Consider the following 144,179-nt stretch of genomic DNA (forward strand, 5'->3'; position numbering starts at 1 on the left):
CATGTACTAAATATTCCTTTACCGCTGGATCATAGTTTGCATAATGGGACAGGTGATATTTAAGAGCTTCTATGGCTAAGTGATGGGGGATATCAGAATAAAGTGATTTTGCATCCATCGTAATCTATGTAAAGTTATCCTGCCATTCTATTTCCTGTGCCTGTAGCAGTATTGATGAAGTGTCCTTCACATACCCTGCTAGTCTTACAAAAAGAGGTTGTAAAAATTGGTCCATCCACTCCCCTAGCCTTTCAAAGAGAGACCCAATGCCAGCTACTATTGGTCTTCCTTTCACGGGGACATCTCCTTTGTGTATTTTGGGTAGATGGTGGAACACCAGCACAACTGGGTGCTCTACCATCAAATACTCTGCTAATTTAGAAGATAACTCACCTAGATCTCTACCCTTATCTAAGAGGTGCGATAATTGGTGTTTGAATACTTTGGTAGAGTTGCTTTTCAGAGGGCGGTAAGTCGAGGTGTCCTGTAATTGTCTGAGGGCCTCAGCTTTGTACTCCGTAGATGAAAAAAATTACTACAGCATCCCCCTTATCCGCTTCACAAATGGCTATGTCATCCTGGGATTTTACCTGTTTTAGAGCTTGTTGCTCTGAGTGGGTAAGATTATTCTTAAGGTTAAGATCATTGCATTTTGCTTTTTGTGGTTTGATTTTTGACTTTATCCCTTATTGTCAATTTTTATTTTATGTGAATCACTTTTCAATTGTGTTTTTCACGTTTCAAGGTTTTTCTGTTGTGGATCTCTTCACCCATCAAGGTCATTTCGTGGCACCTGCCACTAATTGACTGATAAATCTATTGAATTGCCTGATGGGTATGAGGAGGAGGAGTCTCTCTTTTACATTCATTTATTTGGTAAATATAAATGTAATGTCCTGACTTGTATTTTATGGCTTTGACTAAGGCTTACTGCCGAAACGCGTAAACAATATTATATGCACATTTTACTCGCTCAATAAAGTTTATTATTCAGGAAGATGAGTGTCGGCTATACCAATCCTCATCATTCAGGGAAGCAAAGAAGTTTATCTTCCCTTGGTGTTTTCAAGAACCCAGAGAGCCATGGGGATATGTATAATGGACCCATTACATGTGTTAACACGCCTTTCAATGAGCATATGGGTGTGATTCCAGGCTTAAAGTGATATTGATCCCAAAAGCAAACATTTATTATATTGCAGCTTTTCCATTCTTAGATTTAATGGCTGCCTTAGTTTTCTTCTTCAGGATTTATTCTATTTTCATCTGATGATCTGGCCAGCAAGTCTGTTGTTTTACTAAAGAAAAAGCATTCACTTATTTCATTGAAAACAAAATTTGCAAAATTCATTCAAAATTGATGAAAAAATGTCCCACCCATAAAACAGGTATTTATAGATACAATCATAATATGAAACGATAATATAAAACTAAGTAAATACAATAAAAAACTATGCACATGCTTAAATTAAATTGTGTACAAAGCAGCAAACACACTTAAGAAGATATCCTCTCAAAATAACAAATTCAAATAAATCTCTGGTATTGTGCTAAAGTAAAAACAAAATAATATATTCCTCCTAGATTGTAAGCTCTAACGAGCAGGGCCCTCTGTTTCCTTTTGTATCAAATTGTATTGTAACTGTAATGTCTACCTTCATTTTTTAAAGTGCTGCGCAAACTGTTGGTGCTATATAAATCCTGTATAATAATATACATAATATGTACAAACAATACATAAATAAACAATTGAATAAACTGCCCAATAGTGAACCAATACCAAAAGTTAAAGTGCATGAATAATTAGCATGTATGTGCCAGTCCCTATGGGGTATATAGAACAATCCCCTTTTGTTTGTGATAAATAGTCCAGATAGTCTTCGTTCCAGTGTAACTACCAGCATGAACACTGCAACACCGTGATGACAAATTGGAGTCTTACCAGATCCTTTGACCCCCTTAGCTATATGGGGTCAACATACACCCTATTACAACACTTCCATCCAGACTCATGTACAGTGGGGATCGAAAGTTTGGGCACCCCAGCTAAAAATTTGTATTAATGTGCATAAAGAAGCCAAGGAAAGATGGAAAAATCTCCAAAAGGCATCAAATTACAGATTAGACATTCTTATAATATGTCAACAAAAGTTAGATTTTATTTCCATCATTTACACTTTCAAAATAACAGAAAACAAAAAAATGGCGTCTGCAAAAGTTTGGGCACCCTGCAGAGTTAATATCTTGTACTGCCCCCTTTGGCAAGTATCACAGCTTGTAAACGCTTTTTGTAGCCAGCCAAGAGTCTTTCAATTCTTGTTTGTGGTATCTTTGCCCATTCTTCCTTACAAAAGTCTTCCGGTTCTTTGAGATTTCTGGGCTGTCTGTCACGCACTGCTCTTTTAAGGTCTATCCATAGATTTTCAATTATGTTGAGGTCAGGAGATTGTGAAGGCCATGGCAAAACCTTCAGTTTACGCCTCTTGATGTAATCCCCCGTGGATTTTGAGGTGTGTTTCGGATCATTATCCATTTGTAGAAGCCATCCTCTCTTTAACTTCAGCTTTTTCACAGATGGCATCAAGTTACCATCCAAAATTTGCTGAAATTTTATTGAATCCATTTTTCCTTCTACTCGTGAGATGTTCCCTGTGCCACTGGCTGCAACACCACCCCAAAGCATGATTGATCCAACCCCATGCTTAACAGTTGGACAGAGGTTCTTTTCATTAAATTCTGTGCCCCTTCTTCTCCAAACGTACCGTTGCTCATTCTGGCCAAAAAGTTCAATTTTAACCTCATCGGTCCACAGAACTTGTTTCCAAAATGCATCAGGCTTGTCTATATGTTCATTTGCAAAGTTCAAACGATGATTTTTGTGGTGAGGACGTAGAAGAGGTTTTCTTCTGATGACTCTTCCATGAAGACCATATTTGTACAAGTATCTCTTTATACTGGAATAGTGTACCACAACTCCAGTGTCTGCCAGATCTTTCTGCAGGGATCGTGCAGTCAAACGTGGGTTTTGAATTGTTTTTCTCACAATCCTGCGAGCTGTTCTGTCTGATATTTTTCTTGGTCTTCCAGATCTTGCTTTAACTTCCACTGTTCCTGATGACTGCCATTTCTTAATTACATTCCGAACAGAGGATATTGACATCTGAAAACGCTTTGCTATCTTCTTATAGCCTTCTCCAGCTTCGTGAGCGTCAACTATTTTCAGTTTCAGTTTTCTAGACAACTGCTTAGAAGAACCCATGGTGCTGATTGTTGGGGCAAGGTCAGATGAGTCTGGGCATTTAAAACCTTTGAGATTGACATCACCTGGTCTTCCCAGACGATGATTGAGAACAATCCATGACACTGGCAGGTCTCAGATTGGCAAAGGGGGCAGTGCATGCTATAAATTCTGCAGGGTGCCCAAACTTTTGCAGACGCCATTTTTTTGTTTTCTGTTATTTTGAAAGTGTAAATGATGGAAATAAAATCTAACTTTTGTTGACATATTATAAGAATGTCTAATCTGTAATTTGATGCCTTTTGGAGATTTTTCCATCTTTCCTTGGCTTCTTTATGCACATTAATACAAATTTTTAGCTGGGGTGCTCAAACTTTCGATCCCCACTGTATCTCAAACCAGACCACATGCATCATCAAAGCATCTTCACACTGTTCTGATCTCATAAAGTTATATTCATATAAAAATAAAAGGTGCCTCTCATAGTGCAGATAGTTTAAAAAACATTTATCAAATGGAGAGAAACACACTTACAAGCATCATGAACTTTACAGCAATGATAAAATCCTTAAACAGCTAGGAACAGCACAAAGGGGGCCCAGGAAGATGTCTAGTATGATGAAATGCGTCGGGCGGAGCCTCCCTTCTGATGTCATTGGGTAAGAATTGCTGTTTCTGCTGTTCCTTGCTGTCTGAGGATTTTATGATTGCTGTAAAGTTCATGGTACTTGTAAGTGCATTTCTCTCCTTTTAATAAATGGTTTTTAAACTATCTTCACTTTAATGATACATGTGGTCTGGCTTGAGAAATATAATATAAAACTATTGTATTATGTGACAATTAGGCTGTAATGTGCTTGGGTAGCTTTATTCTACACACAAATGTTGTTTCAGTCGTCTGGTTGTCTCATATATTTTGAAGACTCCAGTGGTAATTAAAATTTCAACACTAAAAGTAGGGCATCCTTTAATGACCTGGCAACTGAAGCACAGAGATTTCACTCACTAAGAAATATGAGAAATCATTTACAAAAATGTACCTTCACAATCCACTCCCTTCTTTCCCTAAATGTGCAGACCAAACTGTGCTTCTACTTATATGCAAATTCCACTAGTGACATGTACAAACTTCAGTTTGCAGGATCATGATCTTCAACCATTTTGAACAATGCCCTTACAACCTGCTGACACAAACATGACCACCCACACATGAGGATCCTGTGAATAACAGCTCCCAGACCAGCAGCTTAATGTCAACAAAATAGCTCCCAACTGTCCCTGATTTCTAGGAACTGTCCCTTATTAGCAGCAAACTCCCTCTTTCCTCATCATTTGTCTCTCATGTTGGTCCCATCTATATAGTTGTATATAAAATGCACTATTTGTCTATCAAAAAGTGTTTTGCAATGCTAAACCTTTCATCCAATTGCTAAATGGCTGAATTTGCAAATTTCCAAAGCCAATATAAAGGAATTGTAGTGGTGGTGAAAAAAACTACTTGTAGGTTTAACCAATTGTTTTGTATAATTCTCCTTTAAGGAGGGTGTGGCAGGGGGTGTGTCCTATTCCTACATACTTTTGTTAATAGGTGTCCCTCATTCCCAGCTTAGAAAGATGGAAGGTATGCAGCAAAGCAGCCAGTGATGCAGGATGACGTCATTGACCAAGTATGGTTAGCTTGCTTTGATGACATTGCTGGTATACCCACTGGCTTGTTTACTATGTGAAAAAAGCCAGCAGGTAAGCTAAGAAGTCATTCATTTAGTGGTGATACCGCCACTAAATGGATCACTTCCAGCTGCAACCGCCAGAAGTTTGGATGGGCAAACAGGCCAAATCTGACTATTTTATTTGCTGCTCGGAAAATCCTAATCAGCTGACATTTGCATTAAACTCTCCGTCTACCCAAACCTGAAGCTCATTCCTATTCTCCACATAAGATCAGGTTTCGTTGCCTCTGTTAAGACCTTTAACCTCCCTAGTGGTATGATTATTTCAGATTTTTGGTGCTGAAAGCGGTACCATTATTTTGCATGGAAATATGTAGTTTTTTAATTGTAGGCTGTAATTTTTAGGAGTAACTCACTGAAATCTGTCCGAACAAGAGTCTAGTAAACATCCCGGGTATGATAAAATTTGAAACACGAAATTATAATTTAATAAATAATCAAAAAAATAATAATATAATAATAATACGTTTAATTCAATAATATAATCAAACCAAAAACACTGAAATTTGAAATTTAGCACCAAGTTCGCACATTACTGAGCAAAGTCGCAAAATCGTTTTCAGTGTCTGATGACGAATTTCCCCACAAATCATTATCACTCAATTCTGCAAGTGGTTCTGATTTACTATCGCTGTTCTCTAGCTGATCTAAACCCGATTTTGACCTAAAGGGACGCTTTTTGGACGCCATGGACATTTCTCAGTTTCCAGGCAGAAAGAACAGTAAAAATGCAGACGGGACAGGACAAAGCACTAGGGACAAAATGTATGTGAAATGGTTTGAAACAGCAATGTTTTACTATGTAAAATTCGTTTAGAAAAAAATGAAATTTTTTAAAATTTACAAATTTCCCGCCGGTTCCGGCGCCCGTACGTCCTGGTGTCACAGGGACCGGAACACAGAAGCCGGATGCCGGCATCGACCGGAGGAGATGGCCGGGGATGCTGCAGGGGACACATCGCGGGAGCGAAGGACAAGTTAAGCTCTGCAGGGAATCCCTATGCAGCGCCGCATGGTAAGCCCGAGTGTAGCTCGGGGGTTACCGCTTTTGGTACTGAAATTTTACCCCGAGCTACACTCGGGAATACCGCTAGAGAGGTTAAAGCGGAATTTCAGCCATTTTTGTGCTTATGAAGTCAGCAGCTACAAAAACTGTATCTGCTGACTTTTAATAAACAGACACTCACCTGTCCCAGGATCCAGCAATGTGCTCACCCGCGCCGTCCCTTCACTCCTAGTCTCCTCAACTGCGCTGCCATCTCAACTGTGGGCACCAGGCTATGACACCTTGCACCTTCACAGCCTGGCGCCCACTGCGCATGTGCAAGTCGTGCTGTGCCTCCTGATTGGTCCAGCAGTCTTCTGGGACCTGTGAAAGTTCCCAGGAGACTGCGGGAGGGAGGAGGGGGCCGAACTTCCATCTCACTTTGCCGAAGTGAACGGAGCCAGAGGTGGGAGCGGGTACCTGTCATAACTAGGTACCTGCTCTCCCCTCCTCCACAAAAGGTGCCAAATATGGCAGTGGGGGGGGGGGAGAGGCAAACAAGTGAAGCTTCCATTTTTGGGTGGAACTCTGCTGTAAAGATGAATTTCTCCACAATGTTTACAGTTACAGATGTAAATGAGGGCTTGTTTTGTTATGTTATGTAAACACATTAGTTTGCATAGTTTGGGCACAGGTTCATATATGGATAGAGTGAGACTTGCAAGTGCTACAAATAATTTTGATTGTGGTCTGAAATAATCATCGAGTATCAATGTGTTAATAATGGGTGTAGTAAAGCAACAATATCTGTGAAGTAAGTTGCAAAAATCAAGGCTACAATGCTGTGAGATTTCTATATAATATGTTTACAAAAATAGAATTTGGAATGAGAATTATTCAGCTCTAGAGAACAACTGATTGCCTTCACAGTTTTTAGAAGCAAGTGTCATTATGCTGTCATTAGCACCGATGGTAATGACATAAGATCTGTCCATTTATGAACAACTGAGGACCCATCATTTTCAGCCTCAAAGTTCACATCAGAACCACTGAAATTGTTAGGTCACTCTCTCTATGAACAATCGCTGCTAGGTCTACGGGGCTACAGGGATCAGTTGTCCAACCCAAGATTACTGCAGAAGAAGTCTATTAAAACAAGTTATACGGTTAGTGTTCCTTTACACACTCCTAAACTAAACTAGCATTTAACCCTTACTAGGCAGGGAAGGTGGGGGCACACAAACATTTTTGACTAGGTAGTGAAGCAAGCATAGGAATTGCCTGTGAACCCCTACCTATCATGTTAACAGCCTTAGAACATGCAATATCAGAAATAACTTGGTAGTATACGATCACATATCTGTTCTCACAGGTTCCCTTTAAAAAAGTGAAAGTAATATATTTAACTACATCTTATTTCAAAATCGTGTATTTGGTTCAAAACATATCTTTGTCCCATAATTATAATTAGCATTAATAAAGTTTCTAGAAAAGGCTTGCTTCTCCTTCCAATGCATTGATTACACGGGCTATAATTAGGGCTATACTTAGCCAATCTAATGGTAATGCCTACACAATAAAGAAAATTGCAATTTGCATACACAAACATCCTCTATCTACATATTGTCCTGCCTGTCAAGAATCAAGTAAATGGATAGACTGAAAGAAATAAAAATTAGTGGTATTGTAATTGCAGAAATGGTTAGCTGATAGTTCTGTGTATCAATTTACATGTCATTTCCAATATATGTAAGGCATGCACACAATTGTTGTGCCAGAGTTTTTGGTTGTAACTGCATCTGCGATTAAAATAATTGAGCATCATCAATTAAACTCTAATCTTTTATACAAAAGATGACGAAGATTGTTCTTGAATAATATGCTGATGGGATCAATAATTTGAGTTACGTCCCCTGAAGCGTCTTTCACAGCATGCTGACTGTTCTTGCATAATATTATTGAGCAATTAGATTTATGTGCATGGTATACCGGGGATAATGATTCACAGATCAGTGTCAGCCTATGTCTTCCAGCAAGAAGGTCACAATCAAATGAACTCAGTTAATTTGCTTTTGGGGAGTAAAAAGTAAAAATATTTCTAATTGATTTCTAAATAGAAAGTAATTTAACGCTATAAGCAGCCATAGTATAATAGGCAGGCTGTGTTTCCTGGCTCCTCTGCTGGAGGAAATACACTTTTTCATACTTCTAGGTAGCAGTGCAGTTGAATAATCTTTTAATAAAGCATATACAGTATAAAAGCAAGAACAAATATTTAAAGTGGTTTTACAGTGGCTAAATGGTTAGCACTTCTGCCTGGCAGTACTAGGGGCGTTGGTTCAAATCCCAACCATGGCACCACCTGTCTGGAGTTTGCATGTTTTCCCTGTGCCTGTGTGGGTTTCCTCTGGGTACTCCAGTTTCCTCCCACACTCCAAAGACATGCTGGTAGGTTAATTGGCTCCTGTCTAAGTTGGCCCTAGTATGTGTATGTATGAATGTGAAAAATAGAGGAAGGCACCTCTAAGTGCAGTATTGACAATTTATTAGTAAACAATAGATAAATTGCACTTACAAGGTACATAGTTAGATAGTCCTATAGACAGAGTTTGCTGCTGGGCGGCTGGATCTTATTACACCACACGATGAGTCTTTTTAACTAGGTACCTTGTAAGTGCAATTTATCTATTGTTTACTAATAAATTGTCAATACTGCACTTAGAGGCGCCTTCCTCTCTTTTTCATGTTACTGCATTAGAGCTTTACTTCCACTCTAAGAAGATCTGCCTCAGTGTTACTGCTCCCATCCATCCATCCATCCATCCATCCCTGATATCCATCTGGCACCTTTATCATACAGCTACAGAGGTTGGGCTCTAACAAGGGCACCCTATATAATATACATTTTCTGTATGTATGAATGTGACTTAGGGACCTCAGATTGTACGCCCCTTGAGGGTTGGAGACTGATGTGAATGTACAATATATATGTAAAGCGCTGTGTAAATTGACGGCGCTATGTAAGTACCTGTAATAAATAATAAAGTCTAAGAGTTTTTTTTTCACCTTCCTGCATTCTCGCCATTAAGGTAAAAAGCACCCCACTTTCTTTTCTAGCTCCCCCCCCCTGTGTAAACACTTACCTGGCTCCTGTCTTCAGTCCAGTGCTGTCCTGGCTGCAGCACCGCTCCTTTCAATCTTTGCATTCACAGGAGACAGTGAAGGTAATGGGAGCCAAAGGCCTCCTTCTGCTGTCAAGTCAAACTGCAGTGAGGAAGGAGCAGGAGTGTGGCTTACTAGCGCTTTGTGTGTTTCTATGGACGCACACAGCCCAGCCCAGCCCTGGAGGAGAAAAACACAGAAAACGCAGTCTTCTGCCCTTCTGGGAGTTGCCCGCCACAGCTGTCACCTTCTCCCTCCTCAAGGTTAAAAACTGTCAATTTGGCGCGATAGGTGCAGGACAAACTGAGACAAACTACATGGAGGATGGAAAGCACAGTGTAGTCCAAATCCTCAGGACAAAGCCTATGGATTTAGGGACTGCTGAAGAATCCAATCCAGCACACTTAACAAAGCACATCTGAGAGACTGAAGAGATCTCTAAGCAGCAAACAGACAAAAGGAGCAAAGTACGCAGACTAAGTGGAGTGGGTGTATAACATTTATTAAAAAAAGACAATTAGGTTACGTTCACACGTGGCAGAGAGGCGTTTGGGAAGCGTTTTTACCGCTTCCCAAACGCCTCGGACAATTCTGCACATTGCAGCACATGGTGCCGTTCTAACGGGAGCGTTAGCATTGCGTTGAATCAAAACGGACACCTCTGGTCGAGTCAGGAGGCATTGAAGCCTCCTATTCTAGTCTATGGTGCCGCTCCGCAAATGCCCGGCCAGCATTTGCGGTGCGGTTGCGAGGCGTTTGCGGAGCAGTAACACCATTCAAACTTCATTATAGGCGCAAACGCCTAGCAACCGCCGCTAAACCGCGCATGCGGCGTTTGCGGAGCGTTAAAAAACGCTCCGCAAACGCCGGACCAACGCTTGCCGAGAGTTAAAAAACGCTCCGCAAACGCCGGACCAACGCTTGCCAAACGCTATAGGGGCGTTTGGCAAGCGTTGGTAAAACAGTCAAGTGTGAACGAGCCCTTAGCAACTTACATGGAGAAAATGTATTGTGGATAGAACACACAATAATTCCTGTTTCCTATCCTGAGGCTGCCTGGTCACCCCAGCTACCACACTCCACCCCCTCCAGCAGCAGCTCCATCTTGAGATCCCTGATGCCTCCTCCTCCCGGCTGAAGATTAATCCATGAATATAAGGTATGATACTGTGATTTTTCCAATGATTGTGTGCTGTGTCCACCTCTCCACCTTGCTGCACTTAGATTGGTGCCCCCTTGCTTTCTCTCTTAGCTACTGCAGATGCCATCCAGACCATATCCAGTGTATCTATTGTGACAGCTTCCTTGGTGTCCACCCCAGCAAGGAATCCTTTTTCTAGCCATGAAAAGCATAATTTGTTTACTTATTATAATTTATATTTAGGACTATGAAAACAGAACAAAATTTTTTGTCTGATAAATGTGGACAGGGTATTTGTAGATGCAGTCTTAAATGGACTTCTCTCCTATTCTTGACAGCCAAGGAAGTGGCCATCTCAGCCTCTGTTTAATCTGCAATTGCCATAGTGCTGCATATGTGGTCAGTTATGACACCAACCATTTGATGGCTGGATAGTTAGTTCAGAGCACAAGCAACTGTGGCAGTCATTCCTGGTAAACTCCAATGGAATTTTGGGAAACGATTAAATTAGTGGGTTTTGTTCCGCATTAAGTTTGCAACAAACAAAGTAAAGCCTCCAGCTAAAAAAAATTGGGAAAAGGTTTTAACCAAATAAATAACAGCTGATTGCCCCTCGTAAGCACCCCTAGACGTGTTTTGTGGTTTGCTGGACTGCTTGTTATGCATGTAAAAGTGGAGAAAAAAAGATAGGTAAAGGCCTGTTAAAAATAGAATCTATATACTAAATTATTTCACTACAGATATTAACCCCATACAGTTAGCAGAATACAAGATTTTTTGCTATTGTGGGCCTTTAAGTTTCTTGTTTCTCATTTTATTGCAAACAACCACAACATCAGATTCAGCCATGTAGAATGACCTTGACTTTCTGGTCTTGTAAATAAATTTATGAAAGGAAGCTTAGTACTAGAGAATATTGACATAGGACTGACCCTGGAAGATGATCACACTATAAGAATTTTTTATGATTCTTTATTTTCGTATACAGGAAACAATTTGTGATCTAGGAAAACCCTGACCATTCCTGGCTATATTCCATCATATTTTGGCATTACCATTATTGCTTTCTGATTACTTTTTTATCTTTTTGTTGTTCGCATATTTTTTTTTATCTTGTTTTGCATCTTCTCTAACCTTTGTGGATCAGTGGCTTCTGTTCTAGTGTAGACAGAAGAGGAAAAGCTTATTTTGAGAAAAAAATGCCAGTGTTCTCTGTTCAGAAACATACTAGTTGCTAAAAATAGTAAAATAACCATATATTGTGACCTTGGTGACATGGCATTCCTCTGAATTATATTGTTTGCAAAAAATGTATAGATTTTTAAAGAGAAATACTTTAGGTTTCTGTCCTCAGCACTGGTGACACCTCCTTACTCCCCCTTGTCCCCACTGTGTAACTGTGTGTTGTTTCTTAGAAACTTAGGGGTTGAAATTGGTTGTTCACTTTGTAAAGGAATTTGTTCCAGAACTTAGTGAATGTGGTGAAGTTTCTCTTTGTATAGCCAATCATGTGCAAGGAGAATAATGAAAAAAAAAAATAAATCTTTGCTTGCACATGATTGGATGATGGAAGTCAGCAGAGCTTCTCATTCAATAACCTGTGGAACAAATTGTCTTGCAAAGTGCAACTTCCCATAACGACTAGTTATGGTGGTTTCAGTGTTAACCTACAGTAGTCTTATTGCAATTAAGACTGCATTCACACCTAAGCATCACATTGTTGAGTGTTTATTCAGTTTAACTACTTGCCCTCCTGAGGATTTACCCCCCTTAATGACCAGGCCTCTTTTCACTACTCGGCACTGCACTAATTCAACTGATAATTGTGCGGTCATGCAATGCTGCACCCAAACAAATTTTTTTTCACATAAATAGAGCTTTCTTTCGGTGGTATTTGATCACCTGTGCGCTTTTTATTTTTCATGCTATAAACAAAAAAAGACCAAAAATTTTGAAGAAAAACTATATTTTTTACTTTCAGCTATACAAAATTTATAGTAAACTCAAAGTTAGTTATAAATTTAGGCCAAAATGTATTCTGCTACATGTTTTTGGTAAAAAAAATCCTAATAAGTGTATATTGATTGCTTTGTGTGAAAGTTATAGCCTCTACAAACTATGGTATAGATACTGCAATTTACGCCATTTTTTTGCTATACAGTGCTGCTCTAGTTTAACGGACAATTGCGCGGTCATGCAATACGGTACATAAATTTGGCATTTTTTCACACAAATAGAGCTTTTTCACACAAATAGAGCTTTCTTTTGGTGGTATTTGATCACCTGTGCGTTTTTCATTTTTGGCGCTATAAACGGAAAGAAAAAAAAAATTTTTTTTTTAAAAAAACAATATTTTCTTATTTCGGTCATAAAAAATACCCAAAAAAACTAAAATTTTGTCATAAATGTAGGCCAAAATGTATTCTGCTACATGTTTTTGGTTAGAAAAATCCCAGTAAGTGTATATTTATTGCTTTGTGTGAAAGTTTTATAGTGTCTACAAACTATGGTATAGATAATGGAATTTACACAGCTTTTACTTTCTGACTGCCCATCACATTTCTTGAGGTACTAAAATGCTAGGATAGTACAAACACCCGCAAATGACCCGTTTTCAGAAAGTAGACACCCTAAGCTATCTGCTGAGAGGCAAATTGAGTCCATGGAAGATTTATTTTTTTCCACAAGTTTCTGGAAAATGCCAAAAACATTTTTTTTTTTTTTACACAGAAAAATTCTGCTACCTCTACCAAGTATGGGGATACCACGTGTGTGAGACTTTTTGGGAGTCTAGCCTCATACAAGAGCCTGAAATCCAATGACCACTTTGAAAGCCTGAAGGTGCGTAACTTCCTCATTACACTTCCTCACTACCTATCACCGTTCCAAAGGCCCTGAAATGCCAGGATAGCACCAAAACCCCCCCCCCCCCCCCAAATGACCCCTTTCTGGAAAGTAGACACCCCAAGGAATTTAAAAAGAACCATGGTGAGTATTTTGCAGATATTATTTTTTCTCACAAGGTTTTGAAATATAAAAAAAGAATAGAAAAAATGTTTTTGTTTTTTTTCTTCATTTTCCAAAAACTTGTGGCAACAAATGAGATCTGCAAAATACATACCATGCTTCTTATCAAATTCCTTGGGGTGTCTACTTTCCAAAAAGGGGTCATTTGAGGGGGTTAGGTGCTATCCTGGCATTTCAGGGCCTCCAAAACTGTGATAGGTAGTCTGGAAGTGTAATGAGGAAATAAAGCCCTTTAAAGCCTGAAGCTGCTTATTGGATTTTGGGGTCCTGTACTTGGCTAGACTGCCAAAACATCTCTCACATGAGGTACCCCCATACTCAGGAGAAGTAGCAGAATGTATTTTGGGGAGTAATTCCACATATACCCATGGCATGTGTGAGCAGTAAATCATTTAAGCGACAATTTTGTGTAAAAAAAAAAAATATTTTTTTTGTAATTTTCCAAAAACTTGTGGTAAAAAAATAAATTCCTCTATTGATTCAACATACCTCTCAGCAAATAGTTTGGGGTGTCTACTTTCCAAGAAGGGGTCGTTTTGGGGGGTGGGGGCATTCTATGCCCAGCATTAATAGTTTATGCCACACATCATTCACTCTTCTAACCACCTGAAGACCAAGTCCTTTCTGACACTTTTTCTTCACATGAAAAAAAAAATCTGTATTTTTTGCTAGGAAATTAATTTAAACCCCAAACATTATATATTTTTTTAAAGCAGATACCCTAGTGAATAAAATGGTGGGTACTACAATTTTCTATGGCACATAGTACTCACGCAGCAATTTTTCAAAAGCAAATTTAAAAAAAAAATACACTTTTTTTACTTTTAATGCATAAAAACACAATATATTGGCCAATTATTTGGTAAAATATAAAAGATAATGGTATGCCGAGTAAATAGATACTAAACATGACATGCTTTAAAACTGCGCATGCCCAGTGCAATGGCGACAAACTGCATACATTTTTAATATCCATAGGCAATGCTTTAAAAGCCACCATTTTAGATTTACAGAGGAGGTCTATTTATTTATTTATTTCAGGTACTTATATAGCGCTGCCAATTTACACAGCACTTTACACATATATATTGTACATTCACATCAGTCCCTAACCCTCAAGGAGCATACAATCTAAGATCCATAACTTACATTCATACATACACACAAATTAGGACAATTTTTTAGACAGGATCCAATTAACCTACCAGCATGTCTTTGGAGTGTAAGAGGAAACTGGAGTACCCGGAGGAAACCCACACAGGGAGAACATGAAAACACCAGGCAGGTGGTGCCATGGGTGGGATTCGAACCAACGCCCCTAGTACTGCCAGGCGGAAGTGCTAACCATTTAGCCACTGCGCTGCCCAGTCTAGTGTTAGAATTACTGCCCTTCATCTGACGTTCACGGCAATACCTCACATGCATGGTGCAGCCGCTGTTTACATACCGGCACAGGGTTAAGGCTTGTGCACATAGGTTTGCACACACGGGAGAGGTGATTTTTTTTTTTTTTTTAAGTTATTTTGATTTTTTTTTATTATTTTTACACTGTACTTTTCTTTTTTTTTTTTTTTTTTTTTGATCACTTTTCATGCTATCACAGGGAATGCAAATATACCCTATAACTTCAATGGGCATTGTCATATATTCTTTTTTGAGAAATCTGGGGTCTATCAGACTCTGGATATCTCCTCTGCCCTTACATTATCTAATCAAACCAAACTTGGTGTGATCAGATGCTTTCCCAATTTACAAATGGCGCTGTTTATATCCTGCGAAACTGAAGTGATAAAATGCTTGTAGTTTCAGATTTCTTAGACTATAGAGATGGTTGGCACCACTCTGGTCTCCAATCAGCTCTATGGTCAGCTGGCAGAAACACCGGCTGCATTCTCAGGTTCCCCCGATGGCACGGCACTGCCCAAGAATGCCGTGGAAGGCAGCGGGGGAGGGGAGCATCATCGTTTGCTGCTTGTAAAAGCAATTCTGCAGCTAATTAGCCACCAGGATTGCTTTTACATGAAAGCCGGCTGAAAAAAACGATACCAGGATGATGCCTGCAGCTGTAGGCATCATCCTGGTATAACCATTCAAAGTCCAGTGATGTACCAGTACATCGCTGATCCTTGTTGGTTGTATATGCTATGTTCTTTTTTTTTTTTTGTATGCAGCCTATGGACTGAATGAAAAAAAAGAGAAGAAATCTCTGCCAGAAAAAGTTTGTGGTATGCCCACCATTAGAATATACCACCCTGCATCCACCCACTTCTAATGGTGGACACACATTAGGTCGCACTTTGCCACAAGCGCCAGTTCCAAGATTTAACAAATGTTTAAATAGTGGCACGCTTGAATAAAATATGTCCACGTATAAGTGGTACCCCATTTGGAAAAAGTCCCAAACTATCTTGCCACTACTCCCCATGTTGTCTGGGCCTCCGGGGGGCTCCACGTGACTATCTTTTCCCTCATAAATCCAAAACTTATAAGTATAGCCTGTTGTCCTCTCACAGGTCTTCCACATCTTGACCCCATATCTGGCACGCTTGCTGGGGAGAAATTGTTTGAATGCAAGGCGACCAGAAAAATTAATCAGGAACTCATCAACGCAGATGTTTTGCCGGGGAGTATAGACATCTGCAAATTTTTGGTTAAGGTGATTTGCGAGGGGCTGTATTTTGTGGAGCCGGTCAAATTCAGGGTTAGCCCGAGGATGACAGAGTATATTGTCGTTGAAATGCATAAAACACATTACACTCTCATATCCATGCCTGGCCATGGCAGCAGAGAACACGGCATATGATGAATTGGGTCTGCGGACCAATACAACCGCAAATCATTTTTTTTTAATAATGCCCATGTTGAGGGTTAGGCCCCAAAAAATTAAATTCGAAAACCGTAATGAGTTTCCATGCAACTGGTCTGGCAAGGTTTGAATTTGGGTTGGCGGCGATAAATTGTTGTGCATATAAATTGCTTTGATCCACAATCAATACATACAGATATTCCATGAAAATCAGCTCCAAAAATCAAGGGGAGTAGTTCAATTTGCTATTTCCACCTGAATTCCGGGTTGGGCAGTGAATGGGGGAAGTACGGGTGCTGCAGAATTTGTGGGCTGTCAATCGGGATTTGCTAGCACATCCAGAAGGATACTAGGAACTCTACGGGCCTGTGTGCGAATTCTTTGTGGTTGCGGGACAATACTTGTGCTTGCCACCGCACCAGCTTGTACTGCACTTATGGGACTCGCCACATCACCAAGTCATACTGCAGTGCTGGTATTATTAATATTAGGCAGGATTTATGGCGCCAACAGTTTTCTCAGCGCTACAATATAACGGGAGACAATACAGAACAATACAGTTCAATACAAGAGGGTTAGGAGGGCCTGATCCTGGGAGCTTACAATCTAACAGATATGTGAAAGACCAGGATGTACTAGGCCACTAGTACTCTCCAGTTCACCAAAAGGTAGCGTGGCACTAGTACTGGCACTCTGCCGCATATGAGAGTCATCAAAATTTACCGACAAGTGCTAACAGAGATCAGGCCTGATTCTGCGAACACTGCAGCTTTGTGTGTAATATATCAAGTGACAGTGACCTACTGACACTGCACTTGCTGGGGGAGAAGGGGGGGGGGGTAAGCGTAGGGGCTGGCAGGTGCTAGGGCTGATCCCGCTAACACTGCGTTTTTGGGGACGCTATACTAATGTGAACGCTGGTATAGTGCTGATCTGATCAAAGATATTGACCCGTTCAGACACTATACTAGCAAAGGAGGTTTATTGTGCATGAGCATGTTCCTGGCAATCAAGGGGTTAAATGTGATGACTGGTGTACTGCAGGCAATCTGACGCTATCTGGGAGGGGAGTGAAAACCGCGGGAGCGCGAATCACGTATATATATATATATGTGATTTTGTGCATCCATGCCGCCCTCTAGCAGTATTTCTGCTATAGGGCGGTCAGGAAGCGGGGACAGAAGCGGTTTGTGTTACGTCGCTGTGTTACATTAACTGACAATTTCGCGGTCATGCAACACTGCACCCAAATTAAATTTACGTCCTTTTTTTTCCCACAAATTGAGCTTTCTTTCGGTGGTATTTGATCACCTGTGCGGTTTTTTTTTTTTTTGCACTATAAAAAAAAAGGCTGACAATTTTGAAAAAAAAAACAATATTTTGGACTTTTTGCTTTAAAACATGTCCAGTAAAAAAATTTAAAAATCAAATTTCCTCATAAATTTCAGCCAAAATGTGTTCTGCGGCATGTCTTTGCTAAAAAAAAATCCCAATACATGTAATTTAATTGGTTTACATGAAAGTTATAGTGTTTACAAATGGCGGTATAGATACTGGATTTGTAATTTTTTTTTATACTAATAATGGCGGCGATCAGCGACTTATTGCGGGACTGCAGCGGACATTCTGACACGGGGGGGGAACTGACTTGGGGTCACTGACATCCCCAGTGACACCAATACAGTGATCAGTACAAAAAAAAAAAACACTGACACTGTACTAATGGCACTGGGGAGGAAGCGGTTAACTTTTTTTAGGCAATGAAAGGGTTAACTGTGTGAAGGGAGTGTTTTACTAGGGGGCGGGGGTGTGTGCTTCACGGGAACAACTCCTCTCTCAGGATCAGCGTGCTCGGAACTGACAGGGATCAGAGCTGCCGTGTAAACACTGCAGCCGTGCTCTCTGTCAGTGATTGCCGGTAATCGCCGGGACCCGGCGGGTAATGACCGGCCAGGACCCGGTGATTGACACCCGTGGCCGCGATCAGCGGCACAGGTAGGGGGTTGCGCGCGCCCCCTACCTGTTTTGCAGAATGACGTTTAAAAACGTCATTCTGTGCAGTGGTGCCGCCCTGCCGCAGTATAATCACTGTGGCTGGATGGCAACCAGTTAAATAATCAATAGAGAAAAATATCATCTGTTTCATCCCTGGTTGCTAGGTTTTCCATTTAACATTTATTATTATTTTTTTTATTTGGCATTTTTTTTTTCATTTGAGCAGAAAAACACGCAAAACACGTGACAAAACATGCAAGAACTCGCACATTGTGTGTTTTCATTCACTTCTATGGAACCAAAAATTTGAAAATTTTCCCGATTTGAGTGGAAAAAAATGCTCCAGAACTTGTTTGAGCTTTAGGCATTTGGCTTCAGGTGACTTGGAGTGGACATGTGAACCATCTTTATTGAGAATAATTGATCTTTTCTCCTCAAACGTTTTGAAGCTACAAGCTACAAATCTGCCAAATCTGTTATTGTATTCTGCCATCAAAATACAACGATCACTGCTGGTGTCTATAGCCAGCTGCAGTAATCATACAAAAAAAAAAAAAGTCCCACAGACTGCTGATCCTCTGGGACCCTGATGTAACGGGGAAGTTATTAAAGGGCCCTGATGTTGAGGGGTGACTCTGAGGATCCTGATGTATGGGGGAGGACTCTGATGCAGAGGGGGGACTCTGTTTGAGGGGAAAATCTGATGGGGATTCTTGATGTAAGGGGGGAATCTGTTGTGGACAGATGGGCTCATCCTGATGCAGCACTGATGCTGAACTAGGTTGTTTTGATGTTACTCCTGACTCCTGTACTCTATACATAACGCTGTACATAGACCTGGCCAAGGTGTTCATTGTCCCAAGAGTTGCTGGTTTTAATGAAGCTCTTCTTTAAGGTAGACTTAGTCACACAAAAGAATCACTTTTTGTACTCAGAAAAAAGCATATTTGATGGAAAGGTTTACATTTTGAAAAATGATCCTTTGTCCTGAGGGTTATGTGTGTCTGTGAGACTGTCAGTTGTGACATAGTACGTAGTATTTTGTAGGTTCAAGGACTGTGCTAAATGTATGCATTGTATACAACAACTAGGCACAAATTATATTTAATCATCCCCTTTAAGCTACTTCCTTAGGCAAAATCTGTCATCTGCGTCACTTACTACAGACCCGTGAACTCTGCCTTACCTACTACTGACCCCTGTCCTCTGCCCTGCTGACTCCTGTACATTGCCCTACAAACTGCTAACCTCATCCTCTGCATTACTAACTCCCTGTATACTTCCCTACAGATGTTTCATCCTCTGCCTCCCCCCCCCCCTGACATTTTGTCACTGCATCCCCACATTAGACAGGCTAGATCCAGCCCTTCCTAGAAGGAAGCGTTTAAGAGGTGCACAATCAGAAAATGACTCAGATGTGAATGGGGCCTAAAACCATAGTCAGCAACATTAAACAACAATAATTCCAGTTGACTTCCAACTCCTATTGGTAAACTTGCTTTTAAATCAGATCTAAAGGTAAACTTTTTTTTAGTGTTGGGTGGAGGAATGGTTAAGCCCCTGTGATTTTTCACTTTCAGTGTCACATTTAGGAGCGTAATCTTTGCTTCCTGTTCCAAAGTTCATAGGAAAGAAGAGGAAATTTCCTAAAAGTGAAGGGAAATTCCCTCTTAGGTGTCATCAACACAGGAGTTTCCATTGTAAGATTTCTCCTCTATTCCTGTTCCTGTAACAACTTTCTAAATTTGGGATATGCCATCAGTTTGTGCCCCAGTGTCAATAGTCAAATGGACAAATAGAGAGTGTGACTCCACTTAGTGGGCCCACACTCCATTCCCCCCCCCCCAAAAAAAAAAAGTTTTAACTTTACATACACTGGTAAAGGTTCATTTTTGGCACCAAATAATAGTTGTTTTCTTTTCACTGCTTATAATCCATGTATTGTTCTATATTTTTTTCTAAATGCTGTATGGCGGGAAGGTAAATCTGGATAAATGTTTGTTGAAATGTCCTTGAGATGATTGTTAATATGGATATTGCAGCTGATTAAGTTAATACTCATCAATAACCTCTTGCCCATTTCTTTCATCTCCGGCTAATTGTGTAATAGCTCACAGCACAGTTCCATTGTCTGCCTGATGTAAAGCAGGACAATTTAGCCTTAAGGCTTGTACAAACCTGGTAATTTTCCATTGGGTTATGTTTCATTGAGTCTTTGGAACAGACGTTTGAGGTGAAGTAAAAACAGAAAGATAATGTGATTGCACTGCCAACATAAGACATCTAGTTAACATATTCCATAGCACTGCATACCACCTCCCTTCTGGAATATGTTCTGTGCTACAAAATGATGGAGTGGAAAACAGTCACTGGTGTTTTTTAAAGCACACCTCTGATACGTGCTGTTTCTTGGTGAGTTGGCCAATGTTCGTTACGCAAGCACACCTCTCATTGGCCTTAAAGCCATTAAAGTTGGATGATATAAACAGTCATAAAGCTTTAGCATGCACACAGTTTTCCTAAACTCATAACAGTCCTTAAAGTATCCCAACTGGATGACATTTACTTTGCTAAATTTTAGCACAGTGTATCTTAAACAGTTGCCATGGTGTAAAATGCCGTTTTCACCTTATTTCATCATTTACTTGCAATCCTTGACAGTCCTGTACAGCAACTATATACATAAGCAGCCCATGCTGCTGCTATGGGGCACAAGGTTAGGAGGGGGCCCCACTAGGGAGGTTTTCTGATGTCTCTTTTCAGAAGAACATGCTGTAGGACCATGATCTGGCTAGTCATATACCTCCTTTGCACCCCCTCTATATGAGTAGATGTATTTCTTTCAGAGCTTCTCGTCGTCCTGACCAACACTTTGATAGAAACTCAGTATGCCTAAAGCTGGCCATAGATGGATCAAAATTTATCTGGTTCAGCTGGGACCAGCTGAGTCTTAATCAGTGTGTGGCCATCCCTGCTCAACATATGTTGATTGTTTGATTAACGTCTGTTGAAGGGACATGCTGGAAAACTTGTGTCAACCAGCAGCTGCATCGGTGGTGTCCCAGGGGGGATTCCTACATCCATCTCACTGGTGAGGATGGAAGAACCTGTTAGCTTTTTTCTTATTCAGCCTGCTTGCTGAATGAAAAAAATGCCTGTCTATGGCCAAATTAACCCCTTGACGCCGACAGTACGCAAATATGCTGCCTCTTGGCAGCTGGGGCTTGATGCCGAGCGGCCGCATATTTGCGTACCTTTTTAAAACATGTATGTGCCCTGTGCGCTCCCAGCACATATGTCAGTGTCTCACGGAAAGGTCCCAATCTCCCCTTGTGATCGGGACCTTTTCCAGTCATGTGACAGTGAATCACAGCAGTCACATGACCCTAAATCTCTGCCCCGCTTCCCGGCATCTGAAACCCCTTAACCTCCCCGGCGGTATGATTATGTCAGGAATTTTGTACCAAAAGCGGTACCATTTTTTTGCATGGAAATTTGGTGTTGGCCTGCAATTCTTAGTAATTACTTACTTAAACCTGAGCAAAGAAGACTCTAGTAGACAATCCGGATGTGATAAAGTATGAAACACAAAATCATGAATTATAATCTAATAAATAATATAATTTTATTCAATAATGTAATAAAAAATAATGAAATTTGTCAAACAAAGAAAATTCAGTAAACATCCTGAGTGTGATAAATTTTGAAACATGGCACTGCACACAGTCTGACGTCACAGTCAGGGCAATGGAATCTGGTTTCTTTTCAAACTTTCTTTCCATTGCCATCTCTCCTTGAGCAGCACACCACACACATCCTGGTAGTTGCTGCCTTTTTTGTGGTTGGCGGGATGTAGTCCATGAAATGGCGACCAGTCAGGCGTTCTGGATTGACAACGTCAACAGCACGACATCCAGATCTGTTCATGGCTACTGATGGCATTTGGTAGTTGATAAAAATCTGCTCAGCCACCTTCCAGATAAACTCAGAATGAATAGGAGACTTGTCACTCTTTGCTCTGTGAAGGATGTACGAGTTCCAAAGGCATTGTTCAAGAAGATGCCTGAATATCTTCTTATAATATTTTTTTTGTTGTTTGCGCATAGCCGGATAAAATGTCATTGCCTGATCGGCTCTGTCCACACCTCCCATGGTATTATAGTCTATCACGAGTTGTGGCTTCAGCACATCTTTCCCACCTCTTGTGTGGACCATGCCAGTGGACAAATTATGCACAGTGCTCATGAGACACACGTCCTTCTTGTCTCGCCATCGCATTGCCATCATCTTACCCTTTTGCCAGGCAACCATTTCTTTGAGTTGTTTCTTGGCAAACGTAGATGGCATGCCACGTCGATTAGACTTGACTGTACCATAAGCATCGGTCTTGTTTTTTATCAAAACCTCATACAGTTCCGGAGATGTGTAAAAGTTGTCCGTGGTCACACAATATCCCTGGTTCAGCAACGGCTCCAGCAGTGTAAGGACAGATGATATGGCCATCCCATAGTCGCTGTACCTGGGGTTGAACTGTGTGCCTTTACCGGTGTAAATGACCAAATTCCAGATTTACCCGGTGGATGACTCGCAGAGCATGTAGAATTTGATGCCAAACCGCACTCTTTTGGACGCTATGTACTGGATCCAGCTTTGACGACCCTTGTAGGCCATCAAGCTTTCATCCACACTGACGTCCCTATCTGGCACGTAGGTCCGCCGGAAATTGAACACAATAATTTGGTACACCTCCCAGATTTTTTTAAGTTTGGGCTCAGGATGTGTGGCCTCATCAAATTCCTCATTGTTAGTGAAGTGTAAATACTTCATGATGAGGGAAAACCGATATTCGGACATAACGGCGCCAAAAACCGGAGTGGCCAGTAATTTATTGGTGGTCCAGTACCATTTCTGGAGCGGTTTTCCTACCACGCCCTGCAGAATGATGAGACCCAGAAACTTCCAGATGTCCTCTCTGCTCACCGGTACCCACTTTCGGTTCTGGAAAACCTGGATTGCAGCATAGCGGGTTGCTGCTCTTGGTAGCGGTTGGTCTCCGTGACAATTTTTTTAATTACCTCCTCAGTGAGGAATAATTGCAGGTAGGCCAGAGGGTTGTCACACTCAACATCTACCTTCATCCCAGGTTATCCAATAAATGGGAATCTTGGGGGCGCTACATGGTCCGTATCGCAGGCAATAGGGCACCAAGTGCGCACATTGCTGAGGTCAAGAGCAGGATCATCGCCGCTGTCACTTGCCAGATCGGTGTCAGTGCCAGACGACAAATCTCCCCACGACTCACTTTCGCTCAGTTCTGTGGGACCTCCACGTCGCTGTCGATGTCACTCAGTTGGTCTAAAAGTGCTTTGGACATAATTGGGCGCTTTTTTGATGCCATGTTTTATTTTTATGGGCACAAATGCCAGTAAAATGTCAGATCTGAGGTGATATATTGTAATCCTCTCAGATTACAATGTATCAACTCTTTTATATGTATGTGTGTGTGTCACTTTAATTTTTGAAATTCCCTCCCAGTTCCGCTCTCATGCGCCGCGGCTGCTCGCAGAGAGGGGAACCAGGAAGTCAGATGCCGGGCAGCGTTCTCACCGGCGATCACAGCGGGGGACATCGCTGAATCGCGGGGAGAAGGTAGGGGAAGTTCACTGTATGCTCTGCAGTTTACCTCGAGCGTGACTCGGGGTTACCGCTCCTGGACATGAAAATTAACCCCGAGTCACGCTCGGGAACACCGCCAAGGAGGTTAAAGGGCTGGGAGGTGCAGCCGTGAAGAGGCTGAAAGGATCTAGATAACCTCCATTTTGTATTATGTACACCATTTTAAGTATTAAGTTAGCTTTTTGCAGATATATTAGAAGTTTAATGAAACTGTTTTTGGTTTTTCAAGGATGTATCAACAGAAGCTAACATGACCCTGACAATGTCTTTGTCTGGCTGTTTTCCAGAAAGTTAGCCAAAACAATTTGTACCAAGAAATGTATATGTTATGTTTCATGTAGTTAGCTCATAATGGAAATTTACAAGTTACAGTTTTGAAACTCGCTCCCCCCTCCCTTCTTTTATCTGTAGTCTATATAATCTTATTAATGTCTAATAAACTTTGAACATCTCTGAACATAAGCTGCCGTTATTCCTGTGTTCAAGGGGTGTTCCCAGAATTCTGCTGATAAACCAGGAATCTCTCCACAGACCGGGGGTCTCTGAGGGGAAAAGAAAATCATTCCTTTCAGCTGGGGGCTCAGCCCGGGATGACCACCCACCTCACTTGGTAAGTAAACCTTTTGTCTTTTTATGACTAAAAGCTCTTTCTTGCCCTGTGTTGAGGGAAGGTCTTGAATCATTCTGTATTGTCTATATAGACCCGTGATAACCTGTAGTTGCTTTTGGTAAGCAGACTTAACTCTTTGGTAGAGTTACAAAATAGTGCACTATAAAAAAGGTGTTTTTGGTAAACACAGATTGTTCTCTGGTAGAACACACTGTTTTTTGGTAAAACAGTGAAGAGATAACTTTTGGGAAGTTATCAAGAGGTTAATAAGTCTGTGGAGCAGATTCTGGTTTATCTGTCTTTTTGCTTTTTCTTTCTGTTGCGTAGAAGTATAAGATAATTTGTTGTGTGGAACAAAATAAGATTTGAAGGTAAAATTGTCTTATCCACTGTCTAAATATGGGTCAAGGAGGTAGTTACCCACCAGGTCCCCCAGAAAAGGGAGAAAATTGTAAGGATTATGTTGCTAGACTTTGTGGAACGGATTATTATTTAATAAATCCCTGGGTGGATTGTATGGCAGGCTGGACAGAAGCTATGGGGAGTACAGACCCATTCCCAAGAAAGGGGGCAAATGATCCTTTTCATACAGACATGGTTAAGGGATTATGTTTGGGGGACAAATAAGCCTTTCCTTGGTATGAGGGGGACCCACAATGGGACCAAGTTTATATGAAGAAAGGGGGAGAAAACTGGTTAAAATGGTCACCGTATTGGGTTGATAATAGCAAGGGAAAGTTCAATTTGATTTTCTCTTTAAAACAAAAGAGGAAGTTGAAATTGGATACATTAAAAATATGCCAGGAAAAGCATCAATCTCAAAAGACATGCAGACCCAAGATTGGACTGAAAACAGTTCAGACACCAATACCACCCCCTCCGTATAATATATATCCTTCATTAAGTGGTTTTAAAAATGCTGCTGATGATGATTTTTTGATTAGTTTGGGGATGATTACTCCCCAGACTAATGCCCCTGCAGTCCCTGCCCCTGCAGTCCCTGCCCCTGTCCCTGCGCCACTTCCCGTCCCGGATCTACAACCAATACAGCCAGGCCCCTCCACTAGACCCAAACAGATTATTAGTATAAAATCACCAGACAGAGAGGGTAGCCAAGTTCAAGGCACCCTTACGGAAAATAATGACAACGAAGGAGAGTTGGAATACGAAGAACAGGGACAGGTAAATATAATAAAATTACAGAAAAAGGATGGTCAATGGAGAAGAAGTGACACCAGTCATAGAAAGGGCAGAGATGTGGAGGAATTTAGAATGCAGCTTAGATCCATGGATAAGAAACAAGAGGGAAAAAGAAAAGATGAGGGGGCCGTAGGAGGAAAGGAGTTGGCTATATTGACACTACCTCTTCTCACAGCAGGAGAACTAATTCTAAAAAAAAAAAAAAAAAAACCATAGAATTAGAAGATATTAATAAGATTGTTAAACATTGTCCCAAGCCTACAGTATCTCCTGGAGGTACTCTTGCTTATTTAAAAAAGGCATGTTTAGGAAGAAATTACACACAGGAAGATATGAGATTGGTCATTGATGGTATTCTGGGAAATAATCCAGCTTGGGATTGGATAAATGTAAAAAGCATTAGTCACATAGAAACAAGTAATACACAGGCTACTGCCTATAAACTAAATACCACAGAAGGGAGAGAAACTATGTGGGAGGAGCTTGACACAGAATTAAAAAGGGTTTTCAAGAATAAGGCTTCCCTCCCTATTGCTACAGCATGTAAACAGAAGGTAGAAGAAACTCTTTCTCCTTACAACACACCTATCAATCCTGTTAAGAAGCCGGATGGCTCTTACAGGTTTGTACAAGATTTGAGGGCCATAAATAATTTGGTGGTTCCATTAGCCCCAATAGTGCCTGACGTGCCATCACTCCTCACCACCATTCCGTCCGATGCAGAATATTTTACAGTGATTGATTTAACAAATGCATTTTTTTCGGTTCCTGTGGACCACCAGACAAGGGCGCTATTTGTATTTATATTATGAAAATCGCCAGATGAGCTGGTGTAGAATGTCCTAGGGTTTTGTAGATTTGTTTGCAGTCTACTCACTTGCCCTCCAGACCACACTGAGGTCCTGGACCCCTCCCAATGGTTCGGTCCTCATTATATATGTGGATGACCTATTGATTTGTAGTTCAAGTCAGGAGGCCAGTCAGGAGGATAGTTGGTCTCTGTTAGAATGGTTGTCAGGGAATGGTCACAAAGCATCTAAAAAGAAATTGCAATGGTGCCAAAAACAGGTTGAATACCTTGGTTTTATTCTAAGTCATGGTGAGAGGAATGTCAGTCACAAAAGAGCTGCGGCTCTCGTGGGTCTGCCCCGCCCACAAACAAAAAAGGACATGCTAACTTTTCTTGGTATGATTGGTTACTGCCGCCAATGGATACCTGATTGTTCATTCTATGATCACACTCTGAGGTCTGCCACACTTTCAGAATCACCTGACATTCTCACATGGTCAAATGAAATGGTTGATGCCTTTGTGTACCTGAAGAATGCTATGGTAACGGCCCCTGGTCTTGGACTACTTGATTATAAGAAAATGTTTCATCTGTATGCGGGGGAAAATTGTACAACCATGGCGGGGGTCCTGGCTCAGGAACATGGAGGCAAGCTCCGCCCTGTAGCTTTTTTTTCCAAAGTAGTGCCAACTCAGGTTCAGGGCATGCCTGCTTGTCTGAGAGCTGTTGCATCGTGCGCGATTCTGGTGGAGATGGCTATTTCTTTCACATTGGGACATGAAACTACCCTACACACCACACATCAAGTGTCTTTACTACTGAAAAACATACACACTCAACACATGTCAGCACAAAGGTTGAGCGGATATGAAGTGATTCTTCTATCTGATCCCAACTTGATTATTAAATATTCTTCAGCAAATTCAGGTCCTACTCCAATTTTGAATGCCCTACTGGGGCTAAAGGGGGAACAGGATGAAGTGGCACCAGAACACAATTGTATAACCCACATACAGCAAGACACTTCCCCTAGGTCCGACATGTCAGCTGTGGCTCTTGATGGGGCCCCAGATGTGTTTGTAGATGGCTCATGCTCTAGGCCAAATGATAATACTTACCATGCAGGATACGGCATTGTGCAACTTCCTGACAAAATACTCGAGGCAAAGCCAATTCCATATCAGTCAGCCCAAGCAGCCGAACTGATTGCCCTTACAAGAGCATGTCAATTATTTGCAGGACAGGATATCAACATTTACACAGACTCCAAGTACGCCCATGGTGCTGTACATGATTTTGGGGTCATTTGGGAGAGAAGAGGATTTATTGCTGCTGATGGCAAAACCATATCTCACTCTTCTTTGATATCTGATCTACTCAAAGCCATACAGTTACCAAAAACATTAGCCATTATACATTGCAGGGCACATACAAATCGCAGAGATCATATTGCCAAAGGAAATGCATTAGCAGATAAGTTAGCAAAGGAAGCCGCATTACAACAGGTGGCCAGTGAGCAGATGCCTTTGCTCACTTCAGGCGTCACAACTACCCCACATGACCAGATGTATGCAGATTTACAAAAATTTGCTACAAAAATCGATTTAGCAGACTGGAATGGTTCTGGAGCTCAACTAGATCCAGCTTCTGGTCTAGTGTGCTTAGAGGGGAAACCATGAATTCCCATGTCAAGTGCCCCATTGATTATTGCACAGTACCACGGTCTAGGACATAGAGGATGGAAAACGACATGTGAAACATTATTGCAGGATTTTTACATTACAGGCTTATCTAGGTTGGTGAAAGAATATGTTTCTAGGTGCATTACATGTATAAGGAACAATCCACAGAACCCAAAGAAATCACAACACCAGCATCTAGTGTACCCAACTACACCTTTCACCCATTTACAAATAGATTTTACCCACATGCCAAAAACAGGACAGAGGCAAGAATTTTTGTTGGTAATGGTGGATATGTTCAGCAGATGGGTGGAAGCATTTGCAACTAATAAAGAAGACGCACAAACTGTAATCAGAATTCTTACACAGGAGATAATACCCAGATGGGGATGTCCGCTGCAGATAAATTCTGATAACGGACCAGCTTTTGTGGCCAAGGTATGTCAAGATTTGGTAAAAGTACTTAAGATAGATTGGAAGTTTCATATTCCCTATCATCCTCAAAGTTCGGGTATAGTAGAAAGGATGAACAGGACAATTAAGGATAAGTTGAGGAAGGCCACTGGAGGAACCTATACCCACTGGAAGAAGATGTTACCTGCAATTCTAGCAGAGGTAAGAATGACACCTAATAAGACTACAGGGTTATCTCCTTTTGAAATATTAATGGGAAGACCGTTCCCCACTCCTTGGGCTAGACAGCCACTTATGTTAGAAAGAGGGGACCTTGACCTGGTACAACAAGAATATGTGAGAAAATTGATTCAAACTTTAGATAAGGTTGAAAGAAATGTTGCTCGCACTTTTTCTTTATCTTTTCAGGAACCAACACACCTTTTCCAAGTGGGAGATGTGGTAGTGGTCCGCCAACTCGCTAAAGACAAGAAGCAAGGCTACCCCTTTGGACCACCTACTACGGTGATAGCGGTTACCAGAACGGCTGTTCTGGTGGAGAATTCCCAGTCCTGGATCTATGCTAGTCGAGTGAAGGTGAACCAAACACCTGAGAAATACGAGAAGGAAAAAGGAGGTGAAGGACAAGTAGAAAATCCTCGAAGAGCGGGTGAAGTCGGTGAGAAAGACCCTGAAGATGACATTCCTTACTGCCCCTCATGGTGCTTTGAAACTCTGGGTCCTATTGGGCACACTGACTGTGCTCTTTTTCCTGCCAGTATGGATCCTAACTAACTGTATTTATCACCCTGAGGACTTGGGCCTAATAAAAGGTATCTGTGGTCAAGGACTAGTTTTAAATGAGACCCAGATACCCAAAAGTGAAAGAAAATCAAAAAGAAGTTTTGAAGAGAACAATCCTTTTTCAGGAAAAATGTTGATGATGCAGTTTAAATATGCTTATGCTCAAAAGTCAGGTTATGATAAATGTTGGATATGTAGTAAGTTACATCCTAGCACATATGAAATTCCTCTTCTGGCCGCTCCAGTCAAAATATTTTTGTTAATAAAAGGGAATGTGCTCTCAGTCCATATTAAACATATCTCATCCTGGAAGGAGGGATGGAACGTCTTCTGTGAAACTCTGGCAAGTAAATGGTAAAACCCTGAATGAAAGTTTAGAAGGGATACAAGATAATGTGGGGAAAACTATGTTTGGAAAACTTTTTTATTTTACACTTGTTGTCACCCCTGAATTTCATTCTGCAATACAAAAATTGCTGATCTCCTTGGGAAACAATACCTATATCTGTTGTGGTAAGATCTGTTACCCTTGGATACCGAGTAATGTCCAGGGCTGGTGCTATGTAGCCCAATTAGTGCCAATTATGGCAGCTATAGACCAAAAGGAACACCAGGTAAAAGCCAGTACATACCCAAAACACCAACTAACTCTGAGACCAGAGCTATTAGAAAACAGCTGGAGATGCAAGAATTAGCTATTGAAAGCATGAGTGCTGCTCTGACAGGTCTGTGTGAGATGACAGAGGATTATGAATGTTGTACTTGGATATATAATACCACAATGACTGTTCCAGATTATTATGAAATAATAAAGCAACACAGGGAACAGGTAGATGGTTTGATGGAAGAAGCTAGAGCTATAGGAAAAGATGGATGGACTCCTTTTGATTGGTTAGGATCAGGATTTGGTTCCATCTTTTCATGGATGAAAGGTATCGCTGTAAGCATAGTCATGATATTGTTTTTTGTTTTATCTTTATATCTATGTTTTAAATGCTCATTATATTGCATTGCTAGAGCTACCAAGCCGCAAAATACAAATGAAGGTTATCTGGCTATGTACAAAAAGATGAATGAAGTAAAGAATTGAGATCATGTTCATGATCTCAGAGGGGATTGAAAGGATCTAGATAACCTCCATTTTGTATTGTGTACGCCATTTTAAGTATTAAGTTAGCTTTTTGCAGATATATTAGAAGTTTAATGAAACTGTTTTTGGTTGTTCAAGGATGTATCAACAGAAGCTAACATGACCCTGACAATGTCTTTGTCTGGCTGTTTTCCAGAAAGTTAGCCAAAACAATTTGTACCAAGAAATGTATATGTTATGTTTTATGTAGTTAGCTCATGATGGAAATTTACAAGTTACAGTTTTGAAACTCGCTCCCCCCTCCCTTATTTTATCTGTAGTCTATATAATCTTATTATTGTCTAATAAACTTTGAACATCTCTGAACATAAGCTGCCGTTATTCCCGTGTTCAAGGGGTGTTCCCAGAATTCTGCTGATAAACCAGGAATTTCTCCACAGACCGGGGGTCTCTGAGGGGAAAAGAAAATCATTCCTTTCAGTTAACACAGTATTTCCTGAAACTGAAAAATCCTAAAGTTTGTTTTCTCAGCTAAAAAGTGATAAGATTTTTGAGATTTTCATTATGGAAATTTGTTTGTATTCAACTTATAGCATCATTGATTATAGGAGCTTTGACAATTATGTAATAATATAAAATTATAATAATATTTTTTTTTTTGTCTACCGACTACTAAACTACAATGTTCAATACTTTCTAGCTGGGAGTCCAGTTTTAACAGCTCTCCTGCTGCCTGTTCATGATTTACAATCAATTACACTATTGTTCCAACTGACATTGCCTGGTGCCACAAAGAAAGGGTGCTGGGGGTCCCATTAAAATGTTACTGTGGGTCCCTATGTTTTAGATCTACATCTCTTCTCAGAGATGTTGATCTCTCTTTCAGCCACTTCTTGTTTATATGCAGTTGCCCCACACATGCCTGCACAATGAGTGACAGCACAGCTGCTTATAATCACCATAAGGGGTGCATGAGACCGGGTGACAACACAGAAGCCAGTTGTCACCGCATGAAGAACCTGAAAAGAGGCCTTCATGGCCATATCACCAGGTGTTCTTTCTAGATTCATATAACAGAAAAAAAAAAAGTTTAAAATTTCATTAAGGCAAGGGGTTTTGTCTGCCGATCCTCCGCTAAGCGGAGCAGAAAGGGTGGATACCAGGTCAGTGTCCTCTCCGCTTATGCAGAGCAGACAAGGACACAGACAACTCAGCTTTATGTCAGATCTAAATGGACCGGCTGTCTACCCCCAACTACCTTCCAATTTGATCCACTCAGATGGAGGAGAACCAATCCCCTTCCATTTGTATTTAGCTGATCTGGTCAGATTGGAAGTAGGCAGGTTTAAACAGACGCAAGTCCATAGAGGAGAATAGAGAGTCTGATTGCATCCGCCTGAAAAATAATAAGGCAGACCTGATCAGACCAATCATGTGAAAGGGGCCTAACATGTTAAGGCTTATGAGATTTTAGTAATTTAATTTAAATCTATATTTAAATAGTCATCTTGACTGTGTTTGATTTGTCATCCATCCATCTGGAAGAGTCAAATATAAAGATTAGAAATCTGCCATTATCTGTTTTGGCCATGTAAACCTAACTCAGTTCATTACTAGATTGCAGTACCTCCAGTGGTGTCTTTTTTCCTATGGCAGGGCCTTTTGTCATTACTTTTATTTGATCATCTTTTTGCTCCCTTTGCCTCACATGTGCACATAGTACACAAAACCCTTATAGAATGTTTTTATCTGTCTTTCCCTTCTGGACAGTTCCTGGCAATTTTGATATACACAAGTGTTGGCATGTACCGGTATTTCAAATGACTACCTGAATTTTACCCAACATTCAGTTAAAAACTCTCTTATTTTGTAATACTAACTAATATACATTTTATAATTCATTATTTTAAAAAAATGCTCATAGGTAGTTAAGATGGTAAATATTGTGCATGTGCAAATTACTACAGGTAAAGTACTCTGCACACACAAACAACATTTCCATAAAGTTAATTTGTTAAATGCAAAAAGAAAAGTCAAAGCTACTGTACTGAGCTTGAAATAACCTAAAAAACATTTGCATTGAAACATGAGTTAGTATTTGAAGATCGTTTTAAAATAATACATTGGCTGTAAAAGTCTACAGGTATGGTGTAATATGGTTAATAGTACTGAGATTGGTGCCTCCAGCAGTTAATGACTTAGAAACTAAATATATCACCAATGTCATTCAAGAGTATGTATGAAACAAGCATGCAAATCCAGCACAAGGTCATAACAAAGGTAATACTTTGTTAACAATGAATGGAAGCAATGGTGTGCAATTATTGGGAAGAATGAGAATTATTGACTGCTATACATGCTCAAATGTGCCAAACAATTCAGCCAATCTGAACCTTGTTTATGGTATTCTGGTAAGGCCATAATTCTAAATAATATTGAGCATTAGGGAGTATCAACATATTGCTAACTCTTTGTGTAAGGGCATGTGAGATGTGAGTTTAATCACTTAGCACCTAAACAAAAGGATTTTCATCATTTACAGAGGAGACCAAGAGGTTAGAGCTCTGGGATCTGGGCTCTGTTATTTTTGGGTGAAGGACTGTAAGGCTTTGGCTCCCCTTATCCTGGTGCACAATTGTAGGACAAGGTTTGTATATACCATTATACTGAAGTAGTGATTCACAGCTTGTCTCTCTATTGTAAATTCTTATAGAGACTATGCTATGCAGCCACATGTTACCCAGACTGAGCCTCAAAGACCTTGCTGTGAAGAGTCCATGTTTGTGTAGCTTTCAGAATCTGTTTTGCATTAGTCCTGCAGGGTATGCATGCTCTTTGCTATTCTGAAACAGTTTTACATTATTTCTTCTAATTTTGAACTTTGCACCTGTTTAGTAAACTACAAGTTACAGTTACTCCCCGGCTGATCATTCAGCTGATTATATATTCAGTTAAACTGAAAACCGCTGTTCACCTCTGGGGAATGGAGGATACTGTAACACACAGGGCAAGTCTGCAATGGACTCATTTCTGCCTTTTAGAGGAAAAGAATTGTGTACAGACTGCATCTACTATGTAATTTTCAACCTCTGTTCACAATAGAGATGAACAGAATTCTTACCACACTACAGTGATCATGTAGGCAAGTGCATGCTTTTGTGGTGTACACTACCTTGTGCTGTTGTACTGCACTATGCATGTATTTATGAGTTCTTGTATAGTAGGCTGCCCAGGGAGTTAGGAAGGGAGGGGTTAAGGCTTCTAACTCCTGTTGCTCATAGATATACCCTTTTTGTGGTTGGCTATAAATACAAGTGGAGGCAGCCTATCTGGGTTCTTGACCTTCCACATGGGAACAGACAAGGAATGCTGCTGGATGTGTTCCTACTGTGAGCACGTGGTCCCTCTTTTGGGGTACCCAGTCGGGGCACCTGAATTTGGAACTTGGCAAGTCTTCATGATACAGTTTATAGTTTACTTAATCCCTTGTCCTGGGATCAGACACCGTAGCCAGGGGTGGGCTGGTATTTTGTTCACAGAGCTTGTATAGGTTGTCACTTTACTAAAAACCCACTCAGGGAGTACTGAATTCCTAGGAGGGATTACTTTGCTAAAGACTGTCGCCGTTCTGGCTAGACGCAGCCAAAAGTCTGTCATTTTGCATATTCTAGAGGAGGAAATAGTCCTAATTTTGTTATTCTTCATTCAAGTTAGGCATCCCTTAATCCCTTTACCTATTCAAGTTGAATTCCCTAATAAATCCTAAAAACCAAGTTCATGGACTGTTTCTTGTGTCTGAAAAATGTGTGTTGCCTGGCTGTGCAGGAAATAAGGGGGACCTACAGCCAGTGGCTCTCAAGGGGGTAGTGCTGCTTACTGAATAAAGTATATGCAAATTTCATCTAAACTATATAAAATAAAAGTCAGCCGGTTGCTGCGGATGTGCTCACTTCTGGGACTCTTAGTTATTACTTTGGTGTTCTGTTCTACTGTGTTAATTGCCTTTTTGCCCCCTGGGGGCTTATGTTTTTGTTGTTTTCATTTGCAGCCATGTGTCATTGACGTGACACGTTTGTATTGCTATATATATTTCTTGTTTCTTTTTTTTCTCCCCTCTTTTCTTTTCCTTTCTGTTTTTCTTGTTTTATCCTAATGCAGGGTTTCGAGATGCCATGGTCCGAACGCCATTGGGAGTGGTAACTGGTGGCCGATCTATGCTTTTTCTGCTGAGCGTGCTGTGCTGATACTGCCATGGCCTCACCCCTTCTGAAAGTATACTCACAGAATGTTCAAGGTTTCAATTCGCCTCAGAAGCGGGCTAAAGTTTTTCATCACCTCAAATCGCAACAAATTGACGTGGTATGTTTACAGGAGACCAGGTTTTCTCAGTCCTCGCCTTTCGCCTCACTTTCCCACTTTTTACACTGCCTCGGCCCCTGAGAAATGCCGGGGTGTACTAATAGCTTTCAAGCGCAAGCTTCCTTTTGTCTGTGCTCGGAAAATAGCGGACCCCATGGGTAGGTACTTGCTTCTGCAGGGCATCCTCTGGGATCAGGAGGTTACCTTTGTCTCTTACTATGCACCCAATCGCTTTCAACATAAATTCTTTTCTCATCTTTGCACCATTGTCTCCCGACACTCCAAGGGTCTTCTTTTTCTTTTGGGAGATTCTAATGTTACCTTGGATTCCACATTGGATAGGCGCTATGCCCAGGAGCGGCCCCTTCTCACGACTTAGTGCTAGAGGAACGTATGCGCTCTCTCTTTAGGACAGCATGGCTGGCGGACGCCTGGAGAGAACTTCACCCAACTGAGTGCGACTTTACATTCTACTCCAACCCTCATGACAGTTTTTGTAGAATAGACCATATATTCATGCATGTTCAGCAGCTTCCTTTGGTCAGGCGGATAACTATTCCCTCCTCGCCCTGGTCGGACAATGATCCCCTGGTACTCCTCCTGGCCCTTTCTGGGTCGGTGCAGCGCCCTTTTCACTGGCACATTAATGATTCCTTATTGACCGCTTAGGTCACTTGCCAACAAATAGAATCTTTCGTACGCACATATTTCACGGAAAATTCGGGATCTGTTTCTTCGGCAGTTCCCCTGTGGAACTGTGCGCATAAAGCGCGCAGGTTATACAGCTGGCGGCGGTTCGGAAGCGGGAACGGGGGCGCCAACTTTTGGAACTTCATTCTCTGTTGGCCTCTGTGGATGCTCGTTGGAAGTCATTCCCATCCATGGCCCATAAACGTGCTCGGGACACCCTGGCGGCAGAGTTGGATCTACTCGCTTCTTCAGAGGCGGAACGGGCCCTGCGTTGGACCAAACACAAATTTTATTCCTGTGCGAATAAGCCCGGTCCGATGCTGGCCTGGAAACTCAATTCTGTGGGGAAACCCCACAAACCGATCCGATTGCAACTTCCCGTGGGCGGCTGTACTTCTAATCCCCAGCAGATTGTCTCCCGTTTTGCGGACTTTCTCTCGCGCCTTTATGCTAAACTAGATCCCTTCCCTGTGGCTCAGGCAGAGGCATTTTTTCAAGACCTCCAACTTCCTGGACTATCTGAGGCAGTGCAGAAGGCCCTCAATGCCGGTGTCACCATACCAAAAGTGCTACAAGCTATTAAATTTCTACGATCCACCGCAGCCCCAGGTCCAGATGGCTTTTCCGGCCTCTACTATAAGAAATTTGCAACCCTGTTAGCACCCTTCTTGGCTGATTGTTTTAATGAGTTACGACAGGGCTCCTTGCCCTCTCCAGACGCGCTTAGAGCTCCTATCTCTATGATTCCTAAGACGACCGATGATGTGCAGGAACCGCAAGTTTTTCAGCCCATTTCTCTTCTTAATGAAGACCTGAAGATATTAGGCAAGATTCTTAGCTGTCGTATCAATAAATATTTGCGTAGCCTGATTCATAGGGACCAAGTGAGTTTCTTCCCTGGGAGACAGGCGGGTGATAATGTTCGTAAGGTGGTCCATCTTATACATTTTCTACAACAGCGGAAAATACCGGGATTCTTACTGTCCTTAGACATATATAAAGCCTTTGATTCTCTATCCTGGGACTATCTGCGGTTTGTGCTGTCTCGCTGGGGTTTTGGGGACTCTATTTTTTCTTGGATTCAAGCCTTGTATTCTTCCCCTTCGGCTTCCGTTAAATACGCTGGGTATTTCTCAGATTCCTTTCCTATTTGGCGAGGTACGAGACAGGGTTGCCCCCTGTCCCCAGCACTCTTTGTCCTGGTGCTTGAGCCGTTGGCTATGGTGCTCCGGACTGATTGTAATGTATCGGGGGTTCCATAAGCGGGACAGGAGTTCAAGTTGAACCTTTTTGCAGACGATGCCCTCTTGACTCTCACTAACCTCTTGACGACGCTTCCAAATTTGCAACAGGTTCTTGAGCACTTCTCCTTTTTTTCGGGTCTCTGTATCAATTTGGATAAGACTGTCGTGCTTAATATTACTTTGGCCTCAGATTTGGTTTTGCGCCTACAGTCCCACTTCCCTTATAAAAGGGCGTCTTCTTCTCTTGAATACCTAGGCATCCGCTTAACCCCCACCTATGGCTCACTGTTTGCTGCAAATTACTATCCATTGCTTCACTCTGTGTCCTCTCTTGGCAATTTCTGGACCTGTCATGGATAGGACTGTCAAGGTCCTACCTTTTCCCAGAGGTTATGTTACTCCATGTGCTGGCATCCATCTTGGATTTCTGCTGAGCATGGTGGGAAGCTTTTATGCCTTCAGGTCTCTGAGGTCCATCCCCCAGAGGGGTGTGGCTGAGTACATATAAGCCTGTGATCCGCACATGCTCTTTGCACTTGTGTCTTTTATCTTGCTACAGCTCTGTGTATATGCTCGTGACTCTTCTGGTATTCTGACTCGGCTTGTGACTAAGACCATTCTCTGTGTTTTCCTTCGATCTGACCTTCCGTTGCTGAACCCGGCCCGTGACCTGTGATTCTCTGTCTACTGTTCTGTACTGTTTTGTCCTGTTGTCGACTCGGCTTGTCTGACTACGCTATTGTCATTCTCACCAGCTACACGCCATTGGCGGTGGCCATTACCGCAGCCGGGGTGTCTCGGGGGCCGCGACCTGGTTCCTGGCTGCGTCAAGTCCATCCCCACCATCAGGGGCCGTGGTGAAGGGCAGCCTGGGACTTAGACTCCGCGCCCTGAGGGACTTCGGTCTGTTGGTGGTGGTTGTCGTCAGCCAGTGCCTTACCCTGCCACTAGGCCTACCTGTCCGTTCCACAGCCCTGCCCTGAGAAGGACGGATTAATTCGGTAAAAATGAACATCTTGCCGAAATTGTTATACTATTTTCGCACCCTCCCAGTGCGGGTTGCTCCTCATTTCCTTTGGTTGCTTCAGGTAAAGATTATGCGTATTATCTGGGCCGATAAACGCCCCAGAGTTTAAAGAACTATGCTTTTTGTCCATAGACTCCAGGGTAGCCTTGGGGTTCCCGAAGTTACTAAATATTATCAGGCGAGCCAGATCGCCCCGCTATCTATGTTGCATGCTTCCTCAGACATACCTCTCTGGGTCCTCCTGGAATTACCTAATTGTGCCCCTATTGCGATATCAACACTTCTATTGCTTCCCCCTGCCCTGCGCCCCACGGCACTGAGTCCGACTTTGCTCCATGGCTTACAAGTGTGGGACTCGGTACGTTACTCCAGTGGCCTGCTGTCACCTTTTTTGCCTTTGCTCCCAATCACTAACAACCTCCTCTTCCCACCAGGTTTAGATCAACCAAGGGCATTTTCTTGGTGGGTGACCAATGGTTTTTCACAGGTACGACACTTTTTGACCTCTCGGTCCTTCCCTACCTGGAATTCTCTTCGGGAGTCACGGGATGTCCCTCCGGCGGAATTTATTTTCGTTACCTTCAATTGCGGCATTGGCTGCTCTCATTGCAGGGCACTTCTGTCTTCCCATACCAGAAATCTGCCTTTGAACTGCTTTGCCAACAGCGGCTGGGCGCCCCCGGCCTTATTTCCCTTCTTTATGCAGCTTTGAATAGATGCTCGTCGCATACTTCTCTTTCATATGTCGTTCAGTGGGAGCGCGACCTGGGAGTGGCTGTGGATCCGGGGGACTGGAATAAGGCCAGGTCACTCATAGCTAAATGCTCATTTAATACGAAAACGCTGGAGGCGGCTTACAAGGTATTGTTTCGTTGGTATTGGGTTCCGGCTTGTTTGGCACAGGCGAATCCTGCCTGCAGTGATCGATGCTTTCAGGGTTGTGGCCATTGTGGTGATGTATTGCATATCTGGTGGTCATGTCCGAGGCTGCTTCGTTTTTGGTCTCGTGTGTTTGGCCTCCTTTTCACCTTGTTCCATCTCTCTATATGACAGGATACTCGGTATGCTTTGCTTCATTGTCTCATACCGGGCCTCTTGGCTCAGTAGCAGAAGTTGGCTTCCTATTTGTTTTTGTCGGCCTCTAGAACAATTTCTCAGGCCTGGAAGAGCTCGTTTGTCCCTCTTCAGGGGGTGCGGGACCGTATGACCACTATGATGCTCAATGAACAGATGTCGAGTATCTGCAACGACTCCCAATGTAAATTCTTGAAAATATGGGAGCCGTGGTTGCAATATACCTTTCCCACGCTCCCCCCGGCTAGTCTGGGGATGTGATGTTGTTCAGCTTTGGCGTTCTTGGATCCCTGCTCTTGGTTTGGTTATCTTTTTTCTTTCGTACTTCTCCTTCCTTTCCTCCCCCCCCTTTTTTTTTTTCTGTTTGCTTTTGGTGTGGCAGTGGATAGCTGCCTTTAGTCTGAGTTATTATTAGTGTTATATTTATGTTTTGTTATTTAAGTGTCATTGATAGTCCCTGCGTGGGCAATCTTTTGCCCTGTTGGTGTTAGAGCACTGATTTCTTTAATTTTCTACTTCTTTTATGAGCAATTGATAGCCCCTGCGTGGGCGTGATTTGTTGCTCCTGTGTTAATTGTTATTAATTAATAAAAACCATTGAAATACAAAATAAAAGTCAGCCGGTCCCAGGAATTAAACGTTCATTCAAAAGCACTCTATTGCATTCAAAAAGATTTTGTCATTCTGTCTCAAACCAAATATAATTCTTTCCACAGTTAAAAATGTTGAAATCTATCATTACTGACACACATGATGACCGGTGACTCATTAAGAGGATAAAAATTGCAATATAGTCCATTTTAAAGAGTATATACAGTTGTGTTCAAAATAATAGCAGTCAGACATCACTAACCTGATCAATCACTGTTTTTTGGTAGAAATGATATTTCTACATGGCAAATAATTTACTAGCAGGTGTAATAGAGTAATAGAAATCCAACAGACCAAACAGTCATGACATGTATGCTGCTGATTCTGTGTAATTGAATCACTTATTGAAACGGGCATGTTCAAAATAATAGCAGTGTGGAGTTCTATTATTGCGGTCATTCATTCTTTGAAAAACAGGTGGCAATTATTGCCCTTATTTAAGGAAGGAAGGCAGCAAATGTTGTACATGCTGGTTACAGCGCATTTCTGTCTGAAATTCTGAGGAAAATGGGTTGTTCCAGACATTGTTCAGAAGAACAGCGTACCTTGATTAAAAAGTTGATTGGAGAGGGGAAAACATATAAAGAAGTGCAGAAAATGATAGGCTGCTCAGCTAAAATGATCGCAAATGCTTTCAAATGGCAACCAAAACCTGAAAGATGTGGAAGAAAGCAAAAAACTACCATTCGAATGGATAGAAGAATAGCCAAAATGGCAAGGACTCAGCCAACAATCAGCTCCAGGAAGATCAAAGAAGGTCTAAAGTTACCTGTGAGTACTGTTACAATTAGAAGAGGCCTATGTGAAGCCAAGCTATCTGCAAGAAGCCCCCGCAAAGTCCCACTGTTGAAAAAAAGACATGTGCTGAAGAGGTTACAATTTGACAAAGAGCACAGTGACTGGCCTAAAGAGAAATGGCGCAACATTTTGTGGACTGATGAAAGTAAGATTGTTCTTTTTGGGTCTAGTGGCTGGAGACAGTTTGTCAGAAGATTCCCAAACACTGAATTCAAGCCACGGTACACTGTGAAGACAGTGAAGCATGCTTGCGCAAGCATCATGATATGGGGATGTTTCTCATACTACGGTGTTGGGCCTATTTATCGCATACCAGGGATCATGGATCAGTTTGAATACATCAGAATACTTGAAGAGGTCATGCTGCCTTATGCTGAAGAGGAAATGCCCTTGAAATGGGAGTTCCAACAAGACAACGACCCCAAACACACCAGTAAACGTGCAACATCTTGGTTCCAGACCAACAAGATTGACGTTATGGAGTGGCCAGCCCAATTCCCAGATCTTAATCCAATAGAAAACTTGTGGGGTGACATCAAAAATGAAGTTTCTGAGGCAAAACCAAGAAATAGAGAAGAACTGTGGAATGTAGTCCAATCATCCTGGGCTGGAATACCTGTTCACAGGTGCCAGAATTTGGTTGACTCCATGCAACACAGATGTACAGCAGTTCTCAGAAACAGCGCTTATACAACTAAATATTCATTAAGTGATTCAAAGGAAAGCAAAATCTTCAAACATTTTTCAGTTTATATAGTGAATGTTTGAGGTTGTAAAGAAGAATAAAAACACTGCCATTTTTTTGAACAGTCTAATCACTTTTCTTCAATTTTTTTAGAGGAACACAAATTTTATATATTTTTCTTCATGTTTTGATTTGGAATAGAATGTGTAGTGTTCCCAATGCATTTGTGTGTATGGAAATAAAAGCTATTAGAAGGATTTTGAGCTTTACTCACTTTTTTCATCACACTGCTATTATTTTGAACACAACTATACATCTCAGAAAACCATATATCGGGATACTTATCGTCAAAACAATAAAAGCACCTGGATAGGTTTTGACTTTATGCAAAGCAGCCCTGACTCATCTGTCCCCAGACATAAACACTTGAGATATTGACACGTGAAATTTTGTATGCAAATTGTAATGTTTGTATTACCAGCTGTTACTTTAAAAATGTGAATAAAGTGTATGTAAACCCTAACAATTACCATTTCTTATTTGCTCCTTTTAGAGTTATTAAATATACCATTAAAAGCATTTTTTGTTATATCTGTACGTCAAGTGCAAAAAATACATTGTGGGCATGTTCAATAAAGTTGGGGCTGCTTCATGGTATATGACTTGTTTGGCCATTTTCTCCACTTTGCTTAACCAAAAAAAGGGCCTGGGAATACCTGAAGAGATTGAGAGATTAAAAAAAGGCCCCATTAGGATCAGTAATAATAACCCCCAGTAAGTCAAAGGATCAAAGAGTGAGGACCTACTACAGGAGATGGTCAGAGACTGCGGACCTACAACAGGAGATGGTCAGAGACTGCAGACCAACTACAGGAGATGGTCAGAGACTGCAAATGTCAGGGCATGCAATAACCACGAGCTTATGAATAACCCTGAACACATTAATAACCCCCAGTACATTAACAACCTCCAGCTCAATAATATACCCCCAGCACTGCAGAATATTAATAAAATCAGGCCTGAGAATGAGGGTGGGACAGAGGGATGAGTAGAAGGCAGGTTAGTGGTGACTAACAGTGGTCGTATTGTTTAATAAAAATTGAGCCTACTCTGCTCTGGGTCAAGAATACATAAAGCACAAGGTGCAGAAAGAGTATTTAATTGGGGGCAGTAATAATATAACCCCCAGCAACACCAAACATATATTACACACTTTAATATGCAAAGAAAACAAAACCTCAGCGCCCAGGACTCTCCTATTAACCATACAAATCCCCGTGAGATGCTGCTGTGCACAGGTACAAAAAACCAAAAAACTTTTATCAATGAAGAAAAGACCATAGCGTAGGGTTATATCCCGCAAAAGAATGTGAGTGGTCTGGAGAGATTACTTTGAGGAGAAATTACTACGGTATCACGCTATGGTCTTTTCTTCTTCCTGATTTTCCTTGGGGGATTCGGTGAGAGGAGTAAGCAGAAGAGGTACCCAGACATAAGAAGAAACAGCATTTGGAGGTCTCACAAAAAGTAAAGGGGGTCCAGGAGCCCTTAATATTCCTGAAAGGCGTGTGACTCACTACTATCTGGTGAGTGCGGTTAATGTTGATTTCTGCACTGGTGGATGGTGAAGGGATCATAAACACGGAAGAATCCAATGAAAATTATAATTTATTTGATTTTTTTGTCACGGGACTGTTAAATATATATTTTTTGGGATTTTTTGATTTTTTTTCACTTGATTTTTAGTCACTGGACTTATGAATTTAATATTTTTATATTAATTTATCTATATATAATTTATTATATATATTTTTATTAACACAAAAGTGGTTTTCTAAGTTGAGTAATGCAATTGATTATGTGGGTTTGCGCTGGTTTTCATTGATAAAAACACTTTAATATGTGCTTAGGAACAGATTTCCCCAGCTGCTAGGACAGTATGAAGTTACTGGTGTATACAATATTTACAGCCCAATCCATAAAACTGCTTGGAAGTAGGTGCGAACCATTAGGATGTCTGCCCTCCCTCCATACAAACAGACCCCAGGGATGAGCTTGGGTTCGGTCTGAACTGGGTTTGGTCTGAACCCAGAAGTTAGCAGTATTGCTAGGTCAGTAAACTGTGGGTAGGGGATGGGGATGCTCATGACATCATTGACTATGTGGTCATATTAGTTTAATGATTTCATAAGCATCCCTGTTCCTTTGTTACGTGCCGCTATGGCTTGGAAAATCTCCTGCCTGCAGCTCATTGGGTCAATGGAGATTTGTTCATGTGATAGCTATGCGCAGGTGCAGGCGAACACAGACACCCCTGAGATTATGTGAAAAGTACAGGTAAATGGAACTATTGCAAGATCACAATGGAAAGATTTAACTTCTTTGGTCATCAGCTCCACTTATGTGTTAGTTTTCAGAAATGAGATATTGTGCAATGTCTGATCAACTGCTGAGTTAACATGTTAAACCCCAAAAGCAGCACAGGGGCAAACAGGTCACCCTTCTCTGAGCAATAACAATTTCTAGCACACAGCTTCTCCTCCATTGCTTCTTTATTGAATACACATGCTGCACACAAGATACAACTGTTGATGCGTTTCTGCCTTAATGGCCTTAATCATGACTTTAGCACTGCCCCTGTGATATGGAGACGAAATGTGGAGAGAGAGGTATCCTATAGTCCTAAATACTTCCTGTCCTGGAGAGAAAACACTACTTCTCCATAGATGAAAGTTCATTGAGTAAGTGCTTGGACAGGAACTGTGTTACTGGCAGTGTCACTAGGTGACAATAGAAAAAATAGTCTGATAAAAGAAATCTAATGCAGCCACCACATCTAATGACTGGTAAGCTGCAATATATACAATTTTTGTTTTAGGGTTTAGATGCACTATTTCCCGTTATCCGGGGAGCTTGTTGGTACTTATATGTAGGTACTGTCTTATATAATTTACAAACTGATTTTTGCATAATTTGGAAAAATGTTCCATACTTTTCCTTGCTTCCTACATGCTCATAGAAAATAGTAAACATATTTGTGTAATAGTAATGGATTTGAACCTCTTCCAGCAGATGTAGCCAAGCAGATGCAGATGTAGCCAAACACCTATATTATATATGCAGTTTATATATTATACTCAGGGCCGTAGATAATTTTTTGTTCGGGGGGGGGGGGGGGGGGTCAGTAGCAAGTACAAGGTAAAAATCTTTTTAAGAAAATAAAATATGACTAAGTCAAAGTACAGTTGTCTATTATTCAGTCATAGGGTGCAAACTAAGCAAGTGCAAAGTGAGTGTGCTGCCTACCACAATATGGTGCCCTTTGCACCAGCTCAGTAAGGTTAGCTATTATGCTGCAAAGGGTGCCATTTTGTGTCAGACAGAGCGCACATTGATTTTTTACCCTTTACAGATAAAAAAAACTTTGTGAATGCACTGCCTACCACAGGATAGTGCCTTTTACACTGTAATAGCCAACCTTACCGGGCAGGTGCATAGGTCACTATCATCTTGTGGAAGGCAGCACACACATTTTTGCCAAAAAAAAAAAGCTGTGAGTACATAGTATACCACAGGATGGAACCCCTTTTTTACCTGCTGTGGTGGCACACTCAGTGCCAGTTCACATATATGCGGATTGGATGCAGTTTGAACCGCATCCATTCTGCAAGACATGTGAAATAACATTGCTTCCTATGGTGCCTGTTCACATATGTCTGGTGCACTGGCGCTGCGGATTCAATGCGGTTTGAAAAAGAGTCATGTGCCATTTCTGAGCAGTGCCTTCAAGTGCAGTTTACAGGCTATTGGCTTCTATGGGAACCGTTTCTAAACTGCATACATGTGAACAGGATAAAATCCTGAGCTAATCCTGTTCTGAACCTGATGTAAACCTGGAATGAACTGCTACACAATTACTGTGTCAATTAGCTGTGAAACCTGAGCTTCAATCTGCACCACATATGTGTGAATCAGCTCTCAGGGCTGGTTTACACTGCCCACACTAAGGGCATGATGTGCATTTTCAGTGCATCACACAGTTTCCTTTTTATTCCTTTATTGTGTGACCTTTATTTGAAGTGTACAAAGTGACACTTCATGTCACAGCACAGCAACAGACAGCTTGCTTTGCACTGTTGTGTGGTGACATGCGGCACCTTCCAGTGCACTGCAATAAAATGCAGCACAGCTCACTGCACTGTACCTCCGGGCTGTGTTGCAGTGTGAACAGGAAACACAGAACACAATTGTTCTAACACATGATAATAGTCAAGCCACCTTTATTGTGCAACAACCTTATCTGAGCATTGCAAAGGCCACTACATTGGGGTAGGCTATATATAACTCAATCAAACTAAAGCCTCCTTCATGCAGTTGTTTAGATGCAGCCACTGGATTCCAATGGCTAGAACCAGCAGCTTCTTGCAGCTGTGTTCTGTCCCCACATGAAGGCGAATGAAGGTATATCTGATAATGGCTGTGTAACTTCCTACCTTCGTATCCAAGCAGTGGAGCAGATCGGACCGGCAGATGTTCAGGCTAGATGGATCCAAACGTATACACGGGAATGAAATCAGCGTGGATTTATTTGGTCCAAAATACAGCGACAAACAGTGATACAATACTGTAAGGTAGTAGAGGTATTGATGCTGTCCTGTGATATCTTTCCTGAGGCTAACTGCTGATCAAAAACTGATGCCTTCACAAGCCCAGGGTATTGAATGTCCTGTCACACAGCTATATAGCAGATAAAATGGCTGCAGGAAGTGACCAGAACCAAGGCTTGCCTAAAACCACGCCCAGCAGAGAAAACACTTACTAGCTATAACAGAGGCATGCAGCATGCAAATTCTGGCCAGCAGATGGCAGCAACAGATCAAGACATAGAAACAAACATGGTGAAATAAGAATTGGTGATACAATGCACAGTTAAATAACAAATATGAGGGGAACAGCACACTCCCCGTCTGAAATTCCATAAGGGATTTCACTATGACGAATGTCCATAAAATATAAAACAACCTGTAACAAAGAACATGTTAGAATGCAATAAACATAACAATATAGTAGATTCCGAGTTGGAATAGAGAAGAACCACAAAGTTCAAGTTCAGGAGAGTTCACCCAGCAGGAATTTTCTCGATGGGTAGTATCAAAATGAGTTCGTTAATTGGCCTTGCGAATATTTTAAGCTCACCCTTTCTGAAGATCTTCAACTCCACTTTACGGACCTTGCCATCCTTGCTAGGAAGAACCTTTGTAATTAGTCCCATAGGCCAGTCAATCCGTACGGTATGTTGCTCCTTCATCAACACGAGGTCGCCTTCTTTTAGGTTTGGTTTGTGGTGTTGCCACTTTCTTCTTCCTTGAAGAATATTGAGATACTCCTTTCGCCACCTGTTCCAGAAGTAATCAGCTAGGTATTGTACACGTTTCCAGTGTTTTTGGTAGATATTCCCATGAGTAAATTCTCCACTAGGCATTAGCGTAATCTCAGTTTTTTGGGTAAGTAGGATAGCTGGAGTCAGTACGGCTGGTGTTTCAGGATCCATAGATACTGGCACGAGGGGTCTAGAATTGATGATGGCTGAAACTTCAGCGAGAAGAGTGACTAGAGTCTCATGTGTGAGTCTTGAAGAGTTTACATCCATCAACATAGAATTCAAGATGTTGCGTGAGATCCCGATCATTCTCTCCCAGGAGCCCCCCATGTGGGAACTATGAGGAGGATTGAAAATCCAGGTGCAACCCTTTTCCGCCAAGTGATCTTGAATGGATTTGGTGTCTATGTTCATTTCTCTACAGGCTCCAATGAAGTTGCTTCCACGGTCAGACCTCAACTGTTTCACTGGTCCTCTGATTGCGAAGAACCGTCTTAAGGCATTAATAAGGCTGGATGTGTCCATGGATTCTATGACCTCTAAGTGAACGGCTCGCACACTCATGCAAGTAAATAGTACAGCCCAACGCTTACTGTTTGCGTGACCGCCACGGGTCCTGCGTGCGGACACCATCCATGGCCCGAAGACGTCTAGGCCAACGTAAGTGAAAGGCGGCTCTGTACATAGTCTCTCCGCAGGCAAATCAGCCATTTGTTGGTGTAGTTGTTTTCCTCTAGCTTTGCGACAGTGAACACAGTCATGCAGTACTTGGGCCACACGTCTTTTCATACCTATAATCCAAAGGCCAGCAGACCGTAACTTGCCCTCAGTGATTTGCCTGCCCTGGTGTTCAGTCTTTTTGTGGTAGTGTCGGATCAGCAAGATGGTGATATGGTGTTTGCTGGGAATGATGAGAGGATTTTGATCTGCAACTCTTAGGTGGGCTTGATTCAAACGACCACCAACTCTGAGCAAGCCAAAACTGTCAATAACTGGATTTAAGTTGGCAAGAGGGCTTTTTATTGGAATCTGCTGTTTGTTGTACAAGCACTTCCATTCTACATTGAATTCCTCTTGTTGGACGTGACGTATTATGAGGGACTCACTATGAGAGATGTTCTCCGCAGAGAAGGGTTTATGGCAGACGTGCCAACCGTGACAATCCTTATCTTTGTGAGTATTGTGATAACATTTCGCAATGTGCACTAACCTTGCGATAGTCCTGACGAGTCTCATCCAACTGGAGAAACATTCAAAGCGCTGGCTACCGAGGCTGGAGATTTGCTTTGTTCCAGTGACCAATACACTGACTTCAGCGCGGATTTCTGGATCATTATCCGGATCCTGGATGCTGAAAACTTCCTGTACACATTCGTCTGCCTGTTTTAGCAGAAACTCCGGACCTGTAAGCCAAGTAGAGTTAGTAAAGGAACCTACAGACATAGGTCTAGTGGCATGATCTGCTGGATTAAGTTCGGATGGTACATAGTACCATTGTTCAGGTTTGGAGGACCTCCTGATTCTCTCTATGCGGTTACTGACGTAAACAAAAAAATCGTCTCGTCTGATTGTAGATGTAACCTAATACGACCTTACTGTCCGTGTAATACTGAACTTCATCTATGTTGACACCTAGTTCTTCTTGTATGAAGTCTGCAATCTCCACTGCTAACACAGTCCCACAGAGTTCAAGTCTGGGAATAGTATGATCAGGCTTGGGGGCTAACTTAGCCTTACCAAAGACGAATCCAACGTGATTTTGCTTGTTGGGTTCTGTGACCTTCAGATAGGCGACCGCTGCTATGGCCTCTGTGGAGGCGTCCGAGAACACGTGGAGTTCCTTCTTTACGCTAGAAGTAAGTGAGGTTTTAATATAGCATCTTGGGATGTGGATCTCATCCAAAGCACACAAAGATTGCTTCCAGGCTTCCCATTTTTGCTCTTTATCGGAGGGAAGTGGGGTATCCCAATCCTTGATGGTTTCAGAAAGTTGTCTCAGTAGGGATTTACCTTGTATGACGATGGGCGCTACAAATCCCAGCGGATCAAATAGGCTGTTTACCACTGATAGGACACCACGTTTTGTGAATGGCTTGTCTGCACAACTTATTTGAAAACCAAAGGAGTCAGCCGAGAGATCCCATCTGAGGCCCAAGCTCCTCTGCACAGGTGGACTGTCCAGTCCCAGGTTAATGTCTTTGAATCCAGGTGCATGATCACCTCGCTCGAAGGCTCTCATTACGGTTAGGCTGTTTGAAGCAATTTTGTGTAGTCTAAGTTTAGCTTGGTATAACATATTTTGAGTCCTTTTGAGCAGATCGATAGCCGCTTCTTCAGTTGGTAGCGATTTGAGCCCATCATCCACGTAGAAGTCTTTTTCCACAAAGTCTTTGGCATCTGTACCATACTCAGATTCCCCCTCTATTGCAGTTCTCCGAAGCCCGTAAGTCGCTACGGCTGGTGAAGGGCTGTTTCCAAACACATGTACCCTCATACGATACTCCATCATCTCTGCGTTGGTGTCATTGTCCTTGTACCACAGAAACCTGAGGAAATTCCGGTGGTCCTCTCGGACTACAAAACAATGGAACATATGTTCAATGTCAGCAGTGATGGCGACAAGCTCTTTCCTGAATCTCATCAGCACTCCGACTAGGTTATTAGTCAGATTAGGACCTGTGAGAAGAATATCGTTAAGAGATACACCTTGATGTTTGGCGCTTGAATCAAAGACAACCCTAATTTGATTAGGTTTTCGTGGATGATATACTCCGAATGAAGGCAAGTACCAGCACTCGTCGTTCTTCCTTAAGGATGGAGCTGGTTCTGCATGGTTGTTACGGAATATTTTATCCATAAAGGCAACGATGTGTTCTCTCATTTCAGGCTTGCTGTTCATGGTACGCTGAAGAGAGTTAAATCTAGACAGAGCTTGTTCCCGGTTGTTCGGGAGTCTTACCCTGGTAGCTCGGAAGGGTAATGGAGAAACCCAGTGATTGGTTTCGTCTTTAAAGAACTCACTGTCCATTATCTTGACAAATTCTCTGTCCTCTACTGACAAGGCTACTTTATCGTCGTCCTTGGTTGTATGAAAGACTGATCTCCCCAAGTTGTCGGCAAAGAGGGGAGTAATGACGTCAGGTGGTTGTATGAGGCCTGGAGACTTCTCCTTCACCTCATAGTGATGAGGACACGGCTTAATGCAAGTTGTGCGTCCATCTGCACGCACGTACGTTTTGAAGGAGTCAATTCCTGGTTGATCTAAGCATACATTTCCTATGATTACCCATCCCAAGTCCAGTCTCTGGGCATATGGCGCATAGTCAGGACCATTACACTGTTGACGCACCTTGTGTACCCTTAGATTGTCTCTGCCGAGCAGGAGTAGAATCTCGGCGTTGATGTCCATAGGTGGGATAATGTTGGCTAGGTGCCTTAGGTGAGGTTGGTGAAATGCAGCTTCTGGGGTAGGAATCTCATCTCTATGGTTGGGTATTTGATCACATTCGATCAGCGTCGGTAAGGGTATTTCCGTATCCCCACTGACAGGAGAAGCGATGAATCCTTGTGCCCTTCTGCCGCTAGTCTCTATGCGGCCCGAGCAGGTGTTTAAGGTATAGGGTTCGGATGGTCCCTTTATTCCAAAGGCTTCAAAGAATTTAGGACCTGCTAGGGACCGGTTGCTTTGGTCATCAATGATGGCATACATTTTTACTGCCTTTTCTGGTAGTCCCTCTGGGTAGACCTTGATCAGGCATATTCGAGCACAACATTTCTCGCACTGGCCCTCCCCACATACATCCAAGCATGAGCAGGAAACAGCAGTCGCTGCATTAGCGTAATTTTGGGGCTCCCCGCCATGACTTGGAGCAGGACTGGTGGTGACGGCAGTGGGTGAATCTCTGGAGAGTGGGATTGGGTGCATAGCTGAGGCATGTCTTTCACTATGACACTCCTCACACTTGATGACAGATTTACAGTCCTTAGCCATGTGCTCCAATGAAGCGCAGCATCTGAAACATACCCCGAGCTCGGTGAGGATTTTCTTGCGCTCCAGTATGGTTTTGAATCTAAACCCTCTACATTTGTTCAGAGAGTGTGGTTTTTTATGAATGGGACATTCACGATTGAAGGTCTTATCTCCTGATGAGGTAGTGTACTGTTTACCCGTGGGTACTGCAGGAGATGGTAGGTTAGTCTTTCTAACACTCACGCTGCTCTTAAAGTCTCTGTGTTTATGCGTGATGCTTTCATACCTTGATGATGTTGCTGAAGCTGTAGTGTTGAACTCCAGGAAGTCGAGGCTGGGGTCATTCCTCATCTGGGACTGTTCATCGATAAATCTACAGAAGTGAATAAATGGGGGAAAGGTGATGTCATGCTCTCTTTTGTACCTTGAGACTGATGCCGCCCACTTTTCTTGTAGACTGTATGGTAGCTTCACGACAATTGGGTTCACTCCATGAGCTGTATCCAGGTAGCACAGCCCAGACAGACGAGGGTCACCCTTGGCAAGCTCCAGTTCCATGAGCAGATCACTTAAATCCTGAAGCTTCTGGACATCCTTGAGATTGATCCTTGGAACGTTCTGCAGTCTCTTGAATAGGGCCTTCTCTATTGCTTCTGCACTGCCGAAGGTACGTTCGAGTCTCTGCCAGGCGACAGCAAGACCTGCTTCTGCTTGTCCCACATAGACAGTTCTGAGGCTCTTGACACGATTTGTGGAGCCTGGGCCCAGCCATTTGATCAAGAGGTCAAACTCCTGCTCTGCGGTTAGGTTGAGGTTAGCGATGGCGGCCTTGAAGGTTGCCTTCCAAGCTCTGTAGCTCTCTGCACGGTCATCAAATTTTGAGAGACTGGTGTTGATTAGCTCTCTGCTCACCATAAACCTGGCAAACTCAGACATATGTGATTTCTCACTGCTTGTTGCCATGACGACTTGTGATGCCCCTGGGGCGTATTGGCTGCCTGGCGTGAAGGGGTGAGATGCTTCCGGGTAGAATGATGTAGCTGCAGGGTTAAGCTTTCGTTTAGCCTCTGTATATTGTGATGACTGCTGCTTGAGCTGTGGAGGTAGGCCAGAAAACGCCTGATAGCGATCTTTCTGTAACAACCGTCCTTGAGAGGGCACTTCCGGGTAACGGTTATTAGGTTGCTCGGGTGCTGTGGGTGGCACTGGTACTGCAGGTAGAGCTGACTTGGAGGTTTCAGTGTTCTCGGCTTGGACGGTACTGCAAACTGGGGGTGGCGCAGATAACTGATTCAGTACATAGTCACTGGTGCGATCAACTGGATCATCTATCTCCTGTGGTAGCGAGCAGACTGGATCAAGACCTTGGCTCAATGCTTGCTCAAGTAGTCTTACTTTAGCTAATGCAATTTCCTCCTGCATCTCTGATTCGAAAATCTTTATTCGAGCCTCTGCCCTCTTGGCCTCTGCTTCTGCCTCTGCCCTCTTGGCCTCTGCCTCTGCTTCTGCCCTCTTGGCCTCTGCTTCTGCTTCTGCCCTCTTGGCCTCTGCCTCTGCTTCTGCCCTCTTGGCCTCTGCCCTTGCAAGAGCTTCTTTTTCTGTGAAGGAGCGTCTCGCTTTGGATTGCTCTGCGTTTATGCGGGCCTCTAGTAATCTGTCGCTCAAGGCTGAGCTTCTTGAGCACGATGATCTGTATGACCGAGAGGAATGTTTAGATGAATTTGATCTGTGTGATTTAGTTTCTTGCAAATGCGAGATACGGAGTTCCGCTTTACCTTTAACATCCAGCACCATGACGTCTCTTTGTCTGGCTATTGATTCTGCCTTGCTCAGTTCTGATAGGGCTTCATCGATATTAGAGTCTTTTAGAAAGGTTATATACCTTGTGGACAGTCTATTGTATCTTTCTTGAGCTGTGTCCAGCCGCCCGATGGCAACTTGTAAGCTTGTGGCATCACCTGAGGAGGATTTAAGTCCGGACATGAGGGAGGAAACTCGTTCCCATTGTTCCTCCAGGTTATCACATAGCTCATCTTTCGTGGTGTGATAATTTTCAATGACTTTTACTGTCGGTTTGAGAGAGCGTCTTGGTCGTACGACTTGTTCTGCTGGAAGTGTGGATTCTGTTCCCTGCCCTTCATAATGATCAGTATCAGGTTGTATTTGCTTTAGTTCATCACTGGGGAACTGTGCAAAGTCCTTTTCGGCCATTTTGACTTAAGGTGCGCTGTCCCTTTAAGAAAATGAAGTTTTGAATTGGGCGCTGAAAATCGCAGCACGGCTCCGATAGGGCACCTTGACAAAATTTCTAAGATGTTTAAAGTGAATTGTGGGGTTTTGCGGGCCACAGCAATGTAAGGAGCGTGCATAAACAGTACTTCTATTATGCGAGGAAAAGTTAATATAGGACTTTAGGAATGGCTTGGCGAGTTGTGGAGGACTTCCAGGCGAGACTATAGATACTGCGTATGTGCAGTGCTTCCGCATAGGCTTGTGGAACATGCACTGTAGCCGGGCAGATTTGCTGCAAGTGGGCCTGTTGCTAGGGAGATTCCTGAGTGTGGTACTGGACATTAAGGCAGTTTTTGACTGTTCTGTCCCCACATGAAGGCGAATGAAGGTATATCTGATAATGGCTGTGTAACTTCCTACCTTCGTATCCAAGCAGTGGAGCAGACCGGACCGGCAGATGTTCAGGCTAGATGGATCCAAACGTATACACGGGAATGAAATCAGCGTGGATTTATTTGGTCCAAAATACAGCGACAAACAGTGATACAATACTGTAAGGTAGTAGAGGTATTGATGCTGTCCTGTGATATCTTTCCTGAGGCTAACTGCTGATCAAAAACTGATGCCTTCACAAGCCCAGGGTATTGAATGTCCTGTCACACAGCTATATAGCAGATAAAATGGCTGCAGGAAGTGACCAGAACCAAGGCTTGCCTAAAACCACGCCCAGCAGAGAAAACACTTACTAGCTATAACAGAGGCATGCAGCATGCAAATTCTGGCCAGCAGATGGCAGCAACAGATCAAGACATAGAAACAAACATGGTGAAATAAGAATTGGTGATACAATGCACAGTTAAATAACAAATATGAGGGGAACAGCACAAGCTGGAATGACAGGGTATGCGAATAGCAGCGGTTGCTTAGCCCATTTAAACAAATTATAGGCTGACAGCAGTTTCACTGTTTGCATGTAGTCACACACAGAGCAGTTACCTGCAGTTAGGGACAGATCTCCAAGCCTGGACACAGCTGATAAAAAGCTGCATTTTTTGTGGCTGTGTCCATGAGCCGTGAGAGAAGTGGTAGTGTGCAGAGTCCATGCATACAAAATAACGGATACCAAGAATTATACCCGGCATACAGGATTGGTGAAGTGGTACTGAGGTCAGGGACTGCCGGGGCACTACAGGAGATAGTCAGAAACTGCAGGCACACTACGGGAGATGGTCAGAGACTGCAGGCACACTATGGGAGATGGTCAAAAACTGCAGGCATACTACGAGAGATGGTCAGAGACTGCAGCCATACTACAGGAGATGGTCAGAGACTATAGGCATACTACAGGAGATGGTCAGAGACTACAGGCATACTACAAAATATAGTCCAAGACTGCAGGCATACTACAGGAGATGGTCAGAGACTGCCTACCTACTAAAGGAGATGGTCAGAGACTGCCTACCTACTAAAGGAGATGGTCAGAGACTGCGGACCTACTCCAGGAGATGGTCAAAGACTGAGGACCTACCACAGGAGATGGTCAGAGGCTGAGGACATACTACAGGAGATGGTCAGAGACTGCAGACCTACTACAGGAGATGGTCCGGAACTGCAGACCTGCTATGGGAGATGGTCAGAGACTGTGGACCTGCTACGGGAGATGGTCAGAGACTGTGGACCTGCTACGGGAGATGGTCAGAGATTGTAGACATGGTACGGGAGATATTCAGAGTCTGCAGACCTGCTACGGGAGACGGTCAGAGACTGCAGACCTGCTACGGGAGATGGTCAGAGATTGCAGACATGATACGGGAGATGGTCAGAGACTGCAGACATGATACGGGAAATATTCAGAGACTGTAGACATAATACAGACATATCACAGCGATTCTGCCCACAAATCGCTAGATGTGAACAGAGCTTAACCCAACAGCAATGGAGACTCAATCATCAACCTTGCCAGCTTCCACAGCCACACAATCTCTTGGGCTCTAATTATCTAGTATGAAGGAACAGAAAAAATTCACCAGCAGCACAGCAGTGGTAAGCTAGACTGAGGAGAACACAGAGAAAGAGGGACACACCTGGACTGGAAAGGAGAGCAACAACCACCACTTCATCCACAGAGCGGGCCCACCAGTCTGGCAGATACAGAGCAAGCATTGTGCACTCTGAAGCTCTTCCCCTAAAGCTCCTCTCCCAAGCAGAGGAACTGCAAGGAGCCAATGGCAATAGAGCTGTGGGCGGGACAGGTGATGACCACTCCCGCTACGCTCAGTGTTGTTGCTGTTGCCTCATGGTTAGATCTTTTTGATAGCAAGAAGACAGTGTCACAATCAGCATCCCTCAGCACGCTATGCCACAGCGGGGTAAACAGGGTGAGTGCCTGCAAATCAAGTGTGGAATAATGCAGTGCCTGCACACATGCCTTTGACAGCTCCACACCGCTGAGGTGGTGAGACCAGTCCAGGAACTGCATGGTGTCCCTGCTCTGCTGCCAGCCACATGGCACCAGCGACAAGCAGCACAGCAAGGACACCATGCAGTTGATTTTCGGCAGGATGCTCCGGGGGGGGGGGGGGGTGAACCCCCCTGACCCCCCCCTTACCTACATCCCTGATTATACTGTATAGCAGGCTTTCTCAACCCCCTTAGGAATCTCTAAAATATTATTCAGGTTTCAGGGACCCTTATCGCAGTCAACTTTTTGAGGGCAATGACAAAAATGCCCCTTACATCAGTGGTCAATAGAATAATGCAACCATTACAGTGATAGTCACAATGCCACCCTTAAAGGCAGCTAAAAATATCATTGTTGTCATACTTCTGGCTTTGCGAAGTGGTGTTGGTCCTGGAACTATGCATGCACCATTAAATAGGAGATCAATTAGCCCCAAATTAAGGAACCCCTTAGCAACCTCTGGAGGAACCCTCCACAAAACTCTGGTTAAAGCGGAGCTCTACCCAAAAGGGAAAGTTCTGCTTTAAGGATTGTCCCCTGTTCCCCATTATGGAATGGAAACTTTGGGGAGTGGAGGGGAAGGGGATTTTGACAGGTACCCACCTCCGCTGCGATGGCCTAGGTTATCAGAAGCAGAAGTTGTCCCCCCCTCCCATAGTCTTCTGGGACACATGACAGGTCCCAAAGGACTACGGGACCATTCATAAGGCTCAGTACTACCCGTGCATGAGCAGTGGGCACCCGTATATGAAGCCGCAAGCTGTCATAGCCAGGTGCCCACACTGAAGAGAGGATGGCCGGTGAAACTGGCTGTGGTGAGGACACCGCTTAATCGAGGAACAGGTGATTGTCTGTTTTTCAAAAGCCAGCAGCTACAGTTTTTGTATTATTTCTTTAGATTTTGACTGGAATATATAAAGTATATATATTTGTAATAAATATAGTATTTATTACAAATATAAATAATGGCAATATCTGTGGAAATAACATGATGAAATATAGTAGATCTGTAATGTAAACATAAAGAACTCTGTACAGTAGTTCATCCTGCAAATAAATACAAAATTTGCAGCAAATTTTGACCATACCCGCAAACATAACAAAGAAATGATTAGAAGCAAACATGATATACTGTGTCATGCCAGAAAGCCGTGCAAAATTGTGATTAAAGAGGCAGAGGTATGGAAACAATCTCTTATAAGAGCTCATGTTTCTTGATGTCACCGAGAATGCTTACAGCAGAAATGAACAAGATTCACTTTTTTCACACAGAGGGAATCACCAAACTAGAATTTTTCACAGGGCGCTAAATATAACCCAAAGACTGCCTTGGTGTAGGAGGATGATTGCTGGAGGACCACCTTGGGCCCAAGGCTTCTGCTAAGGAAAATCACTACAATATTCTCTGATAATTCAGCTTCAGGGTTATTAAAAGCATATAAATTATTCTCTTTTAATTCCTGTCTTGTGCTGCAGTTGAACTTAATTTGCAGAAAATACTGTGTATATACCATATTTTCAAATCACTAGCTCATTTAAATTGGTTAATGTGTTAAACTAAAGTACCACTTAATATTACTATCAAACGTGCGCTCATTCCAGTGCTAGAAATGTCATGATCACAATCCTCTACCCCAGAGGTGCTCAACCTTTTGAATAGTGAAGGCTACTTAAGTGATTTGGTAAGTGGTTGTGGGCCACAATGAAATGCAATGGTTCAGAATTTAAATTTTTTTATTTTGAATAGCATAATGAACATTTTCCTCCTGCAGCTGCTGAATGCTAGAGGGAGGGAGAGGAGGAGAAGCTGACTTTCAGCAGTTGCAGGAGGAAAATGAGGAGGATCTGTTTCTGTATTTGCTGCCCCTCCTGTCCAAGTGTAAAACAGAATGTGACAAGGAGGATGCATGGGCCCCCTGGAACATTGGGGTGGGGTCTCTATTGCGACCCCTGATGCTGCACCAGTGGTTGGGGTGTGTGGCAAAAACATCCCAACTATGGGGTTTTACCACCCCCCCAAATCACAAATGTAAACATTGCACCTGCTGCTTTCCTGTATGTACATCTTGCAGGTGTGCATTTTCTGAAAGTCCTTCTGCATTCAGATGCCGCACTGTGGATCAGTGTGAAAGCAGCTTAATAGTTGTTAACCTTTTTATAGGTGCTAACAGGGCTGCTGTCAGAAACCACAGGGCCACATACAGTCAATGTGACAGGTCCCCAAAATAAACACAGTTTACTATGCTTCAGTTATGAACGAGCACAGTGAGTGATCGGTACTAATCATTCGTTGTGTTCATTCTGGAAAGGAAGGGGCTGGTAAATGTGACATATTTACGGACCCTTCCCCCATTCTTCATCCTAAGGATCCTATAGTGTGTTTGTAGCTGGGAAGGAGAGGAGAGAAGCTGACAGCAATATGGGGGTGTGAGGGGGCACACAGCAGTGGGGGGGAGCACACGGGGGGGAAGGCTTGGGTAGCATGGGGAAATGTATGGTGCATCAGGAGGTTCTGCAGAGAGCCATACAGGGGATCAGTTCCAGCAATTGCCCCCTCCCCCCGCTGTGCAGATCACCCTCCCTGCCCACATCCGATTCATCCAGCTGTCTGGGCCCCGTACAGGAGGACCAGAGGTACCCCCTTATCCACGGCCCTGGTTAACCATTGCAAACGTGCAGTGTATGTGATGTTTAATACACTGACCTTCTATTTCTCTTCCAGCTACTGCTGGCATCGCTCTCCAGGCTGCTAAAAAGGTCCCAGGTGAAGTGCACTTGGTATTACTCCTGGACAGGAGCCAGTGCTACAGAGGAAACATCATCTTATGCTGCTAGCACCAGCTCAATGCACTCTGATGCTTTGGAATGGCAGGTCGGCAAGCCCAGATCAAGATCAATGGGTTGCCGGCCCTGGGCATACATTTCCCTGGTCTGAGGTTGAGGGCACATCGGAGAGCTCTGAGGGCCACTGCACTAAACTGATAATGCTGCTCATTAATAGAAATACTTTAAATAAGCCAAGTGATCATTGCACTTGTGAGTTCATACTGTACATATATAACACCCTGCTATCATGCAAGTTGCAGGATGTTAAGAGAAACACAAAATGGCAGTACCCTGCAATTCAGTGGCACTCACACTCTGTAGAACAGCCCTATGGACCTTGTATGCTGAACCGCAGGATTTTGCTGAGGATTAGTGTACCCATACCTCCCATCTTTTTGTGATAGGAACAAGGGACACCTATTAGTAAAAGTATTTAGGCATAGAACACACCCCCTGCCACTCCCCCTTAAAAGAGAATTCTACAAAAAAATGATTAGTTAAACCCACAAGTGCTATTTTTAACCACTACTATTCTTTTCTAGTGGTTTTTTTTAAATTTACCAATGCAGAAATGTAGAAATTGGATAAAAGGCACTGTGAAACCCTTTTTGAATTTTACAAGTGTATAGATCTGACCAAAATGAGGGACACATGAGAGGGACAGAGGGACTTTGATCCAAATCAGGGCAGTCCCTCGAAATCAGGGACAGTTGGGAGCTATGGGGTACCAGAGGACTACATTTCCCAGAGGAGCTGGCGTGTGGACGGGGGCATTTATGAACAGAAGTGTGGGAGACTAAACAGGAAATGAGAGAGGAGAGAGATGGAGAGCAGAAGTAGAAAGAGAATTGTGCTGACGTCTGGACAATGGGACCAGGCCAGAGAGCTCGAGAAAAGAGATGCAAGGAGGAGTTGCTGACCACTAGCCCTGCCACCCTGTTCAACCATACAGTCTGCCAGCAGGTGACCCAGAGCATGGTGACCGGAAGGAATGCTGCAAGTACCTGTGGGGGGCCCCACAAACAGCTAAAATCAGACTGCCAGGAGCTGCTGGAAGTCATCAACTGGGTGAGAGAGTCCCATACACCAGCTGTACGAGTGAACACTGACATTCTCATGTCTGACACTTTCCTGCACACAGTTAGGACATTGCATATAGTTAAAATGTGTTGGGGCCTAGTTCCCCTGGCCACTACTTTTGAACACATTGGCAGCACAGTCCAATCATCAGAGCTGACCATAGTGCATGCCTTCTGCAAGCCAAAACCACATCAGTGCTCCCTTAACCATTGGCCCACCCTCTTAAAGGAACCTCTACCACAATTGCAATTGGTCACTACAGCCAAGAGTGGTGATGCCCTTTTTGCTAGCAAGTGCTTTTGCTAACTTCTGACACCTTCCTGCCTACAATTTGTAACTTGCTCAGTGCATTAAAGGGACACCACCCAACTCAAGTGCCACTTAAAAGGATATAACTTGTCCTTCCTTCTTCCTTTCCTTGCAATAATCCTTTGAGGGACTGTCACCTTCATCTCTTCCTACTTGTGCACCAACTGGGCCCCAACGAACACACAGGAAATTCCTCACTGCACTTAGAGGGACATTAACTACACGAGTTAAAGAGCTCTTTCCTATCTCAGAATTAAACCTTGCTATCAGATTCTGAGGGCCCAAAGTAAGATAGTTCAACCTTTGAAAATGTCCTTGCTCACTCGGTATTAGAAACACCTCAAATGGAAAGTATTGGGTTAACTTCTGAAAGGCAGGCCTGCTTACACTGAGATTCTGCTGTATGTGTTGAGTCTTTGCTCAGAGTTGCTAAGAGTGACAATTGCCAGTACACACACCTATACCACTTTGTGCGGTTTAACCAAGCTTACATTGAAGTTTAATATAAACATCCTATCAGTTTACTTAAATCTGTGTGTCAGTCTACTTTCTGGTGGTAGTTCACTCTCGTCAAAAGAGTACTGTGGTGTCAGCAACGGTTGGGCTTCCAGAAAGGGGTCCAGAACGTCAGGGAGCCCGAAAATAACTCAGCAACTCCTAAGGGGGTAGTGCTGCACATAAAACAAACTTGTATGCTATAATTACCATAATAGCAATCATGGGTCAGTGCCTAGGGCAGTGGTGGTCAACTTTCTTGATATGGTGGGCCTCAAGTGCAAGCCTCAACATCACCAAAGGGCTGCAAATAAATTTCTGTGAATATTCAGTATCAGAGACAGCAGACACAAAACAAGATAGAGTCAAAGACAAGATACAGGCGGTGTTCAGAGTCTGTGGACATAATACAAGAGACTGTCAGTGTCTGCAAGCAGGATAAAAGAAATGGGCAGAGACTGCGGATATGGTACAGGAGATGGTCTGAGACTGCAGACATGATACAAGAGATGGTCAGAGACTGCAGACATAGTAAAAGAGATGATCAGAGACTGCCAACATGATACAAAACATGGCCAGAGACTGCCCTTTATGGATCATTCCGTTCTGCCCTTGGTGAATGGTAATGTTCTTTGATCATTTCCGCTTTCCATGTGACCCACTATTTTCTTCAAGCTACAACATAATGGCGTTGGTCTTAGCTCACAACAAAATGGTGCATGTTAGTTCCCACGGTGTCCGCAGGCTATTTACGGAAATTGAGCACGATGTCACCAGTAGGTGTATCCCCTGAAGACGTGCGTGTGCGAAACGTGTCAGGAGAGACATAACATACTGACACCGCGCCACTGTATCCATGCTCAGAGCCATCTTAGTAAGTCCAGCAGCAGATATTTTATGTATTTACACAGGTTTGTATGGTCTGATTTTAGCTGTTTGACCTTTTGTGCAATAAATACAACACTAAATACTATACAATGGGCTCCGTGTGGTGAGCAGTCTTTAACAGGGTCCATCTCTGGCTGTAGTTATATCCATCCTGTAGAGCGATCTGTGGAGGGTCCTTAGAGCTGAAGTGTTTTATTAGGTGCACTATCATATGTCTTCTGGTGAGTGCATATTGGTGGAGGATTTGTAGGAGATTTCACACTTTCGTTTTGGCTATGGGCAGCACAGTGGCTAAATGGTTAGCACTTCCACCTGGCAGTACTAGGGTCGTTGGTTCGAATCCCAGCCATGGCACCTCCTGCCTGGAGTTTGCATGTTCTCCCTGTGCCTGCGTGGGTTTCCTCCGGGTACTCCGGTTTCCTCCCACACTCCAAAGACATGCTGGTAGGTTAATTGGATCCTATCTAAATTGGCCCTAGTATGTGTATGTATGAATGTGAGTTAGGGACCTTAGATATATAAGTACCTAAACTAAGAAGCACTACTAGTGGGTATTGCTGATTGGATGATTCTCCGTTTTTGGATATTATTTGAACTGTCACATATATTTATAGAGTCACTATATGTTCACCATAGTGGTGTTTTGATTTTTTCCTATACAACATAATTTGTGGATTATTTATATATATTTATGTACATATTTTTCAATGAATTAATTTTTTAAATTTCTGTATACACAGAGTTATTTTTTCGGTGTAATTTTTATTAGCATTTTACTGTCTTTTTTAAATGTATTTATTTGGTTTTCACCATTTAGTGCCAGCTGCTTCCTTCTCTAAGCGTTCGCTCTTGTTTTCAGCTAATGCACCAACACATGTTGAGCATGTTATAGCAACTTGTGGAACTTCACTCTCTCAATCAACAATGACTACTTTGATTCCTTATGCTGCTTGCATTAGTAAATAGATAGGAAAGTATATCGTATTTACTTACTTTAAACCTTTTTTTTTCCTTTTCTTCAGTTACTTCCTGGTTTTCATGCCTAAGCAAATGATGTCATACATTCCAGCAGTCTTCAAGAAAGGAGGGGGGGCTCTTAGCTCAGCCTATGTCTGAGCTAAGGGCAGATTGATTCCAGGAAATATATGATACATGAATCATCTGCCCTTACTCAAGATGGTCACTGCCAGAAATGCCAGGGGTGGTTTTCAAAATGATTTCTCAGCAAAATAATGCATGTAGACATGAATGGATGGTGGAGTTAGCTTTATATATTAAAAATTAATTAAATAGCATTTTTAGTTTGTGGTGCTCAGATGCAGTGCAGTTCCACTTTAATAGTGTGAATGAGCCCTAAATGATAAAATCAAGTATACAGATCTTACTAAATCATCTGTCTTGTGGTTTAATGCATTACATATTATTATTATACAGGATTTATATAGTGCTTTACAAAATATTTTAAATTCAATGCCTCCCTTCTTCCATAAAGGCCCCTTCTGAGTGTATAGTTTACCATTTTTTAACATTTACATTTTTCGTAAGGCTTCAGGCTGGTCACATATAGAGGATATTAATGCTCTTCAGTTCTATTACTGACATACATGGACCTCGATGATGCAGAGACTGGTGCTGACATGATGACATCACCCCCACTCTCTTCAGCATTGTATGTACTATTAGTATGGGGGTTTAAGGTGACACCCCTTCAGGTGATGCCCTCACAGTCTAAGACATCTAATGACAGATAGGAATTACATCTGTGGAGAGGAGGTGAATAATCATAAACAGAGCTGCTTTTTTTGTTTAACCACTTCAGGACAGCCGGCCGTGGCAGTGTGCCCTAGGCACAGTGGTGTATTTTGGTTTTGTGCTGCCCTAGGCAAGACTAAAAGTGCGCGCCCCCATCTAAATTTGTCCCACCCTTTCCTGTTTAAGATCCACCTCTTCATCTGTAAACTCTGTCCCTTCCACTTTAGGCTCCACTTCTTCCTACTAGAGCTCCACCCCAGGAAACTGTCAGAGACTGCAGACAGGATACAGGAGAAGGTCAGAGACTGTGGACAGGATACAGAAGTGGGTCCCCACAAAACCTCCCTTTGCATCAGGTTTCCCAAAGTTCCCCCTCCTTAAAGCAGGGTCCCCAGAGTCCCTCCTCAACATTTGTGTCCAAAAAGCTCCCCCCAATAAATCAGGATCCCCCTTTAAATCATGGTCTCCAGAGTCCTCCCACCTTATGTGCATCAGGGTCCCCATAGCCCATCCCCTTATATCAAGGTCCCCCAAGCCCCCTCCTTAAATTAGGTTTCCCAGAGTCCTCCCTCCTTATATCAGGATCCCAAAAGTCCCCCCAATACATCAGGATCAGTCCTTTACATCATGGTCTCCAGAGTCCCCCCCACCTTACATCATGGTCCCCCAAAGCCCCCTCCTTAAATCTGGGTCCCCATAATCCCTACCAATACATCAGGGTCCACCTTTACATGATGGTCTCCAGAGTCCCCCCACTCATAGACCCTCCCCTTACATCAGGATCCCTCAGAGATCCAGATCCCCCTCCTTAAATAAGGGTCCCCCGAGTTCTCCCCTTCCCTTACATCAGGGTCCCAAAAGTCCCCCCAATACATTAGGGTCCCCTTATACATCATGGTTTTCAGTGTCTCACACCTTACATCAGGGTCCCTAGAGCCCATTCTCATTAATTTGTGCCCCTGAAATTCCCCCTGCCCTTACATCAGGATCCCCCTAACCCCCCCTTACCTCAGGTCCATTCCATATCATTCCTCCAGGCAGCTACTTGAGCTGGAAGAAGGAAGTCCTGTTCTTACCGCCCTCCTCCTCTGAATGTTGAGACCTGGGGGCGGGGCAAGCACCTGATTGGTTGTTAGTACCGCCGATGTCCTAGCAACCCATCACATGCTTTCCCCGCCCCCACTAGCATTGACAGTGACAACACAGGGCAGCGGCGCAACGTGGATGTCACCTGGCTCAGATGCATAGCCTGCCTGCTGGTACGTGTTCTGCTCGGCTCCAGGCAGGGTGCTCTGGGGGGGTTCAGACCTTCCAAACCCTCCCTTATCTACGTCCCTGCACCCGAACACAGCCAAGCCCCCCGCCCGAGCACACACGAGCCCGCCCGAATACAGCCAAGCCCACTTCCCCACCTGAGCACAGCCCTTTGTAGACCGCAAAGGGCCCTTCTGCTTGGGGGCAATGCCGCCCCCCTGAAAAATGCTGCCCAAGGCAGCTGCCTTGTTTGTCTTGAAGCAGGTACGCCCCTTCCTAGGTGGATGCCTAGTGGAAGCACCGGCCCTGATTGTATTATCAGTGATCACTGTGTTAGTGTCACTGGTGATGTCAGTTAGTCAGTTCCCACCCATTGTCATTTAGCGTCATCTTGCCTGCCACACTATTACAGTCCGACTATAAGTCACTGATCAACGCCATTACTAGTATTACTAATAAAAAAATAAAAGTTCCAGCATATACTGTATAACAGAGTTTGTAGACCCTATAGCTTTCACACAAACCAATCAATATACACTTATTGCAAAGACACGTAGCAGAATACATTTTGGCCTAAATTTAAGAAGAAATTAGATTTTTCTAATTTTTTTTATTAGATATGGTTTATAAGCAGAAAGTGAAAAATATATTTTTTTTAAATTTGGGTCTTTTTTTGTTTATATAATAAAAATAAAAAAAAACAGTGATGATCAAATACCACCAAAAGAAAACTCTATTTGTGTGAAAAAGTGATATAAATTTCATTTGGGAACAACATTGCATGATTGTGCAAATACCAGTTAAAGTAGCACAATACTATATAGCAAAAAATGGCATGGTCATGAAGGGGGTAACACCTTCTGGATCTCAGGCGGTTAAAACCTTCTAAGGCACCCTTATATCAAATGGAGAAGAATGGAACAATAGGATACAAATATACCTTTACATGTCTCAGTATACCTAATACAGCAGTGATTTAAATACAACAAAGTTCAAAAACCGGGTCAGTCGAGGTAACTTTGCATACTACTTCGCTTAAAATTCCATAGATTCTGTAAACTTCTTTAGTACACTCTACTCCACACCTCCTCTCTCACACATTTTGCCCCTACTGGGGTTTTTGGCCTCATTCGGTCTAGTGCGATTTCTCCTGTGTCTGCCAGGCTACAATACACCACAGTATAAATCAAATTATTCTCTTTGGTGCTTGTTCACATCAATGCAACATGGCGCAGTGCAATATTTAAACAGGTTCAGGTATTTCTTTAGTGCAGCATAGTGCGTTTTTGGCCCCATAGACTGCAATGGGAGATCATGAACAGCGCTTGAAAAATGCACGTACATGCATTTTTGGTGTGTTTTTGGTAGGTTTAACAACCAACATCTTCTTCATACAAAAAACGCAAAAAGCATGAAAACGGATCAAAAACATACATAAAAAAGGGCAAAAATGTGCTTCAAAAAGCAGCGGCACTAATGTCAATTTAGGCTTAGTCACAGACTAACCTTGAATGAAACCACAAATGGAGGTGACAGAGCCTAGGGCATTGCCAACACCCACAGCTGGAAAGAGAGGTACAGGACCTGGAGTGGTGCCTGGGAATTTTAAAGAGCATTGCAAAGTTCAAAAGATTAGGATTAAGCAGCACCTGCAAGCATTACACCACGGGTGTCAAGCTAGCGGCCCTCCAGCTGTTGCCAAACTACAAGTCCCATGAGGCATTGCACGAATGACAGTTACAAGCATGACTCCCAAAGTCAGAGGCATGATGGGACTTGTAGTTTCGCAACAGCTGGAGGGCCACCAGTGTGACAACCCTGCATTACATGTTGACAGTTGTGGAGAAAGGACATAACATAGTGTTTGCAATGCTTTGGGAGATCAAGACTGGCTTTCAGATGTCCAGATGTGCTTAGTTCTAGAAAAGTCATGGTCCCACAATGGTCCTCGTTTTTATTTCTTTTTTTTTAGAGTTATTTTTTCTGAAATTATATTGGGATTATGTTATGTGTCCAGTACACATGCAGTAGTGCTGAATTTTATTTTACATTTTTGGTGACTCTGTATTTTGAGCACAGTGTAGAGCCAGTGAATGAGCTGTCCTACAGTAATATATGCTTTTTTCCCAGTTTGTCACTTATCATCCAGCAACAAAATATGGAAGAGCTTTATCAAGCTCTGACATTCATCCCAACATCTATGGCCTTTGGTTTCAGCATGGTGACTATTGCTTATCCTCAACCTAAAAATACACAGTCCAGTAATATGAAATTCTTTTTAGAGATTAGTATCTGAGAAAGTTGATGAAAAATTACATACAAAATTGCTAGAAAAGTTATTTCTGTAATTGATTTGAGCAGAGTATGTGTTCTGCTATAAATAGTCAGAATAGTTTGTTCTGCGGAAAGCGATGAGGTTTTATTTATCACACTGCAGCATGCCTTCTTCGCAATGATTGATGCTCCTGTACTGAACATGAGTCATGAGATATAGTACTATTTTATCACCTTTTACAATGTAAACATAAATTTAAAAGCATCATCAGATTTTTCTATATAAATGCCTCAAACTCTCATGTTTGGCATCGTTGCAAAAATAAGTAAATTATGGTTTCTATTGTGATCCATTATTAGAAATACTATATTTTGATGATGCCACAATAAAATTGCTATATATTCTTTAACTAAAAATCAGAACGAGTACACTATAGGCTGTGAACTATGGTTTAACTGCTGTTACAGTTTTCTTTCATTACAGGGGCCCACCTTAAGCATACAGATGTGTATGAAAAAGAGTCATAGGACACCTTGTACATTCTAGGCTCCCAAAACTGCTCTGCTATGGCAACCAAAGTGCTATCTTCTTGAGGACATTTAAAATATCAAGTGACATCTAAGATAACAGTGCTGAGCAGAGCAGACCTGCCCATTATCCAAATATCTTGTTTTACCTAGGATACAACTTACCCACCTCCTGCAGCAGCTAGTTATAAGAGTGAAAGAGTAGGGGTTCTCTCTCCATTTTAACACCCCCCCCCCCAACCATTTAAAATTCCAGCCCACAGATACAAGCTGCAAAAAGCAGGTATTGTATCTTTTGCTACATATTGTGGCTCATGTTAGGTAGGCAGTTTAGATACATATAGAGGGTAAAATGTACTCTCCAGCACTCCAGGAATAAATTGCCAAAGGGAGGCCAAGGGAACCAGGACAGGGGTGGCCTAAGGATAATGCTTCAGGGATGCAGCCCTCCTCAGACGGGGGAAATCAACCACTGGAAAAAGAGCAAATAGGTGGCAAACACATAATGCATTATCCAAGATTTATTCAAAAGTTTAAAAGACAAAAACATACAGACATAGCATGTATATAAAGCTTTGCATAATGGAGATGGCCGCAACAATGGACAAGGTTTTCCGACTGTAAGTGTGGTCAGGTTGTTGACACGTTTCGGGGATGAAAGAGTAGCTCAGAGGAAAGGGATATGTCCCTGAAATGCATCAACAACCTGACCACACTGACAGTAGGAGCACCCTGCCCGCTGTTGTGGCCATCTCCATTATGCAAAGCTTTATATACATGCCATGTCTGTGAGTATGTTTTTGTCTTTTAAACTTTTGAATAACTCTTGGATAATGCACTAGGTGTTTCTGCCACCTGTCTGCTCTTTTTTTTTTACATATAGAGGGTAGTTTATCAGACATAATCTGGAATAGCTGCACATAGAAACCAATCAGCTTTGTTTTGGTTGCTGTCTAGCATTATAAGCAAGGAAACTTAGACATCCATAGTGTAGTATGTGCTTTTACTAAATGAAAATGCTGTACATAGACACAATTATAGGAATACAATACCAGACTGACAGATATAATTATAACAAGCAAAATGCTACCAACTACCTAACAAAACTATTCTCTGTATACAATAGTAATACGCTGAAAATATTACTTAACTCAGGTTAGAGTGGGTTCACGATCTCCATAGGCAACGTGAGGACCCAGGCTTACTCTACAGCAATTGCAGGAGATCAGGCAAAAAACGTCTTCTTCTTCTTCTGTTAGAGATCTTTCATGGTGTTAAGTCATATTAGAGTCCTCCTAATTAGTTTCTGTTGTTTCCTGTTATTTAGAAAGCATAGATAGCCAATCACACATGGGTGTGGTCCCTCTCTACCTTATTACATTGTCCAATTATATAGGTGATACATTCACCAATTCAGCCTCAAGATGGCACTGTTGTATCATACATGCCATAGGTCATATATGTTAGAAGGTCAAGATATTGGTAACTATGGCTACAGAACAATCAGAACAATAGCCAACTGTCAACTGAAATACAACAATGGTATCTATGTTACCATTGTATCCAGTGGCATTTATCTGAGAAGCATCTCCTAAAACTCCAAGAAACTTGATGTCTGCCTCCAAAACAGTCTGAGGAAATCAGTACACATATACTATATATATATATATATATATATATAATGCAACACAGCTTTATCTTACATTTTCAAAGTTTAAAGAATAATTCCGGGCCTGGTATATTTTCACATATTTACATTGGTTCAGCTTGGACCAATGTAGCTATGTATATATCATACCTGGCCGATCCCCCTAGAAGCTTGAAATCAATAAAGTAGATACCACTACTTCAGTGATCACTTTCTTACAGGTCCTGTGATGAGTGGCTGGCCTACTGCATTCTGAATAGAGGAGGTCTGCTGCTCAGCATGTGTGCCATTTAGAAAAAGCTTTGCTTTTTCTGAATGAATGCAAAGCATTCTTTGATTGGATGAAGTGGAGAGTGTAACATCACTGCTCCGCCTCTCCAGCTCATCCAGTCAGAGAATACTTTGCATGAATTAAAAAAATGCAAAGCATTCTCTGAATGGCGGCTGTGCTGAGTGGCTGACCTCCTGTATTCAGAATGCACTGGGCTGGCCAGAGAGCGCAGGACCCAGAAGCAAGTGGAGATCACTGAAGTATCAGTAACTATTTCAGTGATTTCCAGCTTCAAGGGGCATCCGCCAGGTATTGTATATACATAGGGAAGAAATGGCAAATTCAGATACTCCTGTGCTTAGGGATGGACTCTGTATAGATAAGACCACATCACAGATTTCCTGGGATATGCACGCCTTGCTGCCCTCAAAAGACCGGGGAAGTCCAAATAAACTGAATAGAGAAAAACAAACAGAGGGCGCACCGGCCTAGTGCATTACCTTAAAAAATGTATTTATTAAATGATACAAGTAAGTATTGTACTCACAAAATGACAATATAGTCAAAGGCACATCGTGAAAAGCAGCTCTGTCCAATCCACACTACGTGTCTGTCCATAATGGGAATTCTGGACCTCCAACAAGGCTTTTCTCTTCCTCAGAGCCACAAGGAAGAGACAAGTCCTCGAAACGCGTCAGCCTGTTGGAGGTCCAGAGTTCCCATTATGGACAGACATGTAGTGCGGATTGGTCAGAGCTGCTCTTTCACGATGTGCCTTTGTCTATATTGTCATTTTGTGAGTACAATACTTACTTTTATCATTTAATAAATACATTTTTTAAGGTAATGCACTAGGCCGGTGCGCCCTCTGTTTGTTTTTCTCTATTGTATATGCATAGTTACATTGGCCCAAGCTGGACCAGTGTAACAATGTAAAAATATACCATGCCTAAAATTGTTTAACTGAACAAACGGAAGATAAAAGCTGATTGGTTGTCATGCACAGCTGCTCCCAATTGTATCTGCTCCAGTTCTGATAAATTCCCCCATAGTGTGTTTGTTACTTGGCAAAGAAAATAACAGTATTACAAATTAGGAGCCGATAACAATACTTCACTATTGTTTTTTTCAGAACTATTCCAGAGTCTGCACTACTATCTTGCTTTGCAGAGAAGCTGACCATCCATTGTACAGTATACTTGAAGCCAATGGGCGTGATTTACTAAAACTGGAGAGTGCAAAATCTGGTGCAGCTCTGCATAGAAACCATCTGCTTCCAGTTGTTTTTTCTGTCAAAGCTTAATTTAAGAAGCTGAAGTTTGATGTTGACTGTCTACCATGCACAGCTGCACCAAATTTTGCACTCTCCAGTTTTAGTAAATAAACCCCAATGACTATAACTATACAGAATAAGAAAAGGGGGTATTCTGCAAACATTTATCATATGGGAGCATCATGTGCTGCAACTACACTGAAAGCTAGAGTCTACTTAATTTATTTACAGTGGAAAGCCCCTTTAGGAGCTAAGTAATGTGTCCATCAATAATGAACCATTATTCATTCTAAATGGAATCTATCTTCATTTTTTGTAAACAGCTTTAAACCTGGGGGTATTTAAGGATACAGTCTAAAATGTTCTCTCCATAGCTCAGTTAATCCGCATAATGAAATAAGAGGAGAGTACAAAGTCCAGAATTTGAGCTCTGATAAGGAAAAACAGTACAAAGCTTTTTGTTTTATATACATATATTAGTTTCCTGTGTAAATCAGCTCATGTTTATGTCAGAGAAAAAAGGGAGCATTGATGTTCATAATATCAATTTATTGTGCACTGTGCTTTGCATGTTACAAATTGTCACAGCAGATGTGCAGGCTTCATACGCGAGCTGGGGGAATGGACTGCCTTGAACTGGATTGTATGCAATTCCTGGTTTGCTTTCCCAATCAAGGGATGTTGTGTTTCTGCCCTAGAGGAATGTTACCTCCAAAGCAGAGTATCCAAAAAACAAGATAGAATTCCGGTAGATTTCAACAGTTACAAATTTTAGTGGTTTACTTTTCCTTTTAAAATCAAACTCCACAGCATAGCAAAAGAGAAGACCCCAGCCTTTCCTTAAAGTGGAGTTCCACTCAAAGGCGGAAGCTCCACTTATTTACCTCCCCCCCCCTTCCTCCACTGCCATATTTGGTACCTTTTGGGGGGAGGGGGGAGTGGGTACCTGGTTTTGACAGGTACCCACTCCCACTTCCTGCTCAGTTTGCCGCAATTAAATGAGCCAGAAGTTCGGCCCCCTCCTCCCTCCCGCAGTCTCCTGGAAACTTTCACAGGTCCCAGAAGACTGCCGGACCAATTAGGAAGCACAGCGCATCTCGCGCATGCGCACTGGGCACTAGGCTTTGAAGCTACAAGCTGTCACAGCCTGGTGCCCACAGTTGAGATTCCGGGACTGTGGAGGAGAGAAGGGATGGCCCGGGTGAGAACATCGCTGGAATCTGGGACAGGTAAGTGTGTGTTTATTAAAAGTCAGAAGATACAGTTTTTGTAGCTGCTGACTTTTAATAAACATAAAAACGTCTGGAACTCCGCTTTACATTGGCACATGCACAATAATTTGATTGTAAATTCTCTTTTATATTAACCAACAACTATGTATATGAATCCCTATACTGTCAGCTGCTAGTATCACACTGTAATGTAAAATTATGTATGTCACTTCCTGACTCGGGGTTGTTGGAAAAAGATTTTGCAAAGAGAGGGTAGAGAGAGAGAGAGAGAGAGAGAGAAGGTCTCAGCCACATGTCCTTTCCATGTTACTAATACCAGAACAGAAGAGATGATTATATCCAGATAACTTGGACTGCCTTTCAGACTGGTTGAGTAACAGTTGGAGGGTCTCCTCATCACCACAGATCTTGTTTTCAGGTCTTTAACACCAAGACAGATGCCACACTGGGAACGTCCTCAGGGGCCCCTGCAACTGAACTGTGCTGCAGCATACCTGGGCATATGTGCATAATTCGAACAGGACTCTTGTGGAACCCTTTGCCGATAATATCTGTTTATACATCAAATGTATGTACTCTTATTAATCTTTTATTATATAAAGCTTGTAATATTTCCATACTGGTGAGCATCTATGTATTTATGGTTAATGTTATATGCTGACTGCCGTAGTTCATCTGCTCCCAATTACTTTGATTAGATTACTGGTTACTTTCCCAGGAAGGAAATCCATTCTGAGTGGGGACACTGTCAACTTTATTATCAAACCCACTCTTCCATTTTGCAAAGGTTCTGGTTCACTTATTTACCCACAGGTTTAGAGCAATATCTTGTTTGGGAGGGCCATTTCTCATAACCCCCCCCCCCCCAAAAGAAGGCTACATATGTATTGTACCTGCCTGGACATTAACAGAATTGTTTAGGGAGACCCTTGCACTACATAGTTTTCAGAAATCTAAAATGACAGCACACTTTACAATCTACAATGTGCAACCTCTGTGCAATCAATTCTATTTACATCCTGTTAGGTGGACTGTCTTACTACATAGTTGTTGGTAAATCTGAAAGCGATTGTGATATCAAATTGGAATGTGTATATTCAATTAGATGGTCCAGCAATTGTCTGACCATATTGCAGTGTGTGTGTGTGATCAGCATTAAGGACCAACATAAATGGATACAAATCTCATACACAATTATTGGTAATTGTTGCTATTTTACTGATGGCTATACATATAATAATAAATGATCAGATTTCCAGAATGAGCCTTTTCTCTGTACACATGCACAGGATCCTTTATCTTAAATGCTGGCAAGCAGAACTTCCCTGCATGGAGTACCCTTTAGGGATGAATGCCTGTTTGGTCCCTACCTGCATAAGTATGTCCAGGAGATCACAGGGGGTAAGAATACTCTACTCCTACAGAAGAAAAACGCTTCCACGTCTATTAGTAGGTCTCATGCTCATGAGGTTAGGAAGGGTTCCTTTTGTCCCTCTCAGTCTTCTAATGCTTCTAGTCTTCTATGACCGGAAAATACTTTCGTAAGGCCAAGGCCTCTTTACAGCAATAGGGCATCCCCGCATCTAGTTTGGAGACATCTGTCTGCCTTGGCCTTCTGTTCCTAGAAAATCTCAGATGCCTGGGTCTAGAGTGTCATTTTTCAGGAGCTACAAACTACAATTTTACACTCTGCCTTCCCACTTCATGTTCTGCCTGCTGCTGGCCAAACACAGTACTCTGTGGGACATATTCTGTCCTTCCTCCAGTCTGGTATAGACCAACATTTGGCCTTGAGTACCATTAAGATACAAATGTCAGACCTTTGGCCTCTTGCTCTCTAAGTAAGGCCATTGTTCACGGAGTAGCTCACACCTCTCCCTCTGTTCTTTCCCTGTTTCCCCTTGGGATCTTAGTCTGGTTCTCAAAGCTCTTCAGAAACCACCTTTTGGGGATATTCCCTTTCTTGGCCTTACCTGTAGATTGTCTTTTTTTGTGACTATCACCTCTGCAAGTAGGATCTCATCCTGTAAAGAGCATTTCTTAGTGTTGCACAAGGACAAAGTTGACTTGAGGCCTAAGGTCTCTTTCCTCCTGAAGGTGATCTCTGCCTTGCACTTTATTCAGGACATTGACTTTCCTTCCTTAAATCCTGTCTCACCTGCCTTACTTCTCTCGCTGCCACTTTCTGAAGGTTCCTGCAAGGGACTCCCTGCCTTTCATTCCATCATTGCTAGGTGGAGCAGACAACTTATCATCAGGGCATCATAGTCTGAAAGATAAAGGTTTCTTCTTTTTCTGTTAAGGCACACCCTGCCTTATCTGTTACAGGGATGTTCAATTCATATCACCCAACCCCTGAGATATGTAGTTTCATGAGCCGGGCAGGTAGGTTTTTTTTTTTCCTTTAGACCTGCTGCGGGTGAGCAGCAGGGCTCATCTGTCAGGTGGAAGCATTCGGGTGGCAGCGCTGTCGCTCGATTGCTTCCACACAGCCCACAGTTGCGGCCACCGTCCCCACCGCCTGTCCACCAACTATATGTTTCAGGCTCTGCTTGCCCATCTGCGGGCCTGGGACCAGTTCAGTGGGTGTTGGCGGGTATAGGGAATGGAGGAGAGCGGACACATCTGCTCCCCTCCCCTTCTTGCCCTGACCCAGAAGTGAGGTGGCATCACTTCCGGGTCCCCGTTGACAGATTCCCGGCCGGGAAAGAATGTAATGCAGGCCCTGCATTACACCCTGGATGTCTCAAAAAAGAGAACCTGTCACCAAAAATCATCAAAAACAATCAAAAACTCTTTGTCCCCTATGTGGAAAAAAAAAAAGTGAAGTAAAAAAACATTTTTTATTTTTAAAAAATGTAAGTTACACCCAAGCATATAACCCCCCCACACCAATTTTTCAAGGCCCCCCACCCCACATATGTAAGCATATACAAACATAAATGCATGCACTAGGGCACCTACACATGAAATCGCCAATTGCGATACACATGCTACACAACGCTGCACACACCAGAATGAGAGCAATAATTCTAGCACCAGAACTCCTCCGTAATGCTAAACTGATGAGCTATAAGGGTTTAAAAGCACCACCTATAGAAAATATAGGGATACTAATGTTTGTTGCCGTTTCATGAGTGCAAGCAAATTTAGGGTTTGACATGTTGGATATCTATTTACTTTATTTTGTTTTTATATTTTACAAAAAAACTGGATCACTGATTGCTTTTTGTGCCCTAAAATTAACTTAAGTGTATTTTTTACTGAAATTTAGCGTTCCTAGATCTTTGTGATAATATCGTGTGACATAAAAAATTAGAACTATCACTGTTTTATTCTCTAGGGTCTCTGATTTCAGAAAGTATATCGTGTTTGGGAGTTTTGTGTAATCTTAAGCCTTAAATGATTTTTTAAACGTGTGCAAAAAACGCAAAAACGGCTCTGGCAGCGAAAGGGATAAAGGATAAACCTGACACTCCCCTTTCCTAACGAGCACCCAATCAGTGCTCATCACACTGCAAGGTCTCTCCCCTCCCTGCTAGTCCCTGGGTGCGGTGCTGAAGACAGGCAGGGAGGGGAGAAGGAGATATACAGGGCAATGTTAAAAATATTAAACATTTAAGTCACCATAAAGCCCCTTTTGTTTTTAAAAAAAACAGACATTACTTAAAACAGATTTAAATACGGTTTTGTTTTAAAAAAAATAAAAACTTTTATCAGGACAAGTAGATTGTCATGACGGACAAGTAGATTGGGGCACTAATTTGGTCCCTGGACAAGTAGTTTTTTAAAAAAATTTCCACACCACTGCTGTTAGTGCTTCATGGGGATTCAGTATCAAGCATATGTTTCTCAAATTTGCATGGGGGTCACCTGGGCTTCTATTCAAAAGTTTGTTAAGTTCTACCAGGTGCATGTTCAAGCCTCCTGTGATGCCAGTGTGGGCATAAGGTGCTAAATGCTGCTGTCTGAGTTTTTTTAACCCTTCATGAAATGTTCTTACGTGGGCATGTTGGTAATTGTTGCTGTGTTCACAACCCCTCTATTGTACTGCTTTTGAACATCCCAGTAGTAGTGATTTAAGGAAGCTTGTGTCCTGTACTGGAGGATCAGAAAAATAGGAATTTTGACCAGTGAAGTCCATTCCTGTTAATACAGTACAGGACTTAGAATTCTACAATCTGTACTTATGATCACTCTGCTGCTTTCTACAAAACTGAGGCTAGCTAGGAGTGGTGTTACATGATTACAGAATTAATCCCCTTTTATTTAACCCCTTAAATAAAGTTTAAAAAAAAAAAAAACCTTTGCACCTAAAACCGTTTTTTCAACTTAGATATGTGTTAGTAAAACTGTACATATCTTTACAACTACTTATTGTATCCAGGTGAACCATACCCTGTTTTGTTCAGAATAAATAAGACCTTCATTTTTTGTGGTAAATGTTAATACATCTCTCCTGAATGGATCTTTCCCAAAATATAAAAAAAAATTAAATTAATCTCTAAAATGTATTTCTATTACTATAACCCACCACAAAAGCACAACCCAAAATACATTCTCCTACTCCTAATGGGCATGGGGATACCACATATGTCTGCACTATTTGTTGTTTGTACCCATAGTAGAGCCTAGAAACAAAAGTGCACATTTTGATTGTTTTCTGTAATCTTCTTAACCACATTGACATTAACACTGGCACTAACACTAAACACAAACCCTTTTTTCTAATGCTACCTGAAACCACTAACACTAAAGCTGGCCATACATGGATCAAAATTCATCCAGTTCAACAGGGGTCAGCTGAATTTTGTTCCATGTATGGCCACTTTGGTTGTATAGAAGTGTATCTACTGATCAACTTCTGTTCAACCGACCTGCTGGAAAAAAACGGAAAGGTTAATTGTATATAAATATATAAACAAACACAAGATTGGGGTGGAATTAGCTGAACATTAAAGTAACATGATTGACATGACTGAATATTCAAAGTGCACACAGCTTGAATGTATTCACTTCTTCTAAGAGCACATTCTCTGCCACATTAGTAAATCCCTCCCTCTTAGATTGTAAGTTCTAACTATCTGAATCCTCCTGTATTAATTTGCATTGTAATTTTACTGTCTGCCCTTATGTTGTAAAGCGCTGCGTAAACCGTTGGTACTATATAAATCCTGTATAATAATAATATTATTAAATCTCCCTCAATAATTAAATCTATGAAATTTTCCATTATATACAATATATGAAGGTAAATCAAAACATAATGCACATATAAGCAAGCTGATTTCTAGTACTCATTAGGAAGGAAATTATGAAGTGATAGATGTATCCATAAACTCCAGTATTCACACCTCTGGTTGCCTTCTATTAAGTCATTAAATTAGTCTTTTTTTGTAATTAACAAACATCCTCAAACACGATTGGGGCTATATTTACAACCTGGGTTTCATTAAATTAATGAAAACACATTTTATTTACTTTAATTGGAATTCCAGGTGGTAGACAGGTCCATACCGGGTACAAAATACACATTTTTCAATGAAAAAAGCTTTTTATGACTCTAAAGGCTTCTATACTGTATTTAGGGAACATCATCAGTTTTTTGTTTAGATAACATTACATAGCACTGACTCCCTTAGCCTGGGTCTACATATATGCGGTGCGTTTGCAAACGCACGTTGCGGCTCAGCAGCCTATTCATTTGAATGGTCTAGTATACCCATGAGAAATGCTGGTTAAAAAAGTCCCTGCCTCTTTTTTTTAAATCTCGCTACACTAAGTGTGGCATCATGCGATTTGGCAGGTGTGAAATTGTGCTGTGATTTCCAATGCGTGGGGGTGCCATTAAGAATTAATGGCACACCAGCACGTCTGCTAAAGTGCAGTGCATTTTGCCTGTGGGTCAGGGTTAGCACTCCCAACCTGCACAAACTTGAACCTAGACTAAATTGCTGCTGGATTGTTCTGCCTCTTCCAATGGTCACCCTCCTTTAACTGGACTTGACAACTCACCAACACACCTGTAGTTACAAAAAGGCTTTATTCAAAAAAGCCCTAAAAAATGGAAGTTTGATTTAAACAGTCACAGCAATAACTTGACATCTAGTACAGGAACAAACTAGGTTAAGTCAGGTTCTATGACTGGAGAGTCATCTAATTTGAAAATTAATCCATCAAAATCAGAAATACTAAATGTTAATGTCCCAAAAACAGAGAAACAAATTCTTCAAAAAGAATTACCTTTTACGTGGAGGGAAAAAGAATTAAAATATTTTGGAATAAAATTAACCCCGTCCTTAAAAAAATCTATATCAGGGAAATGATATCCGATTAATAAATGAAATAAAGGATGAACTGAGGAGAATTTCAAGAGGCAGGGTATCCTGGATAGGCCGTATAAATATGATAAAGATGATCATAGTACCAAAAGTCTTGTATAAGTTTAATATGCTCCCAATACAACTACCAGGGTCTTTTTTTGTGATACTCAGATACAGTATCTCACAGAAGGGAGTACACCCCTCAGATGCTTGTAAATATTTTATTATATCTTTTCATGTGACAACACTGAAGAAATGACACTTTGCTACAATGTAAAGTAGTGGGTGTACAGCTTGTATAACAGTGTACATTTGTCCCCTCAAAATAACTCAACACACAGCCATTAATATCTAAACTGCTGGCAACAAAAGTGAGTACACCCCTAAGTGAAAATGTCCAAATTGGGCCCAAAGCGTCAAAATATTGTGTGGCCACCATTATTTTCCAGCACAGCCTTAACCCTCTTGGAAGACCAAGAAGTAAAGGAAAAGAATAAGAAGACAAAGGGGTAGGAGAGGGGGAGGGGGGTTAGGGAGTGGACAAATGTAAGAAGAATTTGTGTTTTATGACATTTGTTATAAAGTGGATTTTGTATTAAGGAAAAAAATAATAAAGATATACAATAAAAAACAAAAAAAGACAGGTTCTATGACTTTTGTTTCCACTTAGCGCTTACACATGTGGTTGAGCTCACCAAGTTTACGTTTGTATGGAAGAGATTAAAACTAGTGACAGGGGCTTGAAATGTAACAGCAGAAAACGGATGAGATGATGAGGTTTAGCCCAAATGAAAGACACTGAATTTGAAAGAGATCAGAAGTTTTAGGTTAGAGCAAAGAGTGTGGTATACCACAGTGGGCTCCACCATTTTGAAGACTGCAAACAGATCTAGAAGAATCAATACTCGTACAGTGTCTTTGTTACTTTCAAGTGATCCTCTGTAAAGCAAACTACATGTTCCACAACCTTCATGTAATGCAGATGAAGAGAAGACATGTTTGTAGTCCAAATCAGGAGAACAACTGGTTTGGCAATAGCTTCCTCCATAGATACGCTGGGGTGGATTTACTAAATGTAAATAGGCTGCTCAGTTTTCAAGAGAATTTTCACTTTTGTAATTAGATTTTTACTTAGCTTGGTCAAAGTCAGTAGGGCTTCACATCATTCAGTAAGCTAAGTAAACATTGACTTGCAAAGTGAATAACTTATTTGCATTCAGTGAATCAACTCCAGTGAGAGAGAGTAGCCACATAGGCACATAAATTGTGTTAATGGCAGGATTACCAGGTGAAAATGACAAAAAAAGCCTAGAAGAAAATGAATGTATCAGCCACATCCAAGGACCGCTAAGCTGCAATACATTAATTTTTATGTTTATGGGTTTATGTAAACTCTAAAGTCACCATGGAAGTAGCATGCCATAAACTGAAGCTAAACCACAAATGTAGTTATTAACCACTTGCTGCCACAGGGCGGCACAGCTGCACAAAATCACGTATATATATATGATTTGCAATACTGGGTAGAGGACGCGAGCGTTGCCCTACCCGTGCCGCTATTGGCTCCTGGGGATGTCAATCACCAGGTCCCGGCCGGGGACTCAGTGACCGTCGGCAGGGCTGAGAGGGGAGAGATCTGTGTGTAAACAACACAGATCTCTCTCCTGTCAGCATGGACAGTTTAGTTAGACAGCACACAATGTAAACCACACAGCACACTGTTAACCCTTTGATCGCCCCAGATGTTAACCCCTTCCTGCCCAGTGTCATTAGTACAGTGTCAGTGCTTTTTATTAGAACTGATCAGTATATTTGTGTCACTGGGGAAGCCAGTGGCAGTTAGCCAGTTCCCACCCAGTGTCAGAATGCCCGCCGCAGTCCTGTATAAGTCGCTGATCGCCACCATTACTAGTATATAAAAAATAAAAATTCCAGTATATATACCGCCATTTATAGACACTATAACATTCACATAAACCAATTAATATACACTTATTGGGATTTTGTTTTAGCAAAGACATGTTGCAGAATACATTTTGGCCTAAATTTTTTGAAGAAATTTGATTTTTTCAATTTTTTATTGAACATGTTTTATAGCAAAAAGTCAAAAATATAGTTTGTTTTTTTTGTCTTTTTTTGTTTATAGCGCAAAAAATAAAAAAACTCACAGGTGATCAAATATCACTGAAAAAAAGCTCCATTTGTGGGGAAGAATTACATAAATTTTATTTATGTACAGCATTGCATGACCGCGCAATTGTCAGTGAAAGTAACACAGAGCCGTATCGCAAAAAATGGCCTGGTCAGGAAGGGGGGTAAATCCTCCTACAAGTGGTTAATTTGGAAGACAGTTTTGTCTGCTGTAATAAACAGAACCCATAGCCATGGTTCTGGATTTTGTACCATGTAGCAGCTCCACATTGGGCAGTCTTTATTTATATTGACTTAAAGCAGTATTAAACCCTTAACTAAAAATTTTATATATTGCATCTTACCAATCATTAGGCTGCATTAGTTTTCTTTTTTAAGTTTTTTCATCTTTGTTTTTACCTGGTGATCTGGCCAATAACACACTCCCTATATTAGAGTGCCTACCCTCTGAATGAAGCACAGAAACACCTTTTAACAGCAGCATTGTCAGTCTTGGGGGAGAGTGATAGTAGATGGGCTAGCAGACTTAAATACACTAACACACTGAGCCAAACTCCAGCTAATACTTTATAAGCAGTTACAGCAAACAGTTTTTCCCCTTTGAATGAAATTTGTTCTGAACTAGTTTTTTTTGCTATTCCTCAAGGCCTTGATTATTATTATATCGAGTTTATTGATGATTTCTCTTCTCCTTTTAGCATTTCTCAGATTGAGTCTCTAGTGTGGACCCTGGAGGATGACAATTCTTTCTTTTCTTGAGCATTACTCAACCTATGTACAAAGGGCTTTGTTAGATTGTATCACTGCTGTGCAATCTCTGGTCACACAATGAAAAGGCAAAGTGAACTTTGTTCAGTCTCTACTGCAAGCCTGGTCAGAGATACTATCCCCAATCTTAGTCGAATCATACTATTTTAGTCTTGCCTCTAGATACTAAGATCTCTTTCTCCATTACCCTTACCAACCGCAGCTGCTACTAAGGACTCCTTACTTCCTGTATATCAGTAGTGTGCACCTAATAGATGTACATCCCCTGTATTTAATCCACTAAGGCTTCCTCTACCACGCCATTGCCTTTGGCAACTCCTCAGAAATCTTCCTCTGCTACTGTAATCTTTTATGTTCCACTTCTCAGCACTGTCACTTCTCCCCCATCAGCAGCACAATCTGCTTGGAACCCTGGCCCATTGCCTTCTGTTTCAGCACAGCCTGTTGTTCCAGACCAGCCTCATCCAATGCCTGCTGTTCCAGCCCAGCCTGATCCAATGTCTGCTATTCCAGACCAGCCTGATCCGATGCCTGCTGTACCAGCCCAGCCTGATCCAATGCCTGCTATTCCAGCACAGCCTCATCCAATGCCTGCTGTTCCAGCCCAGCCTGATCCGATACCTGCTATTCCAGGGCAGCCTGATCTGATGCCTGCTGTACCAGACCAGCCCGATCCAATGCCTGCTATTCCAGCCCAGCCTGATCTGGTGCCTGCTGTACCAGACCAGCCCGATCCAATGCCTGCTATTCCAGCCCAGCCTGATCTGATGCCTGCTGTACCAGACCAGCCCGATCCAATGCCTGCTATTCCAGCCCAGCCTGATCCAATGCCTGCTGTTCCAGCCCAGCCTGATCCGATGCCTGCTATTCCAGCCCAGCCCGATCCAATGCCTGATATTCCAGCCCAGCCTGATCCGATGCCTGCTGTTCCAGCCCAGCCTGATCCGATGCCTGCTATTCCAGCACAGCCTCATCCAATGCCTGCTGTACCAGACCAGTTTGATCCGATGCATGCTCCTTCTAATAGCTTTTATTTCCATACACACAAATGCATTGGGAACACTACACATTCTATTCCAAATCAAAACATGAAGAAAAATAGATCAAATTTGTGTTGTTCCTCTAAACAAATTTAAGAAAAGTGAATATTAGACTATTCAAAAAAATAGCAGTGTTTGTATTTTTTGTAATCAAGGTACGCTGTTCTTCTGAACAATGTCTGGAACAACCCATTTTCCTCAGAATTTCAGAGAGAAATGCACTGTAACCAGCATGCACAACATTTGCTGCCTTCCTTCCTTAAATGAGGGCAATAATTGCCACCTGTTTTTCAAAGAATGAATGACCTCACTAATAGAACTCCACACTGCTGTTATTTTGAACATGCCCCTTTCAATTAGTGATTCAATTACACAGAATCAGCAGCATGCATGTCATGACTGTTGGGTCTGTTGGATTTCTATTACTCTACTACACCTGCTAGTAAATTATTTGCCATGTAGAAATATCATTTCTACCAAAAACAGTGATTGATCAGGTTAGTGATGTCTGACTGCTATTATTTTGAACACAACTGTATATATGGGTACATACAATATGTACTATTCCACCAGGACTCCCATTACGCCCTTTGCTGGTAATAGCTGTTTGTACATTGAATGTATGCGCTATGATTAACCTTTTGTTATATAAAGATTGTATGATTTCCATACTGGTGTGTATCTTTATACTTATGGTCAATGTTGTATGTGGGTCGCAGCAGTTCCTCTGCTCCTATTTACTTTAATTAGATTATTGGATAATTTCCCAGGAAGGGAAACCCCTATGTCCTGGGTGGCAGCACTGCCAACTTTATTATCAAACCCGCTCTTGCACTTAGCAAAGGTTTTGGTTATCCATTTTACCTGCAGGTTTAGCGCACTATCCTGTTTGGGGAAGGTCATTTCTTATCCCCCCAAAAGAGGGCTACAAAGGCTTTACTTGAATAAATAAAAACTGACCATTTTATGAACCACTGTCAGTGCTAAATGGTTGTCTCAACCCTCTAACTGCCACATCTGAAGTGCAGCTTGTTCTGAAAAATAAAAGAAATAAATCCTAAATACTAATGCAAGGAGGCGCCTCTAAGTGCAGTATTAAAAATAATTTTCTGAACTATAAATATAGCACTCACATTCATGAAGAAGTAAAAAAAAAACATTAGAAGTGTGAGGACCACAGCCACTCATCAGGTGGTATGTTTTTAGCGGCATCCAGGACCAGATGGAGCCGAGAGACAAGCCGGACATCTGCGCTCCACGGAAAGCACCGGCTCCTATGGTTGGAAACGAACCAGAAGTGACATCAAAAGACCACCGTGGACCACAAGACCTGAAGTGGAGTCAAGGAAGGCGGGTCCGTATCCTAGGTAATGTGTTTCACGGCACCAATCAAAGAGGTTTTACAAAGGAGCTGATTAGGGGCTCCAAGACGTGTTACCTAGGCTACGGACCCATCTTCCTTGACTCCACTTCTGGGCCAAGTTGGGTTTTTTGACATCACTTCCAGTTCCGCGGTCCTTTCCAACCATGGGAGCCGGTGCTTTGCGTGGCTTGCAGATGTCTGGCTTGTCTCTCGGCTCCATCTGGTCCTGGATGCCGCTACAAACACACCAACTGATGAGTGTCTGTGGTCCTCACACTTCTAATGGTTTTTTTACTTCTTCACACATATGAGCGCGATATTTATGGTTCATTAAATTATTTTTAATACTGCATTTAGAGGCTCCCCCTTGTGTTCTTTTTCATTTCTGCAGAAATACATTCCAGTCTCCTGGTGGAGCTGCCTGTAGGTGCTTTTTATGGACTTTTGTCAGCTGTATGGACTTTTTAGGATATGGACAAAATGGACTTAACATTGCTGTATTGTTAACTATCTGTATCCCACACTGTTCTTTAATGTAGGTCTGCGCCATATGCCATTTGTATATCTGCTAAATACTAATGCAACTACTACATCTAATAAATGATAAGCTCCAATATAATAAATATTTGCTTTTGGTTCTACAGCTTTAAGATGTTGAAATCATGACTTTAGTATAGACCTGCTGTGACTTTAGGTCACTTAAGAACATTTCTATATTGCCATGTGATCCTCTTACTACAGGAAATAAGTACATTTGTAAGTATCCAAAAGTCTCCTCCGGGTTCACTAATGCTTCCCAAAGTTTTTAAAAAGGATATTTTTCTTACTTCCGCTTTGAGGTAAAATTATCTGTTACTGTTTCTTAGGTAATTAACAATTTCCCAAACAATAGTTTATTGAGAAAAGATGACAGAGGTAATTAATGGAACATCTACATTATTTCCTTGTGCTGTAATCATTCTCCCATAGGGATCACTTTAATGACACTGATATAATTGCAAACGACAAAGTGCAAGCAGGCATTAATAATGATAATAGTAATTAATTACACAGGCCAGAAAAGCTTGTTCCTGCCAAATGAGTATAGTGAGTGATTAGACTTTCAGGTAGATAAATATATGCAGATATAGACTGACAGCAATGCAGAAATACATATTCCTGGGCTTATTTGGTAAAGCCGTGCAAGTTCTGTTTCACCCAAAAATTAATTAGAATTTTCCTGTAATGTTTACAGTGATGGATGCTTGCTAATTGGCTGCTGCAGCATATATTGTGCATATTGGGAACAATTCACTAAAGGTTATCGCATGTGTTATGTCAATCATGTGACCACATATCGCATGCGATACTAAAAATGTCAATTCAGTATTGCTAGTATGTGGTATTTACAGCATGTGACGGGAGCGAATTTTGGGGGTGGGGGGACCTCTGTATCATCTCCCCAAATCATTATGTTTAACCCACCCTGTGCCTGTTAAGGGTTACAGGGTGTGTATGTGAATGTCTGAGTCCTGTGTATAGTGTGTGTTCCTTTGTCTAGGCCACATGGCTGTCCATTGTCTACTGCCATGTGCTCCCCCCCCATGGTGCTGTGTCTTCCTGTCCAGCTAACTATTATGGGATGTACTGTTTGTGTATTGGTGTGGGGGTTGGTCAATGTCCTTTGCCACATGGTTGCATCCCATTCTGTGTCTGGTTGGATGGGGAGGGGTGATGAGGTGTTTCCTGCCTGTAGCCCTTCCCACTGAGAGGGTGGGCTGATGATGTATTTCCTGTTCCTGGTTGTGTTTCCCCGCCCTCTGTATAAAACATGTTGTTTGTGTAAAATAAAGGTTGTTGGCTTCCTGTTTTAGTAAGAGCTGGGTGTTGTCTTTTTTTTCCTGAGGGATTTCAAGAGTGTGGTCCGTGGATGGTGTTCGGACAGGGGAAGTTGTGTTATAACGGAAAAACTCAGTGCGGTCTGGGTTCCGGTTCCGTTACATTGGTGGCAAGCGGTGGGATTGTGCTTCCAACCTGTAAACACATCCAAACCATCACCGGGATCCAAGAGCAGGAGAGGAGAGACAGATACCACCCGCAGCTATGGAAACAGAAGTCTTGTGGCGGATGCAGCAAGTGCTGGCTTATTTAGATGACCCGGTTTCTACATGGGAAGAGCGTGGATGGAGAAATACGTCTGTCCAACAGCTGGATGAGGGTGTGAAAGATGGAGCAGTCGGCGCATCCCTCCAATTACAGATCCCAGGATGTATGGATCTAATGGATTTTTCGCTGGAGGATGTTATGGGTGACTGAGTTGGACAGGCTGGTCCAGCAGGAAATACAACTGGACAATAGATATCGGGCTCTGCGGTGGTACACAGAGCAGGAGTATTTAGGGGAGGCAACAGAATGCTCTCCTGAGGGACATGACTTTGGTGGGCCTGGCTTGCTGTGGGAGAGCCTTACAAATCTTTTTGTGTTTGGCGATAGAGGAGAACCTACTCTGGAGGAGTTGCGGGAAGGCAAAGAGGCTATGTTTGGTCTCAGAGGGGTCTCAGAGCTTGAGCCAGATCTGCAATACCTGCTGATGAAAGAACTGCACCTGGAAAGGGCATACAGGCAACTGCTAGGATATGTTCGGCAGCATGCCCAAGAGTCATCAGTGGAAATTCCAGAGACTGGGGATCTGATAGACCTCTCAGCTGAGGAGGAACCAGCAGTAGACCTGGCAACAGGGCCAAACAGTACTGAACTCTGCCCAGCACTGGTAATGTCTCCTGAGTTCCACGGACAGGAGATGGAGAGCCCCGATCCCCAAACCCCAGTTCCAGAGGCTGGGGATTTGATTGATTTTTTTTCTGAGGAGGAACCAGCCGGGGAACCACCAGCTGAAGCGCTGACAACTGGACAGAGGGTCCAGGACCTCTGCCCCACACCTGTGGTAGTTTCAGAGGCCCAGGGTGAGAAGGGAGAGGAGGTTGTTGTCCTCCCTCCCCCACAGTCAGCCAAAGTGGAGGAAACTCTTTTCCCTCCCAAGCCAGGATCTGTGCACCAGGGGGACAGTGACAGAGGAATGCCATCCCAGCAGCAGATCCACAGTCTGGGAGTGGAGGAAGTCGGTCTCCCTTCTCTACAGTTAGCCGGAGCAGATGTGGGGTCCCCAGCAGAAGTGCTGGCACCAGGGCAGAGCGCCGCTGGCCTCTGCCTAGCAACTACAGTCACCACTTGGATACCCCAGGGATGCTGGGCAGTCGGCCCATATCCCCCACAGCATAATGGAGCTGGCCCAGCCACCCTGTCTTCTCCCTAGCGGCTGAGAGAACTTCAGGGAGAAGGACCAGTCCGTACTTCTCCCCAGCGGCGGGTATGTTCTACGGGAGAGGCAGAGGTTGGCTGGGTGAGTAACGCTTGGTGTGGGACAATTTGCATGGGGTACTGTGTGGGTGCTGGCATTGAGAGACTGGTGGTACCGACTAACTTCAGAGTACATCCGTCTGGGATATACTCCTGTGTTAGTCTCCTGCCGAAAGGGGAGATATGTGACAGGAGCGACTTTTGGGGGTGGGGGGACCTCTGTATCATCTCCCCAAATCATTATGTTTAACCCACCCTGTGCCTGTTAAGGGTTACAGGGTGTGTATGTGAATGTCTGAGTCCCGTGTATAGTTTGTGTTCCTTTGTCTAGGCCACATGGCTGTCCATTGTCTACTGCCATGTGCTCCCCCCCATGGTGCTGTGTCTTCCTGTCCAGCGAACTATTATGGGATGTACTGTTTGTGTATTGGTGTGGGGGTTGGTCAATGTCCTTTGCCACATGGTTGCATCCCATTGTTCTGTGTCTGGTTGGATGGGGAGGGGTGATGAGGTGTTTCCTGTTCCTGGTTGTGTTTCCCCGCCCTCTGTATAAAACATGTTGTTTGTGTAAAATAAAGGTTGTTGGCTTCCTGTTTTAGTAAGAGCTGGGTGTTGTCTTTTTTTCCTGAGGGATTTCAAGAGTGTGGTCCGTGGATGGTGTTCGGACAGGGGAAGTTGTGTTATAACGGAAAAACTCAGTGCGGTCTGGGTTGCGGTTCCGTTACACAGCAAATGGCAAAACACTTGGTAAATATCACATAAAGATGCATAAAAGACCTTAAAGCAGAGTTCCACTCAACCTATCAAAAAATAAGTCAACAGCTACAAAAACTGTAGCTGCTGACTTTTAAAAGACAGCCAATTTCCTGTCCCTCTGTTCCATGTTGTGTCCCCCACAGCTCGTTTCACCGACTGTCCTGTAATGCAGTAGGCTGGCATCTTCAGTGTGGGCACCCGGCTGTGATAGCTTGCGGCCTCACAGTCGGGTACCCACTGTGCATGCGTGAGTAGCGCTGCGCTTCATGAATGGTCCTGTAGTCTTCTGGGACCTGTCACGTGTCCCAAAAGACTACAGGGAGGACACCTTCCGCTTCGATCGGACTGGAAGTGGGAGTGGGTACCTGTCAAATTTGGGTACTCGCTCCCCAAAGGTGCCAGTCCTTAATTGGGAGCGGGGGAGCAGTCCTTAAAGCGGAACGTCCCCTTTTCGGTGGAGCTCTGTTTAAAGTCAGTTCACAGAAAGAAATACAATAAATGCATGCAGTAATTAAGTAGTGGTCGAGGCGTGCGATATACAGTGGGGCAAAAAAGTATTTAGTCAGCCACCAATTGTGCAAGTTCTCCCACTTAAAAAGATGAGAGAGGCCTGTAATTGGCATCATAGGTAGACCTCAACTATGAGAGACAAAATGAGAAAAAAAATCCAGACAATCACATTGGCTGATTTGGAAAGAATTTATTTGCAAATTATGGTGGAAAATAAGTATTTGGTCACCTACAAACAAGCAAGATTTCTGGCTCTCACAGACCTGAACCTTCTTCTTTAAGAGGATTCTCTGTCCTGCACTCATTACCTGTATCAATGGCACCTGTTTGAACTTGTTATCAGTATAAAAGACACCTGTCCACAACCTCAAACAGTCACACTCCAAACTCCAATATGGTGAAGACCAAAGAGCTGTCAAAGGACACCAGAAACAAAACTGTAGACCTGCACCAGGCTGGAAAGACTGAATCTGCAATAGGCAAGCAGCTTGGTGGGAACAAATCAACTGTGGGAGCAATAAATAGAGTGTGTGTTTCTGAGTGTATGTGTGTGTGTTTCTGAGTGTATGTGTGTGTGTTTGAGTGAGTGTGTATATGTATATGTGTCTGAGTGTGTGTATGTCTGAGTGTGTGTGTATGTATCTGTGTGTGTATGTGTATGTGTGTTTCTGAGTGTATGTGTGTCTGAGCACGTGTGTATCTGTGTGTGTGTGTTTCTGAGTGCATTTGTGTGTTTGAGTGAGTGTGTGTATGTGTCTGAGCGTGTGTGTGTGTGTGTGTGTATCTATGCATGTAAGTGTGTTTCTGAGTGTATTTTTGTGTGTCTGAGTGAGTGTGTGTATGTGTCTGAGCGTGTGTGTATCTGTGTGTGTATGTGTCTGTATATGTGTTTCTGAGTGTATGTGAGTGTGTGTCTGAGCATGTGTGTGTGTGTTTCTGAGTGTATGTGTATGTCTGAGTGTGTGTATGTGTCTGAGTAAGTGTGTGTGAGTGTGTATCTGTTTAAGTGTGTATGTGTCTGAGCATGTATGTGTGTTTCTGAGTGTATGTGTGTGTATCTGAGTGTGTATATGTGTCTGAGCATGTGTGTATGTGTGTTTCTGAGTGTATGTGTCTGAATAAGTGTGTGTGTTTCTGAGTGCATGTGTGTGTGTGAGTGTGTGTATGTGTGTGTTTCTGAGTGTGTGTGTGTCTGAGTGAGTGCGTGTGTGTGTGTCTGTGTGTGAGTGTTTCTGAGTGTATGTGTGTGTGTCTGAGTGAGTGTATGTGTCTCAGTGTGTATGTGTATTTCTGAGTGTGTGTGTGTTTTCAGTGGGTGAGCTCTGAAATAAAATCTGTTAGGAAGAGAGCTTTGAGGGGGAGGGGGGGAGAGAACTTGGATGTACACAGCACGCCCCTCAATCCTGCACTCCATACACAGCGCACCCCTCAATCCTGCACTCCGTACACAGCGCACCCCTCAATCCTGCACTCCATACACAGCACACCCCTCAACCCTGTACTGCATACACAGTGTAACCTGAACTCCATACACAGTGCACCACTCAACCCTGCACTCCATACATAGAACCTGCACTCCGTACTTAGCGCACCCTTCAACCCTGCACTCCCTATACAGCGCACCCCTCAACCCTGCACTCCATACATAGCGCACCCCTCAACCCTGTACTCCATACACATGGCATCCCTCAATCCTGCACTCCGTACACTGTGCACCCCTCCTCCACCCAAAGCACTTTGTCCCAATGTTGATGAGTACAAGGGTCTCTTCCCCACAACCCTGGTTGTGGAGGGTCTGCGGGTGGGGGGGCCTATTGGTTTAATTATTTAACAAGGGGGCCCCTAGATCCCAGCCCCACCCCTATATGAATGAGTATGGGGTACATGGTACCGCTGCTCATTCACAAAAAAAAGTGTGATGTAAAAAAAGACAGGTGGCAGTTTTTGACAAGTCCTTTATTAAGGAAAAAAAAGTCCTCAGATGCAGATACATCATCAATCACGATGCCCGTCGCCACCTCCGACCCAAAAAAAAAGAAGAAAAAAAGGATCTGCTCTTAAAGAAGGCTTTTTCCGCCTGACAACTCCACTTCCTGACAGTTCTTAAATAACTAAGCATTGGGGCCACCTGGTGATGTTGCCAAGTGACCCTGCCCCCTTGTGACATCATTGACCCAGCATGCCCTGAATCTGGCTTCATTTGTCACAGAGAACAACTTTTCCTTAATTTCCTCAGTGGGCAGCTGACCCAACAGCTTACCACAGTCCTGGGCTCCCCAGTGGAACAGAAGGACTTTGGAACATCAGAAGGTGGGGGGAAGGCCTGGCAGCACTGTAAAAGTGATCTGGCAGCTGTAAAGATTCTTAGATCACTCTTACAGGAAAGTCAATTGGTACCAGGATCATAACTGCAGCTGCAGCCATGTATTGAGCTGTTTGCCTGGAGTTTAGCCTTATACCAGAAACCTCAGTAAATGCCAATGGCAAGAGTTTGCCCCTCCAGGGTAGGTATTTACTATTTATTTTCATCTTCATCTGAATTTTCCTTTTATTGAAGTTTAAAATAATAATAAAAATTACCAGTAATAATATTTGTGCTTTAGTTGTGCCACAATGGGGCATGTGTGTGAATTAATATTAGTTATAAGTAGTTATTAGTTATTAATAGTGCATTTGTTTGCATTGTATTATTCATAGGACAAACAGAGAAGACATGATGTGAAGATTAAAATTGTCCATCAAAACTGACAGAGTTAATGTATCCTGATTGTTCACCTCTATAGTTCAAATTTATAGCTAAATTTCATGCAAGATCTGCTGTTATGGTCTCCAAAAGAGCACTGTCTAAAATAAAAGGATGATAATTGAGGAGCCAGGGGAATAAAAGGGGGCTTACAGAATGAATATCACATGGGGGGCAGTCCTTTGAGATGTTCTTCTGCTGGCTACTGCTGGGGCCCTTTATGTGCGTTGGTGCTCTTAAAGCAGTATTAAACCCAAAAAGAAACATTTATTATATTGTATCTTACCGATTCTTAGAAGTGGTTGCTGTATTAGTTTCCTTTTTAAGTCTTTCTTCCTTCATTCTATTTTCATCTGGTAATCCAGCCGGCAAGTTTGTTGTTTTTCAAAGCACAAACCCTCCAGCAGAATGTATCTGTTTACATGGATGAGACAAACTACTTAGCAGCGGTGCAATGCCAGGCACTTTTACCCCCTTTGTGCCCAGGTCAATTTTCAGCTTTCAGCACTCTCACACTTTGAATGATAAGTGTGCAGTCATGCAATGCTGTACCCAAACTAAGTTTTTATAATTTTGTTCACACAACTAGAGCTTTTTTGGGTGGTATTTAATCACCACTGGGGGTTTTATTTTTTGTTAAATTAATTAAAAAAGACCGAAAATGTAGAAAAAAACACGTTTTTCTTTATTTCTGTTATAAAATTTTGCAAATAAATAATTGTTCTTCCTATTTAGACCAAGATGTATTTTGCTTGATTTCTTAACCAAAATCAGAATTTATTACTTTGTCTGTAAGAAAGCTATAGAGTTCACAAACCATGTTATATATCTGAAAATTGATCAGTCCTGAAGTACTGACAGCCAATCTAATTTCTTGAGGCCCAGAAATGTCAGAACAGTACAAATATCCCCCATATGATCCCTTTTTGCAAAGTAGACAGTCCGAGGTATTTAGTAAGAGGCATGGCGAGTTTTTTGAAGTTGTAATTTTTTGTCATAATTTTTTGGAAAATGAAGACATTAAAAAGAAATTTTTCACAATTTTTATTTATCTTTTTACATACAGTTACCAGTGCAGTACAGCGTCATCATATAACTGGTGCGGTGGTGATCAGGGACACCTTTCATAATACACTGTGATCAGAGTAGTATAATGTTACCATAGTAACATTGTACTACTTTGGGGAAGTGATCAGTATATTTTTTTTTTTACACACTATGATTGCTTATAGCAAATAATTTATTGAAATGAAATTGATTAATTCAGGTTTTTTTGTTGTGTGTAGCTGTGATTGACCACAGCTAATCGCATGACACAGATGGGCTGTGATTGGCCCAGTCTGTACATGTGATCACTGTGACCAATTACAGCTAGTACACAATTGTATACAATGGATGGCATGAAAGGAAGCCACCCATTGTTTACAATTGTCATAGGACCTGCTGTGTTTGGTCACAGCAGGTCACATGGTACTGGCAATGGGCTGGTACACAGATCTGTCATCAGCTGTTTCCGAGGTAAACAACCGGTGTCAGATCTTGCCACAGCGTGGCCCCACGGGCACACGTGAAGCAAGAACCGGGAAGAATGTCAGATGACGCCCACCCGGATCGATGAGAGTCCCGCTCAGCTGTCATTCTGCTGTTGGCCAGGCTGAAACAGGTTAAAATGATCAGCTTTTATATACATGCAAAACCTTTATCCCAAAAGGAAAAAATAACTGTTGCTGTAACTGGTCATAAAGTGAGAGCTGGATTTTGACTTCAGTTTATTATTGGTTCTAAATTTGCTAGTACATTTAACACTCCCTCTCCCCCAGACTGACAATGTTGCTGTCTGCTGCGCCTCCTATACTCATTCCTCTAGAGTGGTGTCTCACTAATCCAAGAAATGTGCTGCTGGCCAGATCACCAGGTGAAAACGGGAAAAAAACAAAGAAAAGAAAAACTGATGCATCCACCACATTTAATGACTGCAATTCTTTTTTGGTTTTGGGGTTAATACTGCTTTAACAACAGTTCCAATTAGCCTGCATGCAGTATAGGTACAGTATAGCCTTGGCACAGGTGCAAGGTAGATATGGTTCAGATGCGGTGAAGGTTCAGTATAATGTGTTATTGGGTTGGTGTAGGTGCAGGCTAGGTTTGGAATACGTGCGGTATAGATTGGGTACATTTGGTGTCCTGTCTCACTGGCTCAGTCCCTGCTAGCAGTATCAGCAATGGGCAAATAGCCCTCTCGCCAGTCCCCAGGATTCTGTGGTGACCTCTTGCTGTAGAAGGGGGGGGCCCTTTGTCTCTCCCCGAAACCCTCTGATGATCAACAGTTGGAAGCAGAGGGTGAGTGGACACTTCAGTCCCCCTGCAGAAGTAGTGCACGTGCTGTGATGTGGGCGGTGCTGCACTGTTCCCAACTGTCCTCACTCCCACTTCCAGGTTCAGATATCTGCTGGAATGGCCTCCCACTGGCAGGATACAGACAGAGGTGCTCTCTCTCTCTAAGTCCATTGGTGCCAAGAGGAAGAACTTTCCTGGGCAGTTTTAATAAAAATCATCTCTCCACTCCTCAACTCAAAAGGTTTTTTTTCCCCTAGTGCATTCTGTGTACTCTCCACTTCTTTTTATACCCACCCCATCCCTAAACACCTACCTGGCTCCTGTCACCGATTCAGTGCTGTCCTGGCTGCAGCACTGCTACTCCCACTTCCATCTTTTACACAAGAAACTGAGGGCAATGGGAACCGTAGATGCCTGCCAGAAGAGGAGTTTAGGGACCTTTCTGTGCAGTATTGTTCCATAGAACAGGTAAGTATATCCTCTTTTTTATTTTAACAATACAAAACCTGTAGTATCACTTTAACCAATAATTTTATGTGTATTCTGTAACAGGTATGGAAGGGGGTGCCATTGCCTACGTATGTTTTGAAAATAGGTGTCTCTCGTTTCTATCTCAGAAGGTTGGGAGGTATGATATAGCAAAGTTGGGAGGTTAGAATATTTCATTTTTTATGTTTTGGAATCCTGGCCCATGGGTGTGATCTGTGTATAGAGCTACTACTCCCTACTCCCGTAGGAGCTACAGGACTACTGTCCAGGTCCTCCCCAAATACTTTACCCCGCAGCCAGACACATGTGGTTTTTGTTGTTTTTATTGTTGAAGAACAGGGATATGAATGAGGGAGATGAGTGGGATACTCTAGATTAGATAATATGTACACAAAGGATTTTGTGTAATTTTCAGAACAAGCTGTATCCGTGTCCTTGAATCAAACAGCAAACTTCAGCTTAAATCAGTAGCAACAAGTAGTTGCAGTAATAGCAGTGACTTCTTTAGAGCTCCAGAGCAATGTCTCTTTAAGTAGTAGTGGACAGTGGACAAAGCCCTTCGGAAGACCACCTTTTGCTAAATCTTGTAACAAATATAAGAAGCGCCACAGAAAATAACAAGATAAATAAAATAATAAGCAGCACCTCTAACCAAAAAAGGTGAACTTGTGTATAAATAAAGAGTGCGCTAAGTATTCACAAAAAATGCAAGGATAAATAATAGAAATAACAAATAAAATCCATAAATATAAACATAAGTCCAGCCACCATAAACAGTGATAATCCAATATGAATTTAATGTCAATCTTGAAACAAACACCCATGTGCGAATCCAACACCAGATGAAATTAATACACTCACCAGAGCTATGTGCTGATTAAATTATAAACTAGCATGATAGCATTTTGCTCTGGGAGCGATGAACTGCAGAATATCCCAGTAGAGGAACAGCAACCAATAGTGATCCAATCGGCACATATGGAACAGCTAGGCAGCACATACGGAACAGCTAAGCAGCAAACGGTAAGGAAGGTGTCTAGCCGACACCAGCAATGACAGCCTCTATAATAACACATCCATAAGGGAAAAAACCAAGGGATGAACTTCCTGCACCACGATCTCACAGCCGACAGCTGGGAGGACCGTCCCGACGTCACGTCCACTAGGCCACGCCCAAAGCGCCTTTTAGGTTTGGTAGGAAGATTTGGAGAGATGAAACAGTAAACATTTTTTTTAGGCCTGGTAGGACTTTTAAGGGGAACCCCACTCCCCAAAAATGGGGTCCCCCCTAAATTTCTACCAGACCCTTGATCCGTTCACAGGCCTGGCAGGGCAGGAAAGGGGGGGGGGATCGAGCAGCTTACCAGGCAACGTGCTCTTGGCATTGGGACAGTGTCCCCATGCTGATGGGGACAAGGGCCTCTAAAAAAAAACCCCGTCGCCCGCCGAACCGTCTGCACCCGCCGAGCACTTGCCAGTCAGATGTAAACAATTGGGCGGAGCTAGCAGTGATGTCACTGCTACCTCCGGCAAAGTGTGATGTGATTGGCCAAAGCATTGCACAAACGCCCAATGTTCGAGTCGAACTTACAATTGACTCGAACATCAAGCACATCTCTATGTCACATGTATCATCCAGAAACGTCTGCAGTGTCCTGGATACAGAGGAAGCTAGGCAGACTAGTAGCACCTGAGCACACAGAGCAGACCTCACTAAATGATCACAGCTCACTTACAGTGAGCTAACTATACTTTTACAACAATTTACTAGCAATATTTACAGTCACTCTGACTACAGAGGGACAACTAAATTTGCCTATCAAAAATATAACTAATCCTAGCTATTTAATCCTAATACCTGCCTAGGAAGGTGCTACATGTGCTAAAATAAGTCTGTAGTAAGACAAATATGTATGCTGTCATCGCCAAGCTAATTCTGAAAATGCTAATTGCCTGGCCATCTCCTTGTTTGATATAATTAGTAGAGACATATAAAATCAGTTTAAAGGCATATCAGAAATTGAATAAAACCTTCTCCAAAGCCAATATAATTTCCCTTTAAGTTTAAGTGTGGAAGTTGTAGTAATCTATTGCATCATAATTACAATGCTGAGTCATTCATGCTTATCTTAACCTTTTCATTCTATTTGCAATACAGAGCCTACCAAACCACCTGTGTCATATCCTAAAGAGTAGGATGAGGTTAATCATTGCACTTATGAAGCATGTATGTTTATCATGACCAATAGGAATTGTCTCTCAGGGGTTCTCTTCTCTAATATTAATGCTATTACTACTGGAGAAAGTACTTGTATTTTAATATCTTAACACACTTTCCTAATTACCGAAATAGAGTTTTTATTCTTCATTTCTGTGCTTTCAATCTGATTGATGCAATTTTCATATTTCCTGTTCTGAAAGTAATACATTGTATTGTTGCTGACAAGAAGGGAAGACAACACAACAGAATTAGCGAGATACACCAAAAGCATAGTGAAGAGGACCATGGGGACAATCAAGAACAGTAATTACATACCAACTAACATAAAGCCTAACTCTAACTCACAGCAAGTGATGTCATGGGTCCTTCCTCTTTGGTGGTGGTGGACTGATCCTTCTCCTTGACAGACCAGTGCTCATGTAATGATGAGTGAGCACCATACTTTGCACTTGCCACCTATTGGCACATGCTTGCTGTATATATATATATATATATATATATGTTTGATATATGTGGTATATGGAAACTAAAGCTGTATCTAGAATAATTGCTTGTAATACATTTTAAAATGACTGTCCGCAGAAACCATTAAATAAACCAGTATTATTACATGATGTGTGTAAGTGACAGTCCAGCAAATCCTTGTGGTCCCAAATAGTTCAAACTTAATTCTACACCCCTTGTCCCATAATGTAAATAAATTGACCCTGCAAACATGTGTAAGAACATACAGCAGCAGCCTCTTGTAAAAATGGTAGATTTGTACTTACTTCACTGGGGGAAGGTGGATTTAAATTTTGCTCTCTGGAAAAACTCAGGTTAACCAACACTTCAGGTATGCCAGATAACATGTCCCATTTTGGGTGCTGTGGTTCTTCCTTGGTGTAGGATTCAGTGGGGGAACTGACAGCACCTAGCAGGGGACACTCCATGTGACATGCTTAGAAGTGCCATATAGCAGCGGCTTGCTGTAACTCTTCAAGAGATTTTCAGTGTATAATTCTCTTTTAAAGCTCAACCTCAGTCAAAAGTGTTTACATTTTTGTTTTGTACAATGTGGAGAATGATTACAACCTTTGTAAGGTTTTTACTATTATCAGTGTCCCATTGGGAAGATTGTCCTTCCCCAGGGAGTTAGAGAGTTAGAAGAGCGTGATGAAAAATCTCTCCAATATGACAAGGAAAGCATCAGAAATGAAAATTTAGGTTGGCAAGCAGGAGGTAGGCCAACAAAAAAACTTTGATCTAGCCACTGTTTAACCCGTCCTCCAAACTTCAGGCTTCAGTTTTGTCAGCAAGCAGTACAAAAAGTCAATAACAGAGAAGGATAAGCTCTGTTTCCCTTAATGAATTTCAAGAAAACGTTTTTCCTATTTTCTTTATTGCCCATTAAGAGGCACAGGAATTGTACAAATTCTTCATTCCAGCTGAGGGGTGGGAAAGAACTACTAAGGGATCTAACACAAATAAAGATCATACCACAAGAACATCTAAAAGAATTAAAGGGATATTAACTCCACAAATTATTGTCAGGGATCCCCGCGGTGCTGGTCCCGGCGCAGGCGTAGTGCGCCGCTCTCTGCAGGGACGCGGGCACCAGTTCCTGGCCGACCGCGGCATTCAGGCTTGCGCATGCGCAGTAGGAACCGTGGTCGTGCGCCGGGAACCAATGACAGCGCAGGGCGCGATATTTAGACGGCCCTGAGCTGTCATTCAGTGCCTTCTGGTCTCTTCTGCATACCTGTACCTGTGATCCTGTTTCCTGTAAATTGCTGACCCGGATTGGACCTGACCCTTGCTGTATTCTCCCACTCTGACCCCTGGCTTGCCTGACCTCTCTCCTGGATGCCCCTTACTAGATCTGACCTCCTGTTGCTGACCTGGCGTGTGACCCGACTATTCTCTGCCCGCTGCTTTGTATCGCACCGACCCCACTGTTACCGACCCGGCTTGTCTGACTTTGCACCTGCTCATCCATCCATCCATCCATCCCACCGGGGTCTTCCGACCTCCTCACATCAGGCTCTTCCCCGTGGGAGCCCCTGGCGAATACCCCTACCACTGACAGGCGTACTCAGGAGCCACGACCTGGTCTCAGGGTACTCCAAGTCCATCCCCACCATCAGGGGCTCTGGTGAACAAGTGCTCTGGGGCTTGAAAGTAGAAAACAGTGCGGCGCTTCTAGAGCCTTACAGCCCTGGATGTAATACAAATGACTTATCACATGTAACTAATGAGTGATAAATAAGTGATACACACAATAAAGTGACTAAAACACAATGACATAAATAGTGTCCATGTGGAAGACAAAGTCATGCAGGTGTACACTGCAAATGCCAATCATCAGACTGGTGGAGTGCCCCCCTCCTCAGATAGATGGAGTGCCTATCTATAGACTCTCCAAGTGCCAATCCTCAGACAGGTGAAGTGCCCCCTCACCTTCCTGCCCAGGCCCCACAGGGCCAACGAGCCTTGGGTATATAATCGCTCTATACCCCTGAGCGTAGATGGATCCCTCTGCTGATGGGTTCCCCGGATGACAATATTGGACTTCTCCTCCTCTTAGCTCCTGTACAGATCGTTGGTGGTATCGGTAGATCTCCCTCCCTCACGAGCACAAATGAGGAAAGAGAGCTTGCATAGTGTAAAACCACTTTATTCAAACAATAAAAGATGAAAAACGTACTCACATGTTTCTCAAACAAATCAGGCCTTTACACCACTCAGAGGGTGTACTGTATTCAGGACCAGGTGCACCAAGATGGCGACCGCGCCGGATGTGACGTCAGAACGTTCGGTCGTTTAAGCTCCTCCCCCTGGCGTATCTACGCGTTACGTCACTCACACACGTGACTTCATCCTGACGTCACATCCGGCGCGGTCGCCATCTTGGTGCACCTGGTCCTGAATACAGTACACCCTCTGAGTGGTGTAAAGGCCTGATTTGTTTGAGAAACATGTGAGTACGTTTTTCATCTTTTATTGTTTGAATAAAGTGGTTTTACACTATGCAAGCTCTCTTTCCTCATTTGTGCTCGTGAGGGAGGGAGATCTACCGATACCACCAACGATCTGTACAGGAGCTAAGAGGAGGAGAAGTCCAATATTGTCATCCGGGGAACCCATCAGCAGAGGGATCCATCTACGCTCAGGGGTATAGAGCGATTATATACCCAAGGCTCGTTGGCCCTGTGGGGCCTGGGCAGGAAGGTGAGGGGGCACTTCACCTGTCTGAGGATTGGCACTTGGAGAGTCTATAGATAGGCACTCCATCTATCTGAGGAGGGGGGCACTCCACCAGTCTGATGATTGGCATTTGCAGTGTACACCTGCATGACTTTGTCTTCCACATGGACACTATTTATGTCATTGTGTTTTAGTCACTTTATTGTGTGTATCACTTATTTATCACTCATTAGTTACATGTGATAAGTCATTTGTATTACATCCAGGGCTGTAAGGCTCTAGAAGCGCCGCACTGTTTTCTACTTTCATTCCCTGTTTATTGTGGGTGCTCAGATTGTGGCACCAGTAGTGCTGGCTGCTGTGTTTCAGTAGTTTATCTGGAGGCGCAGGAGATACCTTTCTTATTTCTCTGCTCTGGGGCTTGGACTCCGTGCTCTGGGAGCGCCTAGTCAGTGGAGTGCTAGTGGTACCGCCAGGCGGTCCCTTACAATTATATACTGCAGCTTACCAATCAAGGATGCATTAGTTTTCTTTTTTTGTAAGCTTTTTTTCCCATTTTCACCTGGTGATCTGGCCAGTAACATACCATCCTCCACTCTGGATGTAGGAGCACAAGAGACACCCGTCAGTAATAAATGGTTCATCTCATCTCTGTTTCTGCTACATCTAAAGAACAAGGGCTGAAAAAGCTTGTTCTGCTGAAAAACAGTACACTTACTGGCCAGATCACCATATGAAAATAAAGGAAAAAAAGCCTAAAAAAAACCTAATGTAGTCCCATTTAAGAATTGGTAAACTACAATATCATTAATGTTTGCTTTTGGGTTTATTACCTCTTTAACACCTTGAAGAAGGGCCAACCAAAATGGAACACTACCCAAATTGGAGAAAACTAAACCAACAACTAATGGGGTCAACAAAAAGATATGTTTACTGAGCCAAGTCCCCGTGATAAAACTAATCCCTAAAAGGAAAATTAAACAATTTATATCCAATAGCAAAAAAACTATTCGGACAACTACAGTAATGGCTCAAGCTTAGCATACCTACCTCTTTGCTTTAGGTAAAGGAAGTCTAGACAGACAGGACATATCCAGGGGTGAACCATCCAGTCAACAAGTTGAGCATTCCTAACCTTTGACTTCAGGGAGGTCCTTTATAAGAAAGACTATTACCTGATAGTTATCCATGGATGTGAGAGCCTACACAGCCTAAATTGTAAATGGAGAGAAAGGAAATTAAACCCTAATGCTGGAAAAAAATAAAAGCTAATCAAAGTTATTAACCCAGAATTCTATTTAAGGAGAGGGTGGGGTGGCCAACAAAACAGCATAGAAGAAGAACAGAACTAGAAGGATGACAAACAATCCTTTCAATCAACACCCATAAGTGTTACAGTGACATGGCAGTGAATGTCCAGGACTTTTGGTCTGAAGAGATCAGCTTGGTGCCTTGTCCAAATTTCAGACTCCAGTTCAAAAAGAGAGACTGAAAAGGTCTATGAGAGAGCACAAGAAAGGGAGGCCGTGGTAATACCACAATTAATTCCAATAACCCCAGAGTGGTGTTTATTCATATCAAGACTAGGAATGCAGATGATAGAAATCTAGGCTTGCATGAAATGTGAAAATCTAGGAAACATATTCTCTTTCAGAGGAGGTCTCCTGTGTGTTCCACAACGGGTATGTCAGGAAAAGGCATGAATGAGGACATATGGATTTGTATTGTGAGAGGAGTTCACAACTGATGCAGGACAATAAAAAGGCCTAGTTCTTACCATGAAAGTGAGAAGAAGGGATTGATTCTTTTTGACCTAGTCAACAGATCCCTCAGAAAAAGTCAATGGTACTTAATGCAAAGGCTACCATCGCCCTGACAAAGAAACACAACTCCATCGTGTAAGAGAGGAGGCCCTGGCACCTTCCCCCCTGTCAGTTGTGCAGACTGCCATTAGGATGTTAACCGAGAATATGGCATTAATGTGGCAATAAATGTCTTTGTTCAAACAAGTGTTAGCCTACCTCTCAAAGGGAAAAAACCCTCTACGGAGGCATCCAGATGAAGACTGCTACGGCCATTTGGGCATATAGCCATGAGCTGTGGCCAGTTCAAGAACAAGAATACCCAGAGGCTGCAGTTAAACTAGAGGTGCAGGGACAAATCTGGGAATGACACCCCAAAGTCCCAAAAGACCAGAGACTATGATTGAGAGAGGATCATAGTCAATGTCCCAGTCAATAATTAGATGGTCCCTTGCCTGATTGACACAGGGTCTGAAGTCATGGTACATGAGTTCTATGCACAACGATTCAGGACTCAGAATCAGGTGGATCCATCCTGGTTTTCCCTGAAAGTGGCCAACAATCTGTCAATTATAGTGTAAGGCGTTACCTGGGTGAAGATACAAATATACAGCAAAGTAGTGGAGTGAGTAGTAGTCGTGGTAATTCGCAGCCCAGTAAGTTCTTCAGTACCCATTGTCTTAGGCATGAATGTCCTGAAGGACTTGGACCTACCGAACAAACGGGTGAGCACGAATGGGGTTGTGGGTTGTGACCTGTGTGGCTTAACATGATTCGTGCTTTTGAGGCTTATCAGTGAGCAACTAAACAACAGACAGGATAGGTGGGTTTTGTTTGCACTCTTCCCAAAAAGAAGTTACTGCTGGCTCCCCTCCAAGAGGTTGTTTTGTCCTTGCCTATTGGAGCCCACAAGAAACTACAAGGGGCTAAGGTTATGGTGGAGTTAGTTGATGGCCCACACCATGTCTAAGGTATGGCAGGGTAAGGTGCTAGTCCAGCTTATCAACTTGGGAAACACCCGATTCCCACTCCCGAATCACACAACCCTCTTGAACCAATATGTGATACCGAAGCACTGCATCTCAGGGGCCCAACCATAGGTGGAGGCCATATGTGCCCATTACAGGCAGCCATGACCTCCCTGAATGTCGACTAGTACCAACAACTACTACAGCAAACAAATGTCCATCCCTTTTCAGGAATATCCACTGCCTCAGCAGTGTCTTCTTCACCAACTGCTAGAGAGACATTTTCTGGTCTTCGCAACTAGTCTTGAGGACTATGGGTGCACCAAGGCAATAGACCACCCAATCCACATGGGGGATGCCCCTCCCATCCGGGGAAGATATTGACTTTTACCTCCAGCCACTTGTCAGGAGGTCAAGGATTTAATCAGCAATATGCTGCAGAGTGGGATAATCAAAGAGAGTCACAGACCCTGTTATCCTGGTACACAAAAAAAATGGTAGTTTGAGATATTGTATGGATTACCACAAATTAAATGCTTGCACCCACTGGGATTCCTACCCCCTGCCATGGGTACAGGAATCACTCTTGGCACTGGGCCAGGCTGGTTACCCTCCACACTTGACCTGACGAAAGAATACTGGCAAGTCCCACCGAGAACAAGACTGAGAAAAAACTGCTATTATAACTCCACTGGGATTGTTCGACTTCAACTACATGCCCTTCAGGCTGAACAGTGCCCACAGTACCTTTCAAAGGCTAATCGAGTGATGTTTGGGGGATTACAATTTTGAGACTGTGCTGATTTACCTAGATGACATCATTATCTTCTCTAAGATGTTTGAGGATCACATACGGCACTTGGACAGAATGTTAACCTGACTGTTCTAGTACAGGTTGAAATTGAAATCCAGCAAGTGCCGCTTGATGTGACAGAAAATCCAGTATCTGGGGCATGTTGTAGAAGCTGGAGGAGTCTCCCCTGACCCAGCCAAACTCCAAGCAGTCAGTTGAGGGAACCACAACAGCAAGCTTTTGACACCCTGAAACAAAGTCTAACATCCGCTTCTCTCTTGGCCTACGCCGATTACCCAAAGCCTTTTCGCATATATACTTATGGGTGCTTGCGAGATCTAGTTGCCATCCTCGCACAAGAACAGGATGGGTGTGAAAGAGTGATCACCTATACGAGCCACAGCTTACCACCCAACAAGCATAACTTCCAAAATTGTAGCTCTTTTAAACTGGAATTATTGGCTTTGGTATAAGCTATCACATAAACGTTTGCAGAGTACCTCACTGCAGCAGAGATTGAAGTCTATGATAATACTGTGCTTGCATACTTGGAGACAGCCAAATTGGGGGCACTAAAGCAAAGATGTGCACCTGACTGGTTGATTCAATTATAAAATACATTACAAACCAAGGAAAATTAGCGGATACGCAGACTCTCTCCTGCTACCCAGTGGAAAGCCCGGGTGATGACGTGGATCTGAATCAAGAGGATCTATAGGTAGCACCGCTGTTTCCTCCAGCTTCCTCCTTGTGCTTTGTGCAGGAGCAACAAACACCCAGAGAGGGGCTGCTGAGATCCACATGCTTGATGAGTGGGCCCTGCTTCAGCAAAAGGATCCTGAACTTGTCCAGGTGCAACTCTTCCTATCTCGGTGTCATAAACCATCTTCCTGGGAGTGTCAAAAACTGCCAAACACAGTCAGAGCCCTGGTGAGAGAGTGGGAATGGCTATAATTTCCGAGGTGACATGATGTATCGGTAGGCTCGCATTCCCACCGAACAATGAGACATTCTACAAATTGTGGTTCCTCAGTCATGCATCCTACAGGTCTGGAATTTGACACAGTACATGGCACGAGTGGGCATTTTGAGGCAGATCGCATGGAAGCTCTGGTCATGAGATACGTCTATTGTCCACAGCTGGCAGAATGAGTCAATGTATTTGTTAGGAGTGTGACATGTGCACCTTGCATAAAACCACCCAAGAACAGACTACCCTGCTAACCATCACCACCTTGGAACCCTTTGAGCTGGTGACAATGGACTTGTTGACAGTCTCCAGCTCCTCATCTGGGTTTAACTATGTGTTCATTTTTGTGGATCACTTTTCAGATTTCACTGTGTTGGTGCCCACCAAAGACTAAACAGCGTTAACAACCACCAAACTGTTATTGGAACACATGGTCCAACCTTATGGGTGCTCCAAATGCATCTTGTCAGATCAAAGACCAAACTTTTAGTAACAGATACTATCTGAGTTGTGTTTCACTTGGGCAGTTGCACACCACCCCATACTACTCTCAGGGTAATGGAGTTTGTGAGTGCTTCAACCATTTGCTGTTGGGGATGTCACGAACTGTGGATCGAGGCCACCAGGACCATTGGCACCAGCACATAGGGGCTCTTGTATGGGACTAAAACAACACCAGGTGCCGTTCTTCTTGATGTTCGGATGCTTTGGCAGACTGCTAATGGACCTTTTGTTGGACTCCCCAGAGTGTACCACTTCCCGAACATGCAGTGAGTGGGTGCAAAAACAGTGTGGCAGGTTATGGAAAGCTAGGCAAATAGTACTGGGCAGACAAAAGGACCTGGCAGAAGATGCTGGCTTAGATATGTTGCCATTGCGACCAGGGGACCAGGTGCTGGTAAAAAATCCAAAATTTGAAAGAGGCAGCAAGCTGGAGCCTAAGTGGGAGCGGACCCCTTACTGGGTGGAGAAACAACCATTTTCACCAACCCTTGTGCATGATGTGATCTCAGAAAGCCTTGAGACAGTCAAGAATCAGCTCCACAGCAACCTCCTGAGACCCTGTGTTCTGAGTAGGGATTGTTCCACCAAACCTGTCAACAAGTGTAGGGACAGCAGCCAAATGATGTCCCCCCGGTCCAGGAAGTTCCCTTCGAGTGGTATCTACCTCCCATTGAGTCCAGGCCTCAGGACCCAGCCAGTCCGAATGGAGAAAGTTCCATTGATTCACTTGCCTACAGTACAAAGGTGTTGAGTCTAGATGCAAAAAGTCCTGCTGAATCCCTGGACTCCTCTATGGATGCAGCAATCAGCTCAGGTGAAGGGGGTATGGCTTGCCACGATGACCCCCCCAAACACCTAAGGCCACTGAACAATGTGCAGAAGATGACAGTTTTGATGTTGACCTTGCAGAAGACAGTGAGGTCTGCTGCCTAATTTGGTCTAACCGTGGATTTTTTTCTGCAGTTGTACAGTATGTTGATTCCTTATTGTATTTTGATGCTGAGGACAGCATCTGACAAAGGGGGGGAGGGGGCATGCAGGCAGGTGCAGTCTATACTCCCTTCTTTAGGTGAAGCTATGGTTAGCAGTGATGCAAAAGGGGAAGGAAGGTGTGAAGAACTTCCTGCCATCATCAGGGTAACAGCTGTCTCATTGGACATTGGTGCCCTGTTTGACTCCAGCAGCCATCTTTAGTGAGGGCAGTGCTTATTTAAGCAACTGGCTCCCTGGGTTGGCACACATTTTGCAAGTGGTTAGTGTAGTTACAGGTTCTCCATCTGTCAGGGAAAGTGTTGAGATTTAGGAAGCCTCCCATTTGGCTGTGGATCAGCTAGGCCGCATCCTGATGTCAGACCCCTGCTACAGTTTTGTAAGTGGCTCCGGACGGCTGTGCCTACCCATCGGACCTGGTTGTACCTTGTTAAAACTTTTTGTAATACACTGTTCTCGCTCGCCAATACACCACTCTGCACCCTGCTTACAAGCTGACCTATACAGCAATTGCCAAAGTTCATATGGGGGAGTACCATTGGGGAAAGATAGGGGCCACCCTATAAACATAGGCTAAGACTACCCTGACTGGACAAACAGACTAGACAGTGAAGGCCTTCAAATGTGGGCCTTAATCCTGCTGAAACAACTTAAATTTGAGCCAAGGGTGGTAGTGCAAGCACCACCCAGTTATACAAAAGTTGACTTAAAAATAAACTGAGCCAGGTGATGAATTACTGGCCAAACGGTGACCGCATCCATACAGATGCAGTTGCTGTTTGGCAGTGCCAGCATCTTTTGAAGCTGAGTCTGCCTGACAATAATGGAGATTTCTCCATCACACCATTAGCATGGAAGCGGATTTGATCGATTTTTTTCTTTCTCTCTTGCAGACCGAACTGCTTGAATGTAAACTGTCTATGTCTGCCTTTAATTCCCATATAGACTAGACATAGATTGGCTGATATGTCCCTGAGAATGATTTTAGAAATGTCCAGGTTGTACTGCTTTTAAAGCGGTAGTAAACCGCCCCCCTCCCCCCCCCAAAAAAAATGTCCCCTGCAAAATAATGTCATAATGTGCAAGTATGCATTGCATATTAGCACATTGTGAAAGACTTACCTTAGAAAGAAGCCCTTTAGTGGCGCTCTGTCACCGTTGACAGGGCTTCCATCTTCACCTAGTCTTCCTTCCGGGTTTGTGGGAACTGGCAGCTCGATTGGCCAAGCTGCGATGACGTCACTCTCCTACATACGTGGGAGTTTCGGCTGCAGCACAGAGCTCTGAAGGAATGGCACAGGCATACTGTTCCTTCAGAGTGCATGTGCCGGTGACATCATCGGCTGCAGGGACACTGAATATCTCCTAAACGGTGCATGTACCTTCCTTGTACCTACAGGTAGGCTTTATTATAAGCTTACCTGTAGGTACAAGTGTCCAGTGGAATTTTACTTCCATTTCAAAGAGAACCTTTTCTGGGAGAATTACAAAGATTGCTACTCTTGACCTTTTTTAAAATAGTAGTTACCTGGCTAAAATAGTAGTTAGTAGTTGCCTGGCTGTCAAGCTGATCCTTTGGTTTTAATACTTTTTGTATCAATTCAACATTCATTCTGAAGCACATGTAAAGTCAATGTACCTAGCATGCATATTAGTTCTGAACTAGTGACTGACCAATTACAGCCAGGCAAAAAAGCATTTTCAAAAGCAGAGCTGAACAAACGCAGCTGATATATTTGGCTCAGTGCAGGCTTCCTTCTGTGGGCTGGGAATGTAGGCTTTCCTGTTGGGAAATTAGTTTATAAGTGCTAGTTTCAACATGGTCCCTTTGGATTTTAACCTCCTTAGCGGTAATTCAGAGTGTGGCTCGGGGTTAATTCTCGGTACCAAAAGCGGTAACCCCGAGCCACACTCGGAATTACACTGTATTGTGTGTGTGTAGTGTAACTTACCTTGTCTCTGCGATCCCCCGATGGCCTCCCACTGTGTCCTCCGGCCAATGTCGGCATCCATCTTCCGGGTACCCTTCCCTGCAAGCGCTGTGACGCAGGGGGGGCGGAACCGGTGGGAGATTAAAAAAAGGAAAAAATATGACATACACACAATACATTGTAATCTGTTAGGATTACATTACTGTATCAAACCATTTAACCTAAGTTTTGTCCCTAGTGCTTTGTCCAGCGCCCTGCCTGCACTTTTACCGTTCTTTCTGCCTGGAAACTTGAGAAAGTCCATTGCATCCAAAAAACATCCCTTTAGGTCAAAAGCGGTTTTAGACCAGCTAGAAAACAGTGAGAGTGAATTAGAAACACTTGCAGAATTGAGCGATAGTGATTCGTGGGGAAATTTGTCATCAGACACTGAATTTCCATGAAAAACAATGTACTGCTTTGATATTAAAAAATATTGACATAATCAGACCACCAGGGAGGTTAATATTGATTGGCTTAGCACCTTTTGCAAGTCAAACAACACCACAAAATGATTGTCCGACAATCTAGGAGCTTTTTAAGCAGCCAACAAAACCTGCTTACTATAAAGGTTTGGGAACATCGTATTCTAGCTGTAGTTTTTTTAGTACAATGTGGTACTGAATGAACATTTGTAATCTGTTGTTTTGATTCAGGCTACCTTATTAATTACAAGTCTTTACCAAAATTTTAATAATGCATTATATTTGTAAATAATTGCAAAGACAAAAGCATCCATACTTAATGTTTATTGCTGAAGAATTAATGGCATAAAACAACATATTTTTATAACATTGATGCTCTTCTGTGTTACAGGCTGATGGTCGTTGCCCACGGGATTCATTACAGTAACTACCGAATCACATCTATTTCCCCTTCTTACGTAGCTGTTCCTCGAAGAAGTCGTTGCAGGCAACAGTCAGAGCTGCCACCAGCACCACAAATTCATTGAAGTCAACTTCATTATCTTTATTGGAGTCCAGATCATTCATGATCTTGTCAACCAGCTGGGGATCCTTTTGGCACTGGAAAGTGAAATGGAGGATTAAAATGGCAAAATGGTTTGTGTGCAATCTGGTTGTAGAAAGTTTAGTTTGAATGTAAGAGTGTAATGACCACAAACATTCAATTATGTGCTGGAGTATTTAAAATTTAGAATATTGCCTAGCTTAACACTTAAGTAAATAAGGCCAATAGTGTGATGATAATGGGAACTTTAGATTAGCTCCATTAGTCATATTTTGCCAGTGTGAGCATTCAAGTGAAAGACTGATTTTCCTCCGAAAGGTTGGCTATCCAAAAACTATCAGCATTTAGCAAATATACTTGGAATTCAATAATGACTTACAGAGGCATAAGTGACGGTATATCTGAGAAATGGATTCTTTTAACTTCTTATTAAACTGGTAGAAATAAAATCAGTATCGAGCCGCACTCCATCTATCCATATTGAAAACAAGAGGACAGAAACACTCATCTTCTTCCAAGAGGAGTATTTCTGTTAACTTGTTTTCAAGAAAGTTGTGGAAGCATTACAGACTGGCACAAATCTGTGCATTCAAAAAGCACAATCCATGACACCACCAATATCTAGTCTTAGCTAACCCCTTACCCTCCCTACAAGGTATTGTTCCTTTCCTTAGTGCCTCATATGAAAGCAGTTAAAATGCCACTCCAGCTCCTGTTTTAGAATGCTGATCCCATTGTGAATCCCCGCCTTACGGATGTTTTTTTTTTTTTCGACTATGGGCACTGGGGAATCACTTCAGCAATACACACCCTGTATGACTCTATATTTCGGTACTAGGCTGCTACGTCGAAATACAAATAAACCATAAACAAAAGATAAATTAAAACACTTCTAAATACAGAACTAAAGCAAAGTCAAATGAAGTTATGTAATCCTATATAATCTGTTCCCCTTGCTGTGTTTGCTTTCTATGTCAAATTTAAAATAAAGTGTTTTCAAAAGCCAATTAATTTGTAAGCCTCAATCAATTCATGTCAATGGTTAGTATTGAACGAGCAGCTAGTGTGAATGACTCATAAATATTATGTCGGAAGAAAAAACATGAGCCATGCACAGCGAGTAATGGAAAGTTCTATTTCAAAATTGATAGCTGTGCTTTGGTTTAGTTAAATGGAACCAGAGTGTTGGAAGGAGGGAACAGTGGATTTTTTAGTTAGCTTACTGCCCTCTGGGCTACTGTGATTCAGTGAGGTCACTTGACCATCAATGAGGTCAGAGTCTCAACCACCTAGGAATTACTGCTGCATGGAAATATAATTGACAGCTTGGTTTCCCAAGAGGCTCTGACGCAGCTTACATATACAAGTGATAAAAATGTCTAAGTCAATATAATTTTTTACCGCTTTCTATATATACAGACTTGTAGAAAACTTAAAAAAGTACTTAATACCAAAATAAACCCATTCCTCTTTTATACCCATACAAGCGTTTTTAACAAGGCAACACGCCATGTACCAAGTGCTGTAACCAATAGTATTGAATTTGAAATCCATTTTTTCTTTTTTCTGATCTCAGTAAATTGCAATCTAATTGATTTGTTATGGGTTATTTGTTATTGCACTTCACCATTGTTCTTGGTACTGTCTGACAGCATTGTTCATATATGTCATTATAGAAGACAAGTTATAAATGAGATTGATCTCTGTAAAACATGTTAATGGAGTGGAAGCAGTTAATGTTCTATTCTTTCAAGTCGTGAAATAAATTTGAATGTGGTGTCAGCGTCTTGTGAAATGACAGCAGTGCAAATGAAAACAAACTGTGCTATGCAAAACCTGTCTTGTTAGGATTAACCACCAAGGGCAGCCTATAGCACGTACAATCACTGAAACCTTTATTGTGGTGTACTATAAAACCTGTAATTTAACAGTGGTGGCTAACTGCCCTGATTTGTTTTATTCCAATGTAAAATATATACAATGACACGGACAAAAAACCATTTCAAATCAAATACATATAACAATCTAAAGCAATGGATTTCCAATTGTTACTGAACTGTGAATCCTGGCATTTTGCCTATGTGGAGTTTTTTGGCAGCTTCTATATTTCATCCCAATATGGAGAGAATAATAAATAACTCGTTTTTAAGAATATTAAGTAACTTCCAGAGCCCAGGTTATGAATACACTTTTACAAAATGATTTATATTTTTTGCTATCAATTTGGCTAAAAGTTTTTTTTTTATCTAAATGGGTTTTGCAATTGACCAAACATTGCCTTATTTGGCCAGAAAAACATTTTAAATTTTTTGTAAATACATTGATGAACAAAATGGCAATGTAATGCAGTTTTTCATCTATCAGTGAAGATCTGATGTCCAGCAAACTCTGCCTTTTTTCCTTAAAGCTGTCAAGGTCAGTTGGTTAAATTTTGTTAACCATCATTTTATCTATCTCTATTACCTTTCCCTTTCAGTCAAAGAATGATTCAGTAAATTCTAAAACAGTGGTCAGCAAAAATTTCTTACTTCTATACTTTCTATACTTCTTCTCCAGCATTTGTGCGTGCCTCATACTTACAGCAAGGAAGTCTGTCAGTTCGCTCTGCAAGAGCTGCTTCAGTTCCCCTTTGTTCAGCTTGTACTTGTCGCCCTCTTTGCCAGAGTAATGGTGAAAGATTCGGATCATGGTATCCATGGCACCTTCCAATTGGGTAGGCATTTTTGCAATAGCTGTCTAAAAGGGCATAATGAAAAATAATAATGTAAGATATTCTTTTTCTTGACCACTAGGGCATAAATATGAACATTTTTCCAAACATTAAAGAATTAAAAAGATAATACTAGTGTCAAAGCAATAACTCTAAAATAAATAAAAGCACATTTCTCCAATAGGCTACAACACAGTTGCTTCAGCAAGGGAGTGGGCAAGTAAATTTAAGTCTGGAGGTGCCAATGTGAAGAATTCAAGTATAAAACAGCTTCATACCTGTGTGTTCACAAGCAAACGGAGCCAGGTAAATTATAAAGACAGCTTAGCAGCTGGGTTATTTATACATAATACCCCAGGATAGCACATGTATTCCCAAAATGCAAAATCTGCTTCGGCACCAATGAAGGCAGGTGAGCATCCTGCGTCATCCATAGCGACAGGTGGATTGGCTGCTGGCTTTCATTTTCCATGCTTCAAATGTCTCAGTTTTGTGTAACCTCATACTATAGCATACCTGTGGCTGCCTATAGCACCTAGGTAGGAGGAGCCCCGCCACCTCTACACATCTGTTCATTAAAGCAGATAGGAAATGAAGGCAATTAGTTCCTAAGATGCTAGGGCAGAGGAAAATATCCAAAAATAAACCTCAGGAAGAAGGGAATATTTTGCTGCTATCTAAATGACAGCGTTTCCCTCTAGGGTGGAGATACACATTGCAGGTAAATGCTAAATTTGAATAACTGTAACAATAGCTGCAGAAATAAGGATAACATTTTAATTTATCTTTGGCTGAAAATGCAACAAAAATAACAAGCCAGTCTCTGTTTTGCAACTGTTATTAAGCTAAAATAATGTGTGCCTTCTGTGACAGGAATTTTAATTTTGGTGTATGAAAGAAATACAGAATACAATATTATTAAAGTAATTTGTAAGGCTGGGTTCATATTGTTCCAATATTGTAATGCATGAAAACATACATTATGTGTATTGAGGCACTGCAGTGCACAGTAATGCACTACCGCACTTTATGGTGCACTGAATTGCAAAGAGTTCTCATACACACTGGACATTTTTACAGCGGCTGTTTTTGGCTTTTGACGTTTTTTTTCTACAGCTAGTAAACCCCCCAGCATTTTATCCTATGTGTTCATGCACACATAGACTGTAATCAACATTTTCTGGCTGGAAAAAAAACCAGGACTAGTGGGTTTCCAAAGGAGTTTCTTTAGCTGTAAAAACACTCTAATGCTGAAAAACACGGTAAAACTCCACTTTAAGGAGTGCTCCCCCTCTCCCCATTAAGGATTGGCACCTTTGGGGGGCGGGGGGGGAAGCGGGTACCCGAATTTGACAGATACCTGCTCCCACTTCCGGTCGATCACCTAGGCGATCGGAAACGGAAGGTGCCCTACCTCCCTGTAGTCTTTTCAGACACGAGACAGGTCCCAGAAGACTACAGGACCATTCATGAAGCAGCAAGATGCACAGCCGGGTGCCCACACTGAAGATACCGGCCTCCTGGAATACAGGACAGCCGGTGAAACGGGGTGCGGGACACACCGCAGAACCGAGGGACAGGTAAGTGGCTGTTTTTTTAAAAGTCAGCAGCTACAGTTTTTGCAGCTGCTGACTTTTATTTTTTGACAGGTGAGGGGAACTCCGATTTAATTTGACTTAGTAGAAGCCTTTTGCAATCTCCTCTACAGCAGCACTCAGACTTGCTGAGGGAGGAGCAGGACTGGGAGTCAGGTTTGCTGCATCCAAATGTTCTGATATGGAACATGCTGATAATAGAAAAAACAGGGATACTGGTGTACCTTGGTTTACAAACGCCTCGGTTGATGTAATTTTTGGTTTATGAATGAAAATCCATTGAAAATAATGCCTCGGTGTATGATTTTTTTTCGCAATACGAACGGATTAATTGGTTTTCAATGCATTTACGATTTTTTTTAATCATGTCCTTGTATAGTACTATGCCTTTAAAGTGCACTTTATAAAGAGTTTTGAACAGATAAGACTCTTTTTAATTTTTCTGACCTCCGGAACAGATTAATCAGTTTTCAATGCATTCCTATGGGAAACCGTGTTTCGGTTTAAGAATTTTTCGCAATACAAAAAGTCCTGGAGAACGCATTAAATTCGTAAACCAAGGTACACCTATAATGGAGTGGGCATAGGGATGACTTAATCAATTTGCTGTTTTTGTCACCATCCAGTAAGGAAACTGGGCATGAAGATAGGACACTGCTCTGTTCACCTTTTGCACAAAAATTATAAATGCACATTTTTTTGTAGCTAAAGCTAAAGGAGTCTGGAAAGCATTGCATCAATGATCAGTAGATCGCTCATGCCATGCAGGTCTCCTGCAGACCTGTCAGAATATCTGCTTGCCATACGGGAAGTACGAGGAAGCAGATATTCTGTCAGGAAGCTTCACAGCGCCATGGAGGTTCATTGAAACTACAAGCCCACAGCCGCGAAGGCTGCCGGGCCATGTAGGAACTCATTCACAGACCTCTGTAAATGAGTGACGCGAACGTGTGGGCGGAGACCCGCACAGCCACGCCGTTTTCAAATCTGACAGATAGGAAACTCCTCCCTGCACTATCTGTAGGGGGGGGGGGGGCGGTGGGCGCACCTGCAGCTATGGGAACATGTTACATGTTCCACCCTAAAAACGGGTGAAACCTAACATGTTCCCAAAGGTGAACTTATCCTTTAACTGTAGGTGGTGTCAGACACCCACCTGGCTTTGCTGTGAAAAACTGAGGAATGGATGGGCAAAAATACAAATCCTTTGGTAGATAAAACCGAGTCCTTATATTTATTTCTTCTGTATACTCAGTGGTTTGCCTGAAATTTAGACTACATGTAGGGAGATTTTTTTTCAGGATTAATTATGTGTAGATATTACTATATCTCTTAACTAGTTGCCGACCGCAGATAGCCGAATGACGGCTGCACTGCGGCCGGCCAGTTCTGGGTGGACGTCATATGACGTCCTCCCAGAACGCGCTCTCCTGCGCGCCCCAGGGGGCGTGCACCCGGCGATCTCCGTGATCGCTGTGTCCTACGGATACAGCTGATCACGTGATGTGGTAAAAGGCCAATCACAGCGGCCTTTTACCACGTGATCAGCGGTGTCCAATGACACGCTGATCACAGGGAAATGCAAGTGCCGGTTCTCGGCTGCACTTTCCTCACGCTGTCAGATCGTGAGGAAAGTACTGCCGAGAACCGGCAGTTGTCAGAGCGAGGATCGGCACCGATCATCAGGGCACTGATGATCAATGCCCTGATGATCGGTGCCCAGCAGTGCCACCCGCAAGTTCCGCCCACCTGTGCCCAGCAGTGCGCCCACTAGCTCCGCCCACCTGTGCCCAGCAGATCACCCACCTGTGCCCAGCAGTGCACCCACCTGTGCCACTCTGCAGTGTCACACACCTGTGCCCAGAAGTGCCACCTACCTGTGCCCAGCAGTGCTACCCACCTGTACCCACCAGTGCCACCCACCTGTGCCCACCTTCCAGTGCTGCCCACCAGTGCCACCCACCAGTGCAGCCCAGCAGTGCTGCCAGTCAGTGCCAACAGTCAGTGCCCAGCGGTTGTGCCAGTCAGTGCCGCAAGTCAGTGCCCAGCAGTGATGCCAGTCAGTGCCCTCTATCAGTACCCATCATCAGTGTCACCTATCAGTGCCGCCTATCAGTGCTGCATATTAGTGCCGCCTATCCGTGACACCTCATTAGTGCTGTCTATCAGTGCCGCCTATCCGTGCCACCTCATTAGTACTGCCTATCAGTGCCCTTTAGTGCTGCCTATCAGTGCCCATCAGTGCCGCCTATCAGTGCCCATCAGTGCTGCCTCATCAACGCACATCAGTGAAGGAGAAAAATTACCTGTTTGAAAAATTTTATAATAGAAACAAAGAAACTTTTTTTTTTTTCACATTTTTTGCACTTTTTTTATTTATAGCGCAAAAAGTAAAGCGCCCAGTGGCGATTAAATACCACCAAAAGAAAGCTCTATTTGTGAGAAAAAAATGATCAGAATTTCATATGGGTACAATGTTGCATGACCGCGCAATTGTCAATCAAAGTGCGGCAGCGCTGAAAGCTGAAAATTGGCCTGGTAAGGAAGGGGGTATAAGTGCCTGGTAGGCAAGTGGTTAAAGTGGAACTTTAGTCAGAAAATGATGTCCTGCTAGGTCACTTCAGGCTGGCCCCTTTTGCTGGTATAGCTATGTAACACATTTAAAATAAGTGCCTATACTGTTTAAAATCCAGTAATACACTCTATCACTCCGCTCTGCACATGTTCAGTTTCTCTCTATTTTTAGACAATGTGGTGAATTTATAGAGGCCGATCTGCAAGACAGCCTAAAGATTAAGCCCTCATGCACACGGGACGTTTTGATAACGCTGGTAACATTAGCTGTGTACAGTCACATTAAAAACGTGAGTTTTTCAGCTGTTTTTAGCATTTTTGCATTAGCATTCAACAGTGTTTTGCCATGTTTGCGGGTTTTTTGGTCAGAAAAGCGTCCAAAAATGCCAGTTTGCGGCGTTTTACCGCATTTTGCCGTGTTTTTCAGCATTTTTAAAGCTAAAAAACTCATCTAGAAACCCACTAGGCCTGGGTTTTTTTCCAGCCAAAAACCATCCCTGCCAAAAAACGTTGATTATAGTCTATGTGTGCATGGACACATAGAATAACTTGCTGGGGGGTTTACTAGCTGTAGAGAAAAACGTGAAAAGCCAAAAACAGCCGCTGTAAAAATGTCAAGTGTGCATGAGGACTTAATGTTGCTCAGGGGCTCCAGGCTTCAACAAAATGGCCTCCAGCAAGAAGGAATGGGAACAATGCTGGCGTATATTTGGAGCACGCACTAATTTTGGTAGCATGATCATTAATGTGGAATGCATGTTTTTTGCTAAAGAACATTATTTTGAATTTCGCTTTAAGTCCAATTCACACAAAAATCAGCAGCTGGACACTTCTTTCTCATGCTTACCAAATTCTTCCCAGATGATGGGACTGAAAGGATAAGTTCGCTGTGTCAGTGCTTGCGAGTGCTAAGCAAAGAGACCACCTTTCTTACTACCAATGAATATTGTGTGGTTTACCTAATGGCTTTGAACGGTTTACCCTGTGGTGCTTTGAATTTTTGCCTTGTGCAGGATCACTTGTTATCAAGGTGTTTGACATTTAAGCCAGCCATAAATGGTTCTAATCTCGGCTGGTTCAGGCTGGGCAGGCTCTGTGGGCAGGCTGAATGTACCCAAGTTAATCGATTGATCAACTTGGGTATAACCAGCCTGCTGGATTTGACATGAAATTATTGTTAGCGGCTAATATAGCTGCTAGCAGTAATCACTGTGTTCTCCTGGTAGGGACGGCTCCCCCCCAGGAGAACACAATGGCTCTGCGGGAGGGAATCCAGCAATTTTCTTTACTGCAACAAGTGGGTGCAGAAAAGAAAATCGTTCCGTCTATGGCTGGCTTTAGGTACAGTGTGGCTTTGAATCCAAATGCAATTGTACTTTAAACAGCTGAATGCGAGATTGTTCTGGTTTTGTTCTGTTCAATGTGAGCCCCCACTCCTTTCCTGCCCTGCCAGGGCTGTGTTTGGATCAAGGGTCTAGGTAGGATGTTAGGGAGGACTCCAAGCTTTTTCCCCCCATTTTTGGGGGGTGGGGTTCCCCTTAAAAGTCCTACCAGGCCTTAAGGGCCTAGTAGGGCTTTTAGGGGGAACCCTACACACTTAAGAAGAAAAATTACTGTGGCTGAAGCAGGTTCTATACTTTGTACAGATGTTAAACTTTGCAGGTAGTTTAAGGGGACCCCCCAGGGATGATATTTAAAGGAATTTTTCATTTGGTTTTTTTTTACTTTAAACAATGAAAAATGACTGCCCCTTTAACCACTTGTCTACCGGCCACTTTTACCCCCTTCCTGCCCAGGCCAATTTTCAGCTTTCAGTGCTATCACACTTTGAATGACAATTGCGCGGTCATGCAACACTGCACCCAAAAAATTTTTAATAATTTTTTTGAGACATAAAGATTTCTTTTGGTGGTATTTAATCATCACTGGCATTTTTCTTTTTTGCTAAACAAACTAAAAAAGACCACAAATTAAGAAAAAAAAAGTTTTTCTTACTTTCTGTTATAAAGTTTTGTAAATAAGTAATTTTTCTCCTTCACTGATGTGCAGTGATGAAGCTGCACTGATGGGCACTGATAGGCGGCACTGAGGGGCACTATTAGGCGGCATTGATGGGCAGCACTAATGAGCACTGTTAGGAGGCACTGATGGGCACTGATAGGTGGCACTGATGGGCACTGTTAGGCACCACTGATGAGCACTGTTAGGCAGCACTGATGGGCAGCACTGAAGGGCACTGTTAGGATGCACTGATGGGCACTGTTTGGTGGCACTGATGGGCATTGATAGGTGGCACTGATGGGCACTGTTAGGTGGTACTGATGGGAAGCACTGATTAACTGATAGGTACTAATTGTCAGCACTGATTGCCAGCACACATGGGCAGTGATGGGCACTATTGGCCGCAGTGATGGGGCTACACTGATCAGTGCCCTGATGCTCAGTGTAGCTGTTCCCCTGCAAAATGCCGCTTACCAGCTCTCCTCTTCTCACGTGCTGTCAGCGTGAGGAGGGGACTGCTTATAACCAGCATTTTCTATTTATGCTGTGATCAGCTGTGATTGGACACATCTGGTCACATGGTAAAAGTGGCTGTGAGTGGCCTGTTCTTTTTCCAGTACTTTTAAAAAAAAAAAAAATTTCACTGATTCATGTTCCCCAGGGCAGTATCTGAGTCCCCTACCCCTTTTATGACCAATAACTTGCATATAAGCCTTCAAAATGGGCACTTTTGAATTCACAAGTTCAAGTCCCATAGATTTGCATTGAGTTTGAATTTTGCTGTTGAACATTCATTAGGTTCGAATGCTTGAATGCAAACCGAACACAGGGGTGCTCGGTCTACCACTAGGGGATACAGGCAGCAATAAAAATGTGACTGAAATTCTAATCCATCTCCACTCTATCCAAAACTAAAAAAACTAAAAAAAAATGCTGGTGCAGCTTGGGGCTTGAGACCAGACCAGTATACTGTGATCGATTATCCCTAGGGATCTAAACTGTTTGTATATGAATATACGGACTTAAAGAGAACTGCTGATCGTCCTTTTTGAAATCGAACTAATACTTTTGGAGATTGGTCTGACGGGTTTTCTGTGGAAACCCTTGTGGTGGGATTGGGTGGTCTCTGGTCTTCTGCTGCTCCTTCTTGCTCCTGTGGAGTTGATGGATTACAACAACAATGCTTAAGCAGATGCACATATCTGTATTTTTAAGGATTGGTCTAACCCAAACTTTCTCAACCTTTTCAACACTGAGGAACCCTTGAAATAACTTTCTGGTATCAGGGAACCCCTGCTAAAAATTGCTATATCTACAACTCGTGATACATTAGTATGATGGTCAGTGGGAAGAGTGCTCCTTACACTTGTCATTGGGAGGAATTACCCCCTTACAGAGAGCTAAAAAGATCAATGGTGTCAGTGGGAAACTATCTGAGAGGCAGAAATCGCTCATTGCTCAAGGAACCCCTAGAAAGTTCTGAAGGAACCTTAAGGATCCATGGAGCCCTGGTTGAGAAACCGTGGTCTAACCACATGGTTCTCATTCACGTGCTCCTGATGAAGATGTATGACTATTCAAAATGCATTGTCTGCATGTGGAATGTATTCTTTGTTACCAACCCATGTGCAGAACATATGTGAATTTCTGTCAAAGTATATGGACGTGCTGCAACATGTGTTTTTTTTTATATTTGTATACTATAGAAAACTGTTGCTTTTATTTAATGTATTATATAGTGTTAACAACATTCTATAAGCCCCGGAAAGTTAGGAAAATTTGTGTCTTTTTCACAATACAGTATATAGGATGTGGGCATATAGTGAGAGGGAACTTCTCTTTTTAATATTTGCCTGATTATTTTGTGTCTGCATCTCATGAATGACTCATTCAGGAGGACTTATAAACATTTATGTGAATTCGGCGGCACAGGCACAGAATGACCACTGCCTTCAGGCATTCAGAATGAATGAATGAGGTCTGCCGCCGCTGCCTGTACATTGTTGATATTTACATGGTGGCCCTGAATTTACTAGGCAGTGGCGGTCGCGGTGGCGCATAGAGTCCATTTGTGCTGTATGCATGCATACAGCATAAAGTACAGTTCTGGTTCATGCAACTAAATTCTATGGCCCAAAGGGAAAAGTGTGAGTGGACCCATAGCAGATGTAATGCCCTCCAGGTTAGTTAGGCAGTTTTTATTAGGTAGAGGCTGAGTAGCAACCTGGGATGAGTCAGCGTGTGAATGAGACAGATGTTCACCTAAGGACAGGCTAGGGAGGTTCTGAAGCTCAGAGCTTCTGGAGCCCTCCCATTTCTCCAGAAACCTGAGAGCTTTCAGATCTGCATGCTTGAGGGTCTTTGGCAAATCCCCTACCGGAGCTGCCTACCTATCTGTGGATTACAAATTTCCTGTTGCCCTACAGTGGCTGAAATCAGTGACTTTGTGCTCATGTGCTTTACAGTTTGCAGCGGGTAATGTGTTCTATTCCTTGATGTTGCCTGTAGCAACCATTGCAGACGATCGCTACCACAACTACAAACACCCAGTCACCCAAAAATGGCTGGGGTCAAATTTTCTGCTACTGTCAGTGTACTATCTTTGTGTTACTGCCCAGATTCAGTGCTCTACAAGCCACCACACTCCTGCTTGGCAAAGCAGGGGTTAACACAAGAACGGGAAAAATCCTGCATAACAGTCTCACTGGCGCCAACATGAGAGAGAGGCATCCGCCCAATAAACCCAGCATGCTGAGAGGGAGAAGCAAAACAAAGGGTGTCGTGCAAGTTTCCTGACACTCTTTCTGCCAGAGATGACCCTGATGGACATGGGGGGGCGCATAGAGCATCACGGAGGATTTGCCCTCGGGCTGATAGAGGGCACAGAGAAGTTGTGTCTGATTTGTCATCCTTGGTTGGAGCTTGGATCAAGTGTGGGCATTCTGGGGAGCCGCTCAACAAGCTGATGCCCTGCGACCTGGCACCTCACACCCACAGTGTGGACCTGCAGATGGGCCTTTGTATGGAGAAGCCAGAGAACCTGTTTATTCCTGGGACCATGACTCCCATGCCCTGATGGCAGATCCTTGCAGCGGAGGATGGCTGCCTGCCATCACTTTTCATCCAGTTGGAGATGCTTCTGGAGGGACAGTACCCACAAATGCTGCCCAGTCAAAACCAGTAGATGCCCAGGACCAGCTGGATTCACCCTCCAACCATGACAGTTCCATCGGGAAGGAGCCTATCTGTGAGCATGCCCAGTCCCCCCAGGTGAGAGTGTCAGTAGTGGGGGGATACAGTGGGGCAAAAAGTATTTAGTCAGCCACCAATTGTGCAAGTTCTCCCACTTAAAAAGATGAGAGAGGCCTGTAATTGGCATCATAGGTAGACCTCAACTATGAGAGACAAAATGAGAAACAAAATCCAGACAATCACATTGGCTGATTTGGAAAGAATTTATTTGCAAATTATGGTGGAAAATAAGTATTTGGTCAATATCAAAAGTTCATCTCAATACTTTGTTATATATCCTTTGTTGGCAATGACAGAGGTCAAACATTTCCTGTAAGTCTTCACAAGGTGTGAGGAATGAACTTGCCAATAATGGTGGGACTCACCTGCCTTGTGGGCTGCAGTACCAGGGCTGGCCAGCGGGGTGCTCTCAGCAATCAGAGACTCACCCCTGCAGTCAGCCAAACACCTGAAGCTGATTGCAGGGGTTGTATTTAAGGAATGGCCAGACTCACAGTCAAGGCCTTGGTGTGTGCTTCCATGGGCCCCTGTATCTTGTATTCCTGTTCCTGTCTCTGTCTGACTTGTTGCCAACCCTCACTTCTGCTGACTTCTCCTGCTGGATCCCTGGCTTGTGACCCTGACCATTCATTGCCTGACCCTCTTCACCGCACTGCCCGTGAGTTACTGAACCCAGCTTGTGACCCCGACCACTCTCCTGCCTGTTCCTGGTACTCCGTTTGCCCGTTTGCTACTGACCTGGCCTGCCTGATGACTCTTGCATTGTATTTATTGTTATCTGTGGGTGGGTTGGTTTGGTTTGTTTGCACTGTGTTTATGTTTAGTTTTGCACTGCGTTTTGTATTGTTAGTCTTAATAAATTATATTGTTTATACCATATCTGAAGCCTGCGTTTCCCTGTGTCAGTCCACACACCTCTGGTCATACCTGGAGCCCTGATATTACACCAAGGCCAATCCTGACCAGACGTGGCTGCACAAGGAAGCCATCTTGGCTTATTGTTGCTGGAAGGATGGATCTTGATGAGGTGGTGTATTTATCTCTGCTAGTGTTTGATGACAAAGACTATGCTTATCAGACTCTGAAGGAGTATCCCAGGGATCAACTACTAGAGTGTATAAGGATCGCTCATTGCCTAGTAGATCAGGGCACAGAGTTTTCTGAGGTGCAGCCATTGATCCAGGTTTGTGCTGAGTTGGCTCGGTCCTGTACCCCTGACAGCAGGAATGACTTTTTTTTCCCCCATTTAGTGTGGATCAAGTGGAATCACTGGTATGGTTGATGGAGGATGATCCAGATTGCTTCCATGAGCATTATGCAGCTTGTCCATCACATGTGCTTATGGATTGCATAAACGCAGTGCAGTCTTTGATCAGACAGGCTATGTGTAAGCTGAGTTTTGTTCAACCAGTACTGCAGACATGGACAGATTTGTTGCACCCAGCCTCAGTCAGCTTGCAACATCATTCCTCTGCTCAAGGCACTCTTCCTGCATCCCCGACAGCACCTCCAGTGACGGCCCAGTATACTCTGCTAACCACCACATACCAGTCCCCTGCTCCCACTCGCTGCACCTATCCTTTCTTTAACCCTGTAAAGAAGTCCTCTGTAGCAACTGCTCCCTCCTCTGTTCCATCCTCCAGCTCTTCTCTGTCTTCAGCTGCTCCATTCATTTACAGACTTGCGTTTACTTACAGTGCTCCAGTAACTAAAACGAGAAAAAAGCGAAAATTCTTTCCAGCCAGTACCATCCTGCCAGTTGACTCAGAGCCCGCTGTCGTGCCTGGTGACCCGATGCCCGCTGTCGTGCCAGTTGACTCAGAGCCCACTGTCGTGCCTGGTGATCCGGTGTCCAGCCCGATGTGCTTCGATCCGGTGTCCAGCCCGATGTGCCTCTTTCCGGTGTCCAGCCCGATGTGCCTCTGTCCGCTGCCCAGCCCGATGTGCCTCTGTCCGCTGCCCAGCCCGATGTGCCTCTGTCCGCTGCCCAGCCCGATGTGCCTCTGTCCGCTGCCCAGCCCGATGTGCCTCTGTCCGCTGCCCAGCCCGATGTGCCTCTGTCCGCTGCCCAGCCCAATGTGCCTCTGTCCGCTGCCCAGCCCGATGTGCCAGTCTTTGATATCCCGCCAGTTACCGGACCCGGGCGGTGGAACATTTTGCCCAGCTAGGACTGTTTGGAGCGTCCTGAGGCCGCTCCTTGAGGGGGGGTACTGTCAGGAATGGACTTGCCAATAATGGTGGGACTCACCTGCCTTGTGGGCTGCAGTACCAGGACTGGCCAGCGGATTGCTCTCAGCAATCAGAGACTCACCCCTGCAGTCAGCCAAACACCTGAAGCTGATTGCAGGGGTTGTATTTAAGGAATTGCCAGACTCACAGTCAAGGCCTTGGTGTGTGCTTCCATGGGCCCCTGTATCTTGTATCCTGTATTCCTGTTCCTGTCTGACTTGTTGCCAACCCTGCCTGATCCTGACCTCTGCTGACTTCTCCTGCTTGATCCCTGGCTTGTGACCCTGACCATTCTCTGCCTGACCCTCTGCACCGCACTGCCCGTGAGTTACTGAACCCAGCTTGTGACCCCGACCACTCTCCCGCCTGTTCCTGGTACTCCGTTTGCCCATTTGCTACTGACCCGGCCTCCCTGACGACTCTTGCATTGTATGTATTGTTATCTGTGGGTGGGTTGGTTTGGTTTGTTTGCACTGTGTTTATGTTTAGTTTTGCACTGCGTTTTGTATTGTTAGACTTAATAAATTATATTGTTTATACCATATCTGAAGCCTGCGTTTCCCTGTGTCAGTCCACACACCTCTGGTCATACCTGGAGCCCTGACACAAGGTTGGCACACACTGTTGCTAGTATGTTGGCCCATTCCTCCATGCAGATCTCCTCTAGAGCAGTGATGTTTTGGGGCTGTCACTGGGCAACACAGACTTTCAACTCCCTCCAAAGGTTTTCTATGGGGTTGAGATCAGGAGACTGGCTAGGCCACTCCAGGACCTTGAAATGCTTCTTACGAAGCCACTCCTTTGTTGCCCGGGCTGGCCAGCCTAACTGTAGCTATTCCATAGCTGCCCAGAAATCTGATGGCACTATGGTCAGACTGCCTAGCCCCTGGAAATACTGCTGAAAATTGGCTGACGCAGGATTCCAGCCAAGCAGGCCTTGTTGCTCCTATTTACTTTTGCAGACTAGGCCGTAATCCAACCTTTTTGTTTTTCCCAGATGTGCTGGCTGGTGGAAAGATGTTAGGAGACCGCCTGGCCTCATTATCCTACTAGGAGGGACATTGCTGAAGTGCCTTAAAGTGTAAATGCTGTAGTTAGCTAGATGTAGGACAGTGATGTCCACTTATTGTTTCTGTTCTGCAGGTACCCCATGACGGCTGTCTTCCCTGCTCAAGAACCAGATATCTTATTTCTGTCATGATGGGTTTCCCTTACAGGGAAGATGCTTCATGCTCATTGGATACACTTATACATACATTATTATGTGTTTTTATTTTCTTTGCCTGCTGTTTGCTATAGGCAGCTATAGTTAGATTGTACAAATATCCAGGTTGTACTAATATAAATATGTAAAGTATAAATATTCTATATTTTTCTACTGCTTTTTTATTTGTATATATTCCCCCTTCCAGGTTTTTTCCCTTTTTCCCTCTTTTTTTATATGGAATGCCCTGCTCCTGGACTCAGGAGCCATTTTTGTTGAGGACATGGCTGTTTTTGTATCGAGCAGGAGGTGGATGTAATGCCCTCCAAGTTAGTTAGGCAGAGTAGCAGCCTGGGATGAGTCAGCCTGTGAGTGAGGCAGGAGTTCACCTCAGGACAGGCTAGGGAAGTTCTGAAGGTCAGAGCTTCTGGAGCCCTCCCACCTGGGAGCTTTCTGGAGGAGGGATGGAGGAGGGACAGAACTGCATGTTTGAGGGACCTTGGCCAATCCCCCGGCAGGAGGCTGGGCATGGTGACCAGGCAACCCTTATGTATCACAGAGCCTGGGAGCAGAGTGAGTGTCAGGTGGAAAATGGATTGAGAGGAAAGCTGAGAGTGAGGGATCTGGGAGGGGGCCCCATGGAGGAAAGCCTACCTGCAGGCAGGATTCTAGAACTGACGATCTTCTATGTCCCATTGTCTCCTTGGGAGGACGGCCTGTGAGGCAGGGAAGGAGCCAACCCAGCATAAGGCCTGAAGGCAACCACCAAGCAAATAGTAAATAACAGAGTGAGTACTCCTGCACCCCCTAGGTTCAGATAAGGTGAGAGGGCAGTCAGTGCAATACCCAACTAATCTACATCAGAGGCTGTTCTAAATCTACAGTTCTTGTGCCCTCTTGCCCAGGGATACCCTCAGGCAGCTGGGTGAAGAGGTGAAATCATCCGGTGTCTGAGCCTTTGGTGCTCTTCAAGAAAATGCTGTTACTATCTGCATTTTGTACATAGTTGCTAAGGAGATTGTCCTCAAGTTTACAGTTCCTCGGGCATCCCATATACCCCATCCAAGTTTAACCTCTAAATAGAACAACCAAACCAAGCTCAAGGACTGTTCTTTGACTCCAGTGTGCAAAGTGTGGAAAATGCGTGTTGCCTGGCTGTGCAAAGCATAGGAGGACCCATACAAATCCAGCGGCCCTTACGAGGGTAGTGCTACACATACAATACTGCTGTGTTCAGATCTGTATAAATTATAGATATGAATGCTGCATATTGTAGGCCCATGTGTACCCCAAGCCTGTAAAGACAGTAATTTGATCCCTGCTTTCAGTTATTTTCTCTATATTCTAATACAGTGTTGGCTCCATGGAAGGATGCAGCCTCTTCCCTGTTTCTAGTTCACATGGTTCTATAATGAGTCTTAATTAGAGAAAGACAGCCCACAGGTGAACATCTACTAATGGGCTATTTTATTGGAAAGCCCAGAATGCTCTACAAACACATTGTCAAGAAAGCACTCTTCATTTAAAATGAACATGTTATACAGAAACAGGAAATGACAAAAAAGATCAGATTATAAACTGAAAAGTGTTTCAGTTTTGTTTGCTTTGTAGGTATAAGTGTTTTTGATGTAGCAGTTTGCAGACAAGGTTTCATAGGACCCATATTCTTTGGCAAATGGTAACAATTACCACCACTATACTAAGGGACAAAATGATCATCAGCAGGATAAATGGATCTGACTGTGGCAACCTTAAATCTAATTATTTCTGACTGCACTTTCTACATCATTGCTCTTTATACTGACATAATAGATAAGATCACAAATGTTATATGTGAAGTAAAGTATTGAACATCATTTCTGATGTTAGGTGAAAGACTGAGCTCCAGGCTGTTGAAGCCTTTTGCCTGAAGCTAAAGCATGTTCATCATATCGTGATGTGATTTTTTAAATATATTTTATTAGATACAAAAACTGTAGCTGCTGACTTTTAAAAAACAGCCATTCACCTGTTCCAAGATCCCGTGTTGCCCCTGCCGCAGTCGTTTCACTGGCCGTCCTGTATTGAAGGTGCCGGCATCTTCTGTTTGGGTACCCAGCTGTGACAGCTTGTGGCTTCACAGCCAGGTGCCCACTGCGCATGTGCGAGTAGCGCTGCGTTTCCTGAATGGCCCTGTCGTCTTCTGGGACCTGTCATGTGTCCCACAAGACTTCGGGGAGGGAGGGTAGGAGAACAACTGCCGCTTCCAATCGCCTAGGCGATCACAGCAGAAGTGGGAGCGGGTACCTGTCAAATTCGGGTACCCCCCGCTCCCCAAAGGTGCCAATCCTTAATGGAGAGCAGGGGACCAATCTTTAAAGTGGAACTTCCCCTTTTGGGTGGAACTCCGCTTTAAGGTAAACCTATGATGATAGAAATGGGGGCTACCATAGCTGACCTCATTCTGAAAACACTTACCTCCTTGTAACAGCATCTTCTGACCGATCCAACCATTCAGATTGGTGAAATTGTAGAGAACTCTGAACTCCTTATCTACATACTTGTACTGGGTCAAAGACCCAAATATTAAGGCAAAAAGGTCAACATGACAGCCAGGAAACCAACTTGTTGTAAAAGATAGGTCAATGCAGAACTTTCTAAACAAAAGCCAGTTTACTGTTCTTCAGATTTATGGGAGGGGGCTGGACTGTGTCCGGTGGGAGTAGAAAGTGCTCCAGCATCAGTGGAAGGAAATATGCCCCACTATTGCTGTCAGTGGGAGTAATAGTGCTCCAGGGGCAAGATAAAGGCAAGCAAATGACTGCATACCACTGATGCAGACTATAAGGACTCATTCAAACTAGCAGCCATGTTATACAGCAACTGCTGGTGTGTGCTGTGAAGGGAGTGGCGCCAATGAACTGTAACAAAGCATCATACTTGTTTCTTTTCTTTTTTTTAACTTGTCACAAAATGGCATTTAATTTTTTTATGCACTGTGGCAGGTTGAGATGCAGTATAATGTATTACAACATGTGCTTCATTCTGTAAAAATACAGCATGCCCTACTTTTTTTCAGCACATACCACTGCAACTCAATGCCTTGTCCATGTGTTGGGCAAGACTGCAGAGCCTAACACATATATTGTGATTGCATCCTTAAAGAACAATAGAAATCAACAGCTTTCGAGCCTTTACAGGTCAAAGGCTGAATAGTCCATTTCCTATCTGCTTACCTAGTCCTTGGTTTGATGCCACTCATGCAGTACTTTAATGCCAAAGTTGTATACTCACTAATCCAAATATATCACACCACTAATCACTAATCCAAGTATATCATATACCCTTTGGTTTGCTACTAGATTAGTGTAGTCTGTTATAGACAAAATCATTGTGTATGACTCATGGCAGTTGTGTAAATTATTTAATTAAGGTCATCAGGTTGTGGCTCTATTGCCTCCTCCTGTCTCTGGAGGACCACACAATCTTCTGGAAATCAGTAAGAAGGAAGGGGTGGAGGCCTAATCTGCATATTCAGGGAGTCCGGCCAATCCCAGGTTTGAAGACCCTGGTAGACTGGTGGACTGGCCTATAAATATGGGAGAGTCAGGATGACAGGGGAGTTGGGTTGAAGATAGAGTGCTGAGGAGAATGTCAGTGTCGGAGGCACGGATGGGATCAAGACCTGGAGCAAAGTCAGCAAGAGCAAAGAGGACAGTGTGAGTACAGCAGCACACTTCAGGATCTACAAGGGGAAAAAATTGCCAAATGTAGCAAGCTTTCTAAGGACAGTATTGAGCTTTATCCTTTTCCCAGGAGATCTTTTGAGAAGCCCGGAGGTCTGGTAGTGCTTGCAGGCTGTAGAGCTGGGAGCAGCTCTGTAATGGGGACAGAAGACATCTCTGCATGTAGCTACGAGAAATAAAGTGATATTTGAGGGGCTGCTAGTTCCTCGCCCATAAGGGGCAGCTGCTACTGATCCTTAACGACTGATGGCTTTCAGGAAAAGAACAGTCCAGAATCTGCTGTGTACATAGGAGGGAACTGTCCCCCTTTCATTGTTTCAAGTCAAATTGGGCATCCCATAATCCCTATTTCCCTATCCAAGTTGAACTCCCTTAATAAAACAACAAAACCAAGTTAATGGACTGATCACTGTCTTGGATGCAAGTCTGTGTGAAGAATACCTGTTGCCTGGCTGTCCGAATGGAAGCTTAGGGATACTCACTACACAGCAGCCCTCAATAAGGTAGCGCTATATTTGAGGTTCTCATCTGTGATATTCCAATAGCTACCTGCATGACCGTTGCCTCTAGCAACCATCGAGCCAGAAAAGTGTTATGTGCTGACAAGAAATCACAGGAACCGAGCAGGGAAGTGGAATTGTGCTACTGTGACTGTGCTATGCAAATTCTGTTTAATATGCTCAATAATAAAAATAGTGCAGCGCTAACTATATAACATCATGATGAGAAGAAATATATATACAGTATAAAAAATCTGGTTAATGATAATAACATACAAATCACATATCCAATGGTGCAATTGGTGACTCAATCATGAGATCATGAGATAGAATGAATCACAGTAGACTAGATGTGACCCCAATCCCACTCACTAATGTGAATAGTGAGCATTAAACCAGTATCATAAGTGAATAAGGTCCATATATAAGATAATGGTGTTCAACTCCATGCGATAAAAATAATGCAAGTGATCACACAATACGCTTCAAGTGATGGGGAGTGATAATCCTGTGGCTAAATTGCCCCCTCACCTCCACTCTGCGGCCCAAAAGGACCTACACACCTTTAAGATCACTCAGGATCTTGATCCACACAATGACAGCTATCACCAGCTGCTTTCCTATGGACCTCTCATCCGGTAAGGTAGATTCAGGATAGACTGGCTCTCGGTCTCAGCAGGATATACCTTATTTCCTACCTGGGTGAAGAAAGGTTCATATATCTCCACTCCTTTGTCCGAACCCTGCAGCAAAATCTCTTCGCCTCGTTTCCAGCTGTATCCGACAAGGGGATTGGAGTTAGCAATGCATCGTAAGAAAACTGTCCGCTCATAATAAAATTGTTCTTTTGCTTCTCCTATACTTTGATGGACAGTCACAATGGGATCATCCAAATAGTATACATCCACTCGTATAGACTTTATTGCAGGGGAACCAAGCCCGTTTTCAGCTTTGCAATAATATCTACCTCCCTGGTGTCTCTGGATATTTGTAATCCGAAGGGTCTCGTTGAAAACGCTGGAGTCTTGGAATCGATCTGATGCATTTCCTGCTGTTTTGGTCCACCTGATCTGTGGGCGGGGGTGTCCTGTGACTAGGCAGGTCAATTCCAGAGTTTCACCCTCTCGTATCGTATAGACACGTTCTGAATATCTTTCTTCCTCGATATTACAGGCCAAGCCTGAATGGATGATCCGAACAGTAGGCGGAGTTGTGTCCGCGTTTAGTGTGTGGATGCCATATCTGCCTAGTATCTGGAATTGACCTGCCTAGTCACAGGACACCCCTGCCCACAGATCAGGTGGACCAAAACAGCAGGAAGTGCATCAGATCGATTCCAAGACTCCAGCGTTTTCAACGAGACCCTTCGGATTACAAATATCCAGAGATATTTGTAATCCGAAGAGTCGCAACCAGTGGCAAGTGTGGTCAGTCCAGCGCAAGTTGCTTTCCAGGAAAGGCGTGAAATTCGCCCTGTCACCCCCAGTCAGAAGGAGCCAGGTGTCTACATATCTTCAGGTGAGCCAGTAGGGAGTAACAATCAGGCCACGATTGATTGGGGGATTTCCAGACGGGAAGCTGAGTTTGGGCCCCTAGAGATAGAGACTGAATATTCCCCGGCAATTAATTCAGATGAGGAATGGCATGGGGGGGGGGGTGCTCAGGACATCGTCGGACGAGGAATGGCATGGGGGGGGTGCTCAGGACATCGTCGGACGAGGAATGGCAAGGGGGGGGGATGCTCAGGACATCACCAACCTGCATGAGGGACTATCTGGGGGGGGGGAGCAGGACGGAGGGAAAGGACTGTTACTCCTGACCAGGCAGGATGGGTGGCTGGATCAGAGACACCATGAACCCCTGCAGAAAGACAGCAAACAGACAGACCGGATCCTGTCCATGTCCAACATTAAACCCAGGAGGGGCCATGGGACATGAAGGGCAGGAAAGAGGCCCGGGACGTAGCCTACAAGCTGTGGATTACATGGTCTTCGCAGGCTTGTGTCTTACCTGGACGGGGCAGATGCAGTGAGCTCCCTAGGTTCTCCAGGTTCCAGAGGGATTTACAGAAGAGAACCGCATTGCAGTGGAGATTGGACTTCCTGTATGTCCTTGTAGATGTTATTGTCAGGAAACTAGGGCAGCTAATGCTAATTTTTCTCCAGCTAATGATAATTCACATGCAGCTAGTGCTCATTCACATGTACCAGCACACAGACAAGCCCAGGCTAATATCCAGCATGCACTGACATGTAGGCGCATTTCTATGCACCATTGTGCATCGGCATGCACGTCTTCCCGCATTGGCACCAAGCTACCTATTTAAAGGATACTATGCTATATACTAATCACTGGATGTTCTTCAGCTTCCTGTGACCCATGTTCCTGTGTTCCTGCTTGTACTGACTGATCTCCCGTTGCTGACCCAGCTTGCTCCTGACCTTGCTCTGTGGATTCCGGATTCTGACCTCGGCTTGCCTTAGACTGCTCTCCGCCTGATCTCCTGGTGCTGACCTCGGCTTACCTCTGACTATTCTACACTTGCTAACCTGGTACTGACCCCGGCCTGCCTCCTGACCATGCTGTTGTCTCACTGTGTATGACCCTGGCTCACCTTGACTACATCCCTGACCGTGGCAATAACCTGCTATCAAGCTATCGGCAACTGTGCTTCTTTGTACCTCTGTCACCACATTCAGGGGTGCTTGGACCAAAGCTGCAAAGGAAGCCCTCACACCAACTCGGCCTTCGGCCAAGGTACGTGTCAGTTATGGAAGTTATCGAGATCTCCCTCTATGAAGAGGAGCTAATTTGGGACTATTTGCATGTCCCAAAAGGGGTCCCCTATCCCTTATGTGTTGGCCCAGTTCCAGGATATCTGTCTGGAGTGGAACTGAGGAAGGGCCATCTCCAAGGACCGAGTGGGCATTATTAAGGCCGGTTGGCCCAGCAAGAGCTACTCAGTGGCTAGAAGGGGCCAGAATGGAGAAGTCACCAAATTACCCAATCCTGAGCTATACTAATGAAACGCTTAGGAAAGCCTTTTGTTTTATTTATTTGTTGAAGCTGCCGGGTCAATTCATGCCACCCACTGTTCTCTTTCCCTCTTCTGTCTGATATTGTGGGAGAGACTTGGTGGTGAGGCCCAGGACATTATTCAAAGAGACTGATACAGTGGGGCAAAAAAGTATTTAGTCATCCACCAATTGTGCACATTTTCCCACTTAAAAAGATGAGAGAGGCCTGTAATAGGTAGACCTCAACTATAAGAGACAAAATGAGAAAAAAAAAATCACATTGGCTGATTTGGAAAGAATTTATTTGCAAATTATGGTGGAAAATAAGTATTTGGTCAATATCAAAAGTTCATCTCAATACTTTGTTATATATCCTTTGTTGGCAATGACAGAGGTCAAACGTTTCCTGTAAGTCTTCACAAGGTTGGCACACACTGTTGCTGGTATGTTGGCCCATTCCTCCATGCAGATCTCCTCTAGAGCAGTGATGTTTTGGGGCTGTCGCTGGGCAACACGGACTTTCAACTCTCTCCAAAGGTTTTCTATGGGGTTGAGATCTGGAGACTGGCTAGGCCACTCCAGGACCTTGAAATGCTTCTTACAAAGCCACTCCTTCGTTGCCCTGGCGGTATGTTTGGGATCATTGTCATGTTGGAAGACCCAGCCACATTTCATCTTCAATGCCCTTGCTGATGGAAGGAGGTTTGTTCTCAAAATCTCACGATACATGGCCCCATTCATTCTCTACTGTACATGGATCAGTCGTCCTGGTCCCTTTGCGGAGAAACAGCCCCAAAGCATGATGTTGCCACCCCCATGCTTCACAGTAGGTATGGTGTTCTTTGGATGCAACTCAGCATTCTCTCTCCTCCAAACACGACGAGTTGTGTTTCTACCAAACAGTTCTATTTTGGTTTCATCTGACCATATGACATTCTCCCAATCCTCTTCTAGATCATCCAAATGCTCTCTAGCAAACTTCAGATGGGCCCGGACATGTACTGGCTTAAGCAGGGGGACATGTCTGGCACTGCAGGATCTGAGTCTCTGGCAGCATAGTGTGTTACTGATGGTAGCCTTTGTTACGTTAGTCCCAGCTCTCTGCAGGTCATTCACTAGGTCCCCCTGTGTGGTCCTGGGATTTTTGCTCACCGTTCTTGTGATCATTTTGACCCCACAGGGTGAGATCTTGCATGGAGCCCCAGATCGAGGGAGATTATCAGTGGTCTTGTATGTCTTCCATTTTCTAATTATTGCTCCCACGGTTGATTTGTTCACACCAAGCTGCTTGCCTATTGCAGATTTAGTCTTCCCAGCCTGGTGCAGGTCTACAATTTTGTTTCTGGTGTCCTTCGACAGTTCTTTGGTCTTCACCATAGTGCAGTTTGGAGTGTGACTGTTTGAGGTTGTGGCCAGGTGTCTTTTATACTGATAACATTTTCAAACAGGTGCCATTGATACAGGTAATGAGTGCAGGACAGAGGAGCCTCTTAAAGAAGAAGGTACAGGTCTGTGAGAGCCAGAAATCTTGCTTGTTTGTTGGTGACCAAATACTTATTTTCCACCATAATTTGCAAATAAATTCTTTCCAAATCAGCCAATGTGATTGTCTGGATTTTTTTCTCATTTTGCCTCTCATAGTTGAGGTCTACCTATGATGCCAATTACAGGCCTCTCTTATCTTTTTAAGTGGGAGAACTTGCACAATTGGTGGCTGACTAAATACTTTTTTGCCCCACTGTATTAGGAGGTATTCCTCCTTCAGAGACTCTTGTGTGTAAAAAGTTTTCTGTTAGAAGGATTATAACCCTCTGCTAGCAGACTGTGTAGATAGTTTAGCCATGTAGATAGTATATCTGTTTTTTTCCCTTGCAGTTTTATCATGACCGGCTGTCCTTCCATTCAACATTGGGACCATGTGATTTTTTTTTTTACTAATATTTACTTTCTACGGTTTGCTGGAGGGCTTCCCTTTAGGAGGAGGTGTTTCAGCAAGAAAAAAATGTGTATAGTTTGCCTATTGGTAATCTGTGATTTGCCTAACAAATTTTCTAGCTGCAGGGAGCTGTGGTTAGGATGTATGTGTGTGAGTGTGTATATATATATATATATACATATATATATATATATATATATAGCCTTATAGTATTTTTGATAACTATATTTCGTTGAAAGTATATTTGCTAGCCAGAGGGAGCTTCAGGCAGTATGTATATATGTTCCAGTTTGATCATTTGCTAGCTACAGGGACTTGTAGTCAAAAACGTATATACTGTATGTCTTATTTAAATCTTGGGAACAAAATGTATATTCTTGTGTATATCTATATGTTTGAGATTGAATATTTATTTGTACATATCCCTTTCCAAGTTTATACCCTTCTCCCCTCCATTTTTCCCATGGGATGCCCTTGCTCCTGGGTTCAGGAGCCATTTTTTGTACATGTTTCAAGCCAATGGGGACATGGCTGTTTACGGGGGGTGAGTGCAGCACCCACTAGTACGCTACTAGAATAGTGTAGTATGTTATAGGCAAAATCATTGTGTAAGGCTCATGGTAGTTGTGTGAGTCATGTAATTAAGCTGGGGTTATTGCAGGTCAGCTGGATGACATAACAGGTTGTGGCTCTATCGCTTCCTACTGACTCTAGAGGACCATAGAACCTTTCCAGAAGTCAGTAAGAAGGAAGTGTTGGAGGCCTAATCTGCATATTCATGGGGGGTCTGGCCAATCCCAGGTTTGGAGGCCCTGGTAGAGTGGAGGACTGGCCTATAAATATGGAAGAGTCTGGCTGACAGGGGAGTCAGGTGGTAGATGGAGTGCTGAGGAGATTTTCAGTGTCTAGAAGGGGCCTCTTAGGTGTGTGCATGGGGGGGGTGGCCTCTGGCCTGGGCTCGGGATGGCTCAGGAGGATACATTTTGCGGAGAGGCGTGGATGGGATCAAGGCCTGGAGCAGTAGGGAGCAAAGAGGACAGTGTGAGTATAGCAGCACACTTTGGGTTTACAAGGGGAAAGACTGCCACACATAGCAAGCTTTCTAAGGACAGCATTGAGCTCTATCCTTAATCCATGTCCTGGGGGATCTTTTGAGAAGCCAGGAGGGCTGCAAGTGCTTGCAGGCTGTGGAGCTGGGAGCAGCTCTATAAGGGGGGGCGAAGACGTCTCTGCATGCAGCTATGAGAGGTAAAGTGATATTTGGGGGGCTGCTAGTTCCTCACCCATAAGGGCAGCTGCTACTAATATGTAACGACTAACAGCTTTTAGGAAAAGAACAATCCAGGATCTGCTTTGTACATAGGAGGGAATTGTCCCCCCTTCCATTGTTTCAAGTCAAATTGGGCATCCCATAATCCCAATTTCCCTATCCAAGTTGAATTCCCTTAATAAAACGACAAAACCAAGTTAATGGACAGGTCACTGTCTTTGCAAGTCTGTGTGAAGAATACCTGTTGCCTGGCTGTGCAAAGTGAAGCATAGGGATAACCAATACACAGCGGCCCTCATGAGGACAGCGCTACAATCCTAAAATTCAAATCTACCTAGGGTTCCAAACTTATAGATTGAATAAATCATGAATTCTGTCTAAACTTCAGCTTCTCAAATGACCCTTTTGCTACTGTAGCAAATAGGTCACTGTTAAGAGTATAGAAATCTTGGTATTCAGATAGTTAATGCCTGGATTGGAAACATGAATAGTATGTCTTGGTTTAATTCCCCCTGCAATCAACATGGTTAATCACTTTATTCCCCAGTTAACTTAATACTAAAATAGATAAGAATCTCATGGGATCATCAATGGAACACCACTAAGAACAATGAGGTCTCCAGAAATATCAGCACTTTTAGTGAAATACTTTGCTGCCCACCTCAAATAATATACAAAATCTTTTTCCAAAATACTAAGATTTTTGGACACATGAATGAAAAAAAAAGAATATGAAGGTCATTGTCTTCTATGACTGTCAGTCATATGTACTTGTGAAGGTAAGGGCACACTTACATCTTTGAAATGCAACTCAAGTTTACTAAAAATTAAAACAAAAGTAGTATGATGTAAGGAAGCTAGTAATAGAGAACGATGACCAAAAATATTATGGTGTCTCTTCCTAACAAATGAAATGTGAAATTTGATGACTGTCTGTGCCATGACAATCCCATCACACTGCCGTTGCAAATGACATTTCCTTCTCTGCCACATTCTATTTGGAAACATAGTGGCCTGAGGATCCTGACTGACATCACTGACCACATATGGCCATGACCATATGTGGCTAAGGCATCACTTGGATCCTCAGGCAGCTATGTTTGGAAAAAGAACCCAGCAGAGAAGGAACTGACATTAAAGTGACTGTAAAGTCAAAAAGATTTTTTTGTAAAATAACAAACATGTTATACTTACCTGCTCTGTGCAATGGAGTTGTCCCGATTCTCCTCTTCTGAGGTCCCCCACTACTCCTGGCTCCTACTCCTCTCGTTGTGCCACCATAGGAAACCACTTCCTATAATTTCACACCTGCGGGCTCAATACCAAGCCATGTGGCCTGCATCCATAGACACAGACAGACTGACTCAACCCCGGTCCTTCATCACAGGATTTGACTCCTGCTGCTTCAGCAAAGCCTGTGAGAGCGGGGAAAGAAGACAGAGCTGCTGCAGGGGACAGGGCTGGATCGAGTGAGGGCTCAGGTAAGTATAAAGGGGGTGAGGGGGAGCTACTGTTACTTAAACATTTATCTTAATGCAGGCAATGCATTAAGACAAAAATGTTTACGTTTTAGAACCACTTTAAATGTCACTTTTGCAGGAGTACATCCTACAGTTGCATCATTCCATGTGAGGGTTTGAAGCATCCATGAGCATGCACTAAAAAGGAATGGCATATTTTTTATGTTACCCACATTAAAAGACTGCTCCCCTCTGAACATTATTTTTTTTAACCACTTCCAGACCGGACACTTTTACCCCCTTCCTGACCAGGCTAATTTCCAGCTTTCAGTGCTCTCACATTGTGAATGCCAGTTACTCAGGCATACGACACTGTATCCAAATGAAATTTTTATCATTTTTTTCACACAAATAGAGCTTTCATTTGGTGGTATTTAATCACCACTGGGGGTTTTATTTTTTTCTAGAAAAGTGGAAAAAGACTGAAAATTTTGAAAATAAACATGTTTTTCTTCGTTTTTGTTACTAGATTTTGCAAATAAATATACTTTCTTCATTAATTTAGGCCAAAATCCATTGTGCTACCTTTGTTTGGTAGAAATAACCCAAATCAGTTTGTATTATTTAGTCTGTATTAAAGTTATAGAGTCCACAGACCACGGTATATATATTTGATATATTTGAAAATTTATCAATCCTGATGTACTGGCTACCTATATAGTTTCTCAGGGCCCTAAAATGCCAGGACAATACAAATACCCCCCAATTGACCCCTTTTTGGAAAGTAGACAGTCTGAGGTATTTAATGAAAGGCAAGGAGAGTTTTTTGAAGTTGTAATTTTTTGCAAATTGTTTAAGGGGAAATGATGAAAGTAAATAATTTTAATTTTTTTTTCACAAAGTTGTCATTTTAACAAGTTCTTTCTCTCACACGGCATAGGCATACTTGCAGTTACACCCCAAAACACATTCTGCTACTCTTCCTGAGTATGGTGATACCAAATGTGTGAAACTTTTTCACAGCCTAGCCACATAGAAGGGCCCCACATCCAATAAGCACCCTTAGGCGTTCTAGGGGCAAAAATTACACATCTAATTTCTTGACTGTCTATCACAGTTTTGGAGGTCCTGGAGCACCAGGACAAAGGAATTACCCACAAAATGACCCCATTTTGAAAAGAAAACACCCCAAGGTATGTTTTAAGAGTCATGTGGAGTCTTCTGAAGACTGCATTTTTTGCCAGTCTATGAGATATATCTATTACACAACATAGGCATACTTAAAATTACACCCCAAAACACATTCTATAACTCTTCCTGAATATGGCGATACCAAATGTGTGAGACTTTTTCACAGTCTGGCCACATAGGGGGCTCCACATCCAATAAGCATCTTTTGCAGTTCTAGGGGAAAAAATGACACATCTAATTTCTTGACTACCTAATGCCATTTTGGAGGTCCTGGAGCATCAGGACAATGGAATTACCCACAAAATGACCCCATTTTGGAAAGCAAACACTCCAAGGTATTTTTTAAGAGTCATGGGGAGTCTTCTGAAGATTGCATTTTTTGCCAAAAGTTTTTGGAAAATGTGAAAAGAAAATGAAAATGTTTTTTTTTTTACGCAAAGTTGTCAATCTATGAGATATTTCTATTATACAACATAGGCATACTTAAAATTACACCCCAAAACACATTCTATAACTCTTCCTGAATATGGCGATACCAAATGTGTGATCAGAGATACCGTGAGCTGGCAGGCAATGTTTTGTGAGTGTGTGTGTAAACTGTGTGCAAAGACTAAAAAGTACTCACAGTTTGCTGTAATGGCTCTCAGGTGATCAGGACTGGTATGGTGGTGATCAGGACCCGTGGGTTTGGCAGCGATCATGATCCAATGATGTGGCGGCGATCAGAACCCGCTGGTATGGCGGGGATCAGGACCCACTAGTTTGGTGGTGATCAGGATCTGCTGGGGTGGTGATCAGGACCTGCTGGTATGGCTGTGATCAGGATCTGCTAGTGTGGCGGCGATCAGGACCCGCTGGTATAGCTGTGATTGGGACCTGCAGGTGTGGCGGTGATCAAGACTTGGTGGTATGATGATCAGGACCTGGTAGTGTGGAGGTGATCAAGACCTGCTGGTGTGAAGATCAGGGACACTGGGACGCTATGCAGTGATCAGGGACACAGCTGGGCCGCTGTGTGGCGATCAGGGACACTGACGATCAGGGACACTGACAATCAGGGACACTGACGATCAGGGAAACTGACGATCAGGGACACTGACTATCAAGGACACTGACGATCAAGGACACTTGTGATCAGGGACGCTTGTGATCAGGGACGCTTGTGATCAGAGACACTGACGATCAGGAACGCTTGTGATCAGGGACACTGACGATCAGGGACACTTGTGATCAGGGACACTTGTGATCAGAGACACTTGTGATCAGGGACACTTGTGATCAGGGACACTGATGATCAGGGACACTTGTGATCAGGGAAACTGACGATCAGGGACACTTGTGATCAGGGACACTTGTGATCAGGGACACTGATGATCAGGGACACTTGTGATCAGGGACACTTGTGATCAGGGACACTGGCGATCAGAGACACTGGCGATCAGGGACACTGGCGATCAGGGACACTGGCGATCAGGGACACGGACGATCAGGGACACTGGCGATCAGGGACACTGGCGATCAGGGACACTGGCGATCAGGGACACGGGCGATCAGGGACACGGGCGATCAGGGACACGGGCGATCAGGGACACTGGCGATCAGAGACACTGGCGATCAGGGACACTGGCGATCAGGGACACTGGCGATCAGAGACACTGGCGATCAGGGACACTGGCGATCAGGGACACTGATGATCAGGGACACTTGTGGTCAGGGACAGTCAAGGACACTTGTGATCAGGGACAGACAATCAGGGACACTTGTGGTCAGGGACAGACAGTCAGGGACACTTGTGGTCAGGGACAGTCAGGGACACTTGTGATCAGGGACAGACAGTCAGGGACACGTGATCAGGGACACTGTGATCAGGGACACTGGCGATCAGGGACACTGGCGATCAGAGACACTGGCGATCAGGGACACTGGCGATCAGGGACACTGACGATCAGGGACACTGACGATCAGGGACACTTGTGGTCAGGGACAGTCAAGGACACTTGTGATCAGGGACAGACAATCAGGGACACTTGTGGTCAGGGACAGACAGTCAGGGACACTTGTGGTCAGGGACAGTCAGGGACACTTGTGATCAGGGACAGACAGTCAGGGACACGTGATCAGGGACACTGTGATCAGGGACAATTAGGGACACTTGCGATCAGGCTTGCTCTTGCTCAGGCTATCTGGCTCCTTCTCTCACAGACAGAACTCCGTGTGAGGAGAAGGAGCCGGAAGCCGCACCATGCGGCTTCTGTTTACATTTAGACTGTGTCCTTATTGGACACAGTTGGTCACATGGTACAGGACGATTTCATTGGTCCTGTACCATGTTACCTGATCCCCTGTATCTGAGGGACCCGGCGATCTCTGGGCACGCGCGTGCGCGGTCAAGGGGGCGGAAGCCGCACCATGCGGCTTCTATTTACATTAAGACTGTGTCCTTATTGGACACAGTCGGTCACATGGTACAGGACGGTCCTGTACCACGTCAGGTGATCGCCGGTATCCGAGGGACACGGCGATCACCGGGCTTGCGGGTGCATGCTCTAGGAGCCGCGCACGAGCCTCGGATGCGGGCGGCCGTTTATAAACGGCCACCCGACCCTGCACTGCCAACGTCCGGCCGTTTATATACAACGGCCGGTCGGGAAGTGGTTAAATGTTTTCCTGGTGCCAACATAGCAGCATACATGTAGTAGGTGGGGTTACTATCACATTGGCACTAGGAAAGGAAAATTAACTGCTTATGGACCACCCTATAGAAGATATACTGCTACAGGGCAGCACCTGTGCGCAGAATCACGTATATATACGTCATTTTGCATTTTCGGGTAGGGGGCGCGAGCGTGCCACCATTTGCGGCAGCAGTTGTCAATCACTGTGTCCTGGCCGGAAATTACCCACGGCACCCGGTGATTACCGAGCATCTCCGACGGGGAGGAAGATTGCTTTGTTTACAAACAATCTTCCTCCCTGTCAGCTTGAGCACACTGCTCAGGATCACTGTGCACAGTACAGCCATCCCGATCAATGTGCTTACAGTGAAGAACACCCCCCCCACCCCCTAGTAAAACACTCCCAGCACAAAGTTAACCCTTTGATCACCCCTCACATTAACCCCTTCCTGCCCAGTGCCATTAGTGCAGTGTCAGTGCTCTTTTTTAGCACTGATCACTGTATTGGTGTCACTGGAGTGTCAGAGACACCAAGTTAGTTCCCCCCCCCCCCCCCCCCAGTGTCAGAATGTCCACCACAGTCCCGCTGAAAGTTTCTGATCACCGCCATTACTAGTAGAAAGAAAAAAATCCCATTATCTATACCGCCATTTGTAAACGCTATAACTTTCACGTAAACCAATTAATTTACAGTTATTAGGATTTTTTTTTAGCAAAGACGTGTCACAGAATACATTTTGTCCTAAATGTATGACGATATTTGATTATTTACATTTTTTTACTGGACATGTTTTATAGCAAAAAGTCCAAAATATTGTTTTTTTTCCTCAAAATTGTCGGTCTTTTTTTGCTTATAGCGCAAAAAATGAAAAAACGCACAGGTGATCAAATACCACCGTAAGAAAGCTCAATTCATGGGAAAAAAAGGACGTAAATTTAATTTGGGCGCATCGTTGCATGACTGTGCAATTGTCAGTTAAAATAACGCAGTGTCGTAGCACAAAAAATGGCCTGGTCAGGAAGGGGGGTAGATCATTAGTAGGGCAAGTGGTTAATGTAAACATTTGATATAATTTTCTGTTTTTGCATTGGTACATATGCCCAATGGCAGCACCCAAGTAGAAAAGCTTGCAACTTGACTTTAGCAAAGGGCAGAGAACAAATACGAGATTCAACTCCTAAATTTTAAAGGGATTTGGGATTACCTCCACAGCCTTTTTCACACAGTAATAAAAGTAGAAAGAGCAATCTTCATGCAAGGTATTGTTTGAGCCTATTTTACAGACAGTTGCCTGTATGATGGATCAGAATTCAGCTGGGATTTGCAGATTGTTCAGGAAGGATTAGACCGCACTGCTTTTGAAAGGTAACTTAGCAGCAGGCTGCACCTGTATGCAGACATACCTGAGTGGCTTTAGTCATAGAGCAGAGATTTTGAACATAATACTGACAGAGGGAATCTGGGGGCAAAACATTCCCAGGCGTCTGCTGTAGAACAATCTGCCACCTGTCCCAGATCATGCCATGTTACAGCTTCATACTGACATGTATTCTATATCACCTTCTGTTTAACATGAGCCTGCAACCTGACTCCAGCCTGGAGACATCCCAGCAGGTGGAAACGTAATGTATGGAAACATGTTCCACTGGAACCTTCATTATTCGTGCTCCGATCAGCCCTTCTCCTGCTTCATCATGCAAATATCTTGCTACATTTACCAAATAGTGACTTTTCAACAGTTTACATTCCATTTGCAGAGACTGAAAATGTGCGGCAAAAGGAAGTGCTTACCCTAACCAAGTTAACAAGAAATGTATTATGTGGGTTGACAGATGCTCTGAGCCATGCTACATTGAAGGCAGACAGCAGGACTGCCCAGCCAGGGAAGAGTAAAAATTGATGTGTTTTAACCTATGTTTTCCAGCAGTCAGTTTCCATCGTTCAGAAGAGTTTTCTAAATGCCCCGTGTACATGAGCCCTAAACCTAAAAATATAAAAATCCTAAAATAGTAGCTCACCCTCCACTCATTTCAGCAGTGTCATTCTTTGCTCGTTCTTTTCTTTGAGGCCCCGTTTACATCACGCGATTTGGGATAACGGACAGAATTACTGCGGTTCTGCCGCCAATCTCAAATTGTGTGGCAATCACAGCACAACATGCTGCATGCATTTGGGTGCCATTATCCTTCGATGGCACCCCAAGTGCGATGAGATTCTGCCGTGATTAATCCTGTTCTGTGACACGGCAATCACGGCAAACCACGTCTGTACAAATTGCAAGCTTGCTGCCAAAGGAGGAGCAGGAGCTTCTTTTCAGGCAACAAATGCGCATAGAGCAGCGCATTCAAGTGAATTGGCTGCCCTATGCAACACGCAGAATCGCGTGACAATTGCATGTCAAAATCGCATAGCAGGAACTCTCATTCCCATTACATCCTAATGTGAGTGGGGCCTAATTTTTTTTTACCTGGTGATCCTGCCAGTTCCTTGAGTACTAAATTGTGGGTTCACAGCAGGCCAGGGACGGACTGACAACTCATGGGGCCCCCGGACATTAGGGGATCATGGGGCCCCTGTGTCCTTGCCCAAACTAAAAAAAGCCTATGAAAAAGGAACCAGGGGCATCTCATGGGGCCCCCTACTGACCCTGGCCCCTCGAGCAGTTTCCAAATGGTCAGTCCGCCCCAGCAGCAGGACAAGGCATTATAAGATGTCAATGTCCTACTGTAGATATATTACACGGGTGTCAAACTGCCGGCCCACCAGCTGTTGCCAAACTACAAGTCCCATGAGGCATTGCAAGATTGACAATTACAAACATGACTCCCAAAGGCAGAGGCATGATGGGAGTGGGAATTGTAGTTTCGCAACAGCTGCAGAGCCACCAGTTTGACACCCCTGCCCTATTAGATTAGAGTTTTTTTTTGAGAGGGTTCAGTTATAATTTAACCCCTTGGCGCTGGCGCCTCCCGACCCTTTAAAGGTTTCAGAAGCTGGGAGGCGGGGCGGGGTTTAGGATCATGTGACCGCCATGACACGCCATCACGGCGGTCACATGAGCGGGAAAGGTCCCAATCGAAAAAGGAGATAGGAACCTTTCCGTGAGTACTGGACATGTGTGCTGGGAACATGCAGGGCGTGCGCTCTTAGCACATATGTTTTTTTTTAATAGAACGCAAATGTGCGGCCGCTTGGCGTCTATACCCAGACGTTGGGAGGCCGCACATTTGCGTTCGGCCAGCGTGAAGAGGTTAAAGTAGAACTTTTGCTTCCTATAAAAAAGATTAAGTATTTAATCATAGCTAAATATGCCATTAATGTTTTCTCTTCATTCTCCTGCAAAGTCCCACAAATACCCATCCATCAAATCTAACACAGCTTCCTGTGATAGCCTAGCAATGATGCAGCACTGTTCCTGAACTCTATGCAGAGTTGCCACTCTCATGGAGTCTGTATTTGCAGTACAGTGGGATAAGAAATGTTGCAAAGGGCGTGGTTACCAGCTTAGAAAATGCTTAATGACAAACCTGTAGCTTGTCAATGAGCAGCTGGCCACGTCCAGTCCTGCCCACTGTATTTTAGATAGACAGCACTACATCCCCAAATGGAAGAAAAATATATTTTAAATATATTTTACAAATATTCTTCCCAAATATATTGACATATATTTGAAATACTACAATTTTGGCCGCATTCAATATATTTTAAAATATATTTCAATATATATGTGTATATATATACTGTATGTTGAAATGCTTTTTTTATATATTACAAAATATATGAAAAATATTTTTAAAAATATATATTTTTTAAATATATTCTTCAGATTTTTTTTAACACATAAAAGTAATTTTAACATATATTTTTACATATATTTGTAAATATATTCCAGAAATGGAGATGAAATGTACTTTTAAAGACATACAGTATATTTGAAAATTTATTTTTAAAAATATTTTTCATATATTTTGTAATATATAAAAAACGCATTTCAACACACACAAAAAAAATAAAATAAAAAAATATATATATACAGGTGAAACTCAAAAAATTTGAATATCGTGCAAAAGTTCATTTATTTAATTAATGCAACTTAAAAAGTGAAACTAATATATGAGATAGACTCATTACATGCAAAGCAAGATAGTTCAAGCCGTGATTTGTCATAACTGTGATGATTATGGCTGTCAGGGACCATTGCGATGCATGGGTCTACACAGGCGTAGGTGTCTGCCAAGACGTGTAGGTGGCAGGGCACTAGGACCCAGGCACACCCATCATCTTGACAGTACTAGGCAGGCAATAGGACGTAGGCTGCGCCTTTCAGGTGCAGGGCGGGCTATTTAAACCAGCTCTGCACAAACACTTGTTGCCGAATGGTCTTTGTATGCTGTTACCTGTGTTGTGAGTATCTTGATCTGGATTGTTTGACCTTGCTGCCTTCTCCTGTCCTGACCCTTGGCCTGCCTGACTCTGCTCCTGGATGTTCCCCTTTAAATCTGATCTTTTGGTATTGACCCTGCGTGTGACCCGACTATCCTTTGCCTACCGTTTTGTACCTCACCGACCCGCTAGTTACCGACCCGGCCTATATGACTCTGATTTAGCTCATCCATCCCACAGGGATCACTAGGCTCCCTCACATCAGACTCTTAGCCCCCTGGAGCTCCTGTCAGACTCCTCTACCCCTGTTGGAGATACCTAGCAGCTGCGACCTGGTACCGGAGCGCTCCAAGTCCATCCTCACCATCAGGGGCCCTGGTGAACAAGTGCTCCGGTGCTTAGACTCCGCACTCTGGGGAGGCTCTGCCAGGGGATTGATAGAGGTGCTGTCAGGCGGTCCATTACAATGGCTTACAGCTCATGAAAACCCCAAATCCACAATCTCAGAAAATTAGAATATTGTGAAAAGGTGCAATATTCTAGGCTCAAAGTGTCCCACTCTAATCAGCTAATTAAGCCATAACACCTGCAAAGGGTTGCTGAGCCTTTAAATGGTCTCTCAGTTTGGTTCAGTAGGAATCACAATCATGGGAAAGACTGCTGACCTGACAGTTGTGCAGAAAACCATCATTGACACTCTCCTTAAGGAGGGAAAGCCTCAAAAGGTAATTGCAAAAGAAGTTGGATGTTCCCAAAGTTTTGTATCAAAGCACATTAATAGAAAGTTATGTGGAAGGGAAAAATGTGGAAGAAAAAGGTGCACAAGCAGCAGGGATGACCGCAGCCTGGAGAAGATTGTCAGGAAAAGGCCATTCAAAAGTGTTGGGAACTTTCACAAGGAGTGGACTGACACTGGAGTCAGTGCATCAAGAGCCACCACATACAGACGGATCCTGGACATGGGCTTCAAATGTCGTATTCCTCTTGTCAAGCAGCTCCTGAACAACAAACAACGTCAGAAGCATCTTACCTGGGCTAAAGAAAAACAGACCTGGTCTGTTGCTCAGTGGTCCAAAGTCCTCTTTTCTGATGAGAGCAACTTTTGCATCTCATTTGGAAACCAAGGACCCAGAGTATGGAGGAAGAATGGAAAGGCACACACTGCAAGATGCTTGAAGTCCAGTGTGAAGTTTCTGTGTTGATTAGGGGAGCCATGTCATCTGCTGGTGTTGGTCCACTGTGCTTCATTAAGTCCAGGGTCAATGCAGCCGTCTACCAGGAGATTTTGGAGCACTTCATGCTTCATGCCGCAGACGAGCTTTATGGGGATGCTGACTTCATTTTCCAGCAGGACTTGGCACCTGCCCCCACACTGCCAAAAGCACCAAAACCTGGTTCAATGACCGTGGGATTACTGTGCTTGATTGGCCAGCAAACTCGCCTGACCTGAACCCCATAGAGAATCTATGGGGCATTGCCAAGAGAAAGATGAGAGACATGAGACCGAACAATGCAGAAGAGCTGAAGGCCGCTATTG

General features: G+C 43.2%; 1 protein-coding gene across 1 annotated transcript; it reads right to left on the reverse strand.

The window, feature by feature from the left end:
- Positions 1–106,684: 106,684 nt before the first annotated feature.
- S100Z (S100 calcium binding protein Z) lies at positions 106,685–110,022 on the reverse strand. The gene is made up of 3 exons (XM_089694204.1): positions 109,908–110,022; positions 109,500–109,655; positions 106,685–106,975 (listed from the first exon to the last, which is right to left on the reverse strand). Exons 2-3 carry the CDS (start codon positions 109,638–109,640, stop codon positions 106,817–106,819), a joined length of 300 nt encoding a protein of 99 aa, XP_089550330.1. The 5' UTR covers positions 109,641–109,655; positions 109,908–110,022; the 3' UTR covers positions 106,685–106,816.
- Between the last annotated feature and the right edge of the window lie 34,157 nt (positions 110,023–144,179).

Source organism: Staurois parvus, unplaced genomic scaffold (genome assembly GCF_062004578.1).
Source record: "Staurois parvus isolate SC_StPar_1 unplaced genomic scaffold, SC_StPar_1.0 ptg000656l, whole genome shotgun sequence".
NCBI classification, from domain to species: domain Eukaryota; kingdom Metazoa; phylum Chordata; class Amphibia; order Anura; family Ranidae; genus Staurois; species Staurois parvus.

Coding starts and splice junctions, on each gene's coding strand:
- S100Z (XM_089694204.1), bottom strand. CDS start 109,640: ATGCCTACCCAATTGGAAGGTGCCATGGATACCATGATCCGAATCTTT. Junction 106,976..109,499: donor AACTGACAGACTTCCTTGCT/GTAAGTATGAGG, acceptor TTCACTTTCCAG/TGCCAAAAGGATCCCCAGCT.